Source organism: Saimiri boliviensis, chromosome 4 (assembly GCF_048565385.1).
Source record: "Saimiri boliviensis isolate mSaiBol1 chromosome 4, mSaiBol1.pri, whole genome shotgun sequence".
Taxonomy (NCBI): Eukaryota; Metazoa; Chordata; class Mammalia; order Primates; family Cebidae; genus Saimiri; species Saimiri boliviensis.
Genome location: NC_133452.1, coordinates 28863072 through 29007250, shown reverse-complemented (window position 1 = coordinate 29007250; position 144179 = coordinate 28863072). Strand labels below are relative to the sequence as shown.

Sequence of the window (144179 nt, the reverse complement as noted above, 5' to 3'; positions counted from 1 at the left end):
TGGAATTGTTTCAGAAGGAGTGGTACCAGCTCCTCTTTGTACATCTGGTAGAATTCAGCTGTGAACCCATCTGGGCCTGGACTTATTTTGGTTGGTAGGCTATTAACTGCTGCCTCAACTTCAGCCCTTGTTATTGGTCTGTTCAAGGATTCAAATTCTTCCTGGTTTAGGCTTGGGAGGGTGCAAGTGTCCAGGAATGCATCCGTTTCTTCGAGGTTTACTGGTTTATGTGCATAGAGTTGTTTGTAGTAATCTGATTGTTATTTGTATTTCTGTGGAGTCAGTGGTGATATCCCCTTTACCGTTTTTTATTGCATCTATTTCCCTTTTCTCCCTTTTCTTTTTTATTAATCTGGCTAGTGCTCTATTTTGTTGACCTTTTCAAATAACCAGCTCCTAGATTTATTGATTTTTTTGAAGGATTTTTTCATGTCTCCATCTCCTTCAGCTCTGCTCTGATCTTAGTTATTTCTTGTCTTCTGCTAGCTTTTGATTTTTTTTAATCTTGCTCCTCTAGCTCTTTCAATGTTGATGATAGGGTGTCGATTTTAGATCTTTCCTCACTTCTCCAGTGGGCATTTATTGCTATAAATTTCCCTCTAGACACTGCTTTAAATGTGTCCCAGAGATTCTGGTACATTGTGTCTTTGTTCTCATTGGTTTTGAAGAACATGTTTATTTCTGCCTTCATTTTGTTGTTTATCCAGTTGACATTCAGGAGCCAGTTGTTCAATTTCCATGAAGTTGTGCGGTTCTGAGTCAATTTTTAGGTTTATGAGTATTTTGCTAAAAATTTTTGCAACTATGTTTATTGGCAATATAGGTCTGTAATTCTCTTTTTGTTTTATCTTTGACTTCAATGAAGATCTGTTTGTGTTTTAAAATATTATAATAGCATAACCTTGTCTCTTCATTAAAATACTGACATTTTATGCTTATTTATCTTATGTAACTGTTTAAAATTTTTAGTACAGTTTTGAATAGAAGCAAGAATTAAAGGCATCCTTGTCTTTTCTCAGTCACAAAGGGAATTCTCTCAACATTTCACAATTAAACATACAGATGATCCTTATCTTATGATTGGGTTATATCCTGCTAAACTTATCATAAGTTGAAAATACTGTAAGTGAAAAATGTATTTGTTACATGAGATCTACTAAACATAATAACTTAGCCTAACCTACCTTCAGTGTGCCCAGAACACTCACATTAACTCACACTTGGGCAAAATCATCTAAAGAAAAGCCTATTTTATAATAAAGTGTCCAATATTTTATGTATTTACTGAATAGTGTACTAAAAAATGAAAAATAGAAATGTTTATGGGTACCCAAAGTATAGTTTCCACTAAATGCATAATGCATGTGCACCATTGTATGTACCAAAAATCATAAATAGAAACATTGTAGGTCAGGAACCACCTATATTGAATTTGCTATTGGTTATTTTTATACAATGTATTTTAAAGTAAAGAAACTTCTCTTCTATTCTTGGTTTATTGATATTTTTTAAAGTGTATATACTAAATTTTTAATCCTCTATTTATTGTTAGATGTTTCATAAAATTTAATTTGTTTATGGAATAATGACATTAATTAATTTTACTTGTCAATTTAAAGTTACATAATGGGATATCTAATTTGGTCTTGATGTGTTTACTTTATATATGTGTATATATATATATATATATATATATATATATATATCTTTGCATATTTGGTTTGATAATATTTTAAGATATTTTGTGTTTATTCTGAGCAAATTGGGCATTAATTTTACTCATCTATGGACTTTAGATTTTCTTATTATCTGGAAGTTATCTCCATGGTTGAAATGTTCTTTTACTTGAATGTTGCTAGAACACACATCTTAATAAAATTTAAAACACTGATGTTTTATTTGATGCAATTGTTGATGTGGTGTTTCAATTTCTTCCATGGTTATAGGCATGAATGATATTAACTGGTACACACACTACTGTGACTATATTGGTTTTTGATGCCCAGTGTTCTTTATGATTATCTAAGTGCCCATGTGGCTAACCTTCTAATTGGTTGATGCTGTGCTATATCACTTGTTAAAATATATTTTAATATTTCTGTGTGTTATAAGACTGTAACTGCATGGGGTAGATTTAATAGCGCTTCTCTGGTCATGGCAGATTAACATTATTGGCCTCTTCAAGGTCCCTTTCTTGTTTCACACATTTATTTTTATTTACTCCTGTTCTTCTCCCTTTATAGGAAACATCCTAATGCATTTAATGTTTGCCTGTTTGGTTTTCTTTGTTCTGTAACAAATTTTAAATTGTTTTATATGCATTTTTAATTTACATAAATTCTATTTTCTCACGTGTCTTACTCCATTCACTACCATACCTTTAAGACCCATTATTCTTCACGTGCATGTGTGCATGTTAACCTTGTTGCCTGTAACTGTGTTGCTTCTAGGTCCTGAACAATACTCTAGGTGTGGATTTATTGCATTTTACCTTCTACAGTTCAAGCAATAATCCCCCAGTTTGCCTGTAACATTCTGTCCTCATGGATAATGATGCAAAAATTAAGCATCTTCCTACCTGTCCCTGGATAGAGTTCTGTAAGACTTTCTTTTGGATATATACTCTAAAGAACAATATCATAACAAACGGGTACATTTAATTTGATTACCCAGTGCCAGATTGCTCCACTGAATGCACAAGCCTGCCTTCCTACAAGGAATGCATAAAAATTACTATATCCCTATGATATTACTACCTTGGAGTATTATTCAGCTTTGTAGTCTTTAACATTCTAATATATATAAAATAATATCTTATTGAATTTACTTTTGCTTTTTTGTACATGACAAAGTTTTGTTTTATATTCAAGCAACTATGACTAAATTAAATATAGCATGTAATAAATATGTGAAGTATATCATCTAATAAGATTTATTATGCGAAGATGGCAAAGTCAAAAAACAATACCAACAACATTGTTTCAACTCTCATATGGGAGGAAATACTTTAAGGATGGTTGTTGCTTTACACAGTGTACAAATAACATTATAGTAATTTTTGATAGAAAAGCCTCTCACCTTAAGAAAGCATTAGCAAATATAACATTCAACTATATATTTATATATGTATATATGAATATGTGTGTATATGCATAATATGTGTCTATGACCTAGTTGAGGAGTACTTTTATATACAGTTCTGTTTTAGCTACAAAGAAAACAGACAGCTTGTACCCAACCAATATATCAGTATAAGTAGTTAAGAAGAATAAATTTTTGGACAAACTTTAAATGTCTACAGAGAAACTGGATTCTTTAGTCTCCAAACAGTGTGCTGGTACTATGCCTCACATAACCAATTACATACCCATACTGTGTCCCGAAGTGTCACAGAGTCTTCAAGAAGAGCAATAGCAACTCAAAAATTCCAAGAACAGGCTGCAGTAGTCAAGGTTCAGTCAGGAAGACTGAACCATGTTAAGTCTTATGGAACAAAGGAATGATTATAGAAATAGAGAAAAAAAAAGAAACAAAGGTTTATCACAGGGAGTTCAAGGATCAAAATCACTCACCAGTCCTCCAGAGGCCACACATATTTAGCCATGAGAGCGGTGCTTTAAAGGAAAATATGAGCAGAGTGTAAGTAAACCTAATGATCTCTTTCTAGCTCAGGGTCTGCAATCATTGTTGGGTAGCTGTGGAAGAAATGAAGATGAAGACGGAGTGAGTTCTTACTCTCTTGGATCGTGCAAAAACTGTTTCATTAAACGGCTCCCCTCAACATTTTCTCTCTCAACATGGGATCTCCGCACATATCAGCTCCCCTTCACTTTTTACCATGAGTGGAAGCAGCTTGAGGGCCTCACCAGAAATTCAGCAGATGCCAGTGCCATGATTCTTGTACATTGTGCAGAACCACCAGCCAAATACACCCCTTTTCTTTGTAAATTACCCAGCTGCATGTATTCGTTCATAACAACACTAAATGGGCTAAGAAAGCTGCCACGATCAATTCTTGTCTATTAGGCATTCCATACAACTCCTTTAATGATATTCAACTTTTAATTTAAGACGATAGCAAAATCATATACACCTAATGCAGTTATCTTTCATAATATAAAAGCCATAGTAGCCCTCTATCCATTTTCAATTGAGGACTGACTGTGCACACACACACACACACACACACATACAAACATACTCTCTCTCTCTCTCACACACACACACACACACACATACATGAATATAAAATTAAGAAATAAATACTTATAATTCATTTCAGTAATGAGTTATAGGGTGATATTTGATATTTGTAATTTCCAGTTTGTACATACTCCATGATTTCTTTTTCTGTATAAATCATTTGAACTGTTCATGATTACTTGCCTAATGGAATAATGCAAAATTTTTATTCCTTAAGGATCTATGACATTAATAGTTCCCTGCCTGTAAGAAATGTTGTCATTTTCTTTTAACTTTGTTCATAGAATATAATAATTATAAGCCATTACTATGCAGATTCCTTGTGCTACAAACTACTTTTAGTCTCCTAATTTTGTAAAAGTAATAAAATTTTCACTTGACAGTCACAATAAATTATACCAGCCATCAGATTAACCACCTTCTTTACCTATGATTCACCAGTATAAGAATTATAAAGTGGCTACGTGAAGTCTGAAATTTTAGTTTAATGGAATCACTGCTGGAGCCCTGGTGCAAGCATTGCCCTTTTGGGAGTAAGTCCTATGAACAAGCAAGGCCCAAATTTGAAGAGACAAAAGCAAAAGTTTTGCTCCTGGATTATTAGAGTTAATAATGACTGACACTATTCTCATTTTGTCTTTTGATTTTTAGATTTGTGAATCTTTTCTAGGAAAAAAATGGTAAAATATATTAATTTCTAATATTTAGCATATATCTTGGATCATGCTACCTAGCCCTTCAATGTATCATCATCTAGATGTTGTAATAATTGAGTCTTTAAAATACTTTATGGCCTTCTATCAGACCAGCTCCTTCAGTTATGGGAAATGTGGAAGGACCAGTAAGTAAAGTGCACATTACTGAGCCCATGTGTAACCCTCATTTCAACTTGTGATGTTATTTTGTCATGAGACCATTAAGAACAGAGGTATCTGAGAAGAGTCTCGCTGATGTCCACAGAACAGATTATTTTCTCTCATTGAAAATTAAGAATCTACTTTTAGATATTGTACATTTTTTACGATTTACAAAGGACACAAATATTTCCCATCTTTGACGATTTTAAAATGCCTGTACACATACCTCCTCCCTAGCCGCCACCTGTCACTCATTTTCTGCTGTTTCTTCTAAATCTCAGCCTATTCAGTCAAACCATTAGATACTTTCTGTGAATTAACATAGAGCTGTAACTCTAACCATCTGTACTTTCAGGTAAAATGGATTCTCAAGTTCATGGCACACTCCTGTCCACTGTGTTAATTTCCTGTAACCACTGTCTTTTAAGACTAACTCTCATATAAACCATTAGGTTTTTCTATTCAAATCTGAATGGAGACTGCATGTTGTGCAGAACCATATATAAATCAGGCCCAATGTTCCAGCTCCTCAGGCAACAGGTCACAAAGAACTCTCCTTGAGGTTTTAGGCACTGGTTGAAAGAAAGGAGACAACATAACTGAAGTAGGGTAGGAGAATATGAGTCACTTGCTTATGTGCTATCCTTGTGCCTTTGGGAACTGCTGGTGCCCAAACTAGTATCCAACACGTCACATGTTGGTGGGGTTTTGCTGTGCATAACCAACTTTAATGCTAGTAGCTCTTACTATATTTAATTTATGATAAACATACTGGGTTCCATGGTAACTTGGAGTGTGTGTCTTCTTTTTTATTTTTGTTAATCTTACTATAGGCTTATTAATTTGTTGATACCAAAGTTATCAAAGAAAAAAAATAAAAAAATATATAGGTTTAGGAATTTGTTGATGTTTTCAAATAACCAACTCTTGTTTCATTAAACTTTTTCTGCTTTTTTCCTGTTTTCATCTGGTTTCTGCTCTTTGTTATTTTCTTCCTTCTTTTTGATTTGGATATATTTTGCTCTTCTTTTGTTATTATTATGAAGTAAAAACTTAAATTACTTAAGATTCTTCCTCTTTTCAACTGTAAATATTTAGTGCTATCATTGTCCCTCTCCCCATTGCTTTAGCTGTGACCCACAAACTTTGATATATAATATTTTATTTCATTTCTATGTATTTTAAAACATTTCTTCTGGGATCTCCTCTTTGACACATGGATTGCTTAAGAGTGTGTTATTAAATTTCCAATTGTTTGAGGATTTTCTTGTTTTATTTCTGTATTTAATTTCTAGTTTGACTCTATAATGGTCAGGAGACATTTCATATGATTTTGATTCATTAACGTTTGTTAAGGCTATTATATGGCCCAGAATATGGTGTACTTTAGTATATTTTCCATAGGTGCCTGGAAAGATGTAGCCTCCTGCTATTACCTTGAATATTTGAGTTAGATTTTGATGTTTCACTGAGTTACCGATTTCTTTTGTATTTTTGCTAATTTTCTAGCTAGTTATCTTTAATCAAATGCTGAGAATGGGATGTTGAATCTTCAGTATAATTATAGATTTGAGTATTTCTTCTTGAACATATGTTGGTTTATGTTTTATATATTTTGTTTCATAATTCTGTTGTTGGTTACATACACATTTAGGACCATTATTTCTTCTTTGTAGACTTATCTTTCTATCATGTAATCTCCCTTTCTGTCTCTAGTAATTTTATTTGCTCTGTGTCTATTTTATCTGATATTAATATAGTTACTGGTACATTTTAAATTAAAGTTCACATTATTTGTCTTTTTGTGCCTTTATAATTTATGTCTACCTCTGTTGTTAAATTTGAAATATAATCTTATATATAGCCTATAGTTGGGGGTTTTAATAAATCCACTCTGTGAATCTCTCAATTGTTGTATTTTGTCTATTAAAATTTTAAATAATGATTGATAATGTTAGACATTACACCATCCATTTTTGTTTTCTGTGTTTTTTTCTTTATTATTATTCTTTTCTTTTCTTTCTCTTTGAGACAGAGTCTTGCTCTGTTGCCAGGCACCAGGCTGGAGTGCAGTGAGGCAATCTTGGCTCACTGCACTCTGCCTCCTGGGTTCAAGCAATTCTCCTGCCTCAGCCTCCCGAGTAGCTGGAACTATAGGCACATGCCACCACACCCAGCTAATTTTTGTATTTTTTAGTAGAGACAGGGTTTCACCATGTTGGCCAGGATATTCTAGATCTGTTGACCTCATGATCCGCCTGCTTCAGCCTCCCAAAGTGCTGGGATTACAGGCGTGAGCCACCGTGCCCGGCATATTATTTTCTATTGCTATACATATTAGTTAGTTCTCGTGGTCCTATAAGGGCATACCCCAGACTGGATAATTTATAAAGTAAAGAGATTTAATTGATTCACACTTCTGCATGGCTGGGTAGGCTTCGGGTAACTCACAATCATGGCAGAAAAGAAAGTAAACACATCTTTTTTCACATCTCAGGAGCAAGAAGATGTGTCAAACAAAGGGGGAAAAGCTGCTTATAAAACCATCTGATCTTGTGAAACTCACCCATTATCATGAGAACAGCATGGAGGAACTGCCCCCGTGATCTAATCACCTCCCAAGAAGCCCTGTCCCCAACACATGGGGATTACAATTTGGATTACAAGTCAAGATGAGATTTTGGATGGGGACACAACCAAACCATATCAATATATAATATATGCGCATGTTTTGGAGACACATATGATAATTTCATACAGTCATATAATATATGCAGTTCAAATCAGGATAATTAGGATAGCCATCACCTTAAATATTAATCTTTTCTTTATGCTAGGAATAATTGAATTATTTTCTTCTAGCTAGTTTGAAATGTAAAATAATGTTAACTGTAATCTCCTTACTAATCTATAGAACACTAGGTCTTATTTGTTCTAACTAACTATATATTTTTACCCATTAATTGACAGCCTCTCTTCAAGTCCTACCCTACCCCTACTATTCTTTGGCCTATGATAGCTATCAGTTTTCTCTCTTTTTCATGAGATCCACTTTTTAAGATAACATATATAAGTGAAAACATGCAATATGTATCTTTTTGTGCTTGGCTTATTTCACTTAACATAATGACTTCCAGTTTTATCCCTATTTATGCAAATGACAGAAACTCATTATTTTATAATGCTAAATAATATTCCTTTGTGTGTATATACTACATTTTCTTTATTCATTCATCCACTGATAGGCATTTAAGTTCATTCCATATTTTGGTTATTATGAAGTTTAGCAGTAAACATGGGAGTACAGATATATCTTTGATATGTTGATTTTCATTATTTTGGATATATACCCAGGAGTGGAGTTTCAAGATCATATGGTAGTTCTACTTTTAGTTTTTTGAGGTACCTCATACTATTTTCCGTAGTGACTCTACAGTTTACATTTCCATCAGCAATGATAGAAAGATTACCTTTTATCTGCCTACTTGCCAGTATCTGTTCCTCTGTGTTTTGTTTGTTTTTGTTTTTGAGACAGTGTCTGGCTCTGTTGCTCAGGCTTGATATTCTCTGTGTTTTTAATAAAAGTCATTTTAACTGGGTAAGATGTGGTTTTTATTTAGATTAGTGATATTGAACATTTTTAATATATCTGTTGGCCATTTGTATGTCTTCTTTTGGGAAATGTCTATTCAGATATTTTCCCAATTTTTGATCAGCTTTTTGGCTATTGTTTGAGTTCCTCATATATTCTAGTTGGTAGTCCCTTGTCAGATAGTTTCCAAATAATTTCTTTTTCATTCTGTCTCTTCAATTTGTTGATTGTGTCTTTTGCTGGGTGGATACTTTTTCACTTGATGTAATTCCATTAGTCTATTTATGCTTTGGTTGCCTATGCTTTTGAGGACTTACATGCACACCCTTCCAGACCATTGTTCTGAAGGATTTCCCCAATGTTTCATTTTAGTTGTTTCTTAGTTTTGGGTCTTATATTTAAGTCTTTAATCCATTATAGTATGATTTTTATATGTGGTGAAAGATAGAAATCTAGTTTCATTCTTCTGCATGTGAATATCCAGTTTTCAGAGCATCACTTACTGAAGAAACTCTTTTTTTTAACTGATGTATGTTCTTGGCAACTTTGTTGCAAATTATTTGACTGTAAATGTGTGGATTTATTTGTAGTTATCTATTCTGTTCCATTGGCCCATTTGTCTATTTTTATGCCAGTACCATATTGACTTGGTTGCTATAGCTTTGTAGTATATTTTGAAGTCAGGCATTGTGATGTCTCCAGCTTTGCCCTTTTTGCTCAGGATTGCTTTGGCTATCCAGTGTCTTTTGAGTTCCATATAAATTTGAGGATTTTTTTTTTTATTTCTGTGAAGAGTATCACTGGTGTTTGGACAGAAATTTATAGAATCTGTAAGTTGCTTTGGATAGTATTCTCATTTTGACAGTGTTAATTATTTTAATCCATGAGCATGAAATATATTTTCTGTGTTTTGTTTTCAATTTCTTTCATCAGTGTTTATAGTTTTCCTGTATAAATTTTTCACTTCTGTGATTAAATTTATATCTAAGTATTTGATAGTCTTGGTAGCTATGGGATGCACTCCTTGATTTCTTTTTAAGATTGTTCACCATTGGTATATATAAGTGCTACTGATTTCTGTACATTGATTTTAGTATCCTGGATCTTTACTGAATTTATTTCAGTTCTAACAGTTTTCTGGTGGAGTCTTTAGTTTTTTTCTAAATATAAGATTATGTCATCTGTAGACAAGGTAAATTTGATTTCTTCCTTTCCAATTTAAATGCCTTTTATTTCTTTCTCTTGCCTAATTTCCTGGCCAGGACACGGAATAAAAGTAATGAAAGTGGCCATATTTGTTTTAGAAAGACGGCTTTCATCTTTTTCTCTTTCAGTGTGATGTTGGTTGTGTGTTTGCCATATACGACCTTTATTATTTTGACATAAGTTTTTTCCATACCTAGGTTTTTGAAGGTTTTTATCTCAATAAAATGTTGAATTTTATCAAGGGCTTTTTCAGCATCTATTGAAATGATTGCAGGGTATTTTTCTTGGTTCTGATAATGTGATGTATCATGTTTATTGATTTGCTGATGTTGAACCATACTTGCATCTATGAGATGAATAATGCTGGATTGTGCTGAATAATCTTTTTATGTGTTGTTGAATTAGTTTTGCTATTATTTTGTTGAGAATTTTTGCTTGTGTGTTTATCAGTGATATTGGCCTATAGTTTTATTTTTGTTGTTGTTATTGTTGTGTCTATTTTTGGTTTTGGTGTCAGGGTAACACTGAGCTTGTAGAATGGTTTGGAAGTATTGCCTCCTTTATAATGTTTTTGATGCAATTGAGTGGAATTTGTACTAGTTCTTTAAAAGTTTTGTAGAACTCAATAGTGAATTAATCAGGTCTGGGCTTTTCTTAAATAAAAGACTTTGTATTGCAGCTTTGAGTCTAATCTCAGGTTAGTGGGTGGTTGAGGTTTTCAATTTCTTCATAGTTTTACCTTGGTTGGTTGTATGTTTCTGGAAAGTTATCTGTTTCTTCTAGGTTTTCTTATTTGTTGGCATAAAATTATTCATAATATTCTCTAATTATTATTTATAGTTCTTTGGTCTCAGTTGCTTTGTCGCCTCTTCTGTTTCTGATTTTATGTGTTTGAGTCTTCTCTCATTTTTTCTTATTTAGTTTAGTCAAAAGTTTGATTTTTGTTTACCTTTTCAAAAAGAATCAACTGTTTGTTGATCTTCTGTAATTATTCCTTAGACTCAATTTTATTTATTTCTCCTTTGATCTTTATTATTTCCTGCCTTCTAGTAATTTTGGGTTTGATTTATTTTTGCTTTTCCAGTTATTGAGGTATATCTTTAGTTTACTTAAAGTATTTCTACTTCGTTGATGTAGGCATTTATTGCTGTAAACATCCCTCTTAGTACTGCTTTTTTGGTATCTCATTAATTTTGGTATGCTGTTTTCTCATTTTCATTTCTTTCAGAAATTTTAAATTTTTCTTCATAATTTCTTTATTGACTCATTTGGTCATTCAAGAGCGTGTTGTTTAATTTCCATGTGTCTGTGTAGTTTCCACCTTCTTCTTGTTATTAATTTAATGTTTTATTCCACTGTATTCAGAAAAGATACTTGATAAAATTTATAATTTTTTTAATTTGTTGAGACCTGTTTCATGGGCCAAGATGTGGTCTCTTCAGGAGAATTTTTTATGTGCTGCTGTATATAATGGGTATCCTGCCACAATTGGAAAAAAATTTCTGTTAATGTCAGTTATCCCTATTTGGCCTACTGTATAGGTATTTATTTGCTGAATTATGTCTAGATAACATGTTTATTGCTGGGAGTGTCGAAGTCCTCTGCTGTTAGGCTATTGTAGTATTTCTTTCTCTTTAGATTTATTAATGTCTGCTTCATATAGTTGAGTGATACAGTGTTGGGTGCATAGATATTTATAATTGTTATATTTTCTTTCTGAACTGATCTCTTTATCATTATATAGTGACCTTTGAGCTAATTTTGTATTTCTCATAGATATTTGTTCCATTTTATTCTTTTTTCTTTTTTCCTGTGAGTGGAAATTTTCAAATAGCCTATCTTTGAGCTCATTGGTTATTTCTTCTGCTTGATCAATTCTACTATTAAAAGTTTCTAATGAATTTTTCAGTTCAGCAAATATATTTCTGGATACCAATATGTCTTTTTTATAATTTCAATCTCTTTGTTAAATTTCTCTGATAAATTTCTGACTTGCTTTTCTGTGTTATCCTGGATATTACTGAGTTTTCTTAAAATTGCTATTTTGAATTTTTGATTGGAGACTCACATTTCACCATGTTGTTGGTATCCATCACTGGTTCCTGGCTTTGTCTATTTGGGGAGTGATGGTTCTCTGTTTGGTGATGTTTCTTTTAGATGTATGTCTATGTCTTTCCATTGAAAGTTCAGTTATTTATTCCAATCTTCTCCATCTGGCTTTTTTTTTTTTTTTTTGGAATGATTGCTTAGAGATTCAATGGAATTTTAAAATTTCTTTCCAACTTGGTTTTTTCTTCCTTTTAAGCACTAGATGACTTCATAAGGCCAGGTTTGCCTTCACTCTAGTAATAGATCAGATCTCTGCCCATCCTAAATAAAAAGATCCCAAAGGGGATATTCCTGCAATGTGGGATGGCTGGCTAAGAGTTTGTTCCCAGAAGACCCATGAAGTGTGTCTCCCTAATGTAGAGTTGCTCAACGGCTATTCTGATTTGGCATCTCCTTTGGCTGAGTTACAGAGCAGAGTGTCCATGGTTGTGGATCGTAGTTTTTCCTTCTCCCTTTATCTCTGGCTTTGTCAGAAATTTTTCTCTCTTTAGGGACTCTTAATGCTTCCTATAGATGGAGGAAGGGACAGGTCTCCTGTCAGAGAACCCAAGATGGTTAAAAAAAACTTAGATGACAGATAAGGTGAGAGTAACTCCAAAGATGGCTTCACTGAAGAAAAGGCATTTTAAGATTTTTTAAAAATCTTGTCAGAAGATCCTAGAAAAGTTCTAATTTTCATTAGCAATTAATAAAGCTATACATGCAGAAATGAATACAACAGAACACTGTTCTTTTTGATTTTATTTGTATCTTTTTGGCCTGGGATATCGGTTTTAAATGGACATTGCCTGTACCAGCTTCATTAAAATAAACGATATTTGTAAAAATCATAAAAAAAAAACTTATTTTCACTTTGATCTCACGTTTTCTAGTTTAGAAACTGTGAGTTGGGGGAGGATTTTTCCACACATTTAGTGCAGGACTGATTGTGGGGAGGGGCATAATGGATATGAAAGTCAGATTCTTTTACAGTCTACCTGGGGTTTTCTTAACTTGTCTGTGGCCCCATGAACTGTCTCATCCTCCTATTTGAGTTCTAGGATATTGCTGGCAATAACCTCTGTGCTACACGTTTGTTTTTGGTTTTCTATGAAGAGGAAGTGAATTGTGATTGCTACTACATTGCCCTTTTTGAACCAGAAGTCTACTGTTCTTTCTTGATTATCATTACTCTGTTTCTCTTTCTTTACTTTCCCGTTGGATTCTTTCTTATTTATACTGCTTTAAACTGATGTCTTTTTATAGCTTTCTTAGTTGTTGTTTTAGATATTGCAATATACATATGTTATTTTATACAACCTACTCCTATTGAAGTATGGACTATTTGAAGTATTGAAATTTTATTTATATTAGATTTCTTTTTCTTTGCATTTGTATCTTGAAATTGTCTGAAGTATTTCCACTATGTACATTAAGCTCCACATCTGATAGTGTTATGCATTGTACTTCAGTCATCAAATATGACTAAAGAAGTTCATGAGAAATAAATCTAGTATATTTAACCTTACTTTTACATATTTAATTGTCCTTATTTTTTTAAAAAAGATTCTCAGCTTTACTCTTTTGTCATTTTCTTTCTATTCGGAGAGGGTTTTGCAGCCCTTTTTAAAGAGTAGGCATTATTTTACCCTTGTCTGAGAATGCCTTTATTTCTTTTGTTTCTGAAGAATATTTTTGTTAGATAGAGAATTCATGGGTGATGGATCTCTTTCTTCACACTTAAAACATGCCAATTATTTCTGGCTTCCATGCTTTAAGAGAAGTTTAAGGTCATGCAAATCAGCATTCTCATATAAGTGATGTGCTCTGTGGTTACTTACATGATACTATCTTTCTCTTTAGTTTTTAGCAGTTTAAATATAATCTGTGAGTAAATTTTGGGGGGTGTAATGTATTTGGAGTTTGCTCAGCTTCTGGAATCTGTAGGTACATGTCTTTTGACAAATAGAGGAGTTTTTCAGCTTTTATTTATTTATTTATTTATTTATTTATTTATTTATTTTTGAGGTGGAGTTTCGCTCTTGTTACCCAGGCTGGAGTGCAATGGCGTGGTCTTGGCTCACTGCAACCTCCATCTCCTGGGTTCAGGCAATTCTCCTGCCTCAGCCTCCTGAGTAGCTGGGATTACAGGCACATGCCACCATGCCCAGCTAATTTTTTGTATTTTCAGTAGAGACGGGGTTTCACCATGTTGACCAGGATGGTCTAGATCTCTTGACCTCATGATCCACCCACCTCAGCCTCCCAAAGTGCTGGGATTACAGGCGTGAGCCACCGCGCCCGGGCTATTTATTTTAAAACATTTTTCAACCATGCATTCTTGCTCTTCCTTTTTAGAACTTTGATATTATGAATGTAAGAACTTTTATTATTTCTAATGTTCATAAGACTTTGTTCTTTTTTTTTCTTTAAAATATACTTTCTGTTGTTTGAATTGAGTAAAATCTATTGATCAGTTCTCAAGTTTAGTGATTCTGAAAACTAGACTCTATTATGGAACTCATTCAGGGAATGTTTTTTTCTCCTCTTTATTTCTGTTATATTCTTTCAGTTCTGTAATTTCCATCTGTTTATTTTCTTATAACTTTTATTTCCTTGCTGATATTTTTAAAACTTTTTATTTGTTTCAAGAAATTCAGAATTATTACTGAAGCAATATTGTGGTGGCTGCTTTGAAATATGTGTGACATAAATGCTGAAATAGTTATGGATTAAATAACACAATATGTGGAATGGGCTCCAAAATAATTTGAGGGTAAGTGGGATATAAATGAAATAAAATTAGTCCAAAGTTGGCAATTGTTAATGCTAGCTTATCAGCACATGGCCATGTTTTATCACATTATTCTCTCCACATTTGTATGCATTTAAAAATTTTCATGGTAAGAAATGATGGGGAAGTCTCTGAAGTGTACATTGTCCTAGTAGAAAAGATTAATGTTCATTCTTACAAATATTATATATAATTGTTGTATAGATTTGTGGATATCATAAATAAGTTGGTCTTACTTGCACATATTTCTCCCTTTTATTAGAATGAGAAATCAAATGCAAATAAACAAAGAATTCTACATTTAAAAATACAGTTTTTGACCCACTGCTAATTGCAAGGGGAATTCATCTAGCCCTGAAAAGTAATTTTTATAATATATATCTCCTGTGTTTTGCTCATCTGCAATTCAGTGTCCCTAGGGAATCATGATCTTAAATTCAAAATATGAATGTCTTGTCAATAAAATAATGTCATGCTTATACATTACATATATACATATTTCTGTGTTTATGTGTGTTTGTGCATGTATACTATAAATAAAAATATTTTTGTAACCCAGCACTAGATTTGATATGGAAAACTTGTCTTTATGTTCTCCTAGTTTCATCCTTTTGTCTTTTTTTCTTTTATTAGTTGGTACATTCAATGTTATTTTGATACATGTAGACAGTTGGCATACAGGAATCATCATTTTCAATACAAACTGAGGATACTCTGTCTTTGTAGCTTAAGTATAATCTGCCAACTCCTGTATATTTCTTTTGTGTTTTTGACAATACAACGGAAATAAGAAAAATCATGGTATAATACTTCGCTTATAAAAGATGTTTTACTGTTTTACATATTTATACTTTTTAAATCTTCATCTTACATACTTTCCATAAATATTTAATTGCTAGTTATAAAAAAACTGTATTTTAATATTAGCATTGATGGGAGAGAAAGAAATATTTTTATATTACAATTCTGCAAGTGAGTGATGAAGCAATTGTTATGATCACAGGCTTTAGTTATTCTACCACATGTACAATGGTTAGGTAAAGTATTGCATCCTCATCCCTGGAAGCAAGGCATGTCTCCAGAGAGTAGGACTTAAAGGTAGGTCTTTGGGGAGAGGATGCTTTTCCTACTGGTGTTTACCAGCCCAACTCCATGGACAGAAAGATATTGTGCACAAGCAAAACAGAGGTCATACAAGCAGTGAGCAAAGTTCATGCAAAGGTCAGTAAAGAAAACTTGCTCTGGGATAAATTAATCAAAGGATCTTCAGGGAAGGTTATTTTAAACTCAACCTGACTATCTACATCGCAGCACTATAAGCAAGTAGTGGTTTCCCACTTAAAACATTGAGTGCTTGTATTTATACATGTTCAAAATAACCTAGCCTAAGTGAAGTGTTCTTGAAAATAAATTTAAACTTCCTCATTAAAATACTAAATTTGCACATCTATCTTGCTCAAGAGGTATTTTTAGCTGCCTTATGGCAGAAATTATAGATGAGAGATTATATTAGTGAGCACATTTCTAAAAATACCTTTTGAGTACAAATATAGCTTATTAAAAAGTGAATGGAATGAAATTAAGTACCATGCTGCAACTGTTACATTTTTATACTATGTGTGAAGAAACAAACTATAGCAAATTTATATTTAAACCTCTAATATAATGAGATAACAAATAATAACTTACACTTACAGAGTTCTCCAAAAGTAATCATTATCAGAAAATTCTTAAAAATAGGGCACAAAACAACTTATTAGAAACACAGTATGACATAGTGCCAAGTGATAAATCTTAGTACCATTTCTGACATGAGAACTTTGCAAAAATCTTATAACAGTTCTATATAGTTTTTAAAATATTCTATATCAAATAGTTAATGACTTTCTCATATCACAAGAATATTTAGAATATTAATTATTGTTATACTTACGTAGGTTATGTTAGCAACAACAAATAATAATACAACTCCTACCTTAAGACATTATGTATGAATAAATCAAGCTGTATTCTGTCAAAGATGAGTGCTTTCAGTTTTCTAAGCAATCATTTCATTCACCAATACCTTGTTTTGTGCTAAGGATAGGAATTGGATAGGCAGTTCCTGTCCAGTCTCTTTTTGGTGATTCTTGACAGAGCAGATAGAGGGAGTTTCAGAGAGCTGAAGATATCCTCGACTTCTAGCTCCATTTTTGGTCACTAAATGCATTACTACACCGTAATTCATTGAATTTGTTAACGACCTTTAAGAGGAAAAAATAACATTTCATTGCACATAAAAAAAAAATCAAGGCACAGAATACAAGTTTGTGTATAGCAAAGAGACTCGTATTACTATGATACCATACACATACATTTTTCATTTCCTATAAGACTAGACTCTGCATCTATTTTTGATAAAAAAAAATAAAAAACAATAATGCAAACTTATACATATAATCATTTATTCAGCTGGGTTTGTTTTAAGTCTTCTTAACCTCCAGCTTGTCTGCAAACTGACTGGCAAGGGATAAAGTGAGTATGGCAAGATAAATTCAAACACTCTGCTCCTTCCTGGAGCTCTTTGTAAACAAAATCAATATCTGTAGAAAAATATTGAATTCTTGTGTACTTAAATTTAGAACTTCAGAGATACTCAATAAGGTATTCTGAACTCAATAAGAAAAATTGCTAATGCTATTAGAATAGATAAAATTTACATTTTCTCTGAAAAATATCCGTAGGCTTTATATGAAACCTGAAAAATAATATCATTTACTTTCAACATATCTGATTTGGTGACTTTATAAGATATACATATCCATTTTGAAAAACAGGATGCTGTTTTAAATACATATGGATATTTGTTTGTACCTTCTATCTAGATACCCATTTGTTTCTGTATTCAAGATACTGTATTTTTGAAATAAGGATAATGATTTTTCTATCAGGACACATTGCCATGACACCTTGTTAAAAACTGGGTACTGGCAAGACAAGTATTTAGTTGCCAGTCCTTAAATGGAGGGTCTATTAGAGATACAGATAAGTAGATAAATGTAGAGATACTTAATAATTATAATACCTACTATACATTGCAATACATGTGTGCCTGTGTGCGTGCTATAAAGCATCTATCTTCTAGATTACCTAGAAATTAGTAATTCAAAAAAATTTTTTGAGATGGAATCTTGCACCCAGGCTGGAGTGCAGTGGTGCGATCTCAGCTAACTGCAAACTCTGCCTTCTGGGTTCAGGCAATTCCCCTGCCTCAACCTCCCAAGTAGATGAGATTACAAGCACATGCCACTAAGCCTGGCTAGTGTGTGTGTGTGTGTGTGTGTGTGTGTGTGTGTGTGTGTGTGTATTTTTAGTAGAGGCAGGGTTTCACCATGTTAGCCAGGATGGTCTCAATCTCCTGACCTCATGATCCGCCAGCCTCGGCCTCCCAAAGTGCTGGGATTACAGGCGTGAGCCACTGGGCCAGGCCCACTGTATTCAAAGATTGTGGAATAATTCACACTCACAGATGTGGTAGGAGCCAAAAATCAACTATATTGACAAAAGTCATTAACACTAATTTGCTTTCTGCCACTGATTTGCTTGATGTCCCTTGCCTAGCACTTTCCAAGTCCAATTAATTCTAGGCATTATCTATGATGCTATTTTGCACTTTATTTTCTACTTTATCTCCCAGCCAAAAATGATTCCCCTTGAAATTAACAATTACTATTTTTTCAGGAGCAATTAAAATGATAAGAATAATTGAAATTAAATTCCACATGACAATATATGTGTTTTATCCTTTAAGTATAAATAAATTTTCCAGGTTTTCTAGGTTTTAGAAAAAGACAACATTTTCATACTTTTAAGTAATAATTTGCATAAAACAAATTCAATTATTCATTTCTTAAAACCAGTAGAGCACTAAACCTAGAACAAGAAATGATGTAACTCCTATTCTTCTAATTTACTGCATATTAGATTAAACATATCAAGTTCTCCAACTTTAAATTTGGCAAAATATTAGCTTTTTTCCAATTAAATTATTTTTACATAATATGTTATCTTTGTTTTTCTTTACTTTCTCCAAATAAACAGAACAAACTCATCAACGAACATAAAAAATAACAACACAATCCATATTTTATTGTATCTTAAATGGGCCACTTAATTATTCAAAACTTAATTATTTGATGTATCAAATAAATTATATTACTTGCAGTGATAAGCTAGAAGATCAGTTTTAGAGCTTTAAATCTCTAGGCATATGTTACTGTGAGTTAAGACAGCCTGGGCTTACCTTGAAAGAATATCTCAGGAATAAGGCTAGAGCAGTTGCCAGACTTTAAGGTTATATTTTCTTTCTAGGGTAGCGTTTTCCTTGAGCATTGCATTAAACTTTTAAATGGTAAATCACAAGCTCATTGTGTCTTATATTATTGGTGTCTTTTAAAAGGTAAAGCACAAGCTCATGGTGGCTTTATTATTAGTGTTTTTCACACATTCAAAATATTAAAAGGCATTTACAACATGACAGAATGAGGAACTCCATAAACCCACACTCCAGCAGAAATGGTAAAAATTCCTTAAAAAACAATCATTTAAAGTCTCAGAAAGTGACATCAGGGACATATATACAAGATATTTCTGGAAAAAAATCTATTAGCATTTTGTAAGAATAGTGAGAATTTGAGATATTTGAACTGAGACTTTCTTCCTATTCATCCCTTTATATTGAGCAAAATAGAAACATCACTCTGAAAGAGGAGAGTTCCCTGACTCCCCTCGAATGACATGCAATAAGAGTGTGGCTTCTCTGTCAGGCCACTGCTACTGCTCAAACCCCTTACAGAAGGTGAAGCATGCAGACTGCTGGTGCAGGAGCTGCAGTAAGCAACCCTAGGCTTCAGCCCCATGGCAGCATCCAGGTGTGGGAGCCTGTGACTCTCAAAGCCCAAAAGCGTATGTGCTACAGTGAGCCCTTTTGGCCATGCCATGCATGGATGGCTTAAGTATTAACCAGTTCAGTGGGCTCTCTACCTTTTGGCAAGGGCAGAGGACCAGTGTAACAGCTTTCTGTATCCTGAGCTCTTGTCTAGCGTCCCAGAAAAATTGGGTCACACGTGGACTTGAAGGATCAATTGGTAGTTTTATTGAGTGGTGGAGGAGACTTTCAGCAGGTTGGATGGGGAGCTGGAAGAGAGATGGAGTGGGGAGATGATCTTCCTCTGAAGTTTGGCTCTCCAGCAGCCAATCTTTTCTCTAACCATCACCAGCCAAAGTTCACTTGGTGTTCAGATGCCCCTTCTCTTCTCTCTGCCACACTGTTCTTCTCTTCTGTTCATCTGCTCGTCTCCTTCTCTCTTTCTGGAGCCTGGGGCCTGGGGTTTATATGGGTACAGGATAGGGGGCATGGCAGGACAAAAGGCAGATTTGGGGCTTGAAAACAGGAATGCCTGTTCTCATTTAGGGTTGTAGGTGTCCAGGCTTGAAGGTGGGCCTTTGCTGGGGAACCACCCTCTTCTTCCCAGTATTTATCTTTCTCTTGTCTGTATCAACTCCAAATGGGTGCAATCAAAAATAAAGGGCTACTTCTTCCCCTAGCTTCCCATCTTGGTATTATTTTCCTAGGAAGGACAGGACATGAGCACTTTTCATGCTGAACTTAGCTATATGTTACTGAGACTAAGTTGCAAATGAGTTTAACCAAGTGATGGTGGCTTCTTGCCCTCATTCTAAATCATGAGATGGATTGGGCATGGTACTACCTTGGGCATGGTACTGCTAACAATCCTGGGGCCCTGAACACCCTTGCTTTTATTCCTAAGGTAGTAATTCCATATCAGAAGAGTTAGTAGGAAAATCTAAGCTACTTTCCTTACACCACCATGAAGCACTCAAGTTACTTAAGCAAGGTGTCACTCAGAGTGAAGAACACCACTGTCTCCATGTCAAGCTCCAGAGATGTGGCTCAGAGATTTTGCCTGGAGGCTGGAGAGAAGCAAGTCATAGAACACATATCTCTTAATTTTATCTCAAAGTAATTCTTTCTACATGGAATAGAATGTGGAGAAATTCAAAAAGAGTGCTCTCAAAAACAGGAAAGGTTGTAATGAAAGGAAATTGGGAAGAGATTATTGTATTCATTCAGCATATATACAAAACTTTACGCTAGCTTCTTTGAGAGAACTAGAGAAAGAAGTAAGTGGGAGGAGCCCACTTGGGATCAGAAAAAATAAAATCTCAATCAGTGATCACACAAATTATCCTTTCCAAGGAGCCTGAATTTGATTGGTCCTGTATATGGATCAATTTATGATTCAGAATATTGTTGAAAACTATAGAGCAACCAACTGGCAATTACTGGAACAGAACAGCTGAATGAGGTCAAGGAAAGAGTTTAATGAGAGCTCTGTCAAAGCCACTGCCATACCAGAAAGACTATGAGATAACCCAAGGCAATGCCCTATATTATTTCACTAGAGCAGCCGTAACAGTGTAACACAAACTGAAACAACAGAAATGTATTGCCTTACAGCTCTGAAGGCTAGAAGTTCAAGATCATGGTGGTAGCAATGTTGTCTTATGAGGCTTGTGAATGAGAATGTATCCCACGCTTCTCATCTAGTTTCTGTTGGTTTGCTGGCCATTTTTACCTTCCTTGTCATGTAGAAGCATCACTGTAATCTCCATCTTTATCTTCTTGCGGTTTTCTCCTGCTGGTGTATGGGACTGTGACTGTCTCCAGATTTCCTCTTTTATTTTCCTTTTTTTTTTTTTTTTTTTGAGACAGAGTGTTGCTCCATCCCCCAGGCTGTAGCACAATGGTGTGATCTTAGCTCACTGCAACCTCTGCCTCCCAGGTTCAAGTGATCCTCCTGCCTCAGCCTCCCAATTAGCTGGGATTACAAGTGCTCATCACCATGCCCAGCTAACTTTTTTTAATTTTTAAGTAGAGACAGGGTTTCACCATGTTGGTCAGGCTGGTCTCGAACTCATGACTTCAGGTGATCCACTTGCCTCAGCCTCCCAAAGTGCTGGGATTTCAGTCATGAGCCATGGTGCCTAGCCGATTTCCTCTTTTTATAAGGACATTGGGTACACTGGATTAGGAACCCATTCTATTGATTATTACCTCATCCTAGCTTAAAAATTACATCAGCAATGACTCTATTTCCAAATAAAGTCACATTCTGAGGTACTGGAGTCTAGCACATGAGCATATAAATTTTGAAGGGACACAATTCAATCCATAACTGCCTTGATTAGGCATCACAGGCATAATATCAGAGGTTTGACTGGGAAGAGGAGTAGGTGCCACTAAAAAACCCCAGCTAGTTATAAATAAATAAGCAAAGAGCAAATACAAGTAAGCTTGGGAGGAGGTTACTCAGAATTGCGATTATGTATTCTGTAAAATTTTAAATTTCCAAATATAAGAAATATACAATGAGATGGGAAACAAAAATGGCAAGCAAGAAAAACTGCTTGTGAGAGTAAACAGATGTCAGATTTAACAGGAACAGACTTCAAAACACCATTATAAATGTGTTCAAGGACTGAAAGAGAAGCATGGTTAAAGAATTCAAGGCAGATATGATGATAATATCTAATCAAATAGAAATTATCAACAGAGCAATAGAAATTATGAAACAAAAGTAATATTTCTGGACTAGAAAAATGTAATAATTGAGTAGAAAAAATGTAGTAGGGTGGCTCAGCAGTAGATTTGAACTGGCAGAATAAATAATTAGCAAATTCGAAGTTAGACTGTTAGAGATTACACAATCTGAATAACAAAGAAAAACGGATTAAGAAAGGAACAGAGAGTGTCTAGAAAATGTGGGCATTATTAATCACACCAGCATAAAAATAATGGCAGTCCTAGAAGGAGAAGAGAAAGAAAAGAACAAAAGAACACATAAAATACTTTAAAACTCAATTAAAAACTTCCCAAAGTTATTGAAAAACAGTCTACAGATCCCTGGAGCTCAACAAACTCTGAGTAGAGTAAATGCAAAGTGATCCACAAACATATCACAGTAAAAATGCTGAAAGCCAAAGACAAGGAAAAAATTTGAAAGCACCAAGAGGGGAAAAGAAAAGCCTAAAATCAGAACTCATCACTTACAAGGGAACTCCAATAAGATTATCAACTGACTTGCCATTAGAAATGAGGGAAACCTAAGGCAGTGCAATAGCATATCATATACAAAGTGTTCATAGACATAGTCAACCAAAAGTGTTACATACAGTGAAGGTATATTTCAAAAATGAAAATGAAATAGAAACATTACCAGATAATCGCAAACTGAGAACACTTATTTCTAAAATAGACACTTTACAAGAATCACTAAAAAATTTTCTCAGGCTGTTAGCCAAGACAGAAATTCCGATCCATATACTCACACACAAAAAACAAAGAACACTAGTAAAGGCAATTACATAATTATAAAAGACAGTATGAATGCATATTTCTTCTGTCTTTGCTAAATTGATTTTAAAATGAATTACCTAAAACAGTATGTACTCAAGAAGAAATAGACAATCTGAATTAACCTATATTAAGTGAAGGTTTTTAATAATCAAAACACTACACACAAATAATGCTCTGGCCTAGTTGAGTACACTGCTGAATTACACCAAACATTTAGAAAAGAATTAATAACAAATCTCTTCTAAAAAGTTGAATAGAATGGAGCACTTCCCAACTCATTCTATGAGTTCAGTACTACCCTGATACCAAAATTAGATAAAGACATCACAAAAAAAAGAAAATCACAGGCAAATTTTTAAATTACTTATTTTTCTTGCTATGGCATTATGTAAGTCCCCTACATATTTTTAAATGTTGATTCCTTATCAGATATATGTTAACAAAAGAAGAATAACTATACTTTGATAATTATAAAGCATTATTCAAAAAATTAAAGATCTAAATGAGTTTTTAAAAATCCTGTGTTCATGGACCAGAAAACTTCATATTGTTATCAATATTCCTCAATTTGATCTGCAGATTTAACCCAATTTCTGTCAGAATTCTGACTGATTAATTGGTAGAAATAGACAAATTAATTCTATTTTTTTTTTTTTTTTTAACATGATGGAGTCTTGCTCTCTTGCTCTGTCTGCAGGCTGGAGTGCAGTGGGTGTGACCTCAGTTCACTGCAACCTCTGCCTCCCAGTTCAAGCAATTCTCCTTGGCCTCCCGTGGTCCTAAAATTTACATGAAATTGCAAGAGATCAAAAATAAACAAATTTTTAAAAGAAGGTATTAAGATGACTTACACATCCTGATTTCAAAGCTTATTATGCAGCAACAGTAATCAAGACATTGTGGTAATGTCATTAGGAAAAACATACAGTTCAAAGGAATAGAATTGAGAATCTAGAAATAAACCCATGTGTCTATGGTCAAGAAATTTTCTGAAAAAGTGCCAAATTTATTCAATGGAGAAAACGTCTTTAAAAAAGTGATATGAGCCAATAATTTGTCTCTAATAAAAACAAACAAGCAAGCAAAACAAATAAAAAAAAAGCAGTTGCACTAAGAAAGCTGAATAGCCACGTACAAAATAAAATTTTGCAATCACCTGTTAGCATATAAAAATTAACTGAAAATAAATCTATAACCTAAATTTTAAGAGCTAAAGCACTAGAACTCTTAGAAGAAAAACAGGAAATTTTTTCCTGACCCTAGATTTGGCAGCACCTTCTTAGAAATGAAACAAAACCACGAGAAACCAACAAAAAATACAAATTGAACGTTATCAAAATATAAAATAAATTGTGTTTCACTTTTTTTTAGCTTTTAAGTTTAGGGATACATGTGCAGATTTGGTATATAGGTAACCTTGCATCATGTGGGTTTGTTACACAGATTATTTCATCACCCAGGTTTTAAGCCTAGTACTCATTACTTATTTTTCCTGATCCTCTCCTCCCTCCCAAACTCAACCCAGCCCCAGTGTTTGTTTTTCCCCTCTTTGTGTCCATATGTTGTCATAATTTAACTCCCATTTATGTGCAAGAGCATGCAGTATTTGGTTTTCTGTTCCTGTGTTGGTTTGCCAAGAATAATGGCCTCTAGTGCCATCCATGTCCTTGCAAAGGGCATCATGATCTCATTCTTTTTATGACTGCATAGTATTCCATTTGACAGATGTTATTAAGAAAGGGAGAAGGCAACTCACAGAATGAGAAAATGTTTGCAAATCATGTATTTGATCTGAAAGTTTTATATATTAAAAAGTCTTACAATTCAATAAAGTAAATAAAAAGTCAAAAATCCCATGAAAAATGGGTAAAAGATCAAAACAGAAATTTCCCCATGGAAAATATACAAAAGACAACAAGCACTTAAAAGTATTTTATGTCTTGAGTCATTAGGGAACTGCAAATCAAAACCACAATGTACTAGCACTTCTACTCAGAGTGATACATACATAGGAGAAATGAAAACAGGTCCATGCAAAAAGTTGTGCTTGGATGTTTATAGCAACATTATTCATAATAGTGAAAAGATGGAAACAATCCAAATAAATGTTTATCTGTTGATGAATTGGTGTCCAAAATATGGTACATCCTTACAATGGAATAAATAGCATGAATGGAGCTTGAAAACATTATACTAAGTGGAAGAAGCCAGTCACAAAATAATACATATTATATAATGTCATTTATATGATTGCAGAGTAGGCAAATTTATGAGGCAGAATCCACATTAGCGTTTGCTTAGGTTTGGGGGGCTAGGGCAATGTTGAATAAAGAGTATGGGGCTTATTTTTGAGTTGTGAAATTATTCAATAAACGACAAGATAGTTGTCCATATTTATGAAAAAACTAAAAAAATTGAATTGCATACATTAAATGGATGAATTGCATGGTGTGTGATCTGCATCTAAATATAAACGTTCATGAAAAAAATTAACTTTTTTGATAGACTCATTTATATCCCTATAACCTTAGTTGACCACTTGTATTTATCTACATCAAATGTTAATATTTTTCTTTAACAGAAGCCCTGTTTATGATATATTTTCAATTCCTATCACTTCCATTCTGTCAAGGACAATCTCTGCATAAATTACATCTTCCAAAATACATGGCACTAGTATTGTGTATTTGTTAGGAATGTAGTTAGGAAGTGGGACTTACATCTCTAATATCCTACAAAACATTTGGTTGGTGCAAAAGTAATTGCTTTGTCTGCATTACTTTTAACAAGATCAACTGTGGTTCTAGTTGTGTCTTTGCTATTTACCATTTGTTAACTTTGGAATGTCATTTATCATTCCCAAGACTCAGTTTCATGTCTATAAACTTGATACCATGTATGTATCTTATCACTTTGTTTTATTTTAGAGATGAATAGGACAGTATATGTTTAAGAATTCACCTTGGGCTTGATGCATAATAAACATTAACTGTCTACCCACATTATCCTTTGAATGTTAAAGATGTTATAGCCATCTTTATGTACAGATTGGATAGATAAGGATCCACAAAATGGATGATTTTGTATTTGATAACCTTCTTTTCTTTTCTTAGTGTAAATATGGGATAATCTTTTTAAAAAGTTCTTTATCTCTCAGCTACTGAGGAGGCTAAGGCAGGAGAATCACTTAAGCCCAGAGGCACAGGTTGCAGTGAACAGAGATCACAGCACTGCTGACAGAGCTAGACTCTGTCTCAAAAAGAAAACTTAATCATCCATGGGATGTTATAACTCAAATAACTATGAGTTATAACAAAAATATTTTTTGTGCAATATTTGATTTGTTAAATATTTGATTAATCAAGTTAATATTAAATAACTTGATTAAATTCTCACATTTATGATTACACCGTTGTGTGAAAGTCATAATGCTTTGTTGTTAAATTTCAGTTTTCTGAATAGTAAACTCTGAGAAACTGAATATAGTTGGAGATAAAAAATAAAAATGCATGACTAAGTGATCATTTTTAAAAGTATATGGCCTCATCCAAGATTTAAACATTATTTTTATAAATATTAGATTTTTGTCTCTGTTGTTATGAGAAAAGTGTTTCCTTAATCTAGTAACAAGATAACGATACTCAAGAAATTTTTCTCTCACTTCAGAAAATAAATATATGTCTATTGGCTATTTTCCTGACAGTAATGCAAAATCTTTATAAAATCTTAGTAATTTGTATGCATTGAAGATCAAGTCAGTCTGAATTACAGGGAGAAAACATCAATTATTTCTAAGCTAAGTTAGATCTGCAGTGATGAATAAACATGGATCTGGAGTACTTAAAAATGAGTATATTATATTTCACAGGTTAACTATTTTTTGACCTTGTAACTTGATATCGATTGGCTTAGAAAGCTTTGTTCTTCTTATATTGTAGGAAGGTGAACTTTATTCTAGCACATGTTCAATAATCACAATCAAACATCCACTACGTTTTTCATCTTTATTTGGCTATTGAGCATTGAGTTAGGATTCCTTTAGTTTCAAATTTTAACAAATACACAACTGCTTCAACACAGTAGGAGGGTTCTTGACATCTTGTCTCAGTTGCCTCTCCTCCTCTCAGTAAATGTTAGTTGATTGTAATTCCAACATTAAAGCCCTCTGAATGGCAACATTCTTTATCCTGTAATATTAATGGGGCACATAACTATGACACATAACTCAGACTTTTTATTTCAGCAATTTTCTATCCTATTTACTTTAACTGGCACCCCCAGAGTTACAGTGCTTTAGATTGGCTTAGTTTAAATGTGCTATTGTTACTTATGGGTTAAGCAGGTAGGCTGATTGCATTAATAAAAATTGATAAGTAGACAGGTTATACTTCCTAATTTATTTCCATGGCAACAGACAAGCAAACCTGCCTTGTTTCTCAGGAGCAGAATGCTAATAATCAAATGTGCCTTACTCAGATGAATATATAACACAGTTTACTGATATAAATGTCTTGACATTGTGTGTTTTATTGAAGAGAAATGCACATTAATTATACATCTAAGTTACATGATGGATATGCTCAGGAGAATGAAAAAATGAGAATGTTGCCTCAAAACATCAAAATTGTTCATTAAAGTAATGTATTTTAAATAGTGTGTACACTGAACAATTTAATTCTCTCACATTCACATTGTTTATTCCAGGAGGTGATTTTATTACAGAAATGTCTTAATGCATAGTTATTTTGACATCTCAGAAAATAATGGGTCCCGCACAAGAGTTCAATTAAGCAATAATCCCAGGGAAAATGGTATTACTAGCAGTTAATGACTGGTTTGTTAGTTAATGGCCCAAGGCAAAGCTGAGGGCGGTTAAGACTCTAACAAAGGAGTTGTGAATTGTAGCAATGGCTTGTGAATTGTAGACGTGAAGGATTTTAAAGGATTTTTCTCCTGCTTATATACCACCTATAATGGTTTATGATAGCCATAATGTGCTTTTCAAGACTGATTTTAATGTAGGACAATCTGAATTACCTGATATTTCTAGTAAACTGACAGTTGATTTTCTACTGATAACTTCCTAGTACTATACATTTGTAGGTATGATATCTTTTTAGAATATAGGTACTGATACCCATATATTGTTTATTTGTTCAAAATTGATGCCATGTTAAGCGCAATTACAAACAGCATTCTTCTTTATTGAGCCTTCTTTAAGGCTCAACAAATGTAGCTTTTATCTGAGGTCAGAATGGGCCCCAGGGAATCATCCAAAGTCTACATAGGGTTGACATATAATAATATAGGTTACAAATATTACATGCATTCCCAGTAGTGATGATTGTATATTTTCTTTAGATTTCTTGACTAGCAAGTTTTGACCTGTAATATTAGTTTAACTTTATCTTGAGATGAGATCATCCACAGAGGTTTTACTTGAAAGGCTTTAAGATTACAGAATGGGCTCTTGAATTTCCCATACCCTCACAACTCCCAAAGGAAGAAAATACTAATGCCTTCCCCCACTAGCTTGCAACCAGGTTTTCATGTGTTCATGAGTAATTTAACAGAATAAATGTGCTATATTCAGAATTTCTTTACCTAACATCAGCGATATCTTATCACTTCTCTTTTTTAATCTGCAGGAAATTAGACTTCATTAGTTTGGGTACTTGCCTCACAAAACTACATGTAATGAAACTGTAATAGCTTCTGGGATCCAGGATGGCTTCCTCCGCTTTCAGAAAGATACTCTATTCAGCTTCAATTAAGTCTAGGCCTGCATAACTGACAACCACAACCAGTCAACTGGTGAATTGATGGGAGGATCAGTCAAACTGATCATTTGGCTCTCTGGATATATTTTTTGAAAAAAAAATTAATTGATTTCTTTTAAAATGAGTTTTTTCAATCCATTGAGTTAACATTTTGTAGGTATCAGGTAGAATTTGGAATTGACTTCAATCAGAGGGGTCACGTGGAGGAGGGGTTAATCTAATTCTATATACATGCAATAGGCACATATTATCAAATTAAATTATTTGATTAAAATTCTCCCATAAAACCACAGTATCTTATTAAAGTGTTCTTCCATTTACATATAGGGATTTGCCTCTGTGCAAAGAACATCCCATGGGAGAACAGGCTTTGATCCAAAAAAAATAATCTCTCTCTTTCTTTCTCCCCTCACCTCTGTGCATATGCCTGTGTGTGCACATACACATGTATGCATTTATTCAGCAACTAACACTTCATGAAAGAAATGATATATTCTTGAATTTACACATGAATAAAATGAGAATCAGGCAAACTATACACTGTCACACAAGAACAAGCAGCAAATCTGGGATTTAAAGCATTGATGTTGTTAATTCAAGTCATATATGTGTTCATATTATACAAAAGCATCAAACAAAAATTAGAATTAAATTGTAAAAATTGATACTAAACACAATAAAGACAGTCTTTTAAAAATCGTTTAATAGTTTGAAGCCAATATTTTTTAAGATTAAGAACCAGTGATTATTATTACTAAAAGAACACTTACCATTCTAAAATGTCACTATTAAAGCATTTTTCCCTCTGAGAATAATTTAGTTTTATGAATATTCTAAACACTGTAAGAAACTCCACATGCTCCATGATACGTTTTAACTTCAGGATCAAATGGAAATCAATTAATGCTCAATAAATTTAGCTTTCATCTGAGGTCTGAATGGGCCCCAGGGAGTCATCCAAATTCTACATAGTGTTGACATCTAACTCATACATGCAGACAGAAGTTAAGATTTGGGTACTTGAGGATTCATCAATTCATGCTGCATTTTCCAATCTTATTCCTATTCACTAAATATATTATTCACTGGTATTGTTGTTTCTTAGTAATGTGTATTTGTGTTCTGAAGAAACAAAATACTTGACATTAGATAAAGAATTGATGATACGTAAATAATGACTATTAGCCCAATAAAGACATGCTGTCAGCAGAATATCTTCCATCTCTTTCTAACTTAATTGGGAATGCAATGCAGTGTGTACGTTATGTTGCTCCAATTAATTCAAATCATTCCTAATTGGGATCTCTTAAATAACTCCCTCCTGGGTCTAGAGAGGAAATTGAATCAAGCATTAAATCAGGAAGTCATCTTTATCTTTAAATATATTGTTATTCATAATCAAATATGTGGATATTGATGTTGCCAAAGATTAAGAAAAAATTATTTTTAATACTTTGTAATTAAGGAAGTGCTAGTTAGTTAAAATCATGGTTAACTGATAGTGGTGAAAAACAATGAAATATTAAATGCATATTGGTTACTGTGAGCAAATGGAATTGCTTACTTGAAGTATTTAGGATACAGAATTAATGATGGAAATACAAACCTAGAGACAACAGGAGCTGATTTAATAACCACATGAGCGAAAATAGATCTCATTATTGTGAATGATGTTGTAGAAATAGCGATATAAAAGAGACAGTATTTGGGGCAAAATATATAATGAGAAAGGAAGTTCAATATTGAAATAGTAATAATAATTCTATGAAGAGGAAAAGAAATGCCTTCCCAGAGGGAACCACAGTGAGAGAGAAAGAAATAAAGAAGAATGCATAGTGCATAATGGAGAGCATTCCTAATCTAAGGCTCAGAGCACACCTGGGAAATTAAATTACCTTCTAGGTGCCATATTTTCAAAAGGTATTGAATAAGATAAAGGCTCCAGAACTGATGCCATAAAATAGACAGGCGAAGGACCTGTAATTAGTTTGTGTAAAAAGAAAATTGGGCCTGGGAGGACCGCTTTTAAACATTTAAAAATTTGTAACTTAGAAGAATTACACTTACATTACTCTTCCCTGGAGTTCAGTTAGGAAACAATGCATAGGAATTAAACAGAGACAAATTTAGCTCAATTTAAAGAGATTATTTTTACTATTAGTAAAACTATCCCAAACAAATTCATGTAAAAGTTTAATGATGCAGTATGCTGTAAGCATTTAAGATTAAACTAAATAATTTCTTCTATCCCTAGTGATTTCTCCCTATACTATCTTACATCTTGAGAGCTTTATCTGCTGAAAGAGATTTTTAGGAGTCCTGAGCCAGCTTGGAGAAATTTAACCAGAGGTGACACAAAATGGCCATATTTCAATATAGCCCTTAAACTCCAGGGTGTCCTGGCCATGAACCCACTTATTAATATATGGGAATCACAACCAGTCAGGTCCTAAAACCAATCCATACACAAGTATAAAAATTCCAGGTAATTTTGTCTTATTTACTCTTTGCCTCTTTCTCCCTTCGGTTTTGAAAATCATTATATGATTATCCTTCACTTCGCAAAGTAGGATAATATTTCCTATTGCATTCTTTACCCGACCCAACTCCCATCCCTATGTAGCCATCCATTGGAAGAGGATGGCCTAAAGATTAGCTCCTCTCTTGTGCCTGCTCTCCACAGGAGTCGTGCCTGCTCCTGTTGTCACTGGAAGCTCACACTTTTCTCACTGTATCAAGAATAAGACAGCTCCTGTTGTCTTGGCATTTTCTCTAATGAATTCTGGTATGGTGTTCTTAGTGATAGCCCCCTTCTCTCTCCAGCTTGCTATTTCAGCTTTCAGAATCAATATGCGTATCTTGGATGTTTCTCCTGCTTTCTGGTAGGTGTCCAGTTATTTAATATGCAGATCCTCACTTCCAAAGGCTTGTAAGCATGTGGCTGCTCACTAAGACATTGATACATGCCTTGGATAACCTTGCAGGGAAGTGTTTTCAATGTTTCTCTTAACCCTTCTCACAGAGATGTCCATTCGCAAAATAATCCTGATTTTTTTCAAACCTACTTTAAAATATTTTTTAGATAGGCGTCTAAACTTCTCAAAAAATCTTTAGTTTTGGTACCACATCATATTTAGCCTAAGCTTTAAAAAGTATACAGTTGCCTCTCTCAGAGAATTTACTTTCTTTGAGGAGTTTGTGCAGAGAGTTGGGCACATGGATACATTTTTAAATTATCAAATCAAATCTGGCTTGGCTATCTCTTTAAGTTTGAGAAAGACCACCTCACTCCAAGGATTTTTTTAAAAAATTCTGTTTTCTATAAATAGGTGCTGATTTTCTCTTCAACATTTGTCAAAAATAGCTTCCCAAGGAAATGCCAACTTATCCAATTGTAGGCATAGCATACTGAGTAAATCTTAATTCTGTGTTCTGTATAGAATATGTCCTCTACAGAGCTTCTGTGCCACTAGGAATATTGTTTTTCTTGACAAAGTCTCTCTGACTTTACTCAAATTTCTCAATTCGACTAGCAATTTGTCTGTTATAGTGAGGGTGCCCTTTTTTAGCAGAAAGTACTGAGCCATGAGAAGGCCATTCCAACAAGCCTGAATGTTTACAATTACTGATTACTGAGGATTCTCTTCCTGTTCCCTCTATATAATATATGGAGAGCATATAAAACCATGGATGTAAACAGGGTAAATTTCTTGCTTCCTGGAGACAACTGGGCATATAGTCATAGATGATTTGCCTTTTGGCTTGCAATGTTGTTATACTAGCTGCCTCTGAGTGTATTCCAACAACATTGATAAAAGGACCCACGGGTCTTCCAGAAGCCATCTTGGGGCCATTCTGCTTTCTGAAGAATGATGCTTCCTTATTACAGAACTCTTCTCATCTTGAGATCCAAGATGGCTGATCACTAACAGCTCGGGATTGTAGCTCCCACTGAAAGCGCAAAGAATGAGAGGACGCCACACCTTCACATGAATTCTTGTTGCTCACGTACCAGGAGATTCCCAGCGGAGGAGCCCCACGGGTCGCCAGCGCGACTCTTGTGACCGGCGAGGCGGTTTTGCCGGCGCCTTGGAGCGACGGTTCTTGGTGCAGAGTCGGAAAAGCACCATTAATCTTAACGCCGCTGATTTGGTCGGTGCAGTGGGTTGCTCAGATTTCGGCGCTGAGAATCAGTAAGTTGGACGTCCACTCAGAAACCTAATTACAAAGACGGTGAATTCAAAGACCACAGATGGATAAATTTATAACGAAGGGAGGAAAACGGCCAAAAAAGGCTGAGAATGCCCAAGATCAGAATGCCTCTCCCTCAGCGGGGGATCACAGTTCCTCATCAGCAACGGAACAAGGCTTGATGGAGAACGAGTGTGTTCCAATTACAGAAGCAGGCTTCAAAATGTGGATAATGAGAAACTTCTGTGAATTAAAAGAACTTGTTTTAACCCAATCTAAAGCAACTAAGAACTTTGAAAAAAGATTTGACGAAATGTTAACAAGAATACACAATTTAGAGAGGAATATAAGTGAATTGATGGAGCTGAAAAACACAATAGGAGAACTTTGTGAAGTATGCACAAGTTTTAACAGCCGAATTGATCAAGCAGAAGAAAGGATATCAGAGGTCGAAGACCAACTCAATGAAATAAAACAAGAAGACAAGATTAGAGAAAAAAGGATACAAAGGAACGAGCAAAGTCTCCAAGAAATATGGGACTATGTGAAAAGACCTAATCTACGCTTGATAGGTGTACCTGAATGTGACGAAGAGAATGAATCCAAGCTGGAAAATATGCTTCAGGACATTATTCAGGAAAATTTTCCCAGCCTAGTAAGGCAGGATAATATTCAACTCCAGGTAATACAGAGAACACCACAGAGATATTCCTCAAGAAGAGCAACTCCAAGGCACATAATCGTCAGATTCACCAGGGTTGAAATGAAGGAGAAAATACTAAGGGCAGCCAGAGAGAAAGGTCAGGTTACCCACAAAGGGAAGCCTATCAGACTTACAGCAGATCTCTCAGCAGAAACCCTACAAGCCAGAAGAGAGTGGGGGCCAATATTCAACATCCTTAAAGAAAAGAACTTTCAACCCAGAATTTCACATCCAGCCAAACTAAGCTTCACATGTGAAGGAAAAATAAAGTTTTTTGTGAATAAGCAAGCACTCAGAGATTTCATCACCACCAGGCCTGCTTTACAAGAGCTTCTGAAAGAACCACTACACATATGAAAGGAACAAACAGTATCAGCCTTTCTAAAAAAATTATCAAAAAGAGCATCAATATAATGAAGAATTTACATCAACTAATGGACAAAATAGCCAGCTAATGGCAGTATTAAACTCACATATCTTATTATTAATTCTAAATTTAAATTGACTAAATCCCCCAATCCAAAGACAGGCAGTTTGAATAAAAAACTAAAACCCATCAGTATGCTGCATCCAGATCCATCTCACATTCGAGGATACACAAAGACTCCAAACAAGGGATGGAGAAAGATTTACCAACCAAACAGAGAGCTAAAATAAATAAATAAAAAGCAGAAGTTACAATTAAGCAACAAAGATCAAAAGAAGCAAAGAAGGACATTATATAATGATAAAAGGATCAATGCAACAACAAGAAGAGCTAAAGATCCTAAATATATACGCACCCAATACAGGAATACGCAGACATACAAGACTTATAAAGAGACTTAGACTCCCACATAATAATAGTGGGAGACTTCAACATTAATATTAGAGAGATCAATGAGACAGAAAATTAACAACGATATTCAGGACTTGAACTCAGATCTGGAACAAGTAAATGTAATTAACATTTATAGAACTCTGCACTTTAAATATAGAAAATATACACTCTTATCAGTACCACATCATATCAACTTAGAAGTTTAAAAGAAATCTTGGTTGGCTCCTTGTTTGCTATTCTCTTCCCTCATTTTCTTTCATGTCTCCATTATTAAGGACAATTATAGGCATACCCATATTTAGACTGCATTCTAGCTCGGGCAATAAAGCAATACCCCCATCCTCTCTCCTTCTTCCTCTTTCTCTTTCTTCCTCTTCTTTATTCTTAAAAAAAAAAAAAAAATGAATGGGGAGGTGGCAGGAGAGGAGTAGATAGGATGAGCTTAGTGGGAAACAGATAGGTGTTTTCTGCTCTGAGATGTATCCTGTGGCTGCCATGCTCCCAGCCCTTCTGGAGCATCTGTACCTCCAATCTCACATAAGTTGCCATATGAGTTGAAATATCAGCCTCCCTATACACAGCCTGCACGTGTCTTAATATGTCTCTCATTTCAGAGTCTGTGGGAGGATAGGTAAAAGGAGATTGGGTATCCCAGGTTATAGTCTCCATCCTGTAGCCCACAAGTTGGGGTCCATTTTAAGTCAGATTAATGGAGACTCTTGGTTAACAAATAACTCTTTTAGTTATTTTTAAATGTACAATTAAGTTATTTTTGACCACAGTCACCCTGTTGTTCTATCAAATAGTAGGTCTTACTCATTCTATTTTTTTGTACCCATTAATTGTCCCCATCTCCCTCGACAACCTGCCAATACCCTTCCAAGCTTCTGGTAATCATCCTACCCCTCTAAAAAAAAAAAAAAAAAAAAAAAAAAAAGAACTCTTCTCTGGGTGGGCTTGAACCAGCCCAGTTTCCCGTTTTGCCTGTAAGTTTCAAGAATAACTAGAATGTTCTGGGAATATAAAATCCTGAGATAAGGAGAAAGTGGCTGGAATACTTATAGGCTCTGCTGCAGCTCTCTCATCCTCCCAGAACACAGTGTCCTTCAACAATTTAGTCCAGTGGTTAATGTGACCCTGAGATGTATAACTCGAGTAGGCTGACTTTGAGGGTCCCTCCACTGTGGTGTGATTGGGCATGCACAGCAGAGACGTGATCCAGCCTGGGTAGCTTTCCCGAGCCTTGAGGGGCTGGCTGTGGTGCATCCTAGTCTTCTGTTGTCACTCATTGCCTATCTGTAAGTGATAAACATGCTTCTTATAACTAGTGCTGTATGCGAGTGTACTATTTCACTGGACTCAGGCAAACTGGTAATCAGCGCACCGTGAACCTGCTTCACATTTGTGAGCATCCACGTTTCGAAAGCATTTCTCTACTAACTTGTTTCTCCAAAACTTTTATCTCCCAAGGACCAATCATTCTTCCCATCCCTTAACATTTTCTGGTCAGCCAGATCATTCAGATTCCCCAAATCAGATTCAACTCAAGTCCTGTGTTACCTATTAGAACTTTCAAAACATGAAGGAAAGCATCGGCATGGTAGTGGGTCAAGCTGAAGAGTTTACTCCTCTTTAATTGAATTCTGGTATTTATTTGAGGTAGATTTAGCTCAGTGATTGAACATCAAGCTTTATTTCAAATATGCCTTTTGCTTAATGCTGCCAAATTGCATTTTCAATGTTGGAGAGAGGTTTATAGCGAAAAAGAACCATGTCTAATGGGTATTAAAATGCAATTTCAGAGACATTCTTGAAATAGTTCCTCTAATAATATTACTTTGCACTTAACTAATTTATTTGTTTAATGTGAAGTTAGCAAGCAAATTAAAATCAGAGAAATAAAAAAAAAATCTGGGTCATTTCCAGAAAACAAATATATATAGGCCCACAAAATTGGCTTGCATTTTTTGATAAAAGTAGATTTTTATCAACATCTTATTGCCATGCAAAGACAATCAGGGCTGCTTTTTAATAGATTATTTTGAAAGGTGGGTCAGCATCACATTTCCAGCAAAGATTTGTTTTACTAAATCAGTGATTGTAAGAGGGACTAAACCATAAGGGAGTACTTCCTATATATAGGTCACATATTCATTTACATAACCCTTTCTCACAGTTGGGAACTGAAACAAATAATTTGGATATTTTTACACAAGGAAAGTATTCAAGCAGAAACACAGGGAGATAAATATCCTGCAAAATTCCAATTTCAAAATGAAAATAAAACACAATATTTCCATGAGTTTTAAGTAAAATCTTCTCAATATTAGCCACTAGGTAATTGAAATTGCTACATTACTTTCAGTCAGGGAAATATTAGGATGATGCCTAGAATTGGAAAATAACAGAATCGTTTTTTCTTCTCTAATGATATTAATTTTCTACACAGGAACAAGAATAGAATGATATTCTCGACAAATGAATAAGATGAGTGTACTCATTTGCACATCGGCTAATATGTTTTACGTTACAAATAGTGGGAAGGTGATAAATCAGGCCACTTATACTATGAGTCCAATGAAAAGTATTGTCTTCTAACTCTGGCCATGTTCCCAAGTGGCTAGGATCATGGATAAGAAATGGATGTTTTACAGTTCTCAAAGCTCATACAGGAGGCAGTGTTGCTTTCATTATCCAGATTCTGTACACATTCATCTTCAGCCTCCACTTCTGCAGAATCAGATTTTGAAGAATTTCATTGGTTCTCTAATCGCCCTTTCTGTTTACATGAGAACTGTTTTTCTCAGCATGACTAACAGAGTGTTATTGTATTTCATATTGAAGATTGTTATTCACTACACTAGGTAATATATTTAATTACAAGAAAATATTTAAAAATGATAACTTTGGTGTGACATTTAGGTGAAATTCATCAACATGTCTACATTTCTTCTAACATTGGCCACTCACTACTCCAGTTTTTCTAAGTTCCTTTATAGCTCCGACACCCTAAAATAAACGTTTTTAGAAATGATCTCCTTAGCAGAGAGTATAAAGGTTCTATTGTTTTCATTAACTGAGATATTGTATTTTCATAATCGTACTCAAGATCTTTGTTTGCTCTTTTAAACACATCACATTGCTTCTGGGAATTGGTCTTGTCCTCTCTAAAATCTCTAGATCTTTTGTAAGGCAGTTATTCTTTCTTATCTAGGTCTTCCTTTACTGTATGTATTAGTCCATTCTCACATTGCTATAAAAAACTATCTGAGACTGGATAATTTATAAAGAAAAGAAGTTGAATTGGCTCAGGGTTCCACAGGCTATACAGGAAGGATGGCTGGGGAGGCCTCGGGAAACTCACAATCATGTCACAAGGCAAAGGGGAAGCCTGCACATCCTACATGGCTGGAGCAGGAGGAAGAGAGAGCAAAGGGGGAAGTGCTATTCACTTAAAAAATATATATATATAGTACTTTATGTTCTGGGGTACATGTGCCGATCAGGCAGGATTGTTGCATGGGTACCTACATGGCAAGGTGGTTTGCTGCTTTCATCCCCCATCACCTATATCTGGTATTTCTCCCCTCTTTATCCCTCCCCACCCTCCCCAATCCCCCACTGACCCTCCCCTAGCCCCCCTCACCAACAGACCGTGGTCTGTGACCCTCCCCTCCCTGTGTCCATGTGTTCTAATTGTTCAACACCTGCCTATGAGTGATAACAGGCTGAGTTTGGTTTTCTGTTCTTGTGTTGCTACTCACTTTTAAACACCAGATCTTGTGAGAGCTCACTCATTGTCATGAGAACAGCAAGGGGGATGTCTGCTGCCATGATCTAATCACCTCTCATTAGGCTTCCTCCTCCAACATTGACAATTAGAATTCAACATGAGATTTGGATGAAGACACATAGACAAACCATATCATCATACTTAGAAATTTATCATTGATTATGCATGTTACACTTTTCAATTATGGTTTTAATGAAGAAGTCACATAGATTTCCATTTTTTATGTGTACTATGTTTAGTGTCTGTTAAAGTTGTGTGTCTCTTGTCTTTTTAAATAATTATTCTTTGTATGTCTTGCTCCAAGAGATGCAACAAATATCCAATTTATTTAATCTTGAAGTTTTGATCCACTGATTAAGAATCAACCTAACTGTCCTATAATCTAACCTGAATTTCAGTCTAAACAGAGACTATAATAGATTATGAAAGGGGAAAGAAATTTTGAGACCATTTAATCAAATACCATCTTTGAAGTCTAGAGAAGACAAGTCTCAGATAAATGAATTAGCTTTCTTAATATGGTTAAGCATTTCTTAAAAGTGAGCTATAACTAACTTATTTGTGGTACCCTCTATATCAGGGTGTAATTTCCCATATTTCTAAACCAAAAGTGCAAACTACAGTAATTAATTGTGGTTATTAAATTCTACTAACTTATCTAGATTATAGGCTGCAGCTAATCAAATTTCTATTACTATCACAGTCTCTTTGAAAGAAGAAATAAATGATGCAAATACTTTATTTTCACCTGCTAATTATTATGTTTGTTAATGAAAAAAAAATGCATCATTTTCTGATGTTAGGAGAGAGTTCAAGAATACCAGTTATATATATATATTTTAGTACTTAGAAATAAATAAATGAACTCTGGGGTCTGTCTCAATCTCAGAACATTCTGAACTTAGAAACAGCTTTATCACAATATTGGCTGCTGGCTTAGTGGTTGGAAAAATTGTTTTGTTAAAGTTGAAAGAAGAAGCAAAGAAAGTTCATGATTTATTGATCTGTTTTTCTTGCTAGCTTGAAAAAGAGAATTGGTACCAATTCTCTATGCATATATTGATTATTATATAAAAGGACCTGTAAGAGGGGCAGTTGAATACTGTTGAAAGTGGCTAAAAATGTTTCCTGACAAACCTTATGAGATTTTCATGGGGTCAATTTTATTTGAACGCTACATTCTTGTTTTTGTTATTTTTCAAAGAAAAGGGAAAGCTAATTTAAGTCAGATACAGCTCTTTTTACTTGTGAATACAAAGGGATCAATGATCTTAATGGGATGATGGTAAAGCTCCAAATTGAAAACTACGGTGGCTGATTCTCACTTCATAACTTGTATCTAATTCTCATAAATTCTTAAAGTTAATGAAATTAAATATTTAATGAATGTTGTTCCACTCAAAAAAATGTAGAACCACCATGCCCATATTTCCTTCATTTGAATCTCTCTTTGCATTGCTTTAAATCTAAGTCTTACAGACATTATTAAGTCAATATCCTCAGGAGGTATATAAAATTATCATTATCTTATTTTATAAATGATTAAAACCATAGTAGTTATTTTTAGGAACTATCGTAAGAAAACACTCACAATTAGGAGAACAGAAATAAAATGCAGGTTTCCATCTGCATTTTCAATTTTTAAAATCTCTTGATACATTTTCATACTTAAAAAGAATAAAAGTATATGAGGTACAGTAGAGTGATCAGAAGATCACACTGATAAATAAAACAAATATGAACCTAGTAACTACGAATACAGAAAAGTACAGTTTGGAATTATTCCTTCAAGCATTAAAGTGACATTCTTATTGATAATGAAATTTTATTTGGTAAAATTTCAAAAGACAAAGTTTGATCTTTAAATTTACTTGATAGTTGTTTTCTGGAAAATTTAATGCCAATTGAAACAGTACAAATTATTTCATTTATAAGTAAAAGACAATTTGGTTCTTGGTTCAGTTAATACAGAGTCTCCTCACTTTGCATGAATAACTGACAAGAGTTCAAAAGGTCTTGTAGGGGCTGAAAACGTTTTCATCATGTTATATGCTGAACCTATATGCTGCAGGACGTCTGGTACCCAAGTCACCCTCCAATAAAATATGTGTGGCTGCTCCCAATACACTTTTACAACCAAAAAAATCCACATACATTTCTAAAGCATCACTTGGTGTGGTTGCACTCCTCATGAAAACATTGGTTTTATGGTATGCTATAGATTGGATACAATATGGTATATGAGCAAACATACAGAGGTGGCCACTGCCGTCTTATTATCAGGAATAGAACTGAGACTTTAAAGTAGAATCGAAAGAGAGAAGACTTTCAGTGTAAGAAAAACGAAATACCCCGTAAAGGGCTATATTCCTGGTATGCAGGCAAATAAAGCAAAAATGAATCTGTTAGTCATAATTTGCAAAAAGCAATTCTTCCAATGATTAATTAATTGAATGGCCACATTTCTAAGAACTAAGTATTATGGTAGAATTTTTTCAATTTTATGAATTTTTGAGTTATCAATCTACCAATATTTCTATGCCAATTTATATTTTCTGACATCACCCAGTTGTCATTTTATTGGATAATAAATTTCTTGTATATTTTGTAATCCAGGTATTGTTCATGTCACAAGATCAAAGGTTTTATCAATGGTAGGTTATCTTTCATATCCATAATGCTTTTATCCTCCCTTTGATTCTCTTCACGTTTAGATTTACAAAATATGCTTACAAATTTATGATTTACAAATAGGCACATACTTGAGGATTATTTATATAGACTAGTTTAAGAAGTATTCTTGAATTTAACTGTAAATTGAATATAAGATCACTAACATTTCAACTAAATTTCTCTTATATTATAATTTCTTCCTTGCAGTGTCCTTGGTAATTATTTATTTGCAGTTGTCTTATATCCTCCTTTAGAATGATGACTGAGGAGTGTGGTTATGTCTAATTCATTGAATAATCATATTTCCTAAAATCTGTAGCTCCTTGTCATAGCACTCATGAATGCTCAATGAATAGTCTTGCTTAGTTCACTAAACTTGATCCTGAAGCAGATTTGGCAGAAACTATGTCTATGTTTTCCGTTAAAAAAATAACCAGTCATGTCTGGGAAACTGCAGGGAAGGGAAGACCAAATGAAACTTCAAGTTGAATGATCATCATCATATATAAAAAATAACCAGCAGATTGCTCTTTTTCTTTCATTTTCCCACTAGTCGTGTGGTTGTCATGTCACTGGACTGTTCAATGAGCCATTTAAATAAATTGACTGATTAATTTCAACAAGTATATGACTGATTCAAATCTTTGTCTTTACCTTTTAGGCCACAGAATTTAAAGGATGCTGGAACTGACCATGTCATCAGATAAATTTAGCCAAACCTACACCCAACCTAGGTCTTTGATGTCAGATCACTGAGAAACAAAAAGGAAAATTAAAGGAACCAGGGGCCCTAAAAAATGGTCCTTGGTACCTTTCCCTTTTTCTTTCTGCTGATTCCTCCTTCTTTTCATGCTCTATTGATTTTTTTTCTCTCCTCCTGTTGCTTCAGCATATTGAGAGATAGTAAGCTATGCATAAAATGGAGGAAAATCAGACGTGCTATTCTGAGCTCCTGCCAGTGACGCTGGATGAGACACACAGCAAGGGAGAATTATGAAAAGCTCATGTCAGAAGAAGGCGGCGGCAGTGTGTGAAATTGACCATTAGCCTGCCCGTAAGGGATCAGAGAGACACTTAAGTAGAATTGGATTATTTTATTCCTGAGCATTATACAAATCACTTTTTCTCCTCATAAGACTCTAGCAACTGAGGAAGTAAACAAGTATTTACTGAACTATTAAGATTATAATGATTCTTTTCGTCAAGAGTATTAAAGAAGAAAAAAATGTACTGTGTCGGAACAGAAAGGAGTCCAGGGAGGGCAATGAAAAAAACTTTGTTTCCCTGTTTGCTTTTTTTTTTTTTTTTTTTTTTTTTTTTCTATTTACATGTCCAAATGAAGCAATTTCAGTGTCTTTCTTAATGTGGAAAGGATGATCAAGCCCATCTTATTTTAGTCACTTCTCTCTCTTAGCCGCCATTACCGAAATTTTGCACATTGTAAATATAAGTAAAAAACTTGAATTACTTATTGAAACAAACGTCTTCAAAATATAGTTCTTAAACAGAGTTACATCAAGAAACTGAAGGTGTGTTGTCTGATAGACATTTTTATAATCTCATACTTTAATTAAGAAGCAAGAAAGCAATCTTTGAAAAACAGAACAATATAATTTTAATTCATTTTGCGTTAATGGCTGAAGACCAGAGGCAAAATAAACCAAACACGAAGAGAAAATAGTACATATGGGTAATATGACTTGGATAATGCTACTAAGGAACCATAACTTTTGACTTTAATAATTTTAATATGATTCAATTTTCAATTTTAACCTTATAATGACTCACAATCCTAAGTATTACTTTTTTTTCTGCATATCACATTCTTTCTGCAGGGAATTATTGCTAGCACTATTTCCTGGTTAGCATTTGCTTTATTTTTGTCTCTTTTAAAAACATTGCAATCAAAATTTCAGTGTAATAACTTTCCATCTGTATTTTGCATTCTTTGTTCTGATAATTTTTTAGAAAGAATGCTAATACTCTAAACATTTCATATGCTAAAAACGTTTCAGGAATTGTATTACCTCAAAATTTTCATATGCATGTATAATCTATTTTAAATGGCCAACATTATCAAAATGCTAAGCATATTAAAGAACAAGCCTTCTTCTCTTATATCTCAGTTTCCTTAAAATTTACAGATTATTTGTAAAGAAGGACAAGTTTTTATTTCCTGTGTCATAAGAAATAACCATATGCATTATTTGAAACTGGAAATAATCATCAAATCTCTTTTAAAATTTATCTGTGGATTGTATTAACTAATGATTCTCCATCAGATTTTCCTTTCAAAAATTGCTTAGGCAATAGTACTAAATATGTTTTTATTTAATAGCAGAAATGTCTATTACGCTAAAATCTTACATAGGACCCCATTATGATAAAGATCCAATTAGACTTGAACTGAATGGGTCAGAGGACTGTGTTCTTGTATATAATTTTCTAATTGCCTCTGTAGCAACTTGTGGAGATCCCAAATTAACCCAGGGTCCCACAAAACATTGTTGAAAAATCAGAGTCAGCTGCCAAACTTAAAAGCATTTTGCATTACCTTGGCTTATAAAACAAGACAAGGTTTGCTTTCCAATCCTGTGCCTCAAACTACTCACCAACCCACCCAATCCATTCTAGGCTTCTACAACACTCTGTATTTATCTCTCATGGCTCTCACCATATTTCAGATGTTACTCTTTATATGCTCCTTTCCAGACAGTTTGGCCTCTCCATAAATTCACAGACCATAGTTCTCAAGATTTTTATATCCCTATTTGCTAACATTATATTGGGCAGATACTAAGTACTCAAAACATTTGCTAATTAATGACTTGAAGAACCAACAAATAATCAATTAAATAAATATATAAGTTAAAGAATAAATTAAATATATAATAAAAGATATGAAACAATGTTTAACAATGCCTATTTGCCATTAATAATCCATCTGGATAGTATCAAACCTGCTTGCACATCTGTAGCCTCAATAAAGAGGCTTCCCTCCTTATACCTAAACTAATCCCTTCACCTATTGCATTTTGGTATCTTTTTCTATGTCCTCAGGAACTTTTTTGCTCTAACCTTTCCTCCATTGAATATTTCCCTTCAAAAAGTAAAAATTCTCAAGTTTATCCAAAAGTAAGAAATATCTTCTTTTAACTTCATCACCACTTCATCGCTTACCATTCCCAGTCACATGTGTTAATAGTTCACGAAAAATGCTATCTACTCTGTTTCCATGAATGTAACTTTCATTTATTCTTCAACCTTCTGCCTGTGTCCTACCCTTTATCACTACAGTGTGTCACTTTTGCCAAGATAGAATGGATAGTAACATATAAATGATGATAATAACACATTATGGTTTCCCATGTACCAGGCATTATTCTCATTAGTTCCAAGTTTTAATTTAATACTCCATAAGAACTGACACTGAAACACATAGAATGTAACTAGAAAACACAATTATTAGTGGTAGAGTCAGTATTTGTGTCCAATCAGTAAGCTTCAAAACCCATACTTTAAAACTGCTAGACTACAGAGATTGTCACTAAAAGTTATTAAATAACTCTGGACATTTTCCCAGTCTAATATTATTATTTGTTCCTTCAAAAATATTCTATTTTCTAACTTTTGGTGAAATTTCCTTCTGATTACTTTTTTCTTCCTTTGGTTATTCTTGTAATGCCTTTTCTCTCTGAACATTAAATGTGGGCATTTCTCAAAATTATATCCTATGATATAATTTTATTCCACATACTTTTTATTGGAGATCTCATTCCTTCCAGTGGCCTCAATTACCATCTCTGCATAAATAACTCAATAACTTTTATCTCCTATTCATTTCTATTTACAAAACTAAAGATATATATCTAATAGCCTTTAAACATTTGTACTTTGATAATCCATGATCCTCAAATTCTAAATGTCTAAGACTGAGTAATAAACACCAAAATTTAAATGATCATGCTTAAAATGTTTAAAAATATAGAGAACTAGCTGAAATATTTCAAGAAAGAAAGAGAATGCATGGAAAAATAAATGAAAATTATAGAGATGTAAAATGGAGAAATAGCATCATGTATGCTACAGACTCTTGGAAGAGACTGAATGCCTAACCATGGTAGTATCCAGTGACCATTCAGCCTGAGATACCTATCACTAACTGGGTATTATCTGACTCAAAGCCAAAAAGTTATTCATGCACAGGAGGAATATATTATCAACTAAGAATGTTTATATGTAAGACATAAAGCTCAGCCATGTCTTAAAGTTACAAGTAAATTGAGCAGGTAGATCATACTTTCTTGATACTGACCCCTGCTACGCTGCTTCCTTTCCTTAAACCATTGCCTAAGCCTTCACGTTCTTTACAATCAGTTGAATCAGAAATTAAAACTTGAGTCGGGTTAAAAGATGAATCGACATGATATGCTGATGCCATCCAGAAGTAGATGGCTGAGAAATTACAAACCTAACTAAGGGTGATTCTGAAGCCGAGTCATACAGGAAAATCCTTCCAGAGGGCAGGATTTTGAAAAGTACAATTTGTGTTTTTTTATTTTTTTAATTTCATTGGCCACTCTATTTGGCCAGAAATATAAATATGCTCTGATTCACAGGCAATTGTTAAGAGTTTGGCTGAAAGGTCAGAGACTTGGAAAGAAAAAGATTGGAAAACTGGAAATCTAGGGAAGAGGTATGAGGATAGGGCTTTCGGAATGAGCCCAGATTTGAAGATATTCATATCTCCTATGAATAAACACTAAGACCATCTATTGTAGAGAAGACTCTCAACAATCAAGTGGACACAATGACACTCACTGTGAATATCAGTAATTTTCTTTCTCGGGCAACCATAGTATTTGCTCAATGGGACCATAAACGAAGTGTCTATACTCTCAGGAGTAAGACTACAATGAGTTTAAAAACATATTCTTCCCCTTACTGAAGATGACCTTGCTATTACTAATGCCATTACTAAGTACCAAAAATGTTTCTACGAGTAACCAGTGCTGAGACCCAGTTATGACACCAACCCCAGAAGTACTGTCAGGCACCTAAAAGCAGGTTGATTACATTGGACCTCTTCTCCACAAAGGGAGCAGACTCTGCTTCTCTGGGGTAGGCACTTATTCTGGATATAGATTTGTGTTATCTCCCAGTAATGCTTCTGCCAGCTTTGCCATCAGTGGACTCAGGGACTACCTGTCTACCATCATTATGTGCTACATACAATTGCTTCTTATCAAGAAATTTATTTTACAGAAAAAGAAGTGAAGCAATTGGGCTCATGCTCATATAGTTTACTTGCATTTCTACATCACTGAGAAATCACTGGCTTAAGAGAAGGGTGGAATTGGATTCAGTTACAGTGCCAGTTGGAAGACAATGCTAACTCAAGAAACCATTCTACGTTCCTGTCTCCTTTCTTGCTGGAATACATGGGTCTGAGAATTAAGGAGAAGAAGTGGGAAAGACTCCTTGCTAGTGTACCTAGTAGTCTATTTGTGAAAATTGCGGTTCTTGTATCAAGACCTTTGAGTTCTGCTAGTGTGGAATTCCTTTTTTTTTTCCTAAAGGAAAAATGCTACTACTCAGATACACAACACTGTTTTCATTGAACTGTCAAATAAGAATGCCTCTGGACACTTTGTGCTCCTTACGACACTGACTCAACAAATACAAAAAGCGGTTACTCTTCTGATTTGGTGATTACATTCATAACTATATGACAATGATGATATATTCATGATAATGATTATGAGGCTGAAATACACTTGCAGTTTTATGATGGAGCAGAGAGGAATCCATGTGGAACGCTGGGAGTCTCTAGGGGTACTTCTTTGTACTTTCATATCCAAATTAAAGATTAATGATAGAATACACAAACAAAAAAAGCAGGACTTTGGAAAACAGAGCTTTCAGAGTAACAGTTTGTGTTACCCCACCTAACAAAATCTTGGCCAGCTGCAGTATTTTTCTGAGAGCAAGGGAATATGGCAAAGCTTGTATAAGAAAGATGTCATAAATAATAAAAATAGTCATGACCAATTATTAAAATGTGAACTATAGTTAGTTTATACAGTTTCTCCTTGTTGGTTGTATGTGTATGTATTAGATTATACTGATTATATTCTCTCCTTCCATTTTTTTTAATTTTATATACAATATATTGATAGATAATTTTGTAATTTAGTCTTTAGATAACAATATTCAGTGCGATTGTGACTGAATTTGATTAGTGATTAATATGGCAAGTGATGGGCTATTAGGACCATGAGTCTCATCATTTTGGTGAGTTAAAAAGGACTTACATAATGGATAATGACTTTTTATTAAACGGAATTCTAGAGTTTGCTTGCTCTATGGAAACTCACATCACATAAAGGGTGTGTTTGGAAACTGAAGAGCAGAAGGGGTGGACTTTGCCAGTTATGAAAAATGCCTGTCATCTCATCATTCATTCTTTTTTACTTTTCTTTGTGATACTAGAACTGAACCTAATAGACATTATTCCTTTGCTAGCTAGTTTAAGAGATTTCTGGAAGGACTCTGTGAAATGAGACAAGTAGAAAAGAGTTTCTTCTTGTATCTGGTGGGCTGCTTTTCAACGTGACACCCAATACAAAAGTATACGGCAAGCTTGGTGGCACTCACATCAGTGGTTCATATGGAAAAACTGCAGTCAACATTCAGGATGTTTCCTCATTACCCAAGCAGGTTACTCCTGTATAACACTTAGGGCCACGGTTTCTGGAAAGATTTCCCACTACCACATGCAATTACTCCAGCAGGTTTGTTACCATTAGCAGTCTGTATGTTCTTGCCCTTGCCAAAAACACCTGAATCTCTATTAGCGGAGGACCTTATCTAAATTCTTAGTTCCCTCCTGGTTCACACTGTCTTAGCTCTAGAAGTGGTAGTTGTTTCCTGCATTTGTGACTTTAAAACCAATCAGTATTCTTTTTTACCCCTTTCAATAGTTAACAAATATGTATATTGAATTCTTCCTGCTTAAATTACTAATGTATTTTCTATTTCCTAACTGCATCATAACTAATACAAATACTAAAGGATTTTCTCAGGCAGAAATAAAAAGATTCCATAATGGAACACATGAATCAAGAAATAAATGTGAAGCACAGGTAAAAATGAATATAAATAGGAACACTTATTGACTGCATCATCATGCCTTCTGAAGTTTATAAAATGTAATAAAATAAAAGGCATAGCAATAATACCACAAAGAGTAGGATAATTGATTCAGTCAAATGATTCTTATATGTTTGCATTTCCAGGAAGAAGTTAAAGTACTAATTGCATTAGATTTTAATGTCAAGATGAATAATGTAACAGTGAAGATAAGCCCTTAAACTATAGTATATCTATGTATAATTAAAACACTAATGGAGAAGAAATACTGAATAATAATGGTACTAATAATAACAATACTGGTTATTAAAGAAAAGCTGATAAAGTAGCAGAAACAAGCAAACATATGAAACAAAAAATCAAACATTGGATGTTAAATACAAGCTACATACAATCATTATATTAAAGGTAAGGGAATTTTGAGACTACAAATAAAATACACATGTTATCATATTGGTGTATGATATTTCATACTAATTGCCTCACAAACTAAGATAACAGAATTTTGCAGAAATTAAAGAAAGGTTAAAAAAAGAACAAGCAAATATTATCTGAAATAAAGCTGACAGTTTCAGTCAACTTTTTTAAAGGGATATTTCAAAAGAAAAAAAAATGTTAATTCTGAATTTTCATGGGCTTATTTACATTCTCTTAGGATATATAAAGCCAAACTTCGTAGATTTTTTTAACTAGGAGAACTAGTAGATAAATCAACGGTCATAGTGGGAGAATGTAAAATGCCACTGTTGCTATCTGACAGAAAACAAAAGAGCTATAAAAATGTTTGCAGCCCGGTGCAGTGGCTCACACCTGTAATCCCAGCACTTTGGGCGGAGGCTGAGTCGGGCGGATCACGAGGTCAAAAGATCGAGACCATCCTGGCCAACATGGTGAAACCCCATCTCTACTAAAAATACAAAAATTAGCTGGGCATGATGGTGCACACCTGTAGTCCCAGCTACTTGGGAGGCTGAGGCAGGAGCATTGCTTGAACCAGGGAGGCGGAGGTTGCAGTGAGCTGAGCTCCTGCCACTGCACTCCAGCCTGGCGCCTGGTGACAGAACAAGTCTCTGTCTCAAAAAAAAAAAAAAAAAAAAAAAAAAAAAAAGATATTTGCTATAGATATTTTATAGAAACCTTTTATCAACTTAAAAGCATTCTTCTTGACTTAGTCATCTAAGAACTTTTAAAAAATCATTATATATAGTGACTTGCTGATTAAATTTTCTGCATATTTTGAGATATTTCCTACTTTAATTATTTTATGTAGTAAATTACATTAATGTATTTTCATTAACGTTAAACCAACCTGGAATTCCTTTTATTATCTCAATTTGATTGAAATGCATTGTTTGTAATGCACTGAAAAATTAGCTTGTTAATTTATGGTATTACTATTGCATCTATACTCATAAAAGTGATTGATCAATATTTTTCTTTTACTGTCTTTGTCTAATATTAACATTCTGTTTCTTCAATAAAATGAACTGAAAAGTGCCCCTTCTTTTCTCTTTCCTGGGAGAATTTGTGTAAAATTATAATTTTGATTTCCCTCATTGTTTGCAAGAAGTTATCTAAAATCTTTCTGGGACTGATGACTTCTATCTAGAAAAGTTTTCAGTAATCAGTTGCATTGTGTAAATGATTATAGAACATTCAATTTTGTATTTCTTTTTGACTAGATTTTGATCAATTTTATCTTGTTCTTCTTGGGAATTTAATTTGTTTTTCTTACTGTTAACGTTAATCGGTACAATGTGTTTCAACATCTAATCATTATGCCTACTATTTTTTAATTATGCAACAGTTTTATCCTAGTAACATTTTAGTGTTTTTCTTTTATTCATTAGCATATGTTTTGAATTTATTATTTTTCATTAAAGAATAAAAATAATTTTGCCTTTATTAATAATAATTATATTATAGTTGTATATTGCCATAATTTGTCCTATTATGATTAATATAGTTTTCTATTATGTTGCTATATGATCTTATCTTTATCATATTCTACTTCAAGTTATTGTGAATTCTTAATCTTGTTGCTTAGCTCACTAATTCTGAACTTTTCTGAATTCTATACATCTTTACCTAATATTTTTATTTTATTCAGTTCTTAATATTTTATAAATTTTATTATGATTTCTTTTTTAATTGATGAATTTGTTTTTATTACAGTATAATATTCCTAAGGTGCTCAACTGGATGGAAACAAATTTAAATTTATCTTCATATCAGTATTTTAATCCATGTAACTACCAGTAGATAAATGATTTACAGTGTCCCCTAAGTTTCCTTAATGCCATATATATATATATATATATATATATATATATATATATATATTATTGTATTTTGGGCTCTGGTATACATGTACACATCCTGCATCCTGCAGGGTTGTTGCATAGCTACATACATGCCATGGTGGTTTGCTGTCTCCCTCCCCCTGCCCCCGCCCCCATCACCTACATCAAACATTTCTCCTGCTGTTATCCCTCCCCATCCTCCCCACCACCCACCACTGTGCCTCCCCTCCCCTCCCCTCCACTCCCCCACCTAGCCCAGTGAATGTTGTTCTCTTCCCTGTATCCAAGTGTTCTCATTGTTCATCACCTGCCTATGAGTGAAAACATGTGGTGTTTGGCTTTCTATTCTTGTGTTAGTTTGTTGAGAATGAGGGTTTCTAGATTCATCCATGTCTCTATAAAGGACACAAACTCATCGTTTTTTATGGCTGCATAGTATTCCAGGGTGTATATGTGCCACATTTTCTTTGTCCAGTCTATCATTGATGGGTGTTTGGGTTGGTTCCAGGTCTTTGCTATCATAAACAGTGCTGCAATGACCATAGGTGTTCATGTGTCTTTATAACAGAGAGATTTATAATCCTTTGGGTATTTACTCAGTAATGGGATTGCTGGGTCAAATGGAAATTCTATTTCTAGATCCTTGAGGAATCACCACACTGTCTTCCATAATGGTTGAACTAATTTACACTCCCACCAACAGTATAAAAGTGTTATTCTTTTCTCCACATCCTCTCCAGCATCTGTTGTCTCTAGATTTTTTAATGATTGTCATTCTAACCAGCATGAGATGGTATCTCAATGTGATTTTGATTTGCATTTCTCTAACGACCAATCATAATGAGCATTTTTTCATATGTTTGTTGGCTGCATATATGTCTTCTTTAGAAAAGGGTCTGTTCATATCCTTCACCCACTTTTGAATGGGTTTGCTTGTTTTTCTCTTGTCCTTAGCCTCCTTCCAGCTGATTGAATGCCTAAATCTCTCCCACATCAATATACACTCTTTGGGATCTAACTTTTTCATTTATTATATCAACAGTGAGATTCATTCATCTTGTTTCATATAGCAAAAGTTCAATCTTGTAGCTATACAGTATCACATTGTATGAATGTAGCACAATTTATTGATCAATGTTATTGTTGATGAATATTAGATTATTTCCAGCTCTTTGGCTCTGAGGTATTAATATTCTATGAACATGATTGTTTATGTATTTGGTAAACATACACTCTTTTTTCTTGGAGATGAAATGGAATTGTGGAATTATACATGAACTAAAAATTTGATTATATATTTTTGGGAATATAGAATGATTTTAAATATATATTATGGTCAGATAATTTATTCTATATAACATAAAAATTCCTTGTCATTTGTTGCTGCTAGCTTTATGGACTATTTACATTCTCAGTTTTCATGAATGTTCTTTGAGTAGTCTTTAATTGTGTGTTATTTCCTTTTCGGTGAGTGACATCTATTCAGTCCTGTTAATTATGCTGGTAATGTCTGTTGTAGTCATTCTGACTATTTTTATCAATTTCATCCACCTCTAGGATAGGTATTAAAAAACACCCACTCAATTTTTAAGATTTGGCCACATTTTCTTAAAGATCTGGCTAATTTTTCATTAAATTAAGTTATATTAATAGCTACATTCCATTTTAGAATTGTTCAACACAAATGTGAATTAAATTTAAATCTTCATGTAGTTTTCCTTTTTATCTTTAGTTATCATAATTTTGTGTGGTTTTTAATCTGATATTAATTTAACTACAATAGTATCATCTACTTACTTTATGGTTTATATATATATTTTAACTTTTGAAATTTAATTTTACATTCCTTTACATTTTAGACTTGTCTCTTGAGAATAGTACATATTTACAACAGTCTGAACTTCATTTCATTTTTGAAGGAAGGTTATTTTATTTATTTCAATTTCATTTAATGTGATATGTTTACATTTATATATATTAAGAGTACTCATTCTCAATCACTTTTTACCTTGGAGAAAAACTCAAAAATATGTACATGTCTCAAGGAACCTCTGCAAAAGAAAAAGAAAACCTGTTATGTCTATATTGCATAATATATTCGCATAAATAATAAATTTTAGATATATTAGTCCAATAATATTTGCCACTTATTTTGTGAATAGAGAATAACCTATTTTCTGTGAATCTGTTTATGTTGGCTGCTTATTATCATACCATTTTTTGTATGTTTTTCTCTATCATCTACTAAGGTAATAGTGTATATAGAAAGCAACTCAAATTTTTCTTTTTTCAAAAAAGTTAACCTCCTACTTATTTTTTTCAACTCAATTCAAATTTTTCTGAAACGTTTAACATAGACTTTTACTAGGCAGAATTCTAATAAGGGTATTACTATAAAGTATGTGAAAACTTTTTTTTTTTCTTTTCCCTTCTTAAAACCAGAGTTGACATGTCAGCCAAACTTTCTTGAATAAAATCTGGTATTAAGCTTAATTTACCTATCTGCACATTAATTTCCTTTTTGCCTTTTAAAATGTGTAACTCATAAAGAAAATATATAAACGGTGATTCCAATTGGATATTATTTGATGTTATTACAACACTAAATGGGTTGATATGGATGAATGATAAAACTACTAAAAGTGTAAACCAAAGACATATGATTAAAATTATGGCCTAAAATATAATTTCATATATCTTTGGAAAATATATTTTCTGAGTGGTGTGTTTAGGCTCAACAGTTACAAAACTAGTATGCACATGTGTTGGTTACATAAACTTTTTCATAACTTTGCATATGCCTGAAAGTTATTTTGGAATCAAATATAAAGAATTAAATTATATAAAAACTGTGTTTGTGTTTCTTTGCTAAATAATCACTCAATGCTGGTTCAAACTTGCAATAAACACACACTAGTTTCATTTTAAACTGAATGAGACAATTTCTGTAGTTGCTCCCAATGCCTGTTTAAGCAATTAGAAGGTTGCATACACATGTTAGAAGTTAAAAACTGCATCAGTGTGCTCAGTGCCTTTTGACTGGAAGGCTATTCTTCTACTCTAGGAAGGTAGACTGCATCTAGGGGCAGAAGAGGAATCCTAATCTTGATTGTGTGGTCACACTGAAGCTCCTTAAATTATTCCCCTTTTTATCTTTCTTTCTTTCTTTCTTTTCTTTTCTTTTCTTTTCTTTTCTTTTTTTTTTTTTTTTTTTTGAGACAAGATTTTACTTTGTCATCCAGGCTGGAGTGCAGGAGTTTAGTGACATGATCTCGGCTCACTACAGCCTCTACCTCTCAGGCTCAGGCGATCCTCCCACCTCAGCCTCCAGGGCAGCTGGGGACTACAGGTGCACACCATCATACCTGGCTAATTTGTGTATTTTGTGTAGAGTCAGGGTTTTTTCATGTTGCCCAGGCTGGTCTCCAACTCCTGGGCGCGAGGAATCTGTCCTTCTTGGCCTTCCAAATTGCTGGGATTATAGGCATGAGCTATGTATGGCTCCTGGTCTCTTCCTCTTCTTTTAAAGTTATGTTCTCAGGCTGAAAAGAAATTACAGAGAAAGTGTTTATTATCCTGTTATATACCTTGAGTTGAGAGAGAAGTAAAGTATTGCTCAGTATCATTCTGGAGTTCTCTAGATGATTTTCAACAAAGTTCAGGCTTTGCTCGTGACCTTTCTCAGTCTAAGCCCAAGTAGTGATGAAAATATTTCAAGATTATCTTTTGTAACATGATTTTTAAAATGTAACTGATATTTCTAAATATGTGATTTTTCTCCTTTAAATACAAAACTCTTGCATTTAAAGTAACAAAAAAAAAAAAATCGGCTCCTTGCAAAGACTTGTTAAACTGGATCATATGATGAAAATGTCTGCCAATTAAGTTGTTTTCTGCAGAGCGTATTCATCTTTAAAGTGCTCAGCAAAATTTGGTCTACATTTTTTTTTGACAGTGCTTCCCTAAGTCTTGTTCAGCTGAAACATCCTATTGGGACCTCTCCCTTCATTAAGCCACTAAATTCCTTTATGCTGCAGGAGGGGTGTGTGTGTGTGTGTGTGTGTGTGTGTGTGTGTGTGCGTGCACGCATGACCTTTGCCGAGGTTTTCATACATTTTTTAAAATGATTCTTAAGCAAGCTGTTTTGGTTTAATAAAACAGACCATTTTTTGTGGTATTCCTGAACTTTTATTATTTCCTTTCCATGAGTTTCTTTACACTAGCACCATTTTATGAACAAAGTATTGTGTTTTATGACACTATTTGGACTTTGGCTTAATACAAGAGGTAAAATCTCCAAGGAGCCAACTATTGATGGAGTGCCTAGTGTAAATGCTAATCCACCCCACTGAAGATAGAACTTCTGTTTAAGACATAAAAATGAAGCATTAAATATATCTAGTCCTTTGCTTGTTTCAGACCACTCTTTACACAGGGAAAGTTACTATGAAGTTTATTATCATTTACAAATATGACAAATGCTATAGAATTATATTTATTGGTAAAATCTGTTGACTCATCAACCTGGATATTGAAGTTCTGGTTTTTCAGTTTATTACACAAAATTTCTTCAATATTTTATAACATATCATCAATGCCTTGATGATCATACTCCTTGAGAGTAAAATCTTTCCAAATTTTTCTTCAGCATCTTTCCTTAGCAATTTCCTCAGTGTATTTTTACATGCTGGCATTATTAGGTTTTTACCATTTGTGTGACTTTTCTAGACAATATTTTCTGCTAATACATAACTTATATCCTTTCCACAGCAGGTACTTTTCAACAAACATATTTTAGATTCTAATAGTTACATAGAACAACCAGTACCATCATTTATCTAATGGCTGTGATTTGAAATTAGTGTCTTTAATTTTCCTAATAATGTTCCATTTTGAGTTTTTCACAGAAGACATAAGGCACATGCCAGGTTGGACTATCAGCTCAAGTAAAATTCACTGACAGATTTTGTTAGAAAGGCAGATTTTATGTGTTCTTTTCCACACCACTACATGGCTCAGCAGAATGTAATTCTTCATCACTAACCTTATCAGAACATAAATCACAAGGGCTAATAAGATACAAAATAGAAGGGCATAATATAAAATGAAATGAGAATATTAAAAAATCCCACAATATAATTTACTTCCAGCCCGTAAGTTTTGTAATGTTCTTCAGCAGAGAACTTGCATTGATTCCACCAATTACCTGAGACCACCTGAACTTAATTTCTCCTCTTAATTTTTTTCTTAACACTAAGCAGTGTTCCAATTAATTCTGTTACATTTGGCAGATTGTGTTTTTTAAGGACAGCCACATATTCAGAATGCAATCTTCTGTAATAACTAGCTAACGCTTTTCATCACATTTTTTGTTCCTTTTACCCAATGCCAAGAATGAGAAAGCCAAATTTCCTTGCCGTCTCTTCTGAGTAGGGGCTTAATATCTATTTCATCACTGTTTTTGAGGACTTACCTTATGAAGATGTCTCTTATTTGATGCTTCACCGCAGTGTGTCATGTGCTATATTGTATGCAGTCTGCAAAGAGGAAGAATTCAAATTCCATTTTTTTTTTTTTTTTCACAGAAATGGTTGGGGCTTGCATTAGGTTGTTCTTGCATTGCTATAAAGAAATACCTGAGACTGAGTAATATATAAAGAAAAGAGGTTTAATTGGCTCGTGGTTTTGCAGGCTTTACAGGAAACATGGTTATGGGATCTTCTTGGCTTGTGGGGAGGCCAAAGGAAGCTTACAATCATGGTCCAAGGTGAATCAGGAGCCAGCAAGTCACATGGCCAGAGAGAGCAAGATAGAGAGACAGAATTGGAGGAAGTGTCACACACTTTTAAATGACCAGATCTGGTATGAACTTAAAACAAAAGCTCCCTCATAACCAAGGGGATGTTCTGAGTCATTCTTGAAGGATTTTCTTCCATGATCCAAACACTTCCCACCAGGTCCCACTTCCAATGTTGGGGATTACACTTCAGTATGAGATTTGGATAGGGACAAATATCCAAACTATATCAAGGCTAAAAACATTTCTTTCATCTTTTTTAATTAAAAAAATTTTTGGTATTGGTGGATTTCTCATCATTCCAGTGATGCTTTAAAAACTTGTGTTTGTTTGTGTGTTTGTCCATCTGTGCTGCTACAATAAAATACCATAGCCTAGTTATTTTATAAATAATTAAAACGTATTTCTCACTGTTTGTGAGGCTGGAAAGTCCAAGATCAAGGCACTGGCTTGTTTCATGTGTGGCGCAGGCTGTTCTCTTTTTCAAAGATGATGCTTTGTTGCTGTACCCTTCTAAGTGGACAAATACTTGTCCTAACATGGTTAAATGGTCAAAAAGGCCAAAGGGACTTCCTTCAACCTCTTTCATGAGTTCTCTAATTTCATTCATGAGGACTCAGCCCTTCTGACTTAATCACCTCCTAAAGGCACTGTTTCTGGGTTTTGGGGGGCAGGGGAGGGCTCAACTTGCTCCCTGGTAGGCTGCCTTTCCAGGCTCTTGGTCTCTTGCTCTCCCAAGAATGGGAAAGGGGACCATGCCAGGCATGGTGCACTTGCAAATAAACATTGGACCCCAAAGAGATTTTGCAAAAAGTGATTCATTTAGGCAGAGAGAAAGAGAGAGAAAAAGATGAGAGAGAGAAGGCTTCCACAAAGATGGTGGAAGGGTACCCAAAGATGGAATCCAAGGAGTTGGGGAAGAAGGGGACTTTTAACCTGGGAGGTTAAAAGCCCCCTGGTCAATGAAAAGAGTTCCTTCAAACTTCCACTGGAGTGACTGACCTTTGGTCCTTTCCTGTGCACACAAAAATTAAAACAAAGACCTCTAATCCCCAGATGGAGAGAGGGGAGGAGGGGCATTGGGAAGTTCTTGCCCTTGAAGCTATACCCCTTTGTGGATATGGGAAGATAATAAATTCCCTCAGCACTATCTTTAATACTATCACAATGCCATGAATTTGCAACATACAAATTTTGGAGGGCACATATACATATTTTAATTACTTGCTTTGTATCAGTTTTTACAGTATTCCTATCGTTGTCAAAAATTTAGAAGATATAAATAAGTATTTATGTATCTTATTCCATGTTGTATGCCCACTGTTATTAAACTCTGGGGCCAAGAATTGTGTATTCATGTCCATATTATACAACTCTAACTGCTGCATTGAACAAACATAACTCATTAAGCTGCAACTATTCAAAAAACCTTTTTTTTTTTCACTGTGTCCTGGAAATCCATGAGGGTATGTCCTTCCTCTTTGCTCTGGGAGAAATCTTAGATACCCTTCACAGCATTTTCTGGTTATTCTGGAACAATAAGTCTAACAGTCACCATCATCTGAGGAAAATTCCCATTTTATTAATTAACTTGCCTTTTGTAGTTCACTCTTCATTTTCACCTCCCCAAGTGTGGGCCTTCCTCAAGCCAGAGCCTTCATGAGAATAAGGCATGCTGTCCGTGTCCACTCTCTCTTCCCAGTATCAAGCTAATGCTACTGCTACACTTCTTCATTCTCAGTCTCCAATTCACATCCCCCTAGGTTGCCTGGAGCTCTCTATATGAAACAGAGGTGGGGGAGAGATGAGTAAGAGACAGTATATAAAATGCACTTTGAATATCAAGAACATTAAATCTCTCTATTAGTAAATGTGATGGTGTAGAGAGTAAGAAAGATATAGAAAACTGGGGAAGATATTTCCTTGTAGAAAAATTATATTTATGTATGTTATATTTGTGCCTAGTTTTGGCAGGTGAGAGGTTTTCATTAAAGTCACCTCAAGTCTCTTCTTCTCTTACTTTTGCTTCCCTCTGACCACTGGCTTTCCTATCAGTAAAAGATTTTCACTCAGCAGCTCCCATAGCTCACAGCAGAAGCATTTCCCATCAAAGATAAAATCAGACATGCTACACTTGGTCCCAAGTCCAAACATCACAGTCTAGTCTTATACACAATGCAATGGGTGTCGTTCTTAGGACCAATAACTTGTGAGGGGAAAATATAATTTTAAAAAATGTAAATTCCATGAAACCACATATTTGCGGAGAAGAAAAGCATTATTGCACAAAAGAGCTAAGTGAGGTGTACTAGGAATTTTAAGTGCAAAAGTCATTAATTGTATGGTAATAGAAGTAAAAAGAAAATGCATTCTCTTAGGAAACAGTACCACACTTAGGGGCAGAAGCTTGTTGATTTAGTTTGGTTTTGATAAAACTTGTAGAGAAAAGACAACTCACACTAGCTTTCAAAAGACTAAATCGTTATGAAACATGATTATGCTAAAATACATAACAGATCTCAGTCACTGAAATCCATATTTTGATTTTTAAAAAATCTATTGGAAGGACAGGCAAGGTGGCTCGGGATTCTAATCACAGCACTTTGAGAGGCCAAGGCTGGTGGATCACTTGAAGTCAGGAGTTTGAGACCAGCCTGACCAACATTAGCCAGGTGTGGTGGTGGATGCTTGTATTCCCAGCTACTCAGGAGGCTGAGGCAAGCCACATGCTTGAACCCAGGAGGTGGAGGTTGCAGTGAACTGAGATCATGCCACTGCACTCCAGCCTGGGCAACGCAGTGAGACTCTGTCTCAAAAAACAAAAAACAAACAAAAAAAGAATTGGGATGATTTTAATCAAACTTACAAACACCTACCTAAATACCTAAACAATAAGAAAATTATATTTATAATAGCACAATATCTAGCCTGTGAGCAGTCTCCAGCACGAGTGGCGTCAATGGCTTCACTCGTCAGTAAGAGCAGGTCCCCTTCTCTCCTGCTCCGGCCTTGACACTGGCTTTTTTTTAAAAGATGGTGGCAATTTGGCTACTGTCATTCAAGCTAGTCCATAAAATACAAAACTGATTCAGAGGCTGTGAAGAGCTTAATTTTACTATGGTTCATATTTAGATATGGGGAGATAATTTTAGAGAAACTTTCTAACTTCCCTTAAAGCCTTTGGCCAGAATTTAACACATCTGTTTCTCATCATGCAGTAGCAAAAGGTATACAAGTATTATGCTGTCCATATTCTTGTTGTCTGAGGTTACATGGACATTGATGAATCAAATATAATATATAATATTAAAATCAGAAATCTTTGAATTTAAGGCTGGGAATTTATTTTGTGAATTCTTGTTTCAAAGAGAAAAAGTTATTAATTGATAAAACACACATTAGAATAAAAATACAAATATAAACCCTTACTACCATTGTTTCTAGTGACTTCATTATTGGATTTTACCTCTATTCTGAAATAAAAAGAGAGTTGGCTTTAATGCTGATATAAAAATAATAAGCTACCATTTCCCAAAATTTTTAGAATTTTAACACTGTTTCGTGGTGTTGAGTCATTCTTAATTACCTTTTATATTACAAATGCAGCAAATATTCTAATACATAACTGGGCATCTGTACTTTGACTCATGAAATCATAAAAGCCAAAGGAAATTCTGAGATTAAAAGGTAAGTTATCTAAACTTCTGATAGAACTTTAATATATGGTCTGTGGCTCATGCCTGTAATCCCATCACTTTGGGAGGCCAAGGCAGTGAGTGGATCACAAGGTGAGGAGTTCAAGACCAGCTTGGCCAAGAAGGTAAAAACCTGTCTCTACTAAAAATACAAAAATTAGCTGGGCTTGGTGGCTGGCACCTGTAATCCAAGCTACTCAGGAGGCTGAGTCAGGAGAATTACTTGAACCCGGGAGGCAGATTTTGCACTGAGCCAAGATAGCACCACTGCACTCCAGCCTGGGTGACAGAGCAAGACTCCGTCTAAAAAAAAAAAAAAAAAAAAAAATTAAAAATTTAAGAAATTAGCCAAAATCATTTAATTCCTCATTTTTACTATTAAATATATTTCATCTTATGGTTCACAAAGAAGTTTATATTTAAAAATTAAAATTAAAATACCAGAGATTTAATTGATTTTCTAAACTGCTTTGCATCTTTTCGGAAGTTTATTAGAAAAAAAGGAAATTGGCATTAGTAGATTCACCATTGAGCACAGTATGTGAATGCTTGGCTGTCTTCTAAAGCTGAATGATTAACAGACATGAGTTTTCCCCATACCCTAGCAATATAAATTGTTGGTGGAAACAGTATCTCATGATTTTGACAGTTGCTTCTGTTAATTAACAATTTATAATTTCACATGAGTAAATATTTTGGCTACTTAAGTTCTGCTGTTCACCTCTGTATCCACCCCTCGAAAGTCTTTACTAATGCTTTAAAAGAATACGTCTGAATAAAAACAAATAAATAAACCAGAAAAAAAATCCCAAGGATCAAACTGTAAAATATATTTGTATAGTAATAGTTAATAAGAAAAAGCATTCCAAAAGCATGTAACTTGTATACAGCACTGTAGCATAGTGTGCTTTATACTATTTTATGTAATCTAATGGAGATAAATAGCTATAGGTCCAAAGGTGTTCACATGGCCAGAAGATGGTGAACGTCTCCATCTAAAACACAAGACAGTGAAAATTTTGCTAATGCTTGAGTCAATTCATGAAATCTGCTTTCCCATCAATCTATTTCCTTAACATTTTTAGTTCTAAATTTCCAGTTCAGCCAAAGCATGTTTTCGTAGAGTAGATTAACTTTGTTACATGTACCTCCATGATGAGAATTAGAACAAGTTCCTCTTTATCAGATTGTAGAAACATATTTGGATGCTGCTGAAATCAAATATTTAGTTAACATAAAATTTGTCCTGATTTGCAACTATACTATAGGAAAACAAGATTTCAACAAGTCATTACAAATTGTCCTAGAAGGGTTTGAAAGTCAGACATTAAATCAATCTTAAAATGAGTTGGGAAGTACAAGATTAGGTCAATGTAAAAAATATTCTTAATATAGCATTAGTTGGAGTTGTGATATTTGCAAGTTGGCAGATAACTGAGAAATGTAAATTATATACAACTGGTTTTTATTGTTAGTGGCTGATACATTCTATATATTTGCTGCAAACACATAATCTGTCAATATTGAGCCATTGCTCCTAGGGAAAATACAAAGTTATGGTCCCTAAAGTCTCTGGTTACAATATTTTTATCAACTGATCAATGCAATACATAACCTTGTATTTTTGTGTCTCTTTGTCTAAAGACAACTTATTTAATATATACTTTTGACTTGCAAAATTGACCTTACGTCTACAGGACTGCGGCTCATTCTAGAATGAAGCTAAGCTAACACATGTATTTTCTCCATAAGGCACATTCTTTTTGTCTTCTTGTGTTTACGGAAAAGGGCCACAGTTTAGCAATATCCTTGGGGCACATTCTAAGCAGTGAAATCACCAATGAAAAGCAAAAAATGTAAAAAGCATGGCACTAAATAGATAATGAAAGGACACTTGTTTATTGTTTGTGAGCTGAAATAAGAAGGCAACACTTTGACCTCAGCTGGAAATGTGCTTATTGGACAATTCACATTTTTTACTACACTGGATATGTCTGTTTGTAGCCGTAAAATTAATTTTTGTATTACAAAAAGTTTTACCAAGTAGGCAACTTCACAAAGAGGGAATTTGTAAGTAATGAGAATAAACTGTATACAAAAGAGAGGCAGAAATAAAATGGTCATAACTTTTAACCTCCAAATTTTTTAATGTAAACCCATTGCAACCATCAAAGATTTACAAGCAGATTATTTATGGCTCAGCAACAATGCAGAAAAACAAAAATCACTCTATGTACTGCTCTACTTGCATAGACTTAAACCCCTGTGTAGGCTTAACCAAGGTGATATGGACTCTTTATAGGTTTTCAAACTTCAGCGTGCATCAGATTCATCCAAAGGGTTTATCAAAACACAGACTGTGTCACTCATTCCCAGGTCTAGCCTGGGACTTGAAAATTTGTACTTGCCAGATGACAGTGATATTCAGGAACCATATTTCGAGAACCACTCTATTAGATCAAGTGTGGATCAGGAAGACCTGTAAATCTACAGGACTTTGGCTCAAAAGAAACTCCATGTGCCTCTTTGGCCCTGTTCCTTCAGCTTCACATCTTTCATGAGACTGTGTTGCTCTCATGTCAAATATAGGAAAGTTAAGTAAAAATAAACTAAAGGTCTGTAAAATAAAGAGCTATTCTATCTCAGTCTTGGAGCAGAATCCACCATTCCCAGGTCTCCCCAGTGCATGGGGCTTGTGTCACTTGGATGGTAGCCCAATTTTACTATATTAGATTCATAGTGGTGTTGAGAATAGTCCAAAAAGGAAATGAAATTTCAAAGTTACTAAATAGTGGGAATTCAAAGCTGAAGAAAAGCCAAAATTAATATGCCATATGAACTCAAGAGGCTTTAATCTCTCTTGGACACATTAACATTTCTAGTTCTCAATATTCTAACACTATGCACTTTAAAACAGTCTTCATTTTAAGGGGCTGAAACACAGAATGCAGTTCTCATAGTCAGGTATACAAGAGGAACATAATTAAGTATCCTCTTAGATTATATTTTATTGTAATTTAATTATATCATATTATTTTATCTTAGAAAAAGATTTCTACAAAGAAACCATTAGTGCCCATAATGTCAATACTGGAATTCCAAATGGCTTATTTGTTACTCTCAGAACATTCTCAATATAGGCTGTCTATGTACTAGAGAAAAAATGTAAATGTGCAACTCCTTTCAGAATGTCTATTTGCCTTTAAATAAAATGGTGTATGGTTAGCAATATAGCACTACATATGATTTTTAAAAAGATATTATCTTTTATAGTGCAAAGCCAGAAATATACAAGGTATTATATGATTTTATTAGTATGGACAGTTTTCTAAAAAAAGATTTTCAATATATAAGGAAATCATTAAAATCTTTTTCTGATAAATGGAGAGAGAACAAAAGAATCTCTGTAAGAAGTTCTCTGCTTATTAAGCATCAAAATGCTTACAAGAATGATCAAATCTGAAGATACCGTCAGGGGCTTTTTACTATTTCAAACATGCGCAAATTTTTAAAATGCACAATTACCAAATGTCTTTTGTAGCCTACATCAGTAGGTGTCTGTTCACTACTTTTACTGTAGAAGGATCTAGAATGTACTTCTAAAGACAAACTATGTAGCTTGAAGAACAGACGAAACATATTTCTGGTGGGACATGGGGATCTCAAGCTCTGGGTTTGGTCTGCTTATTCTGGTTATTTTACTTGGGTTGTTTTTTTTCTACCTGGCCAGGAGGACAAATTTCCTAAGAACCTTCTATCAGAACGGTTTAATAGCACAGAACCTGAGACAGGCTGTAGGCACTTGAGAACCACTTCTGACTTTTACTTTATGGTTATCTCAGACAAGATTGTTTACTTACATGTTTCTATCTCAATCTCTTTATCTGCAAATTGTGGGCGATAGAGCTTACTTTGCAGGGATTAGAAAAGTACCTCGTGTACAAATAATACTCAGTATCTATTAGTATAGTTCTATTTTATTTTGTCATAAATTGATTCGTATTTCTTTTTTCCCCTGTTTTTTCAAATACCGGTTTCAGATAACTTTCAATCTTGATTCCTAAAATAATGGATCAAATGATGTCTCTTGAAGAGAGAGGGAAAAAAAAAATCTGTTCAGGCTGTATGTCTTTCCCCCAAGTGAACTTCCTAATTTTCTCTGTATGTTTGGGGAAGTTGATTTTTCACAGCACTGTTATTTTATAGCAAACAGTTATTGCATTGCAGGGTATTCATGAAGCAGTTCAGCTTCCAGTGCTGTTAGGGTCCCCAAATTACAAGTCAGTACAACTATGACAGTGTACCCGAAAAACACTTAACCTGCCAAATTACCTGGATCCTCTTCCTCTAATAAAATATAAATAAATTTATGATGGTTTGAAGAAAATAAAAGCATTCGTTATCACTAGAGTCAATCTGACAAAGGTAATTTTGTCTATCACAGGGTTTTGCCTTCAATCTGAACTGATCATATAGCTATGTGATTGGAAGTTAATATCAACAGTCAATTTAAAGTGATAGTTGGGTAGCAAACTCACTCAAGAATCCATAAATATGAACAGGTAGCATGAAAAATACTACAGAATAAAAATATATAAAGTTATCCTATTGACTCAGAAGAAGATAACTAGCTGTGTAGGATATTTTGTTAAGGAATTTTAAAAAAAAGAAATTGATGAACTAGCATCACAAATAAAATATAAATATACCCAGACTGTTAAATAAAAGGAGAGACCCCTAAAGAGAAATCAGAATAAGGTGAAAGGACAACTAGTTAAGTTTAAATGAGAAGCATAGAATAACAGATTGCAAGGAATTTAAAATTTAATATTTTGTCTAAAATGCATGTAGGGAGCAGAAAATTCAAACATGGACATGGCCAAAAAGTCCTGTCAGTATTGTAAGGCAGCAAAAATAGATAAGTATTAAGATAATGAAAACATTAGCTTTGCACAGTGGCAGTATCGTAGCCAATGAGGTTTATCTGAAGTGCAATTATTGCTAATTGGAAACTTCCCAATACCCCGCCATGACGACTTGAAATAGAGTCTGCGTTGGCAGTTTTTGGTAGTTTCTAAGGGGACTGAATTTAAAAAAAAAGAAAAGAAATAATGAAAACATTAAAATGTAATTATGAGTGATAGAAAATGGAGACCTGTGCTAAGCATTGTAGGTGCTCTCAAAAATAAAAATATTTGAAAGAGGAGCATTGTAAAATCTTTAATCAGTGAACAATTATAAAGATCTTTTTCAAATTCTTTTGTAATAATCTCTAGTTAAACTGAATGTAGCAACAATATGAATGAGGTAATTTTATGTTGTGTTTTATGTAATTTTATGTTCATTTGATGGGCTAGTATACGGGCAATTTACAGAAATACTATAGGTATAGTGAAAAGAAGGGATAATAATGGTATTAGCCACATTTGTGGAGGATCTGCCTGTGCCAGACATCATTCTGAGTACTTCACACACACTGACATATTCAATTTTCAAAACAAAACTAATCCTCAAAATAACAATACTCATCAGGGTTCTCCAGGGAGCAAGAACAAATAGGAGATATACAGATACCTATATCTAGAATGGGATTTATTATAAGGAATTGGCTCATGTGATTATGGAGGCAGAAAATTCCTACAGTCCATCCTCTGCAAGCTGGAGACCCAGGAAAGCTTGTGGAATAAATTTCAGCCTAGATCTGAAGGCAGAGAACCAGGAGTTCTGATGGTGTAAGTTCTAGTTCAAGGACAGGAGAAGACCAATGTCTCAGCTGAAACAGTCTGGCAGAGAAGGAGAATTCACCCTTCCTTTGCCTTTTTGTTCTATTCAGGCCCTCAGCAAGTTGGATGATGCCCACTCACACTGAGGAGGGGGCTTTACTCAGTCCACCAATTCAAATGCTCAATCCTTCCAGAAACACCCTCACTGACACACTCGGAAATAATGCCTAACCAATTATGTAAGCGTCTTGCAACCAGTCAAGTTGGCATAAACAATTAGCCATCACAAACACCTACATTTCAGATGAGGAGACTAAAGAAAAGATATGACAAGAAATTTGAGTGAGGACTGCCTAGCTTTTGAAAGGAGAAGCTTGAATTTGTACCTGGCCTCTTGGGCTCCATCATTCATCCTTCTGATCAGAACTCACACAAAATATCACAAGAGGGCACACATTTTTCTGTAGCAACCTCTGGATCTGAAAGAATGTCTGACACATAGTAAGTCCTCATTAAATATTTTTAGAATAAATGAATGCATATTTTTACATCAACCTCATATTTTAAACAATTTATTTCACTTGCATAATCAATTATTAATGTTTAAACCCTGAAAAATTGTAGCCCTCACACATTCTGTATACATTTGAACGGATCTTATTTTGTATATTTGGTGCTTCGTTAACAGACAGCATAGAAGTTTGTGACTATGAATTGTTCCATTAATTGTTCCTTTTATCAAAGGGACTGCTGTCTCAAAATTTAATTTTAGAGATATAGTTTGCCATCGTTGCTTTTACTTTATCTTTATCCTAGTTTGTCTTAGTTTATTTTTCATTATTAAATCTCTTTTTAAATTACTTGCACGTTTCTTTTAAGAAACATACTGTTAGATGTTAGTTTTAACCCAACCTACAGCATTAAGTTCAACCATTCGTCTTAACTAATGTGCATCTGTTACATATTGGAATATTTCTAAGAATTTATTTATCTTTTTAAGGTATCATTTTTGTACATTGTTGTCCCCTTTTTAAAGCTATCTTTGACATGAAATTTAGTTTTATTGATAGCTACCTTAAAACAAGAAATACAAATAAAAACAACATTTCTATAATTATTAAAGCATAAAACAAGTGTAACAGCTTGATTTTTTTCCTTAAAGGAACTTAGCAAAACTGAGCTATCCCAGTGTCTACTTCTTATTTTTATTAAAGTACTGAGGTTACATCTAGGAATGAATATTTTACATGTTTTCTGTTCAGAAAGTCTTCTGTCTTTTCTATTAGGGATCTATTTTCCTCTAGAAGTATTCACCCACTGTAGCAAGGCTTCAGGAAAAAAACTCTCTCCTCTCTCTCTCTCTGTATATATATATATATATATATATATATATATATGTGTGTGTGTGTGTGTGTGTGTGTGTGTGTGTGTGTGTGTGTAATGTGCTTTATATATATTATATATCATCTGTATAAGGCACACATATAAAATACATATATATATATAAAATACATTATATATATATATACATATGATTCAAAACTGGGTTCTGACACTGACCTTCTGACAGTCAAAAGGGTCCATCATGAGAGGAAAAAAGCAACAAGTTCATGCCTGATTGCAAATTATAAAGAAAATATGGGGAAGAGAACAGGACCTTGCCTCTGCCTGGAGAAGGCTGGACAAGAATCAGCTACATCAGGAGAGAGAGAAGTGTTGCCACGTGACTTTGAAGAAGGACAAAGATTAAAGACCAAATGACTAAACTTTGGTGAAAGAGAAAAATGATTTTTTTCAAGGAATATCCCTCTATCTTGTGATCAGATAGGACTCTATTTTCCTATTCAGCTATGTTTTAAACTCTTTGCTAACATAGTTATTAAATCGTATAGATATTCTCTTTCTATACAATATTCTTACTTCTTCCCTGTCTACTTCCTTTTTTCTCAGTGTTTTTCGACTTAAAAAAAGCTTGTCCTCACACAATAAATCAACTCTAAATTTGTCATGAGAAGTCAGACGCAGGAAAAAAAAGAGGAAAAGGCTTCAGAAGCCAAAGAGCCATAATAAATTGAATAAAATCCAGAACTAAAGGAAAATATTTACAATCTGGATTAGGGTAGGGAATATCGTCTATTCACGTCAAGCATTATGAAAGAGATTATAAAGTAATTGGTTATGGTTAAAACTTGAAAGTTGCCCATGGAATGTGGGACACTGAATTTTTAAAGTAAATGAAAGGCTCGGGATATGGTCCAATATGAATATAGCAGACAAAGCTGAAGTTTAAGAAGCAGTTCAACATGTTCTGCAGTCTTGAGAATATTTCTGCAAGTATTTAGCATCCAGCTTCCAATTTGAGGCAGAAATTTCATCTTATTCATATTCAGCCATCATATCCATGCCTTGTCTTCTGACTTTCACTTTCCTCAGTTTGATATATATGACTATACCACAGGAAGATATATATTAAAGTATTGAATACATAGATAATATATCATAGGATGCATAAGATACATGAAATATAACATACAAACACATGTCTATTACATATTTACATAATTACTACCTACATAATTATACAGAATTAATTATACTATGTTATGTTTAGGAACAAGTTATATAATTATTAGATAAATATGAGTGTTTAATATTTTAAATGCCTCTGACATTTTAAATACTTCGAATTTATAAACATATTAAGCACATTAAATTAGCTGATTCAGTGTGCTTGTCAGAAATTCTTAATTATGTTTAGATAATTTAATTTGAAATATATGAGATCTTTCTACTTGAAATATATAAGAATACGATTTAGTTTGGTTCTTACTGCCTCCCTCATGCACATATTTACAATACTTAACAATAATTTACTAAATGTATGTAATTTTAGTAAATATACCAGAAATTTTTCCTTATGAGAATGGTATATATGCCATGCCAAATATGTAACTGCTTGAAATAGTCGATACATTAAATCTGCATTTGTGGCTTACAATATGTAAGGTCATTTGTTGTTTCCCTTTTGCATACTCAGGAGCATCACTAAAGCAATTCTCTCTGTCACTATTGGTTTTCCATTGTTTTTCCTTTCTTTCTTTTCATCCCCAAATATTTACCTTTTCCATATTGTTAAACTTTCCTCACTTGACTTCCAGGTAATTACACTTAGTTTTTTTTTTTTTTTTCTTTTGACATCAATTATTTTAATTGTTATGTACCCCAGTACCCAGTACTCAGAATTCTCCTCTTTTCTATTTATATTCATTCTCTTGATATTCTCCATATAATCCTGAGCCAGTTTGCAAGATCTGGGGCCTCGGTTTTCCATCTGTAAAATGGAGGTAACTATACCAGTTTTATGTAATTGTATGAAATAAAGAAATTAACGCATATTTAGAAAAATGCTTAGTATAGATTTAGTATATACCATGAGTCATACATATGTTCTGCTTTTATTAATATTGATTGATCGGTCATCTAGGCTTAAGGCTTAAAACACCTTTTACAGATTGCCGACTCCCAAATTTCTATCTCTGACTCGGACCTCTCTCCAACTTCAGACTCACATATGAAATTTCTGGATTAATATTTCCATTTGAGTGCCTAAAGGGCATCTCACACATAATAAGCTTATAATTGAGTTCTTACATTTCCCTGCTAAACCTGTTCCTCTCTTAGTCTTTCTTAGTTAATTGCAACTGCACCCAAAAACTTGGACTCATTTTTTTCTCTTTCTTGTAAATCCTACAGCCAATCCATCAGTAAATCAAACTAGATGTACCTTCAAACTATATTTAGACTCTCACCCATGCTTAGCACTTTGCTGTCACTACCCTGGTCCAAAACACTATCATTTATCACTTGGATTATTCTAATAGCTTCTCGTTAGCAGAGATAAGAAAGAGCCTGGATTTTGCATACCATTTTATTTCATTTTTATTGTACCTAATTGTATTTGGCAAAAATATCAATCTATGATAAATTGGAGAAAGATTAAAAAATTGAGTCCTTCACCATAGACCAGTTAGAAAGCACTGTTACCACACACAATAAAAAGTGGTAGATAATTCATATGGATAAAATTAAGTTTGAATGAGAATAAAGAATATGAGCATCAGAAGGAGGAACTATAACTGTATTTATTTTTCCCTTCAATTTCTTGTTTTAAAAATTATTTTAAATACAAAAAAGCTGAAAGAAGACTTAATACCCAGATGCCTTCAACTTTTAACAATCGTTAAGATTTTGCTTACTTGTCTTATAGTTCTCTCTATATAAACCCATGTATCATTTTTCTGTAAATATAAAAGTAAGATATCATAACACATAAAACACTTGACATGCATTTCTAAAAAATGAGGGCAATCTTTTCTCAAAGATACAGTGCCATCATCACACCTAATCAAATGTCAATAATTCTGTAACACCATCTTTTATTAACTGTCCTGGCCACTGCTAAAACTCAATGCTAGGGAAAAAAAATGATATATTATTCCCAAAATCTTGGATCTGAAGGTGACCTTAATTTGGAGGCAACCTTTCTTTAACAGTATGGAATTTCTTTTTAAATTTACTTTTTACATTTGTAAAAAAAAAAATTTAACGTAATCAAAACAAAGGTGTTCAATTGCAATGATAAATATTTAGAAATGATTTTTAAAAGGCATACAGTCTGTTAAATTCCTATATTTTAAATCCTAAACATTACTGCAAGATTCTTCCATCCAAAACATTTTCTTCATACCTTTCCACCAGTAACATAATATAATTCTTTAGTTCATTCATGAAAACCCATATGAATATGAGAACTCATTTCAGATGATGTAGAAGAGGTTTTCAGATATAGAGGTAGTACAATTTCACTCCCTAATGTTTTGAAACCATTTCTTCAAATTCTATCCTAAATACAACATATAAAGGCAAATAGTCAATAATTTATCATTATAAAACTAGATGACTATTTCAGAATATTAGTTCATCTTTCTGATTTTAGTCAATTTATATTGAAGGTGTGTGAAACTTTTTCAGAAAGTCAATTTTATTCTGTAATTGGTATTACTGTATACATTTTTTAAAATGAAAATGACATATGCATTTAAAAAATCTGTTGATGTGGACATGGTGGGGATTTTTTCCCCTCTCATAGAAAAATTCATGGAGTATCTAAAACCTTTTTCCCTGTGCATATATCTACAGATCTCCTGTTTTCTCAGCTACAGATCGAGTTGAACAGAACACAGAAAATAATAGAGAAGTACATTTTTTCCAGATTAAACTAGGGTAAGTACAGAAAAGCATATGTATGTATATAATTATCATATAGAACTTCTTTATATTTATTTGAAACACGTATATGCCAAAATCATCCTGCAGATGTTCAAGAAACTTGTTTAATAATTTGGTAATTCACTTGTATTTTTAAAAAGAATATAATCTTAAGTTTTTAGATTGCTGAACATTTAGAATTTCTTTTCATTTCTGACTGATTTCTGAATGAGGAACTCTTAATTTGAAAGATTGTTGGCAGAACTGACTCGAGTACATCAGCTCATGCACAATATGTTGTTACTTCTCTGGAACTGTACATATTGTTTTTCTTCCCCTTGTGGATGTTTATTTGAAGGATGAATAGGTCACTCTTAGCAGGAGAGCTAGTCATGTGACTGCCAGATACTGAAGACAGATGAGTCAGTTCCACACAGACTACAAATTATTCATGCTGGATACATCTATATTCATACTTGCATTTGACCTAAGCCTCAACTTTAAAAATAGATTTAACAGAAATTATACAGATATTCAAAAATTGTTTTGCTAGGAAGCAAACAAGTTATGCAATACAATTTAAAAAAAGAATGTTCCCTCTGGTAGAAAGAGATCACATTAGTGATGAAATACTATATGTCAGACTGAGCTTAAGCCCAAATTCAAGAACATGTTGTATACAAAACTTCTAAAATCTAGTTATCTGATGTGTGACTGATAGCTATTGTTGCAGCTTGGAGACCTTAGGACAGGACTGACTCCCCATCATTTGTCATCATAGAGTAGTCTTTGAATAAAATGTTGTTTACCTTTCATGGTCAGGGGAAAATAGTCCTGTTGGCTAGGTGCTAGTTAGACTGTAAGAATGTGGGGTAAGAAGGGAAGAAGCTGGTTTCAAATCCTAGTTTGGCCACTTAGTTGATTACATATATGCAAAAATTAGAATTGCTTTAGTTTACTCATCTGTAAAATGTGACATGACTAATTATAATACCTGCTCCATAGGGCAAAGCTAAGGTGTGACTCACCTGATATAACCTTTTAAAGGGCTTAGCATACTGGTACATACTTACTTAAGCCATAATATCTGTAATTTCTTTTCTTTTTTTTTTTCTTTTGCATGCATACCTAAGCTGTCATACCTGTATTTTCTTCTCTCTCTTTCCTTTTTTTTTTTTTTTTTTTTTTGAGACGGGCTCTCACTCTATTATCCAGGCTGGAGTGCAGTGGTTGGATCTCAACTCACAGCAGTCTTAACCTCAAGTCCAGTGATTCTCCCACTTCAGCCTCCTGATTAGCTGGGACTACAGGCATGTACCAGCACACTCGGCAAATTTTTGTATTTTTCGTGGAGACTGGGTTTCACTGTGATGTTCAGGCTGGTCTCTAACTCTTCAGATCAAGTCAACCACCAGTCTTGGCCTCCAAAATTGCTGGGATTCCATATGCATGAACCACTGCACTTGCCCTGATTTTCTTTTTCTTTTATTTTTCTTTCTTTCTTTATTTTTGAGATGGAGTCTTGCTCTGTCACCCAGGCTGGAGTGCAGTGGTGCAATCTCGGCTCACTGAAACCTCCACCTCTTGGGTTCAAGCAATTGTCCTGCCTCAGCCTCCCAAGTAGCTGGGATTACAGGCACCTGCTACCATGCCCAGGTAATTTTTGTATTTTTGTGGAAAGGGAGTTTCAGCACGTTGACCCAGCTAATCTCTAACTCCTGAACCCAAGTGATCCGCCCGTCAGCCTCCCAAAGTCCTGGGGTTACAGGTATGAGCCACTGTGCCTGGCCTGATTTTCTTTTTAATTAGGTCATTGTATATTGCACAACAAGTCTATAGTGCATACAGACTATGATTTTTGTAAAATTTTCTTTTTTTCTTTTTTTTTTTTTTTTTTTTTTGAGACCAGGAGCTAGGCTGGAGTGCTCTGGCGGGACCTCAGTTCACTGCAACCTCCAGCTCCCAGGTTCAAGCAATTCTCCTGCCTCAGCCTCCCTAGTAGCTGGGACCACAGGGGTGCGCCACCACCCCCAGCTAATGTTTTTGTATTTTTAGTAGAGACGGGGTTTCACCATGTCACCATGTTGGCCAGGATGGTCTCGATCTCTTGACCTCGTGATCCGCCCGCCTCGGCCTCCCAAAGTGCTGGGATTACAGGCGTGAGCCACCGTGCCCGGCCGATTTTTGTAAAATTTTCTATGCATTCTAAGACCTCAGGAACATTTGTCCTGCCTCTTTTCCTAATATACAAGAATATGAAAAATAAGCCTCCTTTTAACAAAGATCTGCAACTAATTTTTTAAAAAGAAATCTGTGAAGAACAAGGATATAATGCTAAATATTGCATTATAGCTGAGTAGCAGCAAATTGATGGAGTATGAGGAATAAATTCTGATTTTTAAAAATCTTGCTCAAATTCCTTTCCAAGGAGTCTGGGGAGTCATGCCTTACAAACCATAAATTCTCATCAGATGGATTTTATTTCATCCTATATATCATGACTTACTTTTCAATCTGACTCCAACATAATTTTACAAGTCAAGAATAAAATATTTAACCCCAAATTATATTTCCTGTCCTTACCTTGAAATTGACTTGCAAAGTCTCTTGTGGGAAAAATCCACACAGTATAGAAAATCCCGTTACCTTTTTGTTTTCCTTCTTTCTTTCTAGATCCAGAAGATAATCAACTAGGAGCCAGGCACCCTTTTAGGTCTGATAAGAAACGATTTACAACCTGCTCTCTCTCTCTCTGCTATCTGGGAGAGTTCTCTGCGCAATAAAACTTGGTCTCCACAATCCGTTTTCTTAGCCAGAACTTTTCCTTTATCCCAGGTCTTTAGATAAATGTAAACAATTGTCAACCAGAAAATATTTAAATCGTCCTGCCTTTCTGAACGAAACCAATGTATTTCTTAAATACATTTGATTGATATCTCATGCCTCCCTAAACTCTATAAAACCTAGTGGTACCCCGACCACCTTGGGCACATGTTCTCAGGATCTTCTGAGGGCTGTGTCATGGGCCATGGCAACTCATATTTGGCTCAGAATACATTTCTTAAAATATTTTACAGAGTTTCATTCTTTTCGTCAACAAGTAGGAACTGAAAATGTATCACCTAGGTATTCTCTTTTTTAGAAAAACTAGTCAGCTTCATTATTTTCTTCTGAAATCTTTCATTTCAGAAGATAAGCAAATTTGAATTTTAAAAAGAAACAATAAAATTTCTGTAGAAGCATTCTTATATTTGACTGATTATAATTTTTATGAATTATTAATAAACAGTTTAGAGAAATTTATATATTTAACCCTTACATAGTCTTATGCATTAGGTTTCACAATTCTAATTTCGCAAGTGAAAAAACTAATGTCCAATAGTTCAAGACTGTTTTTCAGGTTTTCACAAGTAGTAGGGGAAGGAATCAAAATTAGTATCAACTTACCAAACGATACTGCTTTGTGATAGAAAAAAATAAAGTTTAATCAAAATTGAGGGCTTGACTTTTCTCTGTGGTACACTGCAGGCACCTTGGGGCAGGCACTGAGGCTGTTTATTAGCTCAGTCTTTTCTATGACGCTACTGGGTTACTGAACATTGCAGAATAACCACAGAACCCGTTTATATTTGTGTATATTGCAGTAAAGATGTTGGTTAATATAGAGCATTTAGATATTAACTTCCGATCTATTCCCAGAGGTATAGAGGCTAGCGACCCTGAATAAATAGATCTTTCTATGTTAATTATCAGAAATGATGTATGCCTTTGGAGGTTCAAAAAAGCTATAACTAAGAAGATATACAGACTGGAACTTCGTGTTCCTGGTTCTGAACTCTGAGAACACTCACAGTTAATTTAAAGATGGTAGTAGCTACAGAGGAAGGGACCTTGTAGGGAACATTAAACTGGAATAAAATAAATAGTTTTAGTCACAGTATTTTGCTATATGATATTTCTTTCTGTTATCTGTTATAAATACGATCTAGCTCTACTATATTTCCTTCTGTTGTCTAAGTACTTTTCTTAAATACTACAGAGAAGATTCAGCTGGGCTACAGGAAGATATTTTTTAGAAAGTCTTAATACATACTTAAGGTTTGCCAACATGGTGAAACCCCGCCTCTCCTAAATATACAAAAATTAGCCGGGTGTGGTCTCGGGCACCTGTAATTCCAGCTACTCGGGTGGCTGAGGCAGGAGAATCACCTGAACCCAGAAGGCAGAGGTTGCAGTGAGCTGCGATGGCACCACTGCACTCCAGCCTGGGCGGCAGAGCAAGACTCCATCTCAAAAAGGTGGGGAGCATTTAAGAGTATTCTTTTCATTGCCATAAGTGGAAAATCTGAAGTTGACTTTCTAAAAAAATTAGAAACTTCTTCAACGGTACCCAAAAACAGATAGAATAAAATAAACCTGTGTAAGAATATCTTGCCCACCTTATAAAATAAAACATTACAAATGGTTGTGAAAACCATGGTATTAGCCATTCCACAGACCTACTGCCTTCTTCCAAGGTAACCATTACACTGAACTTGGTATCTATTATTTCTATGCATCTATTTTTACCTTACTGCAGGTATTTGTTCTACTAAACAAGATCTAGAACTGTTTAGCCAGATTGCATAATTTTAAACTTCATAGGAATGACATTACACTCCTCATAATCCTTCCACCTTTTTCACTCAGCGTTTGTTTTTGAGGTGTATCCATGTCGATACAGGCCATTCTAGTTCATTTACATCTAGTTCAGGATGATCATTTTTCCTTCAGCAGCACTTCTTACTGGCTCTGGCTGGAAATTGCCTTTTATCACAGCTGTCACCATTCTCACATGATTCTTGTGAGACTCTTTTTTGGTTATAATGTTCAATATTTAGACTATTTTACTGAGCAGACTTTATAAATGAGATATCTGCAAGGCACTTAAAGTGTTACAGATGTCTTAAGAATTATTTAAGTTTTGTTGGGTTAAGACAGTTTTCAATGTACCATAAATGTTGTGTTTTCAGAAAAAGACAAAACGATGGTGCTGACTGGCTTTCTGTATATTGCACAACAGTCCTCAAATACATGAAACATTAATACATCAAGCAACATTTTTTTCACTCTCCTTAGAATTGGAACTATGCAGTTAAGGTGAATAAAATGTACAGATGTTTCATATATTACAGGTTACATATATAAGTCAAAATTTCCTATATAAAACTGATTTGGGATTTGGGGCGGAAATATTTTGAATATTAATTTATTTTTACAGATGCAAGATAGGGCTTTGTGCAATGTATTTTTGTAAATGCTTTTCAAAATATCTGTCTGGTAGTGCTTCTGCTGCTGCCACCAAATTGATAAGATGCTATTAAGAGGTTTAAATAATAGAAATCCCATTTGACCCAGCAATCCCATTACTGGGTATATATCCAAAGGATTATAAATCATTCTACTACAAGGACACGTGCACACGAATGTTCATTGCAGCACTGTTTACAATAGCAAAGACCTGGAACCAACCCAAATGCCCAACAATGATAGACTGGATAGGGAAAATGTGGTACATATACACCATGGAATATTATGCAGCCATCAAAAACGATGAGTTCACGTCCTTTATAGGGACATGGATGAACCTGGAAACCATCATTCTCAGCAAACTGACACAAGAGCAGAAAATCAAACACCGTATATTCTCGCTCATAGGCGGGTGTTGAACAATGAGAACACATGGACACAGGGAGGGGAGCACTACACACTGGGGTCTGTTGGGGGGAAATGGGGGAGGGGCGGGGGGTGGGGAGGTGGGAAGAGATAGCATGGGGAGAAATGACAGATACAGGTGAGGGGACGGAAGGCAGCAAAGCACACTGCCATGTGTGTACCTATGCAACAATCTTGCATGTTCATCACATGTACCCCAAAACCTAAAATGCAATAAAAAAAAAAAGAAAAAGAAAAAAAAAAAAGAGGTTTAAATAAAGAGTTTAAATTTTTAAAAGTGAAAAAAAAAACCCATAACATTTGTGGATTTAAAATATATTTTTTCTTCAGTAAACATTTATAATTTTTAAAATTTCTTGCTTTACAAACATTGCTGCTTTGAATATTTTCTAAATCTCAATATGCACGGGATCTACAGGCTACCAGGCTAGAATGGAAGGTGTATTACCATTCTCAAATGTGCTAGAGATTTTCTAGATCTGTATTTCCACCTGATTGTAGCAATTAACATTCTTGTGGTATAACACAGTCTTTTTGGTACAATTAGATGTTGTTAATTTCATGTACAGAAAAATTACCTCATGGTTGCTGTAATTTGGGTTTTTCTGATTATTAGTGAAATTCCATTTCTTATTTTTTGACTATTTGAGGTTTTACTTCTAAAATTATAACAATATTATTGGTTTATTTTGCCATTTATACACTGGTGAGTTTTCTCAATGATTTCGCAATATATTTTTACTATGTAGATGTGTGTTAATTCTTCTTAAGTTAGGTTTGCTTAGTTATATTTTTCTAGGAAACAGCCCATTTCATCATATTTCTGATTAATTTTCCCAAGGTAGTTAATAGCACTCACTTTTTAATTTTTTTTACTATATTTAGAGGTTTTCTAATTTTTATTTTTAATAGTTTCTGCCATTTATACACTCTCTCTTCTTTTCTTGGTCTATCTCACCAGAGTTTATCAACTTAGTGTGCCTTATCAATGATTGAAAGGCTGCATTTTTCACCTTTTTATATCTTTCTTTGTCTTTGTTCAATTTCTGCTCTCTACAATACCCATTGTAATAATTTTGTGATTTATTCTATAACCTTGTTTTTTCAAACTTTTAAATTGAGCTATTTACTTCATTTTTATTTCTTCTTAAATTTTAATATTTAATTCCATAAATATTCACCATTTATTTCAACTGGATCCTACTGGTTCACTCTGTATCATTTTCATTAATGTTTATTGCTAAGTATTTTCTTATTTCCATGATAATTGTTCATTTACAAGAGCATATCTTTACATTGTCATTAATTATCATTTATATTTACTTCTACCTCAATTATACTGCTGTCAAAGTGCTTTTTATGACAATTATTCTTTGAAGTCTGAAACTTATGTGCAACTATGTGGTATATTTTCTTTAAAATTCCATGTGTTCCTAAGAAGAGTGTGGATTTCTAAATTAGATCTAGGATCCTATGTATGGTCTAGTCAAGCTCATTGCTAATGTTATTTAAAGGATCTGTCTCCACAAAGGTAACAATCAACCTTTGGTGAATTTGAAGCTTCAAATAAAGCAATTAATTTTTGCTTTATTTGTATATATGTCTCTGTTATTCTTGTGGTGACCAATTTAGAATTGCTGTTCTTTCCCAAAGATTTATATTTTTATGTCTCCAATGACTTCAGTAATAGTTTTACCTTGTAATCTACTGTATCTGATCTTAATAAATTTAATGGTATTTTCATTTATTGATTATAATCAATTTCTCTTGCTTAAAAGTTTATGTCCACATGTTTTTCAAGCAAAAAGCATATAGATTTCTGTAATTCTATCTAAAACTTTTTATTTAACTATGAATTAAGTTCATTTGCACTTCCTGTAACTTCTAACATATTTGAATTTATGTTAATATATTGTTTTGTTCTTGCTATTTGTTCTGCATTTTCCAGCTCTTTCCTTACTTCATTCTATTTCTTCCTTTTGGGATTAATCATTCTTCTCTGTCCAGTGTTTCGGACATTACACTTTACATTTTATTTATTTCGATTGTTAACATCAAATCTTTTAGCACGTTACAGTTACCATATTTCTATGTCTTTTCTCTTGAAAAATACTAAACCATTAGAAATCTTTAACTTCAACTTATTCTTATGCAACTTGCATACTATTATAAGCCAGTGTTTTAGTCCTACCCTATTTTCACTTACAAAATTGAAAAATGTTCTTAAAAAAAAGTTCTTACCTTGAACATAAGTTCTTAAAATATACATTCTGATTGACTGAATTTACTTTAAGATGCCAGACTTTCTAGTATAAATTTTAATTATTTTATTCAGTCAAATTTTGCCTAGTTTTATCAATACGTTTATTTCTTTCTTTTTCAGTTAATCGATCCTGTTACATCTTAGCCTTTCCACCTCCTTCTGGATTTAATTTCCTCCATCCAAAGTACATTCTTTGGAAGTTTCCACATAAGGGCTTTTTTGGCAATAAATCTCTGGTTTTGTTTTTCTGACCAGAAAAGGTATTTGTTTTGTCTACGTTCTTAAATTATTTTCTACATTGTTATAAAAATTCTAAGTTGACAGATATTTCTGTGTCATCACTTTTAGGATATGATTTTACATTTCTGGATATTATTGTTGTTATTTTAGAAGTATGCTGTCAGTCTAAAATGTTTGAGGGAAGAGTAATTTTCTGGTTGAATTTAAATATTGTTTTTGTCTTTGTGAGTTTTGAAGTTTTACAATAATTTATTTCAATGTGGAAGTTTAAAAAATTTATTTACTGTTGGCTGGGCGCAGTGGCTCATGCCTGTAATCCCAGCACTTTTGGAGGCCAAGGTGGTCGATCACCTGAGGTCGGGAGTTTGAGACCAGCCTGACCAACAGGGAGAAATCCTGTTTCTACTAAAAATACAAAATTAGCTGGTGAGACATGCCTGTAATCCCAGCTACTTGAGAGGCTGAAGCAGGAGAATCACTTGAACCCAGGAAGCAGAGGTTGCAGTGAGCCAAGATCACCCCATTGCACTCTAGGCTGGGCAATAAGGTTGAAATACCATCTCAAAAATAAAAAAAATTATTTACTGTTTTAGAAATTCCTAAGAACATATATTACATAAATTCAAATCCCAGATTTACATGAAGATATGCTTTTTTGGCTAAAAAGATGAGACAGGATCATTTTTATCCCACTTTGATTTCAGACCATAGGTAATAATAACTTTGCTGTCTTACTTTGCACTTTTTTTTTTTTTTTTTTTTTTTGTATTCCACCATGGAATTAAGGGAATGGCAGTTTGAGTATTGCTGTTTTATACAGGAATCTAAGTAATAGCTCTTCAACTTGCCCAGTTGGTCTTTTTGTATAAACCTCTTAATTCTCAAAGTTTCTCTGTTTCCAAGATTGACAATAGTGTCTGATTACCAATTCTATTTTCTGCTTCCTCTTCATTTTCCATCTCTAGGATTACCCTGTATATTAAAAGGTTATTTAACACATCTTACCCATGATTTCTAGGGGCTGTTTTTTGACATTTTTTCAGGGTATTCATTTTGATACATTGCAGATAATTAAAGTTCTCCGCATTTAATTTTAAGATAACTTGCAAGTGTATTTCTTATGTCATCATGGGTAATGAACTTAGCTTTTATAATGCCTGTATATTGTTTCTTTCTTTCCCTAACACTTCTACCTAATTTCACCTAAAAAATAAAAAAAATAAAAAAAAAAAAAAAAAAGTTGTATGCTTATAAAGAGTTTTAAAGGAAGTAAAATAGTAAGGAATGCTTACACAGAAAACACACTTTGAATGCTTTGCCTATGTCACTGACACAAGGGGACTTATTAAATACTACTTAATAATTGCAGACTAAACCAATTTGTCACTCAGTCAATTAACTTGAATTTCATATAGTGAGATCGATTTATGTGAAGATTTATGTGATGAGGAAGCTATCACCTGGGAATAAAAAAAAAAGTTCTTACTTTGAACATAAGTTCTTAAAATATACATTCTGATTGACTGAATTTACTTTAAGATGCCAAAATTTCTAGTATAATTTATAGCCTAATATTACTTTGGTTTAAAAAAATGTATTTTTAAAACACATAAATAGAATTTAATACATACCAAAGTTCTTCAATTTTCCCATGTATTCTTAGTAGCCTTATTTATTCATTACGTATCATAATTCCACCTGGCTATGGCAACTTTTGAATGAAAAGCAAATAATTTGAAAACATATGTTTGTCATTAAAAACATGTATGTCATTTTTATGGCTCATTTTAAAGAGAATAAAGGAGACACTAAGGTTAGCCGATCTTAATCATTAGCTGAAACTAGGTAAAACCCTAACATGAAGAATATATTTTGAATCATATTTAATCTTAAAATGAGGTCAAAATTATATACTTTCTGTATAAAATATTTGTGTACATATAAAATATTTGATATATAATAATTATATGACATGAAATATATCTTATCACAGAAGATATAGCATGTCATATGGTAATAGAATAATTATATTATAATATGATAATAGAATAGAATATGGAATTCTAGAGAGACAGTGATAGCTTTGAGTTTCTACAGATTCTCCCACAAAATACTAAGCAACTACAGTAACAAAACTAAAATATCCACAGACAACAACAATAGCAAAACTAATGATATATATAAAGAAATAGGCAGAAAAAAATAATAAACTATCAACAAGACCTTTGTAGTTTCAGCTTCTTTGCAAGAAAAGGTAAAGGGAAATTAAAGGGCGTTCCTGTACCTTGAAGGCTAAAACCCATAAATCACTCTAAGATAGTCAATGGATGATTTAGAAAGACAGTTTAAGAATCGGTTGAAGCCAGGTGAAATGGCTCCTGCCCGTAATTTCAACACTTTGAGAGGCCAAGGTGGGTGGATCACGACATCAGGATCACGAGATCCAGACCATCTTGGCTAACACAGTGAAACCCTGTCTCTACTAAAAATAAAAAAAAAAAAAAAATTAGCTGGGCGAGGTTGCACCCATCTGCAGTCCCAACTACTTGGCAGGCTGAGGCAGGAGAATTGCTTGAACCCAGGAGGTGAAGGTTGCAGTGAGCTGAGGTTGTACCATTGCACTCCAGCGTGGGAGACAGCGTAAGACAGTCTCAAAAAAAAAAAAAAAAAATGAGTTGAAACGAGATTTTCTAGGTTTACACTGCATTTGTGTGCAAGAAGGAAATTCAAGTGAATGTAAGTAAACCTCATGTTACTGAGATGTCTGGGTCCTATGACTTCATATTAACCAAAATAAAATGTTCTTTTAGGAAAAGACCTACACTGTGGTCAATCCTTTAGGGTAGAAGCTAAGCTGACAAAACCGGAGACAACCCAAATCTCCACTAGTAGGCACTGGTTGAATAAAGCATGGCTCATTTACATAATGGAAGATTACACAGCTCTTCCGTGAAATAAGGAATAGCTATGTAAACTACTATCAAATCTTCAGGATACAAAATAATGTGAAAAAAAACAAGCAAGTAAGATGTATACTGTGTGGTGTTATTTATCTATGTAAGTGGGAGTGATTAAAATACATTTTTATATTCTTTTTTTAAAAATAAATGTCTAAGGCATAAAATGATATTGCTACCTATGTAGGGGAGAAAGAGTAGAGGATGAAGAAGATTACGAATAACAGCTAGACCTATTTTAACTTTTATTTTCAGGGGTATGTGTGTAGATTGGTTCTAAAGATAAATTGCATAGCACAGAAATTTGGTTTACATATTATTTTGTCACACAGGTAATAAGAATAGTACCAAATAAGTAGTTTTTCTATCCTCATTCTTCTGCCAACCTTTACCCTCAGGTAGGCTGCAGTGTCTATTGTTCCTGTCTTTCTGTTCATGTGTACTTAATGTTCAGCTCCCACATAGGGTGAAAATGCAGTGTTTCGTTTTCTGTTTCCTGCACTAGTTTGCTTAGGATAATGGACTCTAGCTCCATCCATGTTGCTGCAAAGGGCATGATCTCATTATATTTTATGGCTGCATAGTATTCTGTGGTGAATGTGTACCACATTTTCCTTATCCAGTCCTCTGTCCATGGGCACCTAGGTTGAGTCCATATCTTCCCTATTGTGAATAGTGCTGCATGAACATACACTTACATGTGTCTTCATGTTGGAATGATTATAAATCAATGGGTATATACCCATTAATGGAATTGCTGGTTTGAATTGTAGTTCAAGCTTTTTGAAAATTGCCAAACTGCTTTCCACAGTGGTTGAACTAATTTACATTTCCATCTAATTTACATGTCCACCAGCCTGTTATTTCTTGACTTTCTAATAATAGTCCTTCTGACTAGTAAGAGGTGGGATCTCACTGTGGGTTTTGATTTCATTTCTCTAATGATTACTGATGTTGAACAGTTTTTTATATCCTTGTTGGTTGCATACACGTTGTCTTTTGAAAAGTGTCTGTTCATGCCTTTTGCCCTCTTTTTAATGGGATTGTTTTTTAACAGCTAGACTTGATCTTATTTTTTCTGATTTCGTACTAGAACCAGATAAATATTTTACACAACTACAAAACAAATTTAAATCAACATGAAAATATATGAAAGCAAGTGAAAAGGCTGCATCCGGCTTAAACAGAAAGAAAGAAAATATTCCAAGTGACCAAAAAACATAATAAATTGTAATACCTAATAAGGATACATAAACTAAAACCAAAAATAACTGCAAAATATTCTATAGTGGTGTTCAGAAAACATATTTTTGGCAATACTGTTTGTATTTTATTCAGAAATGATTACATCCTCAACAAGCCTTTCCTGTTCGTAGGGTTGGCATTCACAAATGCAGTCAACCATGGATCAAAACCTGTAGATGAGAAGGGCCAGCTGCACCACTTCATTTTATATGAGAGACTTGAGCATTCTGGGGTTTTGGTATCCTCAGGGGTCTCAGAACCAATCCCCCATGGACACAGGTAAATGACTGTATCTAACAGATAAACCAAGTAATTATGTAAAGCCATCAAGAATCTAGATTTTTAACCAAAGATAAAAGAGAAATTAATATAAAATAAATGAAGTTAGGTAAAAGGTGAAAACATTACATTTGACTCTTAAATACAAGTATGAACCTATGATATATATTCTCTTAAAAAACATTTTCTCACTAGAAAGAAAACCAATTACAGGGAACAAAAAATGGAACAAATTAGTAGCCATGAAGAGCTCAGAGCAAACTCTGTGTCTCTGTGTCTCTATGTACCACAAAAACTCATGCTCTTTGAGATACGGCTAATTTCAGTTCTGGGGCAGAAGTGGAAAGCATGTCGCATCATTAAGTAAGGAAGCCACCAAGAACTATTTAATCTTACCGAAGAGACTCAATCAACCTGAAGAGGTTCACATTTATAAAATACAATATAGTTCAGACTTCGATACAATTGTAATATATTTAATGTGCTTTAAATTGGATTGAAGGTTACAATTTGTAAATTCAAAAATGATACTAAGGAATAAAAGCAAACAAAAATTTCCTTATACATATTAGAAGAAACTACAGAACAAATTTATTGTCCTGAGAATTGGTAAATGCAGGGAAAGAACTAGACATTTCCCTGACTTCTCTGTATGAACTGCACCTCAGGACACCAAATAATTGAGAAAGGAACATTTCTTTCTATAGAAGAAATTCAACTTAGTAAAAAGAGAAATGATAAAAATAGAGTATCACCATTTTACAAACATGTACTGAGAGAAAAAGGATTTCAGCAAGTATTCTCAATGGCCAGTGTAAACTCCAAAAAATAGAAATGATTAGGTTGGTCCAACAGTAACTGCAGGTTCTACCATTACTTTCAATGTTGTTGCACCAATCTGATAGATATCATATGGCTCTGGATGGATGTACCACCACCACATAAAAAATTCTTTCTAAGACCTCTACCCTGAATTGGATTATATCTCTAGATCTATAACAAGGAAATATAGGGACAGAGTGTTAAGGAAATATAGAGACAGAGTAATATGTTGTTTTTGTTTTTGCTTTTGTTTTTCCTTAGGCTCTGGGAATATCCAATGAGCAAAACAAAACAGAAAATGAGAAATTACAAAACTGCTATAGAACTTGTGGCACAATTTCTTCAAAACAGTATTTTGAAAGAAAAAAAAAGAAAGATGAGGAAGTTACAGAATAAAAGAAATTTAAAAATGTATTTACTAAACATAATGTTTGGATCTGAATATAAACAACATATTAAAAATTAATCAGAAAAAATGGAGTATTGTCTATTGAATAACTTTAAGTATTGATGTTGAGCATATAGAGATTAAAAATTTGTTGTGACTACATTTTTTTAAAGATGTACTTATCTTTTAGAGAAACATTGAAATATTTATGAGTTTAATTACGTTATGTTTGGTATTTGCCTCAAAATAATAGAGGATAATGGTGAAAATAAATAGGGGTATAGATGTATAAAACAAAAGTGGTGGCCGGGCATGGTGGCTCATGCCTGTAATTCCAGCATTTTGGAAGGCTGGGGTGGGTGGATTGCCTGAGGTCAGGAGTTCAAAACCAGTCTGGCCAACATAACTGAATAGTTCTCAAATAATGTTCTATTTCTTTCTGAACAAGAAACTAACAAAATCCTTAGAAAATTGACTAGGATACTAATGGGCAAGAAACTCAACAGCTTATATATAAACGTGTGGCTGAGAAACTTAGGGAGCCCTCACAATGAGAAAAGAACATATTTTAACCTACAAAAGATATAATTTGATTTTAATTGTAACTAACAAACCTGAACTCTAATAGAATGTAGAGTATTATGTTCAAAGAAAACATATGTTAAACAACCAGAGGCAGTAAGGGCAGTAAGTTGTATTCAATCATGAAAAAGGAATTAAGTCCATGTGTCTACCCCACTGAGTAGATGGGACAGAGCCCTGAAGAGTCAAAATGAGTAAAAGTGCCTGTTTGACAGGAATAGCCCTAGAATAGATATTATGATATCTTCTCTAAATGGCAATACTCTAGATCAGCCAAAAAACTATTAGACAGAGAAAGACAGAGACAGAGAGAGATGAGAGAGATGTGTGAGAGAGAGAGAGAGAGACACAGAGAGAAAGAGAGACTTTGCTCATTAGCTGATATTAGAATGTAGGTATCCTCCAAAGTTAATTTTTATTGCAATGACTACATCAGTGTTGTCCTTGCATGAATATGCTTGGTGTGTTTAATGAGCATGTAAGGCCCTAAGGAAGGAATCACTTTTGAATACACTGACAATAATTGTATTTCTGAAACTGCCTTGGTATCTTCATCAAAGCACTTTTATACTGTAAAAGTCCTGACAAAGTGGCCAGTTAACCCTCCCAAATAACCAATCGTAATGCTCTAATGCATAGTCACTGGAGTCATAACCCCTGAATTCCAACCTGTTCTCTACGGCTTATGAACTGTGTCTTATTTTCCCCATTTATAAATCCAATTATTAATAAAGGTTATTTCATAAAATTGTCAGTTATTATCACTCTTTTTACATCTGTGGCACCCATCACTTCCACCCTTCATGATTCATTTAAGCCGAGTCAAATAAAAAGCCTTTTAATATTTTGCTTTTACGTGAATTATTTCCTAATATAAATATTTATCAATTATCATTGCCGTATTTTAAACGTCTTTTTAGAAATATTTTCCAAAGTTTAGGAGTGATTAAAATATTGGAAAAATCGGGGCAAATTAGTGATTTAAAAGTGCTGTCAACTAAAGAAAAAAAATTCTCTATGTTAAGAGAAATTTTATTTTAGAAGATATTAATTATTATGTTTATTGCTCATGTCTATCTGAAACTTTGTAGTACGTATAATATTATTATCCTCATTTTGCAAATAAAAAACAGGCTTTGAGAAGTAAAGTAACTGGCCTAGGGTCATACAAATTAGTAAGTAGCAGCTAAAACTAGAGGCTGGGTCAGAACCATTTCCCATCAAGTTGCTTACAACATACCACAGGGTAATTCCAAAAGTGAAAGTACAGAACTATAAAAACGCACAACCATGCATATAATAAAATGTTAATTTAGGAATATGCTATGGATGGAACTGTGGAAGCCCTAACCCTTAATGAGACTGCATGTGGATACAAGGCCTTTTGAGGTAATAAAGGTAAATTTCTTAAAGTTGGGTTCTGATCTCCTAAGACTGGTGTCATTACAAGAAGACACACCAGCGAGCTCTCATTCTCTCCATCTCTTTTCCTCTCTCTTGTCAAGCACTCCCTCCAGCTGCCAACAATACGAGAATAGTGAGAAAATTGTTACCTGCAAGCCATGAGGAGAGTCTTCACCAGAAATGGAGCGTCTCAGGCCTTGGTCTGAAACTTCTAGCCTCTAGAACTGTGTGAAAGTAAACTTCTGTTGTTTAAACCATCCACTCTATGGCATTTTCCCACAGCAGGCCGAGGTAATACAGAACTTTACTTTCATCCTCAGAAGCATCAACTGGATTTGTATAAATTATGATGAAAAAGACTTGAAAATTTCACACAGACTAAATGTATTCACTTTATTTCTCAGTTTTATACTAGTGCTTTCTTTAGACTGTTCAAATTGCATGTCCTTTCTTATTTTCCCTGGGCCTTGACTTATTAGTTCCTGGGTGAAATTTAACAAAGGCTATGCCACAGGTCTAGGATTATTCATTTTCACAATCTTGGCTTGCTCAATAACTATGACTACATTCCCCTTAAATATGAGTTCCTTAGAAAATCTGTTTTTTATTATTTGGACATAGTGCTTGGTGATAATAGACAGCCTATGCTTTTTTGTCTTTCCCCTGAACTAGAATTTCAAATGAAGGATATGCTAAACACAGCTGTTGCTGTGTATAATGACATTCAGTATGTGGATGCTGCATCCAGATTCCATTTTAAGGCAGCCATCTGTCCTTTAGCGAGCAAAATAACAGAAGATTTATACCTTAATAAAACCACACACATAAGTGTACCCTACACTCCTTCTTGTGCCCTCCTTGTAGTTTCACATTCATTAGTGAATTTTCTGTAGTATTTTTCTAGCTTTAAGACTATTTGAGGTGAAATTCTGGACCTGCTAAGCCTGAGCACAAAGATTTTAGCATAATATATTTGGACTCATGATTTTCAGTAAATCTTCATGGATTGATATGAATGTCATGAAATTTAAAAGATTAAGAAACATTCTTTCTCTATTTTTCCAGGCCTATACAGACTAATATTTGTTTAGTACTGCAGAGCTTATAAAACCTTTTTCCTTCTTATTTAATTTATATGTCCAGACCAAACTGCGGAGTTGCTCAAGGTCAGAAAATCCATTAGCAAAGAAGCCAGAGCTCAAAATAATATGTTCTTTCTCCAAATCCCTTGTTTTTCTCATCACCCTGCACAGTTGCCTATTAAGCTATGTACTGAATTATTCTATATTATTTTACTTAATTTCAGATATTGGTAATAATGATGCTTTATTGAACCTTTATTTTGTGGCAGGCATTTTTACTTTCTATTTTGAATAAGTTATTCTGCTTAATCCTTATAATATCTGAAGATGTAGACACCATCTTTTCAAATATACTATCTAGGAAGTTATAAAAACAATTGTGTACAGGCAGAATATATGCCCACATTCTTTCTGAAATACAAATTAAGAGAAACACTTTGTTTTTCTTTTTGTAGTAAGCAAAATTTAGTAATTTTTTAAAGTTAGTAAAGCAACTTTACTACGTTTTTAAAAATACGGTTTTGAAACTATAAACTTTAAAGACTCATTCATTTGCTAATTTGCGTCTTTAAATGATACTGTCCTTTTCTTTTAACTTCCTGTTAACTCTAATTAATATTTGACTTTTCTATTTGACTTTCATAATTCTGAAGCATAAAAGTATACAAGTATTGCACAGGAAACTATTTTTCATCTTCCATATAATACAACATTTCAACTAGTTGACCTTTATTCAACAAGTTATAATGAGTGTCTATCATGTGCTAGTCATTGTTATGAGCATCAAAACTAAACCAGAGAAAACACCAAAAACCTTCCTGCATAGAGTGTCTTCTCTAGTGGAGGCATCTATTGTTTTCATGCATTGCTATTCTCTTGTCATTGTATGAAAAGCTGGCATATCTTTCTGTTGGTGATCTGGAGGGTGATTGGGTCATTTATAAACATGTGTATCCTATAGCTCTGTTACTCAAATTGTAACCTACAGACCACCAGCACTGACATCATTACGTTAGAAATGCCAAACCTCAGGGCCAACAACTGATCTACTGAATACAAATCCACATTTAAAATAGATCCCAAGGTAATTTTTATTCACATTGAAATTTATGAAGTGCCACTGTATAGGTATTCAGTAAATGTTTTCACCTGAGATGCTTTTATTTCTAGGTGGTCCTCAAACCAACATTTGCGATGGACAAATGCCTATGAAGGTGTGTCATCAGTTTGACCATAACATAAGCATTGTCAGTCTCTCTTACAGTTGCAAAGAGATAGCAACTAATACTTTTTTTATTGAGTGAATAAAAAAGATGAAACAAATTTCATTTATATATTTAAAAATAACTTCAATTAAGTTAGCAATTTTGAATTATGCAATTTATTAAAATGGAGAACAATATACTCTGTCCACATAAAATCCTTTTTTATCTATACACTGTAGAACCTGATGTATCATGAATGCTAAAGCTATCAAATGTCAAGTATTCTCCTAAACTTAAAAATATAGATATCTGTGTATGTTCCTGTCTACCTGTATTTATTGACATTGTTAAAAAAAAGAAGCTTTTTAAAACTTTAAAAACCAATATATCACTACTTCTACAGAAATTGACATACAACCCAGAGAAATGTATTCACTATTTGCCTTTCCTTTTGCACTCTACGTATTAAGCAAACAAAAATTGCACATACTTGCACTAGCAGCTTTGCATCTATCTATTTTTAGGACAGATAGCTAACATCTTTCTCTATGCACTGCAGAGAAACTGATCATTTGTGGGAAAGCATAGTACATTAATCCTGTTTAATATTCCAGAACTCACACAGATAATTAATTGTATACTGAACAAGCAGACTAATACATGTTTCCTCTTCAAAACACAGTAAATAAGTTTAACTGTGTATTTCTCACAAACCGTTGTAAAATCAAATAGATAAATCAATTAAATTGCGAAAATGACCAATGTTTGAATGTCATATTCTTTCCTTATTGTTCCTTCCATCTCTAATTTGCTTATTGCAATCAATTTTCTAAAAATTGAAAAAAGTGAAATAAAATATATAAATTATATGTGATCTATGATTCTGCACCAACCTCCAATAAACATTTGATTTTATATGTTAAGTAGATGTGTCTAAAGGCTTGCTTCTCTGAAAATATATGTAACTTTTTATCTGTGGCATGTTTCTGAAACCTTTTAAGTATAAATCTGTTGTTCTTTTTTTTTTTTTACTTTTTATTTTCTAATAAATAAAGACCTAGAGAAAAATAACAAAGAAGGAAAAGACAGCCCCATATATCCTTCACCTAGTCCCTTCTTAGCTTTCCCTAATACTAACATCTTTATAACCATGGGACAATAATCAAATTTAAGATACTGGCATTGACGTAATACTGTTAATTAAGCTACAGACATTATACGGATTTTCTCAGTTTTTCTACTTCTGTGTTTCCTATTTTTATGTTTCAGGATCAAATCTAAGCTATCATGTTACATATAGTTGGCATGTATTCATTGCTTCTTCTAATTTTTGACATTTTCTCCATGTTTCTTTGTTTTTCATGACCTGGCTTTTTAAAAACTATACTTGATTTTGTGTAGTAAGATGTCCTTCAATTTATTTTTGGCTAATGTTTTCTCATATTAGATGTAGGGTATGCATTAAGAGGAAGCATAGCATAAAAATGATATGCCTTCTCCTTCCTGTCTTTCTCTTTTATTCTCCTCTTGCTTCATTGTGGTCATATCACACATAAGCAATATGGTGTAGATATATTGGCTGAAGTCTGCACCACATATTGGGTTTCTCCTGTCAATTGTGTTTATTCCTCAAAACTTTGCATATAGTAAAATTCACTCTTTTTGGTGGGTAGTTCCATATGTTTGACAAATGCATTGATCTATGTGTCTACCACCACAATATGATACAGAATAATTTTATTGTCTCTAAAAGGCCCTTGTGCTGATTCTTTGTAGTCAACTCATCTTCCCACACCCAACTCTTAACAATCACTGACTTGTTTTCTATCACTATAGTTTGGCTTTTCCATAATGTCATATAATTGAAATCATATAATTGGGGCTTGTTCCTTTCACGGTAAAATGCATTGAAAACACATCTATGTTGTGTAAATCCATGTTAACTGTTTTTTCATAACTGAGTAACATTCCACTGTATGGATGTATCTAAGTGTGTTTATCATTCATCTTTTGAAGGTCATTTGAGTTGTTCCCAGTTTCAATTATGAATAAAACTCCTATAAAATTATTGTATACAGACTTTTGGGTGAGCATATTCACCAGGTTAATGCATTAGTCCATTTTCATGCTGCTGATAAAGATACACCCAAGACTGGGTAATTTATTAAAAAAAAAATAGTTTATTGGACTTACAGTTCCACATGGCTGGGGTGGCCTCACAATCATGGCAGAAGGCAAAATGCATGTCTTACATGGTAGCAGACAAGAGAGAATGAGAGTGAAGTGAATAGGGAGGGGTACCCACTATAAAACCATCAGATCTTATGAGACTTATTCACTACCAGGAGAATGGTATGGAGAAAACCACCCCCATGATTCTATTATCTCCCACTGGGTCTCTCCCACAACATGTGGAAATCATGGGAGCTACAATTCAAGATGAGATTTGGGTGGAGACATAGCCAAGCCACATCAGTTAAATAACTTGGGGTGGAATTATTAGGTCTAAGGGTATAACTTTATAAAAATGATAAAAGCTGTGAACCTTTATTCCAAGGTGGCCATATCATTTTTGCATCTCTTGCCGCAATATATGAGAATTCCAATTCTCAGCATTTTTAAAAGCTCTTATTTTCAGGTTGTTTTTTTTTGTTTGTTTGTTTTAGGCATTATAATATATGAACAATGATATTTCATCATGGTTTTAATTTAGATTTCCTTGAAGATTAATGATGTGGAGCATTTTTTCATACATTTATTTGCCATCCATATATGTTGTTTTGTGAAGAGTCTGTTCAAATTCTTGCAAATATTTTCATAGGAATTGTTTGTTTTATAATGGTAAGTTTAACAATTCTTTATATTCTTTTAGTCTGTTCTAGAGAGAATTCCTTCATCAGGGATAAGGGTTGCAAACATTTCATCCCAGGTTTTGGCTTGTCTTTTCATTTTGTTAACAATGTCTTTCACAGAGAAAAAGGTTTTAATTATTATACATTCTTACATCATTTTTAAGGATTCTTCTTTTACTTTCATATATAAAATGTCTTTGTTGAACTCAAGAACATGAAGATTACTCTCCTATGTTATCTTCTAAAATGTTTGTAGGTTTACATTTAGACCTATGATTCATTTGAAATTAATATTGTATAACATGTAAGTTATACAATATTGCATAACATGTAAAGTTCTTTAGAACTTTATCAAAAACAAGTGCATTTTATTTGTGTAATAATCTGTGTTCTATTAATGGATGTGTTGACCCTTGTGCTGTTATATACCAAACTCTCTTGATTACTATAGTTTCATAGGAAGTCTTCAGATCAGAGATGACAAAATCTCCAATGTTGCTTTTCTTTTTTAGTACTGTTTTGGCTCTGCCTTAATATATATATTTTTGTAACTAATACAAATGTTAGTGTCATGTTATGTTTACAGTTTTGTTACTAGGATGTTGATTGTAATAGCATTAAATCCATAAGTAAAATTAAGAAGAATTGACATCACCACATTTTTAATCCTCTAACCAATGAACAAAATATAACAGACATTTACATTGACATTATAACATAGAAGAGCATATTTTATTTTTTCTTGCCTTATTGCATTTTCTAGGTCTTCCAGTACAATGTTTATAGAAATGGTAAGAAAGGAAAACATTGCTTGGTTCTCAAACTTGGGATGGTGGACATTCTTATGTTAATAGTAAGAATGATGCTTGCTATGCTTTTTATAAAAAAATTTTACTAGCTTTTGTTAGCTTAATATTTTCTTTTCTTGATTAATAGATCTTATTATCTTCATTCATCTATTAACATAATGAATAAAATCAATAACTGCAAAATACTGAAGCAAACTTGTATTCCTGGATGAACCAATTGGTCATTATTTATTTTTTAACTTTATTTTTTTTTGAGATGGAGTCTCACCTGTCTCCCAGGTTGGACTGCAATCGCACGATATCTGTTCACTGCAACCTACACCTCCCAAGTTCAAGCAATTCTCCTGCCTCAGCCTCCCAAATAACTGGGATTGATTACAGGTACCCACCACCATGCCTGGCTAATTTTTGTATTTTTAGTAGAGATAGGGTCTTACCATGTTGTCCAGACTGGTTTTGAACTTCTGATCTCAGATGATCCACCCACCTCAGCCTCCCAAAGTGCTAGGATTATAGGCCTTAGCCACCATGCCTGGCCCACATAAAATTTAATTGAAGATTTTGTCTATGGTCATTACAGATACTGGTGTGTACTTTTTTCATTTTGAAACATCTTTTTCTGGTTTTGGTAATATGGGACTGCTGACCTGGTGAAAGTGCTAAGGAAGTGTTTTCTCTTCACCTGTTATTTCAGAAGAGATTATGCAGAATTAGTATTGTTTCTCCATTACATGTTTGGTAGAACTCACCAATAAAACCACCTACGTTTTCTCTTTTTGGAGATTTTTAATGAATAATTCAATTTATTTAAAGCATATATGTAGAGTTATTCAGGCTATTTATCCTTGAGTAAGTTTTGATAATTGTGCCTTTCAAGGAATTTTATTTTCACCTAAGTTGTCAAATTTATGCACATAGTATTGTTGTTAGTATTCCCTTTGTAATCAGTAGAGATGATACTTCTTTTAGTGACAATATTGTATCCTCTCCTTTTGCTTGGTCAAACCGGCTACAGGCTTATTTGATCTTTTCAAAAACCAGTGTTTGTTTTCATTGATTTTTCTCTATTATTTTTCTGTGTTGAGTTTCTTAGTTTATGTGTACTACTTTCATTTTCTATTTGCTTTAGGGTTGAATGGTGCTTTTTTCCTCTAGTTTTCTAAAAAGAAATTCTATATTTATTGATTTTCAGACATTTCTTCTTTTCTCATATATGTATTTCATAATGGAAATCTCCCTGAAAACACTGTTTTTACTGCATCTCACAAATTTTGTTACATTTTTATTTAGTTAAAAATATTTTTAATAATCTTGACTTCTTTGACTCATGAGTTGTTTAAGAGTGTGTTGTTTAATTACAAACTATTTTATAGTTTTTTAGCATCTTTCTATTATTGATTTATAATTAAATTCCATTATGATTTATAGAATTTTTTGTATCTTAAAATTTTTAGTTTATTTTAGGAGTTAGAATATTACCTGTCTTGTGAGGGTTCCCTGTGAGCTTCAAATTAATGTTTTTTTGTTTGTTTGTTTTTGTTTTTAGCTTTTTGATGGGTGAAGTGTTTTGTAAACATCAATTATGAAATTTTGGTCAATAGTGTTTTGATGTCATCATACCCTTACTAATTTTCAGCCTACTTCTTTATGAATTACTGAGATAGACATATTGCATTTTCTATCTATAATTTTGAATTTCTCTATTTAATCTTTCAGTTCCATTCTTGCCTCATATTTTTTTAAACTTCAAAAATTTATGTTTGTTGGCTGGGCACGGTGGCTCAAGCCTGTAATCCCAGCACTTTGGGAGGCCGAGGCAGGTGGATCACGAGGTCGAGAGATCGAGACCATCCTGGTCAACATGGTGAAACCCCATCTCTACTAAAAATACAAAAAATTAGCTGGGCATGGTGGCATGTGCCTGTAATCCCAGCTACTCAGGAAGCTGAGGCAGGAGAATTGCTTGAACTCAGGAGGCAGAGGTTGCGGTGAGCCGAGATTGTGCCATTGCACTCCAGCCTGGGTAACAAGAGCGAAACTTCACCTCAAAAAAAAAAAAAAATTGTTTGTTATGTCTTGTTGGAGAATTGATCTTTTTATCATAAAGTAATGTTGCTTGTTATTTCTGATAATGTTTCTTGTTTTGATGTTTACTTTGTTTGATATTACCATAAACATTCTAACTTTCTTCTTCTTTACTTTTCTTTTTCTTTTTTCTTTTTTTTTTAGACAAGGTCTTGCTGCATTGTCCAGACTGGCTTACAGTGTTGCAATCATGGCCCACTGCAGCCTCGACTTCCCAGGCTCAAGTGATTCTCCCATCTCAGCTTTCTGAATAGCTGGAACTACAAGCATGTGCCACCGTATCTAGCTATTTATTTTTTATTTTTTAATTTTTTTGTAGAGATTGGGTCTCACCATATTGCCTAGGTTGGTCTTGAACTCCTGGGCCCAAATGATCCTCCTGTCTCAGCACCCAAAAGTGCTGAGATTACAAGCATAAGCCACTACACCCAGCTATAATTCCATTTTTATTATTTTGTGCATTATGTTCCTTTTCTAATCTTTTAAAATTTCATGTTTTTACATATTTATATTTAATGTGATTTTCTTGCTGAGAGAATACACTGGGGTCTTACATTTTTATCCCATTTGACAATCTTTTAATTTAAATTTGTGTGTTTAGAACATTTGTATTCAAAGTAAATTTGATATGATTGGATTAAAATACACTAATTTGGTAGCTACTTTTTTATTTGTTCCTTTTGTTCATTGTTAGTTTTTTCTTCTTTTCCCATTTTTGTAGATTAATGGAACATTAAAAAAATTCCACCTTGCTTTTCTCTGTTGGCTTACAGTACTTTTAAATCAGAATTAGTAATTTTATAATGTTTTATAATATACATTTTGAATTAATCTGATTCTGTTTCTATAACATTGCACTATTTTACGTATAGTTTAAAGACATCATACTAACAGTTTTTTCAATCACCCTCTCCTATCTTTGTGATGTCATTGCCACATATTTTAACTTTACTTGTGCTATAAAGAGTGCATCATTTCTGTTTTCTTTTTCTCAGATTTTGTTTTTCTAGGAAAATATTTATTTCTCCCCCATTTCAAAAACGTATTTTTGGTGGATGCAGAATTTAGGTCTGAATGTGTGTGTGTGTGTGTGTGTCTGTGTGTGTGTCTGTGTGTGTGTCTGTGTGTGTCTGTGTGTTTAGCACATTAAAAAGGACACTTCATTATCTTGGCTGTGTGGAATGTTTGAGAAGTCTACTGTTACTTTTAACTCTGTTTTTATCTAGGTGATATGTCTTTTTCTGACTGCCTAAGAGATGTTCTATTTGCATTTTGACTTTTGGCAGTTTCACCATGGCACATCTAGGTAAGGTTTTTGTTTGTGTTGTTACTGTTGTTTTATTTGTTTGTTTTTATTCTGCTTAGTGTCCTGAGCTTCTTGAATCTGTCATTTGGTGTCTGGCACTGATTTTGCAAAATTCTCATATAGCATAATTGTTTTCAGCCCTTTCCATATCTCTTCTCTTTCTGGGTATCTACTATGTGTATGTTAGTGTATGTAATATTGTCCTACAACTTTTTTTGCTCTTTGCTTTTTTCTTTATCATTCTCTTTTTTCACCATTTTATTTTCAGCAATTTCTATTAAGATATCTTCAGGTTTACTGACTTTTCCTTCGATTGTGTGGAATCTACTAATGAGCTCTTCAAAGTCATTCTTCATCTGCTACTGTGCTTTGACTTCTAGAATTTTCATTTGCTTCTTTCAGCAAGGATACCACTGAAGGTATCCTTGCGGTCTTTCATACTTTACTCCATTTTTAGTAGAGCTTTTAATATGTTAATCACAGTTACATTACATTCTCCTTCTGATTGTTCCAACATCTTTGTCATCTATTAGTCCTGTAATTACTTATTTCACTCATTACAGTGTTATTTGTTAGCTTTTCTTATGCCTCTAAATTTTCAGCTGGCAGCCAGATAGCTCGTATGGGAATTTAGAGACAGAGCATTTGATGTTTAAAGCACACTTTTCCTCCTGCTATGCCTTTATTATACTTGTTTGTATTAGCCTTTCAAGAATTGGACTGAGTTTAAAGTTTGTTGTTATGTATATTCTAAGTAGAACACAGGCTTTAAGGTAATTTACTTAATCATATAATTTCATTTCAATTTCTGCTGTATATAATAATATGTGATTTACTTCAAATTGGTAAGATTTATGCAAACTGGTCTCTTTTCTTTTGTGAAGGGCATTATCTATGTAAGTGTATAAAATGTGTTTCTGAGTGTTATATTGAATACCTGTAGGTGTGTTCACAATGTAGATTTTGTACTTCTCCTGAGATATCTGAAACAATCATACTAAGTTATTGTATTCAGATGAAATAGATTCACCAAAAATTTAACTGTTACACCTTATATATGATGTTACACATTTTTCTAGTATATAATTTGAATGTTTATGATTCATCTCCTAAAGGAAAATATTTAAATGTAAGAAACTATTTTAAAATAATTTAAGACAATTAGTCTGTAATACACAAAGCAAAACCTTCTTTAAATACCTAAATTAGCCAATATTATATTAAAATGTCCTAAAGTAAAAGCTTATACCATTTTATGAGTTTTAAAAATCTTATTTTGCTAATAAATAAAACATCTCCTAGAAAATGCATTTGACTGTATCCTGGAATATGAAAATTATCTTGCTAAGTTTATTATTCTTTCAAAAACTTATCTTTATTTAGTAACTATGGCTAAGTGTTTCCTAGGAGTCCTGTTAAAAAGTGATGGGAATTAAAAACAAATAATCCTCAGGGGTAGAATATTCAGAGTAGTAAGATATTAGCATACTTCACATTTTAATTGTTTTCTGTTAAGTACTGGTGATTCGTGCCACTGAATCTGAATCTAGGTCAAAGTCTGAAATGTTTCAGATGTAAAAGACAAAAGGGAAAAATAACTGAACTAATGTTTATTTAGATGTCACAAACATTTAATATCTAAATGTAATGAATTATTTAGAATGTATTTAAAACAGAGTAATGAAAAATGTAAAGAGAAAACTATTTTATATTCTCCTTCATCAAAAGTAACTCCCATCACTAACACACTATGCCCTATCTTTTGAATTGCCTTTAAAAAAATGCTAAACACTATTATGATATGTGTTTGCATGAACAATCAACAATTTAGGCTGATTGGCAGGTATGGCAATGCAAAGTCAAACACTACATGATTCACAAAATATTTGTTTGCTAAGGTTTCCAGTTATTTTTCGGGCAATAGCTCTAGACTAAATTTTGTCCAAGTTGAAGTTTGTTTTCAATTCCTTTATTTTCCTAGATGCATTTAAATAATAAAATCATCTTTATAATCATAATTAATAATAATCACATATTTTTAAGCCCTGGAATTAAAAAACAATTAGCCCCAAATAATAAACTGTCATTGATGAAATTACTTAACAGTTTAATAGCAGAAATATTTGGACAAGTAGCTTCTATAGAGTCCCCTTCATTTTACCACATAGAATGGATCTACCTTTAATTAATATCACTGTAAATATAGTAATGCTGAAGACTATTTTACACACATGAAGGGACTTAAAGGTATCTTAGTATACAAAGTTCTTAGTTGAGACAAAAAAATTCATTTTTCAATACCATGTAGACCAAAACAGTTTACTTAAACACAAACATTCACATACATAATAGTGACAAAATAACTCAAAATAAACATTTTGGCCAAATTTTTCACTTTGTAGTATGTTTTTGATAAAAATTCAAACTGAAAACTGCTTATTGTCAATAGAACCTTTTAAAAAGATTGTGAAAAGTGGGTATATTTGAGTTTTGTTTTATTTTATTAAAGCACAATGATACTATTTGCTTCTTTAAGGTAAGAATGCTAGTTGAAGTATAATTGCAAAAAGTCCAGAATTAATTTATCTGATATGTAGTTGCCATATATAATCAGTTTGAGTAATAAAAAATAAAGACAATAGCTTAGAAGTATTGAAATCTTAGCATCGTATACTAGAGAAAGGTCCATTGCTTATATTTTGGGGTTTTAAATAAATAGTACACAATGATAAGTTTTCTTTCGAAAGCAGTGTTTGTCAAGCACAAGTGAATAATAATTGTAATCAAACATTTGTCATGTCATATTTTTCAAAATTAAATACAAGATTGAGCTGATCTTTGAACAAGAACAAACACATAAGCAAAACCATTTAGAGCCTCACAGATTAATAATCCACAGAAAAGAGTGATGTTGATACTCCTGATCAGAATGCCACTATACATCCAAAGGATATATATCGTGAATTGAATACAGGGATCACAGCAACTGACTGTCAACCAAATAAACTAAATGCCAGTGGTGTGGGAGGTGTGTTGTGGGCAATGGGGATGTAGGAATGAACAAAACAAATGGTAAACATGTCTTTAATAAACTTACATTCTAGTAGCAGGAAACCAAAATTATCAAAGAAATTATTCAATCATTTTAAGTACAGTGTACTATGACAGGCATAAATAGGATAATGTATTAGAGACAGACTCAATGAATGAAAAACAGCTTAAATTAGGGAATGAACAAAATTATTCTAGGAAATGATGAGTTGATCTAAATGACAAAAAGAAAACACTCATGAAATTGCTGCAGGACATTCCTTAGTTCAGCTAAAGAAAGGGTTCTTCTCCATCCCTTGGCCATGAAAAGTTAGATTCTCAGATGGTTTAAAGGGTGAGTGAGCAAAGCAGAGTTTAATTGGGTGAAAAGGGCGAAAAAAAGGAGGGGGAACAGGAATCCTCTGCAAGGCCAGAATCCTCTGCTAGAGAGATTCCCACCTACCATTGGAATTCCAGGCTCCACACTGCAAGAGGAGGGGCCACAATGCAAAAGGGCATGAACTTCCCAAGGCTCCACCTCAGTGGGCAGGCTGGTTGGAGTTTCGCTGAGGATCTCCTTCCACCTGGCTGTCTCATTCCCCTTCTAAAGAAGTACATCTAACTTCTGTTAGATTAAGGATAAGGATGAAGACCAATGTTAACTGATTTCTTCTGACAAGGGGCACTGTTTTGGGGAAACGGCAGTCAGAGTTTTCCTAGAGGCCTATTTAAGGGTTCCCAGCCTCTGGTTGCATGACTGGAATCTGATGGCATGAAGGGAAGAACAGACAAATCAGGTTATTAGAAAACGTATCAAAACAAAACAAGGGTAGGGGTAAAGACAGCTCTAAAATTCTGGGGTCTTTTATCAGTTTACACAGGGAGAGAGAGGCCAAAAGCCCAACTGGTAAAAAAGAGAAAAGAAAAAGAAAAACTTTACTCTTTGGTTGGCATGTTCGTTTTCTGGGTTCCCTTCCCCTGACCTCAATCCTAAGCCAGCCAGTTTAAGGTTTGGGAAATTCACTCTTTCCAGTTTGGGGAACACATCTGAGGGGAGCATCTCATAGTATGAAGGCATACTTACCTATTAGTGAAGACAGAATTGAGGAAGAGAAAGGAAAAAGAAGGCATTTTTTCAAAGGAGTCCCAGGAGTTCAGGATGCATTCAAAAGGGGTACAGACTGAAGATGAGTGGCTACCCATCTAGAAAGTGGGGAGCAGGCATCCCTGGTTTGCCTCTCTTCCTAGGAGATACCCAGGGTACATAAGGGAGAGAGAATAACATCCTCTTTCCCTTTCCCATCCTTGCATCCCTGAGTTCCAGTGACCTTGGCAGGTCCCACCATGAGTGCCAAAATGGCTTGCACCCACGAAGCACGGAGGACCTAGAAAACAGCAAGTACCCACTCTCACCTACATCTCTTTCCCACCTATTGTCAGTAGCCTTGGAGTTCCCTAGACATCCTTTACGCTATGAATATTAATGTCGCCTTTATTCATGAAATAGGAAGATTGGGGTTGGGTTAATTGGCAGGGTTCAGCCACACTCACCTGCTCTGTGCCTTTTACTCTAATAGTCATCTGCCTCTGGATCTCTTAGATCCAGTTTTTTTTTCCTTAGGGCTTTGACCCAAAGCTCAGAATTGAGTTTGAGACAAAATTGTGTCTCAGGGCAATTATATGGATTCCTTATCATAAGTCAAATGCTAATGTGAAACCGTGGAACTACATCCTCCTCCAACAGAGACAAAGGGATGCCTTGTGACACACCCAGATAACTGGTAACTATAGTTATGCTTGCTAGGATTTGGGGACATGGTGCTTGGCTTTAGTTAGTTCCCTTGGTCTTACTTTCCCAAAAAGGAAATCTCTGGGTGATGGGCACCCAATTTATTCCATCAGCTGGCATGATTTCCAGGACAATTGCTTAGAACTAGAATAATGATCCTGATTTTTACATTTCCGACCCCTCTTGTTCTTTCTGAGCTGCAGCCAGAGATTGCTGGTTGGTGCACAGGAACAAGCAGGGTTAGTCTAAAAATGTTGTAAAAACTGAAAAACAACTAGTGAGTTTAGAATTTAATGAAAAATGTATAACAACTTTTGAAACATAATTTCTCTCTCTCCAGTCCTCATGTTTGTTAAAAAAAAAAAAAAAAAATCATCAAATCATCATAGGACTGAATGGTTTGCATTTAGTTTTATACGTGGCCTGATTATTTGCATAAAGTACAGCAAGAATAATTATTTCTACATAGGACTTTTGGATTGGCTTTGATGGAATTCTGTTCTACAAGGACTCTCAGATAAGACCTTTTAGAGCCAAGACCAACCACGGATCTTTATCCTTAAATACGTGTGTGTTAAGTGATCTTCTCTTAAATTCTCAAAATAAATGTGGAACTTCTAGACCTGTTAGAAAGTGACATTCTTTACTGACCACAGGTCAGGAACCCTGTACAGGGACTGTGTAGATAAAGGTGTGAGGCCAGTCTTCCATGGGGCTTTTATCAGCTCTGTAAGTCAAGCTTGATTCCTTAAAGGTAAGCATACCCTTCCAGTCAAAGCCTTGGCAACCATTTTTTCCAACTGTGTCCTGTTGCAAAAGAAAAATAAATTTTTTATTGTACTAGTGCAAACAGCTATAATGCCATAAGTTAAGAGTACTCACAGATAGGTTCTAAATTCTGGAGGAATCAGGCAGAGCGAAACAAACATGCTCCACATTTTGATCAGGGGATTATATACCTTACTTAATAATTAAAGGTCATAAATAGTTCAAAATAAGTTTCCTTGACTCTGAAAACAAAACAAGGATCAGCAATATTCTGAGCAAAGGTTAAAATGATTGCTTCAGTTTTCTGAGATCAGTTCATTCAGTTAACTCGTGTTTTACTTGATATTCATGATCATTTCAGCTCTTTATGAATCCTACACATTTTCCTTTATTCCAATGTTACAATCTCTAAAGTTGTCAGAAACTTGATTGTCTTCAAGACAATCAGAAATTGTACTTGCGACCACCTGTCAGTGTCCTATAACTCATTATAGAACATCTTTTCAAACCATCTTTTGAAAAGGATTACAACACTACAACAACTGTCTGTGAATAGCAAAATATCCGCAATAGTTAGAAACACGATTGACAAAGAAGTTTGGTTATCTCAGTGGTTTACAATAACTTAAACACAAAAACCTTAATTATTATTGATAGCATATACTCAGACATTAGAAGTTTAGAAATCTCATATAATTTTGGAACAAATATTAGCATTATTCATCAAGATATAACCTAAAGAAGATTGAGCATCATTTTGGCAATTCCATGTTAAATAATCCAGTTTACCTCCCTTTTCTGAACATTTCAGGGGCCCTCTAAAGTATTAAAACAGCCAGGTGCCAGGAAAGACAATTTTGAAACTGAAATTTTATTTTGGGAAAACTGTTAAATGTTTGAAGTTTAAAACACTTGAAATTATAAAATAGAATTCCAGATTATGGTTAGTTATTTATTTTGCCAAAATGATGACTCAAAAATTTAAAGAAGCAAAAACGTCTTACAACTCTTTGCCAATTATGCCAAAGAGCAGATTACCACCTAGGAAAACCTCATTATGTTTTTATTTCAATGCTCAATTTACAGAAAAACTATATAATACCCATTTTAAAACTTAGTCAATATGTTCACACAGAGAACCTTTCCTGCAAGATTAATTTCCACACTTCTTCTACTACCTTAGAAACTTCAGCTTTTTTTTCATAATTTAAATAAAAATAATACTGTAACCCTAAGGCAAAGATTCATATTTCTGTCCTTTCTTATGACCTTTTACTAAAAAACACGTTTTACTCTTCTTACACACCTTGCATGTAAATCTATTTTCATTAGTTTCAATTACGTTATAATGGTAACTCTTCACAAGTGTTAGCTTTAAGGTAAATCTGGTAAGTTGCTTTAATTGTGTGGTAACGGGAAACAATGGTTTGCCTAGTTAAGGGTGCCTTTAGCTTCGTATGTCTCCAGACCTTACCAACTGTGAAGCAGGCAAGACAGACAGTTCTCAAAACCCATAAAGCAGTTTGTAACTGAGGGAATGTGTTCTCTTTCGGAGTCCACAAGGGGGCGTAGTTTCTAGGGCAAGAACTTCCCAGCGCCATATTTTCTCCCCCTCCCATCCATCTTCATCGGGGAAATTTAATGGTTTATATTTAAATTTCCCGGTGCAGGAAGAAACTAAGAGTCAATTACTCCATTGCTTAAAGGAACTCCTTTCATTGGCCAGAGGAGCTTGGGGAGATGGTAATTTCTCCCAGGATAAATTCCCCTGCCCTGCTCCTTCACCCAGGCCAGATTTCCAGCTCCCTAGAATCCCCTCGCACATAGTGGGAGCTCTCTTTGCCCTCCTGGATTTCCCCTCTGGGGTCCGCTTCCACCCAGTGTGGAAGCTGCTTTTCCTGTCCTAACCTCCACCTCTCTCTCTCAATTCTCTGCCACTCAGTGTGGAAGCTGTCTTTGCCCTCCTGGATTCCATCTTTCTGGATTCTGTCACTCTGAGAGTGGCTTTCCTTCTCTGGTTTTCACCCTCTAGGAACCCTTCTCATTCAGTGTGAATCACAGCGGCTTTTCTTTCTCTCACTCAGTGTGAGAGTTAGTTTTTTTCTCTCTCTCCTCCTTTTTCTCTCTCTGCTTTAAATACATCACTTTTTACAAATATTTTTGAGTCCGGCATTTACTTTTATGAGCCAAATGTGCTGTAGTCTCCTCTCTCATTCTTGAGAGGGCAATAGACCAAGAACCTGGAGAAATGTCTTCTCAGGGGAACTGAGGGCACCCCCTGAACCCCAATATAACATAACCTCAAAACACTTAGCAAATTTGCATCTGACCTGCATTTTCCCAGTAGTTTTTTTAGGGCTATTTTTATTTCTGAAAGATTAAAGTCCTGTGGACTGAAAGGTACCACAGCTTTTAACTTCCCTTAAAAAAAAGCTTGATCCAAACACTTGTCTTTCTTTGGGCCACATTATTAGAGCCCTTTTTACAGACATCACACATAGTACATACACAGACACGCAGAAGAAAACTCAGTCTCTGAGTGGGGCCCTATAAGAGACAGGGCTAGGAAAACATGCAGATACCGAATCTGAGAAGGCGAGTTCCCTCAGGCGAGATTGCCAAACAAAGCCGTACCAAGCAGTTACTGGCCATGCCCCCAGCATGTAAAGCAAGATGGACGCTTGCAACCAAACCATACAGTCACCAGATTGACCAAAGTCCAAGACTAGCCCCACAAATCCTTTTTCACAACTAAAACTTTTACAGAGTGTACAAACAGTGATAGCTGGGGGGTCTGGTTCACTAAAAACGTCTTGTAAAAGGAAAAAATAAAAGTTAACTGCTCATCGGGTAGAAAAGGGGAAGGGAAAAAAAAAGTTTAAAAATGCCTTGGGAAGAATCTCTTATTCTTCTGCAAGTGGTTCCTCTACCAGGGGAAAATCTTAATTACTATCCGATAAAGCTAAACTCTGGCCGAGAAAGGGGAACATGCGGTGGCTTGTGATTGGGAGTCAGCCAGCCTGCTGTGTGTCCGAACCTTGGGCCAAACATCCCAGGCCTAACAGGCAGGGAGCTGCCGCTCAGCAGGGGGTCCCGAAAACTGAAGGAAAAGGCCATAATGAAGCCCCGGAGCCAGGGGGGGCAGGCGGGCGCTCGGTGTGGGCATGGTTTTCCCCACCCCTCAGAAGTTCAAGGATAAAAAGGCTTAAGCAACAGTGACAGGTTTTGAGCTCCCATTTTACTCACTGTTTCTGGAGTTCCCATTTTGTCTGGAGCCAAAATGTCACAAGACTTTCCTTAGTTGAGCTAAAGACTTGAGTTCCTGTCCGTCCATGGCCACGAATATGTAGGCTCACAGACGCTTTAAAGGGTGAGCAAAGCAGGGTTTTACTGGGTAAAAAGTGCATAAAAGGGGGAAACAGGGATCCTCCCCCAGGCCAGAGTCCGCTGCTGCAGGATTCCTCAGGGGCCTTTGGGATCCCAGGTTCCACACAGGAAAGGAGGGGTCAGGCTCCTCCCTCCTAAAAAGGGTGTGAACTTCCTCAGTGGGCAGGCTGGCGGGGTTTCTCAGAAGTCCCCCTCCCACCTGGCTGTCTCAAAATCAGAGGGAGGAGTGACGTGGGCAGAAAAAAAATAGAAAGTGAAATATAAAAAAGCATTTCCTAATTTCTGAATGTTAATAAAGTTTGTAAAGTGAAGATTTCAGGTGTTAAATTTGACTTAAAGATTAATTTAATTTTATATTTAAATGTTCTTAGAAATACCTAATAATTTGTCATAGAAAATTTTCTTATACATTATTTGGTTACTTTTAATAGTTCTAGGTATTCCAGCTCTATCAGGAATTTACGCTTAAAATGCTTACTCTGACTTCCACCATGAAATCAGCATTATTTTCACTTTAGTCTTCCCTGGAATGATTATTTCATAAAGTGAATCATTTTACACCATTCAATTTGACTGATCTCTATGGCTGTTTTTCTTGTTGTTGTTTGTGTTGTTTACTGACGAAGCTTTACTTTATTTCCACTCCTTTAAGTCCTGAGTGTATCTAGAACTTGCAACTTGATAGATAGTTTCCATTCACACAAAAACACCCTCTGTACAATGTAAAAGCTCAACTCTGTTTGTAGAGAGATCTTGCAGGCTTACTCACGAAGAGTTGTAGATCCTTCTCTAGTATTGTCTTCAGTCAAAATCCATGTCTAAGAATTTTTTACTTCTGAGTTACCAAGAAATTTAAGTTTGGGGATATTGAAGTCATTATATTAAACACACAATTCTGCAAATATTGTAAACTCTAATTTTAAACACACAATTCCTGTGGAAAAATGATTAATAAGAACAGAGTTACTTAACTGACATATGAAATATTTCAGTATAAATGAAAATAGAATATAAAAGTACCTAGTCTTTTAAAATTCATTTTAACCCATTTTTTGTCTATTCAGTGAGTTTATTAAAAGAATCCGAGGGTAAAGAAAAAAATTAACTGTATTATTTTGTGGCGGTGCAATCAGAGGCACACCTTAATTATTTATGAAGACCCATTTCCTTTTAGTGAATTCTGATCCTCTATCCTGAAACTTCTCTAAAACTCTAGTTAATGACCACTTACTTTCATTGATTATATTGATATAGTTGTGATATATACATGAAATAGGTGAACTTTGGCTTTGCCACTGGGATAATTCTACTCATTTCAGACAAGATTTTAATACCATTATTTTACATTAATATTTTACATTGAAGATTTTATCTGCTGAGAGAGATTATACTATAAGTGAAAGAATAATCTTTATTAAGAGCACTTTTGAGGTTTGGACTTCATCTTGTGACAGCTTCCCCCCTTGAAATTATATAGTTTTCTTGTCTGAAATTCTGCCTAAAATTAGTAACCACTAAGATAAAGCAGAATTAACTTTTTGAGCTTCGGATAAATGATTCACTGTAATTTCCAAATCCTAAGAATTGAAAAAGTATGCTTCAGTTCTTGATGGCACTTAAGGACACAATCTTGCCTTTTTTATTAATCTCAATACCTGACTAGTCATAAGGATTTCCTGGATCTAATGTATGTATTAATTATGGTAATAACTATATCAATTCTTTCTATAGGAGTTCAAGAGCCTTGCACATGAAGCCCTTTTCATTCTAGGAGGTTGCTCACTCTCTGTTTTCTTGTGAGATGTAAGATCTGTATTACAAATTTTAGTGGTTGACAAGAATTCAGTGTATGTAGTGTCACAATAAAATGGCATGAAATAAAAGTTAAAGAACCTTGTTTTCTTCTATCATTATTTTTCTATGTACCTTAAACAAAATTCTCTAGACTTTTTCCAGCTCCAAGATATCTTATTTTCTTGTTGTTGTGGCTAGTGGATGGTCTTCTATGTTTCTACCTGAGTCTTCTATGGGGCAAGCTGGTTACTATGCAGATGTTGTTCTACTTCAGTTTTGAGACACACAAAATTACTTGAAGAAAGTAGACCTTGCTGGAAAAAATACAGTATTTATTAATTCATGGGTTTCCAGAGTTTATGCTACTCATTACCTATTTCTCCCAGAAATATTTTCCACATTTAGAAGGAAGAAACCTAATTTTTCCTTAACATTTGCAAATTCATAGGTGTGACAGTCTCCCTGACAACAGGAGGATTAAGAAAGAAACAAGCAGAAGGTTATTAATATGTGTAGTTCCCATCACACAGGAGAAAAGTAACTGTCTCTAGAAAGTAAGTCTCAGAAAGCAGTTGTTTAGGATCTTTGTTTAAACATTTTACAAAAAGCAATACATTTGATAGCAGAGAAGAGAAAGATGAGAACAGTTTTAGGCTCCAAAGACAGAAAAATTATGGGAGGGTGGTAAAGTTTGCTTCATTATTCCTCTAGCCTGGTTGGTGCCATTTCTGAGCTGATAAAATCCCTCCACCATCTCCAGTAAAAACAAAAGTTACAACCTGCCTTTAGAGGAGAAAGGGGATAGGATAGAGAGAGGTTTTGTTTTCTTTCTTTGCTTATTGCTTCTTAATTGCCTTTAGCTAAAAAAGATCTACCTTAAAGAGGCACAATTGAGTAAAATATTTTTGTTTCCTTTACTTCTAAATGTATTTTCTTTTATCAAGTTTACACAATTATAATCATCATTTTTTTAAAATTTCAATTCTAAAAGCCACATTTCATCATATACCTACTGATAAAAAAGAAGTTTTATGTTTTACCATTTAGAATAGGTAAAAAGCTTGGCCGGGTGTGCCCCAGCCTGCCTACGTTACAGGTCATACGCACATGTGGCAGTTCTCAAGTTCTTGTCCTACATCCAAGAAGAATGAGGATACATGGTCAATTGAGGAGAGAGAAGAATTTTATTAAGTAACAAAAGACTTCTCAGCACAGAGGGAACAAGAGGGTGATCGATCACCCAGAGTCAGGTGATTTCTCTCCCAGTGTGGCTGAGTCCAGGGCTTTTACGGTCTCATAAGGAGTGTGTGCTGACTGATTTGTGAGTGTGCAAAAAAGTTTAAAAGAAAGGCACCACTCAAAGGTGAACATGACAGTGTAAAAAACCAGTTAGGGAAGGGTAAGTATATGTAAACTAGGTGAAGAGTGAGAATTAATTAGAAGAAATCATGCTAAATGGGAAGAAAGGTTCTCAATCAGGTCCATGGATTTGACCTGTGGATTGGCTTTCAGTCTTTAAACCATCTTTGGCTTGGAGGGGGAGTTTCACTAGGGAGTGACCCCTATCTACCTAGGCATTTGTATGCCTCCTGCTTCTATCAACTTCATTAACTCACCTCATCAAATTTGACATTAAATAATACAGTTTATTTCTCAATCTATAATGTCCCACTATCTTTTGTCATTTTAAAAATATACTTTTATTAACATAAGTATATGTGAATAGATATTAATTTCAGAAAATCAGCTCTCAGAACATAAAATAAACTGGAATTCAATCTCAAATACATTATAGATGTACCAAAATATTTCAGTAGTATATCCCAAATAAGTAATATCTTTAACAAAGGGTTTTTTTAAATAACTGATAAAAGTTTACATTTAAAATAATTATCTAAATGTTTCACATTGTTTTCTATTACAATAACTTTTAAGTCATTCTAAGGTAGACATTAGTGTTACAGTGAAAACACACAAACAAAATATAATATTTATCAGAAATAAGAGAAGGTTTTAAAATCTCAGGATAAAATATTCTTTTTATGTACTTTTTTTGTGCACTGACAAAACATATAAATAAGTCACAAAGTTGAAAAGAATACCATTTTTGTCTTAACACAATCCTGTAAAGATAATGTCAAGAGATATAACTCATGTAAACAAAAATGTTAATTGCACTGAATTGTTTTTGTTTAATGGCAGAGCATTTTAAATCCAACTTTGCAGTTGGTAATTGTTTTTATGTGATGTCAACTGACTTAAATTAACATCTGAATTACATAGTATATACCCAAAAATGAAATGTGAATGGGCTTTTTAAGGTGAAATGTTTTGTACAAAATTCAAAACAGTAAAAGCAGTGGAAAAGTTAAATTTCAATGTCTTTTTTTTAAAGATTAAGCTTTTATTTTTAATTATTAGAGAATTGTTATAAAGTTATTACAATTACTTCGTTAAAGAGAATATTTTGCTTAGCAGTTTATAAAAATGTGTAGATGTAGAAGGTTAACTTGCCAGCAATTGGAAAAATATGTATTTTAATAATATATAATTTCTAATTATGAAAAAATTGCATTAAATTACTACATTGTATTATGCAATATTAGCAGGTATAGTATGTAAAAAATAATAAGTATAATAAGCAATCTACTTCTGACCTTATGTCTCATCAGAGATTGAGGATTCTCTAGGGAAAACTCATCAGATCAGTTAGTTACATGAGTGTTCTGGATATTAATGAGCATTTACAGGCCATTTAAAGTATAACCAATATTAGAGAAAATAATAAGGAAAGGGGAATAATGTTTTTCTATATTATAGAAGTAAATTAGAGCTGGGTGTGGTGGCTAACACATGTGTCCAGCACTTTAGGAGTCTGAGGTAGGAGGATCTCTTGAGGCCAGGAATTTGACCAGCCTGGGAAAGACAGAGAACCCCTTGCAATCTCAACTGTTAATGCTTAGGAAGCTGAGCTTGGAGAATCCGTTGAGCTGAGAAGTTTGAGTCTGCAGTGAGTTATGATTGTGCCACTGCACTCCATCCTGGGTAACAGAGAGATACTGTGTCTCAAAAACAAAGGTAAATACTATTTAACGTTAAATTTATTCATCTTTTCCTCCACTGCTAGAATACATGCAGCACTTTAGCTTAACTATTGGTATTTTTCCATCAAAAACAGAAATCAAAGTACATTAATATTATTATAGTAATATTGTAATAAATGTATGTACATAATATTTTGTCTCCAAGGAAATTAGAGTATTTTTTAAACTACACTCTTGCTTTAAAACAGAAAACACAAAAAGTACAAAACAATAACTTTTAAGGAGGAATTAAAAAATTCCTGCATTCAACGTCTGTCTGAAGTGAAAACATTTCAGTTTACAAAATAATCCACGTATGTTATTATGTCCCTGCATATTCCACTTTCATTACTTCTAGCTCCCAACATTTCTGGATTTGTTAATTGTGATACATTGGTGCTTCAGGCACACATTGTATTTTTCAGTTAAAAAATTCAATGTTAATTATTATTTTTTTTTTTTGCCAACACAATGATGATTATTTTTCTTGAAACTACTAACTTGAGATAAAGGTAAATGAGTGTTGAATAAAATTGAGAAAGAGGGACAAAGAATCTTTTTCTTCTCCTGAGTCCAGTCAGGCTTCTTACTTCATGGAGAGTGAACAAGTATCTGCAGGATATAATTCACTAAGTGACAGGAAAAATATTAACTGCTACTTCTAGCCTACATACAGTGAGGGGATGTAATTTGAATGGCATTTTCCATAGAAATGCTAGTAGAATTTTCAGATGAGTAAAATACGTGGGTGGCAATATCATGGCTGGAGTTTGGGTAATTGAGAAAACACAGAGAATTATTAAAAACCTTTCTTTGGATTAAAAGAAAATACAGCTAAGTCTGAAAGAAAGAAAGAAGATTCGTCTCAATTATGTGAGTAGAATACAAAGAAAATCTTAGTTCTCTTAAAACTTCTTAATATAATACTGCATGCAAATTATTTATTTTGATACAAGTAAATATAAATTTGTACAAATTTATGCAAATTATTTGAATAGATTTTTCAATAGTAGACATTGAAACAAATGCATATAAGCAATGTGTGGGTGTCTCTTTAGCACACATGTCTGTGACAAGTAGCTACTATGGCCCTTTGCCAAATGTTATGATTTTCTAAATTATGCAATGCAGATGAGGAAACCTCCAGGGAGTGCTGAGCAGCCACACCTTCAGATTTGGGTCATCTTTTGTTTTGTTTTTTCCTGAACTACCAGGACTAGAAGAACGAACTCCATTTCACCATCCAACTCATTGATCAGCGATTAAGATATAGGTTGAGTCGGCTCTGTTGGTCTGTAGCCAACTACCCTGACAACTAAACCATGAGAGTTGAAGAAACGCAGCAGTGTTATTAATGTTTATTATGGTTTTCACTGCAATATATAATAGTTACATCTGCTTAAAATAGCAGGGGGACATATTAGCCATCTTTAATAGGATTAACAGTGCTGCCAATAGGAAGTGGATTAACTAGATCTGAAGGAGAAATATTAACAATCACTTGTAACTGTTGTCAGCAAAGATGCTTGGGAAATCTAAAGGAGCAAAACATCATTTCCATGCAAAAGAAACAAAAAAACAAGTCTACTTGTTGCTTTTGTTCTGTTTTACTTTGAAATGGAGTCTTGCTCTGTCACACAGCCTGGAGTGCAATGGTGTGATCTTTCACACCGCAACGTTCACCTCCCGGGTTCAAGTGATTCTCCTACCTCAGCCTCCCAAGTAGCTGGAAGTACAGGCTCATTCCACTACGCCTGGTCAGGTTTTTTTTTTTTCTTTTCTTTTTTTTTTTTTTTGTAATTTTAGTAGAGACAGCATTTCACCATATTGGTCAGGCTGGTCTTGAACTCCTGACCTCAGATGATCCACCCCCCTTGGCCTCCCAAAGTGCTGGGATTACAGGTATGAGCCACTGCACCTGGCCAAGCCTACTTGTCTTTTAGAGTGCAGGGAATAACCTATATCAAACCTTTTTTTTTTTCTCTTGACAGAGTCTCACTTTGTCTGCCAGGTTGCAGGGCAATGGCACAATCATGCTACCACAGCCTGGATCTCCCAGGCTCTATTGACCCTCCCACTCAGCTGGGACTACAGACATGTATCACTGTGCCTGACTGATTTTTAAAAAAATCTGTTACAGAGATGGGGTTTCCCTATGTTTCTCAAGCTGGTTTGGAACTCCTGGAGAGCAAAAAACTATAGATAAGTTATTACATCCATTCTTCTTCATTTACTCTAAGCCTGAGCTTTTACATACTTTGAAATCTAAGTCAACTTCCTTTAATGTACTTTAGAAAGAGGGAGTTAATAGTATATGTGCCCTTCAGTCACCTATATTGTTACAGGATCCATAGGGTGTCATTTTTCCAGCTGGAAACCTCTGCGGCTGGTGGTGCCTTTACCTGAGGCTGTTCAGGACTGCTGGGCTTGTTCTACCCTCTTGGCTTGGCAGGCTGTGCTTAGGAGCACTACCAGCCAGAGTCCCATGCCTGCCAAGGGCAAACCAGGCACAGAGCAGGGAGGGGTGTGTGAGTGAACACAGGGCCTGGCCACAGTGCTCAGCCAAGTGTGCCGGCTGAAATGGGAAAGACAGCTCCACGCAAGAGCACAGGAGCTGGCTGTGCAAGGATACCACAAGTGGCTTCCACTGCAGGCACCAGGGACTGTGATGTCACCTGGAAGCTTGGAGATGACAGGAAACACAGAGCCTCAAAGAAGGTGTCACAGCTCTGGCTTGAGGATCTCCTATGTTTGGGATCCCTGAAGGGCCACAGCTCTTCTCTCCTTCTCATCACCCATAACAAGGTGTGTAGAAGTGGTGATAGAGGGGCATGTTTCTGCCCTGTTTGTGTTACACCTCTTTCATTCCTGCTATTTGGCAGGTCCCAAGTTCTTGTCCCACATTCAAGAAGAATGAGGTATGTGGACAACTGGAGGGTGAGCACGGTTGAGAGGAGCTTCATTGAGTGAAAGAACAGCTCTCAGGAGACGCAAAGTGGGTAGCTCCTTTCCTCATGCAGCTCATCCTGACAAGTGTTCAGCTCTCAGCAGAGAAGAGACCCACAGTAACTCTCTCTGTTCCACAGGAAGGTTGTCCTGACATCTGTCCATTTGTCAGTGGAAAGGAGACCTGCAATGGATAACTCCTTTCCGCAGGCAGGTTGTCCCAAGGAATGGCCAGCTCTCAGTGGAGAGGAGACCAGCAATGGGTACCTCCTTTCTCCGGGCAAGTCATCCTGTTTGTGTGAGTCTGGCTATGTCAGAGGTTTTTATCGGCTCAGAAGGGAGAACGTGCATGCTGATTGGTCCACGAGTGGCCATGGGTGGGCCCAGAAAAAGCATCATAAGTTCTCACTCCCGCTGTGGACTCCACTGGAAACTGACAGCCCAGGTTCCAGGCCTCAGGCCATCCCTGACTTGAAGGTGAGGCTTTGCCAGGCACCTGCTCCTTCTCACCCAAGAGTCTGTCTGCCTTCTGTCCATCACCAGGTTGTCCATGTTGCCCAGACTATTCATTTTGAGGGGCTCGTGCAGGCTTCTGCCAAGCTGCCATCAGCCCCCACTCAGTCTTCCTCCTCTGCTCGGTGTCCAAAATCTGGAGGGGGCAGAAGTGGCAGGGGGCTGGCTTGTCAGTGCTATACTGAGTGCTCACACACCCAGCCAGGTAATGACAGGCATGAGTTTAGCCTTAACTTTGCTCCAAAATCAGAGCAGTTTCTTGGAGTGGGGAGATGCCAAGCAGCAGGAGCAGGCACTTCTGAGGCTGCAGGGATCGGAGGTTTCTTGGGCCACCAAGAAAGCAGAGCTGCCTGGGTCTGTGGCCATGGCTGGGCAGATGCAGCTGGGCCTGGGAGTGTGAAGCTCCTGCCCCACCAACTTGAAAGGTGGCGGGGCTCCTGCCTGTTCCCAGCCCCCCTGGACTCCCTGGAGCCCTGGCTACCCCTTCCCTGCTGCAGGCCATGTCTTTGCAGCAGCTGCTCCAGGTAGGCCACTGCTGCCATCAATATTGCAATTCCTATTATCTCTCAGCTTTGTTCACGGGAAGGATATATAATCACTTTTATCTCTGTGTTATTTAGTCTACAATAATAGCATGGCATAATTCAAAGTGTGCTTTGCTGGTCTAAGTCCTGATTTCTTCCAATATTTTCTGTAAGGGGTGCAAAGATAAATTTATGCATTATATTTGCTTGGCTGAGAAGCAACATTAGCATCTAACACAATAGTAACAATAACAGCAACCACTCATACACAAGCAGACATAAACATGCACACATGTTCACTTAGACACACACACCCTCTGAGAACACTGACAAAAAAAAAAAAAAAAAAAAAAGCAAAACAACACAAAAACTGCCCAAAGCAATGAAATCTGAATCTATAAAGTGGAAAATAAATTTGGTCTAATTTAGTGAAAATCTCAAAATCAGCACTGTTGTCCTGGTCGGAGGAGAGAGCATTATATCATTACGCACAGCTGAGCTATTCATGGATGACCTCTCATGATTCACATTCCGTTCTTGGTCCTATTGTGGACCCGTTGGAAAGCCACACATACCTGGATGATTACTCCATAACTTAGAGCAATAGAAGAATTAAAATTCAAGCTTATCTTTATTTTCAGGCCATGTAATTTATATATATTAATTATAGAATGCAGTGCTATAAAAGCAAGGAAAAATGTTCTTTCCATCATAGAGGAGACAATAAAGGACTCTACCTAAGAGACAGAAAAATTAGAAATTGAATGGCCTCTATGGTGAGTGAGAAGAACATGTCATAGGGAAAATGATGAATCAACACCATGAGATATGAGTTGGGTGGCAGCGTTCATAAATATCAAGAAAGCGGGAGTAAGTTTAGAGGTATGGAGTAGTAACACCAGCAGTGAGACATGATGTTGCAAACACAGATTGTGACCTCCTACAAAAATATGTTTTCTCTTTTAAATATTATCATTGGTATTATAGAAAAATAAACATTAGCCATAGCTTTCAAATAATTTAGTCAGGGAGTTCGGTATATTTTTGCAAATGGCTCAATGTGAACATGTAACTACATTTTTCTTGCTCTTTAGAAATGACCAATCATTAAGAATAAGCTTACATTTTTAAATTACTATCCCTTCATTTGTTCACTTTCTTTAAATTCTCATTTCAAAAGAAATAGGGCAACAATTTACTGAGCTGGAGTTAAATTCCATAACCGATGACCTCAAAGGAATTTGTCTTATTACACAAAATTGCTTTGGGTAAAATGGTGCAAAGGTCTCATTCATTTCAGTGAGCTCTTGCTTATTAAAAATAATATGCATTTATAACACGAACTAGCTCCTTTTTAACAAGGGGATGCTTTTATCTTTAAAATTTCAAGAAATCATAACATGTATTCACAAATTACATTCACTATTCTTAAACAATCCTAGGTTTTATATTACTTTAAATTCAAATGTTACTGTGAATATTATTTATAAAATTTTATTCCACATATAATAAAGAGGTTTGATAAATTAATGAAAAATTACACCACAGAGTTTCAGAAACAAATTTTTCTGATCAGTGTCAAACCAAGGGTTGGGGGCAGGACCGAGAGAATAGTTTTACTCTCTTTGTAAAATAAGGGAGTGTGTTTTAGGAAGAAAATTTAAAACAGTAATAAAAACTGACTAAAACTGGTCTGCATGATATTAACCTCATGCACTGACAATTCTAAATATTATCAGTGATAAAACATCACTCTCTGAAAATCTTTTGTTGCTCTGTGAATACATTTGCTATGATGACTGCATACACGCACGCACACACACACACACATAAATTTATATTATATATGTGTATATATATATAATCAATATATATAAAGTTCAAGAAGAAAAGAAGAAATGGAAGGTAGTAAATACTCAAAGAAGTAATGACTGAGAATTTCTCAAGAAGAAACCTATTAATCTTCAAATTGCAAAAACTATAGCATACTAAATAGAAAAGATTGTGCAAGGGTTGACAGATACAGACAACACAGTGAAATGTAGGAATATCAAAGGCAAAAAGAAATTCCTAAATTTCTAGAGAGATCAAAACAAAATACCTTCAATGGGAAATATGATTTAAAAATCAGAATTCTCAATTGCAACAGTAACACAAGAAAGCATAGACTTACCAATTTTTTATTGCATGAAGTAAATTATTAATTTTATATCCAGAAATAATAGCATTTAAATGTAAAATAAAAATATGTTTCGTTATGATACCACATATGGAAAATTTTACTAAAAGGTCTGAATGTTCGACTCTATTAAATAGAGCAAAAAAGCAATGAGAGCTACATATAATTATGCAATAAATAATACATAAACCATATTGATAATGTTATTTTGCTAACATTTATTATTATGTACAAATAACAAGTGGAACACTTTCACGTATTATCTATTTAAACCTCACAACAACCCTGTGAGATCAGTATCATTATCATCCTGAATCCACAGACACCCAATTTCAAAATGAAATTTCAGATTACATGAATATAGATTGGAATAGACAAGGATGAATAAGAATGAACTGTTGTTTGAAATTTTGTGAAAGTAAGCATTTGGTCATAAAATATGCTTATTGTTCAGTTTTAAAAACCAATAAGAATATTAGGCATAAGTATAGATCACAATATTTTTTAAAAAGTACAGAATAACTTTTAAATCAACAGGAAAAAATTTGATCTCCCAATGGAAATTAGGAAAGGAGAATTTTAAGAAAAAAATGAAAGACCTAATAGTTTTAAGTTAGAAGAACTGTCTTAATATCAAGCTCATTTCAATTATTTTAGATGGGTTAGCCTCACAAGATGAAAGACAGATATGTGCAAATTGGCAGCTCCTCCCTGCAAAAACTCAGTAATGTATTTTCTATATGGCATGCTTAAAAATAATGAGGCAGAAATATTGAAAATAAAATAATGAAAAAAGTTATACCATGTATGTATTAACTGGCAAGTACTAGAATAGAAAAATAACATGAGATAAAATCAATGTAAAGACTATCAATACAAATTTAATTTGCATACTGCAAATATAAAAGTAGATGTATTCTTATTATAACAATGACATTATAAGAAAAGCAATACAGACTTGAAATAGACAAAGACAAGAAGTAAAGGAATAAATAGATAAATCAACAATTGAAGTTATAAATTTTAATATGTAATTTTAAAAACTGGTAGATTAAATTTACAGACATAAAATATGAGTTGTGAATAAAGTGATTAACAATCTTGATATGATATATACAACTTTATATATCACAGAATACACGTTCTTTTTAAGTATATGTTTAATATTTACCTCCTAAAACACATCATATTTTAGCTTCCAAGAGAATCATCAATAAATTCCAAAGAATCAATTTTATGTTTTATAACCACATATGGGAACTCAGAAATTAATACTCCAACTGCTAATAAAGATCCTACGTAAAAACTACAAAACATAACACGGAATACATGAGAAGTAGGTAAAAGAGGGCTTTAGCCCGTGGAAAAGAGCTGTGAGAGTCAGACTCCATTTTTGGACAATGGCAAATTATGAGCAGAATACCAGTTTCTAGGAAATGGGCTTGTGTTTAGGGCAAAATCTTTGTCCTGGGTGAAGGAAATACAAGAAATTATTTTTTAAAAAAATCATGTCAGGGAATCTATGCATACGATAAACCTTGGACACTGGTTCCCACATAAGAAAATGGGTTCTAGGGATCACAGCCACATGGTAATCTCAGTAGTCCAAACCCTTCTCTGCAGGCTCTGCATCCTGGGTCTCATTAGCCACAAAATCACTTGTGGAGACTTGCTAGAGAGCAGGAGTCAACAGGTATCAGATTTCACAGAGTGAAAATGTGTCCTTCTCTGAATTGATCTGGGAATCAGAGTATGCCTCATAGTGCAAAACCCTCAGTAGACTCACATGTGACCAGTGAGGAAAAGCAAAGGCCAAGGCTACATCAACGATGCAGTGTTTATCCAGCAGTCACAAAAGGTAGATTTACACAAGTAAGAAGAAAGAATCAGTGCTTTCTGAAGCATATTTACTCTTCTTCATAATTATTAGCAAAGAGAAAAAAAGGAGAACATTAAATTCAACGAACATTTTTATCTGTTATTAATTTGCCCTACAATTTTGCTGTGCTTTCAAGTTTCATGGCAATCAGTGAAATGACTCCTCCTTGATTTACTGCAGGCCAAAGGTGCAGCAGTCCTGCAGCATATGTGCAGAGAGGCTCTTGTTCTTAGATCTCCAAGGCAAAAGTACCTTTTTCACTTTTCAGTCAGTGGCTCCAGCATTAAAGGACAAAGGAAATAAGGATTTCCAATAAGAGTATCTTACATGGTAAGGCACCTGGCAAGATAAAGTGTAGTATTCACTGAATATTTATTAAAGAAATGAGATCCTTTTTTTCTAGAGAGGTAATGAGTAAAGACGTAATAACTGTACCAATTATTACAGCCACATAACTCCTAAATTAGCAGTTTAAGACAACAGTTTTATTTTGCTCACAATTTTCAGGGTCAGGGTTTTTGAAGCAGTTCAGCTCAGTAGTTCTCACTTGAATTCTTTCATGGAGTTTCAGTCTGATGTTGATTATGATCAAATTATCCAAAGGGTGATTTGGTTGTTTATCCTGTCAGGCCTATTCTCAGGGTTGGCAGCTGATGCTGGTTATTGGCCAGGCATGTTGGCCAGTGTGGCTTCTCCAAGGCGGTAGTACCAGAACAGTAAGAATTGTTACATGGTGGTGGCATCACCAAATGTCCCAGAGAACCAGGAGAATGTATCACCCTTTATAACCTACTCTCAGAAGTCACATAGTGTCACTTCCATCATCATTTATTGGTCAAAGCAGTCACAAGTCCACCAGATTCAAAGAGGAAAACAAACAAATAAAAGACCCACCTCTTAATGGTAGATGTGTAGATATTTTATTTGTAAACATGTTTTAAAACTTTCAACATGACTAACACCTTATTTGGCAATAAAGATTATCCTAAATGAAATGTCTACAGACTTAGTTCTAAAAATGAAATATAGAGATGTTAAACAAGCAAATATTCCACTGGTTTTTTTTTTGTTGTTGTTGTTGTTTGTTTGTTTTTTGAGACAGAGTTTCACTCTTGTTACCCAGGCTGGAGTGTAATGGCGTGATCTTGGCTCACCGCAACCTCCGCCTCCTGGGTTCAGGCAATTCTCCTGCCTCAGCCTCCTGAGTAGCTGGGATTACAGGCACTCACCACCATGCCCAGCTAATTTTTTATATTTTTAGTAGAGACGGGGTTTCACCATGTTGACCAGGATGGTCTCGATCTCTTGACCTCGTGATCCACCCGCCTCGGCCTCCCAAAATGCTGGGATTACAGGAGTGAGCCACCGCGCCCGGTCAAATATTCCACTATTAACATGAAAATGTCTAATAGCCAAAGATCACATTTGCTTTAAATTTATACTTTTTGCCACATTATAAAATAGGCATGAGATCAAGAGAAACTTTTTATTTGATTCAGAGAACACCAGAAAAAATGTGTATACTAAAATTTCATGTTTTCCTTCTTAAAATATGAAGTTTAAACATGTATAGAAAATTAATCACATAATTACCTGCTCTGTAGACCGAGTTTTAAATAATTGTAATTTTTGCTTAAATGGTCAACATTCCCTAGTAGGAAAAAAAATCTAATTAGTCAATGTGTAAAAATCAATTATCGGTATAAAAATATTTTCAATTATAGTAGCAATTGTGGAAAGTTTTTATATCTAAAGGCAATGAAAAACAATGGAAGAAGTACTATATGTTAAATAAAAATTCAATATGTGTTACTTTTTAAATGTGACATTTAGAATGTTATTAGTTAAATAATAGAGGCTAATGTAAAATGTCTGCTATCCCAAAGGAAGTGCCGAAGGATACCTTCCTGCTACCCCATGTGTTGCAAAAGAAGACAGCATGGTCTTAGGCTGTTATTTCCTCTATTCTTAAAAACTAAAAACTAAAAAAAAAAAAAAAATACCTTGGAATTGATTTTAGGTGACAATTTCTATTAGTCATTGTTTATAAACTATATGAGAAAAGAACTTGTTTACAGATTCATATAAATTCATGTATTTGCTGTACAATTTCTTCTATTTATTAAATGCTTTATGAACACCCAGAGCTTTCTTTTCATTCATAATTGATAAAATTTGTTAGTTAGAGACAGATTATGTCTGAAGTTATTACTGGCATTTCATAAAGCTCTATATGAGCCTTCACATTTCTTTAAAAAAAATCTATACTTCTTTATGCAAGGTCAGTCTTTAGAGGAAAACAGTAACGATTCAGAGTTATTATTTCTCTCTTGTTACTCTAAAGACTCCAGGTCGTTTTTGAAAATGAATGGAGTCATAAACCCTATCTTTGTTCTCACTTTTTAGCTTTTCTTCCTCAATATCTAACACGCCTTGCAGTGAAAATGCTACTTCTGTAAACAGAATATGGAATTCATTTGTGAGTAGTGTTTTTGTTCTGTGTAGTACTAGTGATAAAAACATTTGGTTTGAAGCCAAAAGATACTATTTTGGGCTTAGTATAATTTTCCAGCTGTTGTTGAGGAAAGCATGTTATACTTCCCCACCCATTACACTCACATACTCATCTATACATTTATATTTTGCTGCTTTTTCAAATCAGTGATGCAGCTGCCACAATATGCCTCCTCCTTCCAGCAGGTGGTAGATTATTCTCTGCATAAAATGACATCATTCCCTGTCTTGCAGAAAACATGCCCTCTGAGCTGCAGAAAGGGCAGAACCATTATGAAAAACAAAATTTAGATGAATTTATCACATTGTATTTAGTGAAACCATATTATATATTTTAGAGAATTAACAACTGAAGGCAATACAATCCAATTATTAATGGCATTTGTATGGGAGACAGTAAAATATAAACAAAGACTTCAATAATTTAAACAGGAGTAATACTTTGCCTTCTTTAGAATCAACACTAAGGGAAACATAATTAGTTTGTGTGGTCCTACTGCTCTCCTACTTCTTCCCAACAGAAAGACAAACACTTGTATTATACTGAAGATAATTTCTGAGCTTATGAGGCTATATTTAGCTGATGATTTGGTTATATGCTTTACTAAGCAACACCATAGTAACATTTTCATTAGAGTTACAATGGCTCAAAACACTTTTGCTCCCAAACAGAAACCTATTTAGTAGTCAGTAAAAAAGGGCTTTTGGCTTACATTCAATTTTAAAATGAAAAAAGAGTATTTTATATTTGTTTTTGAATGAAGATAGAGTAGAAAATGATGTTAAAAAAAAAACACACACAGAACCAATGGAACTATCCATAGTTTACTTTAAAGATGGGAGTCTGTGAAAAAGCAGGTGATACCATAATATTTACCATTCTTTAATAGGTATTTTAAATTATCTGACATAGAATATCCATCATACTTTACATTATCTTTGAAGAAAATAAAAATATTTACACCAAACTGTACTTTAAAATGTCTGCCTCTTGGTCATCCTGACAGAGTAGCTTTGTAAAGGTGTCTTTAAGTGGGAAAATTGTGCATCTATAAAGAATCTCCATTAATGCATCCATACCCTTTCCCCTTTCTATCCCTTTCCTCAGTCCCGGGAGACGTTGAGAGTCTCACACTTTTTAAAATCTGAAAAGAAACATTTACCATCTAGTCTCTCTGAAGGTTCAACCACCGAACAGGGCCACCTTTGCTAGCCAAGCTTCTTTCTCTCCTGTTTTCCCACTAAATCTGATTTACCATTTTCTGGTCATGTTCTGAGGCTATATTTTTTTACTATGGCCTCAGAATGATACATAAGTTCCTGTAATTCATTGGGAAGTTGGGTTTTCATTCTGATGGCTCCTGTGTATGCATGTTAAGTAAATTTTCCACATGTTTGAAGGGAAAAGGAGCAGGTAGGAGAATAGTCAGTTATGAATTCATCTCACAAAATTTATACAAGGTAAGGTGAACATACAGTAGCTACTTTTGGAGATGTTTAACCTTTTATTTGTACCTATCTGCCTAGGAACAAAAGAAAAAGCAGTTTCCTGCATAACTCAGCTTTCAGCTTAATTATTTTCTTTTGGCATAAGGAATCGGGGATCAGGGTCCTGAATTTTTCTTTTCCATTCACATTCTCTTTAAATGCCATAAGAGAATACAGTAAGGGATCAATAATTCTAATCTCTACTTTGTTCATGTTTATCAGTTCACCTTTTTGTAATGGAAAAATATGCCATGTCACTTATGTGGTTTTTAGAAGAAGCTGGACTTTAAACACATAGAGTAATTATAGCTTGTATATGTTACTTCATAGACAAGAAAGTCTATCTGGGTTAGGAAGAAGCTTAAAGCTTTGAAATGAAAGGGTTAAGTTCAATTCATGCTACTGTTAGGAGAAATTAAATGTCCGTGGCAATAAAAAGTTTGGGAAAGGATCAGCAAGCCCACTAAGCAAAGAAACAAATTCTTTATTGTTAAGGACTACCGATTACCAGAGTGGATTGTGTGGTTTCTGCTAGAAAGCTATTGACTTAGTTATTATATCCTTCCTGGAAGACAATACAAGGAGTCATGAGAAAAGTGTTTCCAATATTGAATACTTTTCTGTTCTAACAAGATGAGCCCAAGAAGGTGGAGATAATAGATGGAAGTTATGACTTAGCACAAAGTGGTCCCCAGTGAATCTCCTAAATGAACACAAGAATGAAGAGGTTATGTGCCACATTTTTAGAAAGTAAAACGTAACATCTCTCTCTGTTATGCCAATAATTAGCATGTGAAGCCAATTTTTATATTGGTGTACAACTCCTAGAAATGTGGAAAGATTAAGCTCAGAATTAAATAACTTTAAGTAGCAGACTGATAACAGATATTGCATGCTCTTGGAAGTGATGTTTATGTTGTATGCAGAAATGTTTAAAAATGTTTTTATATTAAAAAACTTTATTCTAGTACCTAATTTAACATAGTCATACAAAAGTAAGAATCATAAGAACCTTCTATGAGTCTACCAATCAGATATAACCCTTATTATCCCAGTAGCATGTATCCTTCCAGTCATTTTTCTCAATATGTGTCATTGAAATCTCAAATTACTGGGATCATAACATTTAATATTTTCCACCAATAATGCAATAAGTAGATAATTTAAACAAACCCCATGCTCATCCCTACTTACATGCAACTCACACACTTCTTTCTTGCTGAACAGCACTTCCATCATTAGCATTTTGGACTGATTTTATACTTTTCAGGTACCTTTAGTTACTAGACTGTTAAAACTGAGAAATTATTATTTGAACTCAATATTGATCCAAAGCTTTGGTACTTGTCTTTCAACATAGGCCAATCAATGACTCCAGTCCCTTAGTGTAGAGAAAGGTCAGTCTTCTACTGAGAGGCTTCTTAATTTTTCCTTTTCTATTTGTTCCTCAGGGTTTGTCACTATTGAGTGATAAAGGTGTCAGGTCCCAAATGTCAGTTCATTGTTGGCTATGTGGATTTAGAACACGTGGTACTTAGCAACTGTTGAACTTAGCTGTGTGCTTCAGGCACAATTCTGAAACAATAGAACAAGTTTTACAAAGCTATACATATAAAAACATAGGCTTAATGCTTTATAAAAATGGGATTTCCTACACAAATTCTTTGTAACTATTTTTAACTGCATTGTTTCTTAACATTGTTCTATATTGAGCATCTTTAATAAAACTTTCATCTTTTCCATGTTACAAGATAACACATACTTCTTTGAACAAGCAAAATGATATACAAATATTCCTTGATTTATAATGAGGTTACATCTAGATAAACTGGTTTTAAGTTGAAAATACTGTTAAGTCAGAAATGCATTTAATGCACCTAACCTATAGAATGTCATAGGTCAGCATAGCCTAACTTAAATGTGCCCAGGACACTTACATTATCCTATAGGTGGGCGAAGTAATCCAACACAGAATCCCTTTTATAATATCTCAAGTAATTTATTGAATACTACACCGGAAGTGAAACACAGAATGCTCATTTTGGTTGTTTACCCGTGCAATCGCTCAGCTGACTGGGGAGCTGTGGCTCACTGCTGCTGCCCAGGATCCTGGGAGTGTACCCTGCAGCTAGCCAGAGAAGAAATCAACACTCAATGTATGCTTTTTACTAAATGTGTATTGCTTTCACATCATAATAAAGTTAAACAATTGTATGTGGAACCATAGTAGGCTAGCAACCATCTGTATTGCAAAATGCATAAAAGCCACACAAGTTATCTTTCTCTATTCTTCTTTCTCATCTCATTGAGATAACCAATGTTAATAGTCTAAAATGCTCACTTTCACTTCTTTTTCCTTGCTCATGAATATATATACAAGCATGTATATTTAAATATATAATATCCACTATTTTCTTTGCTATTAAAGTAGAATTATATGATATACACACATCTTTACAACTTTCTTTTGCCCTGAAAAAGTGACTCCCCATCAGTTGGAAGAGAAAGATTTAACAGCTTTCCAAAACAAACTCTGTAAATACAGATACATATGGGCAAATATAATATTATTTAATTTTGTTTTCATGGTATACCCTTTTTCTTCCTTCTCTTCTCTCTGGCAGGCTGTGCAATAAATAAGTAAATAAATAAATGCCTCAGGTATATAAATCTTTTCTTTTTTTACATAATCTTCCATACATTTTTTCCCTCTTTCACTCACACACACCTGCATGAGCATATAAAATAGAGCAATTGATGACTCTAAACACGCTTTTCTGCATATTACCTTTAAAAAAATCAACAGTGAGCCTTGGTATGATGATTGAAAAGACTCAGTTCAAATATACAGCTCCTCCTCAGATCCTTGGAGCCATACCAAGACGGAACACACGGATGGGGCCAATATAAATCTTTCTCCAAGGTGTCCATTAATCCGCAGATCTCTGAAGAGTAAACAGTCATCAGGACTTGCAATATTGACTCTGGTACAAGGCTTTCCAGATTGTCCCCTAAGCCTCCAGGCTACCAATATCTTGTATTTCTCAAACAACAATTCTCAAACATTTGGTTCAAATCCCTTTATGTTCTCCTTATTCAGGGCCAAAATACTTTTATTTTTGTGGGCAATATCTCTGAATATGGATCATATTAGATATGAAAACTAATATGAAAAACTACATATGAAAACGTTTAAAAATATTTGTTTACATGTAAAAGAGAAATAATAAATGTATTACATGTAAATATTCTACATTTCAAAAAATATTAAAGAGATTAATGCACAATAAGACTATATGCAATACATAGGTGTTGCATGTGGCTATGGAAACTTTTATAAAAATGACAGATGAATAACAAGTCCTTTTTTGTTCATACGCCTCAGGTATGAACACCTACATTAACTTTCTTTTTTTAAAATAAATTTAAAAGTGTGTATTACAATTGCTCCTGGATAGAAAATACTAGTCTTGGCTGTTAGGAAAAGAAAGAAAAATAAAAGAATAATAAAAGAAAAAGTCTTAAAAGATGACTAAGACTCCAAATATTTGATAAACTAGCCATTGTTATAAAAACTTTCTGAAAGAAATATAAAGTTGTCCCATCACAAGCACACACACACTGCATTACAACAGGGCCTTGGATGCAAACTCTTTGTGGCCTCCCCTCAGACATATGTCCATAAATTAGATGGTTCTGGCTCCTTTTTATGTGTTTCACTTAAAAACTTGGCACTTCTTTTTGAAGAGTACCTAACAACTATGGGCCTATCTACTCCCTCATGGGAAGCTTCTTCCTATAGTAAAAAAGGTGATTTGTTTCCTTTGCTTTGACTCATATTAACTCTGACTGTCTACATTAGAGTGAGGGCTGGAGAGAATAAGTAAGTGAGGGAGGGAGTGTTTTTGCGTATGTTTTATGGGGAGATTGCTGGCAAGGAGCTCCTCCTAGAGGTTAGGGAATGCATCTCCCAGTATATGAAGTTAAAATTGTTTTAAACTAAATACAATGTCAAGTATATATATGCTCTGTTAGTATAGATGTATATATAGGAAAACAAATTTTTTTTCTATATATGTAAAAGTTTTGTTTTCAGAAGTTGCGTCTTCAAACCATTTTGGGTCTGTAAGAAAATCACTGCAAATAAAAGTCATCTTGATTAATTGTGCCATTTTGTAAGTAAGAAAACTAATAACAACAATCATTTGAAATCTGTTTATTGGCTATCAGAATTTTTGAAATCTTGGACATACCTCTCCCAAGTGCAATGTTCTACCTTTGCATTTTTAGTGTTCAAAAATTTAAAATTGAAGTTCCTTAACTAGAACGTGTTACAGAGATATTTAATAAATTAAATTTAGATTTACAGAATTATTACAAAAATGGTATAGAGAGTTCCAGTATATCCTGTGTCCAGTTTCCCCTATTAACAACTGAAATTAAAATGGTAACCCTGTTATAGTTATTGAACCAATATTGGTACAATATTATTAACCAAAGTTCATTTTAGATTACTTTTAAGATTCCCTTGGTTTTCCTTTTTTTTTTTTTTTTTGCATATAAACTATTAACAGAAAAGGCCCACATGCTAATTTCTTCTTGGACACACCCACAGTAGGTCCACTGCCAGTGGTCTTGGTGCGTTGGCCTCAGACATGAAGGCGCAGAAGTGCCTTAGAGGGCCTGAATCTTCTTCGGTCATTCCAGATTTTCGTGGACCTATTTTTCCAACCACTGGCCAGGACTTGCCTGTATTTTCCATCCTTTACATACTTCTGTCTGTTCAAGAGCCAGTCTGGGATCTTGTATTGGTGTAGATTCTGTATAATAGTGATCACACGCTCCACCTCATCCTCAGTGAGTTCTCCTGCCCTCTTGGTGATGTCAATCTCTGCTTTCCTCAACCCCATGTGAGCATATCTTCAACCCACACCCTTAATGGCAGCGATGACAAAGGCTATTTTCCGCAGCGCATTGATCTTGGTGTTGAGTGCTCGCAAAATATGCTGGAACTTCTCGGGGATCACTATGGATATGGTAGCAACACAAGTGGAGGCGTGGAGGCTGTTCATGGAAGAGCTCAATTTTCTTTAACATCCTTTTTCTGTTTTAGGATCCCATCCCGAATGCCACATTACAATATGTTGTCCTGTCTCCTATGTCTCTTATGTCTTGTTTGTGATAGTTTCTCAGATGTTCCTTGTTTTTGATGACTTTGACAGCTTTCAGGGTTACTGCTCAGATATTTGGCTATTTGGTAGAATATCCCTTATTAGAGATTTGTCTGAAGTTTCCCTTGTGGTTAGAATGTACTGTAGGTTATAAGCAGCACTACAGAGTTTTATTTGGCCTCAGTGTAGTAATCACATTAGAGTTCCTGGTTCATGGTGAAGTTTCCCAAGAGATGGACTTCAACTAGCATAAACCTAGCAGAAGGTGATCAGGAAGTTCAGATCAGGAAGTGCTTAAGGGTATTTTAGAGCATTCACATGTTCAGGAAGTTTCTAGAACCACATAAATATTGTATTTGTTCCTAGTTCCTAGCTATTTAATATCATGTATGTGGAAGGACAATCATCATGACAGTTAACCCAATACCCTACAAAAATAAAGTGGCTTTAAAGAGAGGATAAACATTCAACCCAATTTGACAGGGACATTTTCAAATTCTAGTCATTGTCCCATGGTCATTTTTTATAGCATCTTCTCTTAACGTAAAAGTGTTGCAGGCTATTAATATATTTCATCATGAATTAATTTCCTACTGTTGCTGTAATGAATTGTCACAAATGCAATGACATAAAACAATTTTGTATTGTACAGTTCTGGAGATCAGAAGTTAAAAGTCAGGTTTAACAGGTGAAATCCTGATCTATGCAGGACATCAGGAGACTCTGTGGAGAACCAATTCCCTTGCCTTTTCCAGCTTCTATGGCTTTGGCACTCATGCAAGATAAGATAATTACAGGTTTAAGGGATTAGGGTGTGGAAATCTTTGGAGTATCATTATTCTGATTACTATACACTGTGGTAAGAAAGAACAAGTAAAAAGTTAAAAAAATCAATTTTGAGCCATGAAGCGTGTGGGTTTGGGTACAAGACTTAACTCTGAGAATACATTTAAATGTATTTACCCTTCTGTGTTTTTTTTTATCATTCATCTGCTGATCAGATATAGAAAGAGAAACTATAATAATGTATGACAAATTTTGGTGATAAACTGCTGTAAAAAGAGAAGGCAAATATCATACATTTATGACGATGTTTGTTTATTAGCTTCCCTCCCATCTCTTAACAGCAATATGGACCTAAGCAAAAGCAGGTGAGTTTATGTGGCACAATCATAAACTTTGTAAAACAGAATTTCTTGAGCGTTTCAAGGTCTCAATATTACTTTATTGGTTTTCTGCCTTACAATTCTGTAATGTCCTAATAAATTAGACAACTTCATAGAGTCGTTGCTTAAAGACAGGTTGGTGAATTTCCTTGCTATAACTAAATTAAACAGAGGAAGGGTTGCCTGTAGAACTGGCAGTGTAGACAGTGAGTAGTGGTCAAACAAATAATACAATAAAATGAAATCATTCTAAACGTGTAAGACTTTCAAAAATAATTGTTGATTTCTAGCAAATTGCCAAGGACATTTCTAAAAAGTGTAATTCAGTATTTCCATGTACATTTTAGATGAAAATAATTCAGTACCCTTCATGGCTAGATATTTATTCATCCACAGCTAAAGGCTACTTTAACCTGTGATGTCATACACATAGCCACAAATATTCTGACACTCCTTCTAATGAGAGGTGACATCTGTGACTCCTCCCTTGAGTTGGGGCTAGGTTCTGTCTGTTTTACATAATGTAGTATAATGGAAATGATGCTATAGCAGTTTTGACCTTAGATTTTAAGAGGATGAGCAGCTTCATTCCTCCTGGTGCATTGACCAACCATGTCAAGGTCTGACTGACCTGAGTCCTCATGCTGTGAGGAAGCCCTAGCTAATGGTGAGGTCATATAAAACAAGGAGAAGAGAGAGGGGGAGAGACAGAGAGAGGTAGGGGGAGGGAGAAAGAGAGAGAGAGAGAGAGAGAGAGAGAGAGAGATGTCTGGTTGGCTCTCAGTTTTTCCAGACATGCAAGTCATCCCAGCATCCCAGTTGGGATGTTTTTGTGGATTAGAGATGATGAACTATCATTGCTGAGCCCTGCTCAAATTTCTGAGCCAAAAATTGAAAAAAAGAAAATGAGAGGCTGAATATGGTGGCTCACACCTGTAATTACAGCACTTTGGGAGGCCAAGGTGGGTGGATAACGAGGTCAGGAGTTCAAGATCAGCCTGGCCAACATGGTGAAACACAGTCTCTACTAAAAATACAAAAATTAGCCGAGCATGGTGGCATGCGCCTATAGGACCAGCTATTTGGGAGGCTGAGGCAGAAGAATTGCTTGAACTCAGGAGGTGGAGGTTGCAGTGAGCCGAGATTTCACACTGCACTCCAGCCTGGGCAACAGAGTGAGACTCCATCTCAAAAAAAAAATTAAAAAATTAAAAATATAAAGATAAAATGATTGTTGTTCTATGCAACATTTAGATTTTGGTGTTATATTTTATAGCAGTCATTAATAACTGCGTACTCAAAATACATGCCTTCGTGTATATACGTTTTATGAAAAAGTATTTTAAAATGTTGAAAGATATTTAGAAAGTTCCAGCTATGTGAAAGAAAATCCTATGCTCATTGATAGCAAGTATTCTCCCATAAAGATATATCTTGTCCTAAACTACTTTACAGAGTCAACAGAATTTTAATTAAAAAAAAAGTAAAAAACTTGTACAAACAAGGAAGTACATTACAAAATGGAGATAAACTACAAGAATAGATAAGGCATACTGAAAATAAGATTGGCTGGGGAGGGGAGTATTTTCTATATGGAAAGATACATTACGAAATCCTAATAGTTACGAGTATCTGTTTTGTCTCAGGAATAAACAAACACAGCAATGAAAGGATGGAGAGAGGAGAAACAGACCTAACCATACAGAGATAAAACAAAACAAAATAGAACAAAACAAAAACAATTTTTAATAGATTCAGGGGTATATTTGCAGGTTTGTTATAAAGATAAACTTGTGTCACAGGGGTTTGTTGTGCAGATTATTTCATATTTCATCAACTACGTACTAAGTATGCACCTAATAGTTCTTTCTTTTTGATTCTCTCTCTCTTCCCACTCTCTACTCTCTGATCGGCCCCAGTGTGTGTTGTTCCCCTCTATGTGCCCATGTTTTCTCGTCACTTAGCTCCCACTTAGAGATGAGAACATGTTATATTTTGTTTTCTATTCTTGCATTAGAGTGTTAAGAAAAATGACATCCAGCTCCATTCTTGTTTCTGTAAAGGACGTGATCTCATTCTTTTTAATGACTGCATAATATTCCATGGTGTATATGAACCACATTTTTATTATTCAAGCTGCCATCGATGGACACTTAGGTTGATTCCATGTCTTTGCTATTGAGAATAGTTCTGCAATAAACATGCTTGTTCATGTGTCTTTATGCTAGAATGATTTATATTCCTTTGGGCATTTACCCAGTAATGGTATTGCTGTGTCAAATAGTACTTCTGTTTTTAGTTCTTTGAGGAATTGTCACAATGCCTTCAACAATGACTGAACTAGTTTATACTCTCACCAACAGTGCAAGTGTTTCCTTTTCTTCCCAACCTTACCAGGATCTGTTATTTTTTGACTTTTTATTAATAGCTATTCTGACTGCCGCGAGATGGTATGTCATTGGGGTTTTGATTTGCATTTCTGTAATTATCAGTGATATTGAACTTTTTGTCATATGCTTGTTGGCTTCTTTTGAAAAATGTCTGTTCATGTGCTTTGATCACTTTTTCAGGGGGTGGTTTGTTTGATTTTTTTCCTTATAAATGCATTTAAATTCTTAATAATTTCTGGATAGTAGATCTTTGTCAGATGCATAGTTTGCAAATATTTTCTCCCATTTTGTAGCTTGTCTATTCATCCTCATATAGAGTTCTGATAGATTACTGATATTATCATGTTTATTAGTCAGAATATTTGGAACATCTCAACAAATAAACTCTGAATATTAGTTATCCACATTAAAAAAAATGAAATATACCTATGCTTAAAATAAAACCCAGAAGAATTTTAGAACAAAATTCTTATTCTCTAAGAAAGGAATTAATTTTTCAAACAAGGCACAAAAATCATGTCTTCAAAGAAGAAGTTTAATGAATTTTTCAACATAATAAAAATAAGACATAGTCAACAAAACAACTATAAAGTAAAACACACACACACATACACACACACACACACACACACACATACAACCAAAACTATAAAGAAAAAACAAGCCACACCCTAGCAGAAGATGTTTGGAACATATAGCACAGGAAAAGAGTTATTATTCAAACTGCATAAATAGTTCCTTTATGCCAATAAGAAAACTCATATAGAAACCACATAGAAAAAATAATAGGAAAATTTGTAAATGGAAAGAAGAAACATAGATATATTTTATCTCATTTCTTCACAGGAAAATACAAATTAAACACATAATGAGATGTCATTGTAAAGGACTGGGTTGGCAAAAATTAAAATAAACTAATAATACAAATGTTGTCATGGATACAAAATAGCAGGAACTTTAATAAGTTGTTGATGGATTTATAAATTATTACAAATACTCTGTAAAACCATTTTACAACATATAATAAAGTTGAAGACATGTATATATTAAGACAAAAATTTATTTTTAACTGTGTACTTTAGATAAGACAATATGAATATCCACAGTATAACAGACAAATATATGTTGATACATTTATTCAATAGTTTATTATATATGAACTTCAGCTACATATATCAGCATAGATACACTTCAACAAAAGAATGTGTGAAAAAACATGTCTACTGAAGTATTTGTGATATGATTGTATATATATATATATATAATTTGAAAAAAGGTAATCAATATATTATTTTGGGATAATATAGATGTATAGGTAATATACCTGTTTTCTTGCCATTTTTTTATCTTTGCAAAAATATGTAATTTGTAAAGGAAATACATATTTTATTTTTACTAGAATCAAGGTAAATTTCAGATTTGTTAATTGCTTGCTCAATATATGGTATAAACCTTCTTGATAGACATAATTATAAAGCTAGATATTACTGTTTTAAAAAGCTATTGCCTTAGAATCTAAGACATACTAAAATGGTGAATTTTATTTTGTTTGAAATGTAGGACAAAGAGGAATTCCAGAGAGATAGGCTACTATTTGGGGGCATCTTTTTACTGAAGAACTTAACTATTTTGGGGACAAAATACTGAGTGCTTTCAACAGCTTCCTAGGGCTAGGGATGCCCTGGGGATGAAGATTTTGGAAATCATTCTCTGCCTTGGGTTGATACTCCCACAGGGTGCCCTAAAGTAAGATAAGCAATAATAAAATGTCCCTGCAAGTGTTATCATCTGGCTTTGCCTCCCCTGGGTGCCATGGTACCATTAGCATTGAAGTGTCTTAAACCACTATAACCCAGGAACCGGGATGAGACACACAATATTCTCTCTCATAGAACAAAGCATAATTCCATATCTGACATTACTGCGACAAATAACTTTGTAAATACAAAGACAAGGTGCAGTAGGAGATAAATAACTACTTTGAAAAATAAAAAGACTGCCAAAGCATATCTGCAGGGATGTCTGAGAACAACTATGCTTACTATTTTTAAACACACAAAAGCCCAATGTAAACTTTTATAATGAAAGGAGAGACAACGTATTTGGAAAAAATAAGACATGTTATTAACTGAAAAATAATAACACAGTGAACATATTTAAGAGTAGATTAAACAAAATTAAATAAGTAATTGGTACCTGGAAAGTCAGACAGAAAGAACTATCTAAAATGAATTATTAAATGAACAAAAGATGAAAATACAGAAGAAAATATATAATATCTTTAAGATACTTGGAGAAAGACTGGGATACAATTTAATACAAATCACAGTGGGAGTGAAAGGAGAGATAAAACCAAAGACACTATATTAGGAATGGTAGCTAAGAATTTTCTAAAACTAATAGGAGATTAGATTCAAGGAAGCTGTCTAATCCAAAATAGGACAAAAATTATTGTACACTACTACACTGCATAGCATCTGCAGTGTAGTAGTGTACAATACAGTGTACTACACAGGAAAATTCTTAATGTAGCCATAGTGGAAGAAAAACATATTTTGCAAAGATTGATTAGTCTAATAGTAGACATCTCAACAGCAACAGTGGAAGCCAAAGACAGGGAAATAATGACTGGGGCAGAAAATAATCACCAAATGTAATGAGATATCCCTACCCATCCACTAAATAACTAAATTTTAAAAGACTGAAGGAACCAAATACCAATGAGGATATAAAGCAACTAGAACTCTTATACACAGTTCATGGGAATATAAAATAGTACTTTAAAAAAAAGATTAACAGCATCTTGTAAAGTTAAACATACATATAATTTCTTGTAAAGAAAACTCACTTAGATTTCTAAGTGTTTCTGAAAACAACCTTAGTCTCCCAAGACACAGAAACAGAAACTTACATGGTAGAAAGTTAAGATTGTTTGCTTTGACTTCCCCTAGAAGCATTTTTTACATACTGTAAGGATTAGATTTATTGGTTTCTCTTATGACGGAGATAATTTATCTGAAAAGATAAAGACATATCTTCCTTAAAGTCAAATGTTTACATTCCTGGATAGGCCCCTAGTTTAACTCTTACCACACCACAGAGACTGGTAAGTTATCTTCCTAGATATTGGTATTTCAATGAGGAATTTGGCTTCAGACATTGAACTTATTTCTGGTTCTTAAAAGTTAAGATATTTGGGTCTATCTGGCCCTAGGAGAAATTGCATTCACATAGAGAGCATTGGCATAATGAGAAGACTTTTCCAGAGACCAGAGGGATAACCTTCTCCTGTGTAAACAGAGAAAAATCTTTTTTTTTTTTCTTATTCCAGACCTATGAAGCACCTAGTCACTTGTGTAGGAAAAAATTCCATGGGCTCTCATTGTGTCGCCTCAGGGATAAACCTATAAAAAGGCAAGGAAGCACAACACACTTATTAATCACTCTGAAGAAATTAATGAGAGATGTTTTTCTGATTCAGAACACTTTGTGTGCCCATTGAGATTAAAATTAATAAAGACGAGTATTAAAACCCAATAATCATATAACTCAAGAATTCTATTCATAACTGCTTTACAAAATAAAAACTTATGTTCTACATGGACTTCCAAACAAATGTTTCACAGCAGCTATATTCAAAATGGCCAAAGACTTCTAACAAATCAAATGCCCTAAAACAGGTGAATGTGTAAACAAATTATGGCATATCTGTATGATGCAATACCCAGAAATAAAAAAGAATAAAACCATGATATACGCAATGATGTGGATAGATATCGTGAACGTTGAGCTGAGCAGAAGACAGATAATATTTGCTATAGAGCATATTCTGGATAATTACTTTTATGTAAAACTTTTCAAAAAAAATCTAAACTGCTGTGAGAAACAGATTAGCAATTGTCTGGAACTAGGCTTGGAAGGCAAGGATTTACTGTGAAGAGGAACAAGAAAACCATATAGGGTGAAGGAAATTTTGATATCTTGATTTTTTGGTGGTCACATGGACATATACATTGGGCAAAATTCATTGAAGTGTATATGTAAAATGGAAACATGTATGTAAATTCCACGTCAATATAGTTGACTTTAAAATTCTACAAGGGTTGTCATAGGGCAGAAGTGTGCTAAGGTCTGTACTATTCTGGAAGAATATTATTGCTTAACAGTAGCTTTTATTTGGTTTTAATTAATAGATTTTATTTTTGGAGCAGTTTTAAATTTACAGAAAAATTGAATAGAAAGTACGGAGTTCTCCTTACACCTTCCTCACAATTTTCACAATTATTAATATCTTGGATTAGTGTACATTTGTATAACCAATGAACAAATGTTGATCTATTATTATTAACGAAGGTCATAGTTTGCATGAGGGTTCACTCTTTGTGTTGTACAGCTTGATGGGTTTTGACAAACATATCATGTTATATGTCTATGATTACGGTAGTATACAAGATAGTTTCATTGCCCTAAAATTTACCTGTATTCCATTAATGATTCCTCTCTCTGTTCCTGCAAATCCCTGGCAACCACAAGTCTCTAAAATTTTGCTTTCTCCAGAATGTCACAAAGTTGGAATTATACAGCGTGTACTTTTCAGATTGGTTTCTTCTGTTTAAAATTATGCATTTGAAGTGTCTCCATGTAACTTCATGACTTTATAGCTTATGAGCTCATTTCTTTTTAGTGCTAAGATATATTCCATTGCATAGATGGGCTACTTTTTTTAATTCACTTGCCTGTTGAAAGATATCTTGATGGCTTCAGAATTTTGACAGTTACGAACGAAACTGCTATTCCCTTTCATATGCAGGTTTTTGTGAAGACATCGTATTCAATTCATTTGGGTTAATACTGTGGAGAAAGAGTGCTAGATTATATAATACAAGTATGTTAAGTTTTGTAAGAAACTGCAAACTGTTTTCCAAAGTAGCTGTGCCATTTTTCATTCCCACCAGCAATGAAGGAGACATCCTGTTGCTTCATATCTTCAATAGCATTTGGTGTTTTGAGTGTTTTGAATTCTGGCCATACTAATAGGTATTTAGTGATAGCTCATTGTTGTTTTAATTTGAAATTTCCTAATGACATGTGATGTTGAGTACATTCACATGCTTATTTACCCCATCTGTCTTCTTTGGTACAGTATCTGAACAATAGTTTTTCATCAGTTGATGTTGGAAGTTATAAGTTCCAGGCTAACCAATAAAAGAACTAGAATAGAGTATATAACTGATAAAAAGAGAAATGATTAAATAATATGTGCTTAATTCAAAATAATACAACAAAAGGAAAAAAGAGTACTGAAGCAAATAGAATAATTTTTGAAACTTAAATTCAAAGATCATCAATAAGTTCAACAAATATGACGTTATTAACTAATACAATTAAAAGGCAAAAGAAAGCAGAACAAATGCTAATGCTATTCTTTCAGCAAGAGACACTATATAATATAAGATTAGCAAAAACATTGAAGTAGATGATGGAGGAAGATATGTAAGTAAATACTAACCTAAATAAAGCTATTGTAATTATACTTTCACAAGTCATTGTTAATTTTTTTAAAAACCCATGTAATAAGATTTTGTAGCTTATCAGGGAGAACCATAGACTTATACACTTTTTTTTTTTTTTTTTTTTTTTTTTTTTTTTTTTTTTTTTTTTTTTTAGGTAAGGTCTTGCTTTGTTGGCCAGGTTGAAATCAGTGGCATGACCACAGTTTACTGCAGCCTTGAACTTTCAGGTTCAAGTGATCCTTCCACCTTAGCCTCCCATGTGGCCAGAACTATAGGCATGTACAATCACGCCTGGCTAATATTTTGACTTTTCGTAGAGATGGGGTCTTGCTATGTTGCCAGGCTTGGTCACGAACTCCTGGGCTCAAGTAATCTTCTAAGCTTGGCCTCCAAAAGTGCTGAGATTACAGCCATTAGCCACCATTCCTGGCCTATATACTCCTAATAGCATAACCTCAAACTAGATAAAGCTCAAGCTGAAAGACCTAAAAAGAAAACAAGTTTGCTACAATAATGAAAAATTAAGAAAAATACCACAGGAACTGAAAAAAAGACAAAAAATCAGAAAGGTTATAGAATGTTAAAAGCAACAATTAGTAGAGTTACTAATTTATCCCATTTGATAAATTATTAAAACAGAAACAAAACAAAGATGCCTATTTAGATTACCTAGTGATATACACAATGATATGGACAGATATCATGAACATTGAGCTGAGCAGAAGACAGAAAAACTATGCTTGTTCAGTATTGTACTGAGAGTATTAGAGATTCTAATAAATCAACAAAAATAAATATAGGGAATAAAAAAGAGGATTAAAATAAATGTAGTGTGTCTACTCCAACAAAATGCCATAAACTAGATGGCTTGTAAACAACAGATATTTGCTTTTTCTTTTTTTTTTCTGAGATGGAGTCTTTGTCACCCAGGCTGGAGTGCAATGGTGCCATCTTGGCTTAGTGCAACCTCTACCTCCCGGGTCCAAGCGATTCTCCTGCCTCAGCTTCTTGAGTAACCTGGATTACAGACATGCACCACCATGACTGGCTAATTTTTTGTTTTTGTTTGTATTTTTGTAGAGCTGGGGTTTCACTGTGCTGGCCAGGCTGGTCTTGGATTCCTGACCTCAGGTGATCTGCCTGCCTTGGCCTCTGAAAGTGCTGGGATTACAGGCATGAGTCACTGCACTTGGGAGAAATTTGCTTCCTAACAGATCTGGAGGCTAGGAAGTCCAAGCTCAAGGTACCAGTGGATTTAGCATCTGCTGAGAGCCTAGTTCTTCACAGATGATGACTTCTTGTACATGACCTCCTATGGTGGTAGGGATGAGGGCGTCACTGGGTCTTCTTTCATAAAAGAGTTAATCTCACTCAGGAGTGTTCAGCCCTCATAGTCTAATCACTGCCTCAAAGCCCTACATTCTAGTACCATCACCTCTGGGATTAGAATTTCAACATATAAATTTTGAGGTAACAAAAACATTTAGGCCATTGTGTGTGTGTGTGTGTGTGTGTGTGTGTATGTGTGTGTGTATTGAAGAACCAATTTTGTGTGTATGAGTGTGTGTGTGTTTATGTATGTGAATTCTTGCCAAGGTCTTTGTAGATTCAATATAAATTCAATTAAAATTCTGACAAATAGATATTTCTGATGTCATTTTTATAAAGCTGCTTTGAAAGTTTTAACAAATGCAAACTTCCAAGAATTGCCAACAGACTCAAAGGAGAAGAAAATGGAAAAATTTACTCTATTGCATGCCAATATTTACTAAATATCTGTAACAATTAAGATGGTTTATACAGGTGCAGGAATAGACAAATACATAAATGGAATATAAAAAGAGATATAAGAACACAAAATGAGACTGAATATGAATAGAGAGAAAGACACTGCTTTCAATAAATGTTACTGGGAAGAATGTGGCTACTAATTTGGAAAAAGAATGGCTATGTATTGGGGGAAAAAAAGACCAAGTCCTTTACCACACATCACACACAAAATCACAAATGAAGTAGATTCAAATGTAAAAGATAAAGCAATCAATGGTATATGTGATCATTAATATTAAGAGTCAACCTGATTGGATTGAAGGATGCCAAGTGTTGTTCCTGGGTGTGTCTGTGAGGGTGTTGCCAAAGGAGCTAACCATTTGAGTCAGTGAACTGGGAGAGGCAGACCCACCCTCTAGTGGGTCTGCCTTATTACTACCGCAGAGAAAGGGACAACTAGTTTTCTCTAGTTCTAGGTGTGTAAGATGGGAATAGTCATTTTCCAAGACGAAGATATGATTTGACACCAAAGAAGGCTGAATCTGACACTGAGCAATCTTATCTCTAATTAGAGATATCGAAAAAGTGAGTAATATAATTAGAGTTAGATTATGAAAAGTATGTGTTCATAAGCTTCTGGTTTGTGAACTTCTCTTTGGGTTCTGTGCTATGTAAGAACCAGACAGAAATACAATACGTTTTGTTCCCTCATAGTAGTCTTTATCTCTTTATCTCCTGTATTACATTTCTATTTCATTTAGTAAAGCTTTTATTCGAACTATTGTTTCCATTTTAGCAAAAGAAAAAGTTAATATAACAAAAATTATGATTGTTGTTCAAATTTTAGATGCAATTTAGTGCTCATAAATTTAAATTCTCCTGTGTGCTTCTTTATTAGTTTGCATATTTGAAAATGTGAAAGCTTTCCAGACTATGTTTTAACGTAAGAATATCTTTTGGAAACAATGTATGCTTTCCTAATTCCTTCCAGAAAGGAGTGAAATATAAATGCATAAATTATAGAAACTAAACTTACACTGGCTGCATGTAAAGAGCCAAATCAAAAAAACTGTGTCACTATAATATTCCAAGCAATTAATTTGTGTTTTGTTTTCTAAATATTTAACCATCCCTCCCCTTCACCGCCCCCCAATTAAGTTAGTTGAAAGTAGAAGTTGCCAGAGGACAACCTCCCTTCTGGCTTTTGGTTGAGATACATGAGAATTACGGGCCAGAGTTGGCTAAGGAAAAGAGATACAGGTAGACTTTGGTGTTGGGGTTTTAGAGCAGTAATTGAGATTTCCGCAAAACCAGCAAGGAAGTTTTGGTTTCTCATTAAATACAGACTGTGATCCATGCTCCATCTCTGCCTGAACACTGGCATTAGAGACAAGAGTTCAAAAGAGAATGATTAGATAACACTATCAAATAGGAAGACAGACTCTTGGGCACTAAGACTTCCAGTCAGGAAACTATTACAAAGGCTAAGCTTTTCCTGCCTTCCTGGGCCAAGCTGAGTTAGGTTAACATGCCTATTTGCAGTTACCCACCTGGGCCAAAGACCAAGCCTCATGGAACACCCTCCTTTGACTTGGAGCCTTGTCCACTCTGTACATCAAACTCTTGGGTTGTGTGAGATAAATTATAGTAATGATGAAATCAATATTCCTGCCAAACTAATGGGGAAATAGAGTCTTTAATTCAAGTTGAATGTTATTTTTGAAATATAATGGGCCAGGCACAATGGCTTATTCCTGTAATATCATCACTTTGGGAGGCTGAGCGGGGGAGGATCACTTGAGGCCAGGGGTTCAAACTGGCCTGGACAACAGAGAGAGACCCTGTCTCTATAAAAAATTTAAATAAAAATGAGCCAAACATGCTAGCACAAGTTATATTCCCAGATACTTAAATAGCCGAGACAGGAAGATCCCTTAAACTCAGGAGTTTGATGTTACAGTGAACTGCTTATACGTGGGGATAGAGTGAGACCCTGTATCTAAAGAAATAAAGAGAAAGAGAGAGGGGGCAAAAGAGTAAAGAAAGAAAATGCATCACTTCTTGCATATTTGAGTATGTGCCTGGAATTATGTGTGTATACTTAGAATTAAGTTTATTTTGCCGAATCATGGTCTTCTATTTGGTCTTCTAATAAATATTTTATTTATTTATTTTTTGTTAAAGTAGATTATTCATTTGTCTTCTTTTAGTTTTATTTAAATAAAGCATGGTCCACTTGATAGTCATATAACATTACCAAAACAAACAAACAAACAAACAAACAAACAAAAAAACTTGTTAGAAACAGTAAATTGGCATCACAAATAGAATTGTTGCACTATTTTTTTCATGTCTTTTATTAAACTCAGTGAATTCAGTCTGTTTCCGATGCTGCCTGAAGCTTTTTGGAAAAAAGACACATGTTTTCATACATTTTATGTAATTTACATTCAGCAAAGACTTAAAAAGTAATTGAGTACAGGTTCATGAAGAAGTTTATATATATATATATAAAGAATAGTCAGAGAAAGTGGATCCTGCTAGTAATTTAGAGAAAATCATGTGAATTATGCTTTTAGAACAAAATTTAATGAAATTGTGCTAAGATATGTTTTATCTGAAGTATTCTGCATAATTTTAAACCCATGAATACATAAACACAATTATGATTCCAAGTTAAAGTGTTCTAGTGTCAAACTTGGTACTGCTGCCAAAATATTAACAGAAAACAGAATATTTGGCACATAGAACCTATCAGTATTTTTGAATAATGCTAAAAATTATGGGAAATAGACAATATTTTTCATCATGTAGTAGTGTTGTTATTCAGTTTTTGAAATAACAGAAATATAAAATGGAAATGAGTTATCATAAGCTTTCTCTGCTGAAGTTTTAGTGAAAATTATACTGAAAGAATTCTCCATTTTATAAATACTCCAGAAGCCTCAGCTTTTAATACACCAGTGAACTCAGAACTGAAATGGCTGGCACAAAGACCTTGACTTTTAGAAGAGCCCTTAGTTTATGAATTTTACTGACTTACATTTAAAACTTCAACCTGGTACTTTGTTTTCTTTTCCAGGATTGAGTTTATAAATACAGCAGATGAAACAACTTAGAAAAGTAGAGGTAGCTGGTTTTTTGCTAGAAGCGTGCATTCTAACAACAGCAAGCAATGAAGAACCAAAATTGAAAAACAGATATGAAGGATGAGAACAAAGAGAAAGCACTGATACATAATTACAAATGCACAGCAACATTCGTAATTTAAAGTTAAAGGAAATAATTTCACACTCTGCAGTAGCATATATCAACATCTTACCTTGTAATCAAGCAAAAATAAATTACCTTAATAACTCTAACTTGTCATGTAGAAAATTTTAGGAAAATTTGACATTTTCAAGGAAAATGACATATGAATCTCCAAATTTGAATTAAATACCTTACATACTCTTCTAATTCTTGAGAACCGTATATTTTCTGAGTCAAATGTGCTATGAGAGTCTAAGTACACTGGACTGTTGTTTTTGACTTGCATGCAGTTCTTATGTCTCTCATAATAGGAACTAAGAAAGGTTCCTTTTGTTTCATGTTCAATGCTTTTTAATTTTTTTGGCATTTAAAGATTATAAAGAAAGAACAAAGCTTGACAGAGAGAATGATGTTGGAGAATGGTCTAGTCACATTCACTAGTTAATGTATTCACTTTCATTAAAATACATTTTGCCTTTAAATATATGTGTGTTTTATGGAACATTATTTAAAATATCAGGAATATACAGAGACTTCTCTACATTTTGAAGGATGCTTAGCAAGTCATGTGGTAAGCTGAATGCCTTCCCCACATTGTCCACATCATGATCCCTATAATCCGTGAATATATTAGGTTACATGGCAAAAGGGATATGCAAATAAAATTAAGTTTAGGAATCTTAAATACAGAGATTATTCTGGATTGTTCTGTGGCCATCATCTAACCACATAAGCCCTAATAAGCAGACAGCTTTCCCTGGCTGTCATAAGAGAGTAATGGCAGTAGAATTCAGAGAGATTCAAACCATGAGAATGACTTGCTGGTTTGAAGATGCAGGGACAGCATGATGAAGAACACAAGTGACATTAAGTTGCTGACAGAGGCTCCTGGTGGACAGCAGGGACTTCAGCCCTGCAACTCAAGAAAATGAATGCTGCCAACAGTGTAAGGAGCTTGGAAGCAGACTCTCCCACAGCCTTTAGATAAGAACCCAGCCCAGCTGACATTGATTTGGGCCTTGTGAGACCCAAAACAGAGAAACTAGCTGAAACCACCTCAATTTCTGACCTACAGAGCTATGAGAAAATAAATGTAGATTGTCTTAAGTCACTAAATGTGGTAAACTTTCATAGTAGGAAAACAAATACAAGCCGTTACACATTTACAGTTTTTTTTTAAAGACAGTCACATTTCAGTGATGTGGGTACTTAAGCTGTGTGGAATGCTCAATTACTTAATAATTTCAGAAAAATTAACTTGTTCTTCAGACTGTGGTACCCAAGGGCTATATAGTTTTTCACTGTGACTCTGTATTGATTTTGTTTCTACAAATGAGAACAGAAATATTTACCATAAAAAAATCTTATACAGAAACCCAATGACAGATAAAAAGGAAAAAAAAAAGGCAACCATAAGTTAGTTTTATTCTGCAAGCTATAAGGTTAATATCTAGAGGTCTTATAATGATATAAACTCCATATCAATTCCATCAATAGAACTTTGAGACATTATGATCAAATGATACCAGATAGAAGAAAATATTTTTTTAAATGGGAAATGTGAATATAGAAGAACTAAATATTAAAAGAAATATATTGACAAAATCATTCTATTTTAGAATATATGTGGGTGAAACTTACATACCTCATACATTTCCAAAGGTATGTATTTATTTATGTCTTTCTTTTTCTGCTGCTTACAAACACATGCAACACGCAATCCACTCCATTTGTATTTCATTTTTCTTCAGAATTATGTTGAAGAAAACTTTACGCACATGGAAAAAATAGGCAGTAAACTGAATTTGGCTAATTGTTTTATTTCTTATAGAAAAAATAATTCATGGATCCTGAATAAAGACAATCTTCATTCTTTTTCTCATTCTATTCTAGATGAGGTTTAAAGAAAATGCTGGGTAAGTTATATTATCTGTTGAATATTTTAGATCCTTCAGTCCTATCCACGTTTATTAAAGTAGGGGATTGTTCAACCAGGCACAGTGGCTCATGCCTGTAATTTCAGAACTTTGGGAGGCTGAGGACAGGTGGATCACAAGGCCAAGAGATAGATATCATCCTGGCCAACATGGTGAAACTCCGTCTCTACTAAAAATACAAAAATTAGCTGGGTGTGATGCTGTGCACCTGTAGTCCCAGCTACTCAGGGGGCTGAAGCAGGAGAATTGCTTGAACCAGGGAAATGGAGGTTGCAGTGAGTCAAGACTGCACCACTGCACTCCAGCCTGGAGACAGAGAGACAGACTCTGCTTCCGAAAGAAAGGATTGGATTGCACTGTGTATTGTGTGTGAGGGCTTCCATGTCTTTTCTTATGTAGTTGATCACCATGGAATAAGTACTGTGCTCTTTTCATTCTGCTAGGTTTCAAGCTCAAAACAACAGTGTAAAATAGATGTTACAACCCTCTTTACTTCAGATAAAACAAGAAGTTTTCTAAAATTTGGAAATTTGTCAAGGACCCCTAATTAATCAGTGGTGGAGCTCATATTTGAATCCAGAATCATCTTATTTCAGTATATATGCCTTTTCATCTGCGACTAGGTATATGTCTCATAGGAGTCTTAGATAAGCAAGTTAAATTATCCTTTTCCAATAACATGATAAAGTTTTTATAGTAAAGCAGGCTGTTTTATATAATGAATTCTAATCAACTGATTAGCAAAATATGGAAAAATATTACCTGGTGTCGTTCTTGGTAAACAAGTTATAATGT

General features: G+C 34.3%; 2 long non-coding RNA genes, 1 other non-coding gene and 1 pseudogene across 4 annotated transcripts; 2 read left to right on the top strand and 2 right to left on the bottom strand.

Annotated features, from left to right (window-relative positions):
- Window positions 1–50916: 50916 nt before the first annotated feature.
- Window positions 50917–105353, bottom strand: LOC141584253 (uncharacterized). 2 transcript variants are annotated; one of them, XR_012517170.1, is made up of 4 exons: window positions 105125–105353; window positions 56048–58149; window positions 53940–54116; window positions 50917–52625 (listed from the first exon to the last, which is right to left on the bottom strand). It is a non-coding gene; the product is annotated as an uncharacterized LOC141584253 (long non-coding RNA). The 2 variants fall into 2 exon arrangements; XR_012517169.1 differs by having other exon boundaries at window positions 50917–54116.
- Window positions 65011–65149, top strand: LOC120363359 (U4 spliceosomal RNA). Its single transcript, XR_005578922.1, has one exon. It is a non-coding gene; the product is annotated as a U4 spliceosomal RNA (small nuclear RNA).
- Window positions 76331–77071, top strand: LOC141584254 (uncharacterized). The gene is made up of 2 exons (XR_012517171.1): window positions 76331–76423; window positions 77021–77071. It is a non-coding gene; the product is annotated as an uncharacterized LOC141584254 (long non-coding RNA).
- A 21349-nt stretch (window positions 105354–126702) lies between the features above and the next one.
- On the bottom strand, window positions 126703–127257 carry LOC120363271 (small ribosomal subunit protein uS13-like; annotated as a pseudogene).
- Window positions 127258–144179: the final 16922 nt, after the last annotated feature.